General features: G+C 39.2%; 1 protein-coding gene across 2 annotated transcripts; it reads left to right on the top strand.

Moving 5' to 3' along the window:
- The first annotated feature begins 34,195 nt into the window (after window positions 1-34,195).
- LOC127647149 (ubiquitin carboxyl-terminal hydrolase 43-like) lies at window positions 34,196-121,774 on the top strand. Of its 2 annotated transcripts, none has more exons than XM_052131229.1 (16): window positions 34,196-35,102; window positions 50,830-50,982; window positions 69,604-69,713; window positions 80,504-80,596; window positions 81,716-81,851; window positions 85,238-85,379; window positions 87,115-87,286; window positions 93,388-93,499; window positions 98,140-98,243; window positions 100,673-100,750; window positions 100,925-101,054; window positions 103,655-104,000; window positions 105,796-105,954; window positions 107,392-107,550; window positions 107,807-107,893; window positions 121,287-121,774. In XM_052131229.1, the coding sequence occupies exons 1-16, from the start codon at window positions 34,518-34,520 to the stop codon at window positions 121,328-121,330; spliced, it is 2,610 nt and encodes an 869-aa protein (XP_051987189.1). In that variant the 5' UTR covers window positions 34,196-34,517; the 3' UTR covers window positions 121,331-121,774. The 2 variants fall into 2 exon arrangements, with proteins under 2 accessions (XP_051987189.1, XP_051987188.1); XM_052131228.1 differs by having other exon boundaries at window positions 107,807-108,684.
- Window positions 121,775-144,179: the final 22,405 nt, after the last annotated feature.

Here is a 144,179-nt window from a genome sequence, read left to right as displayed (position 1 = left end):
GAATCCATTAAATGTACCAATAAATTTGACCTTGATCACCAATAAGGAGATCAGAGATAAAGCCCCAAATTGGTTGACCACTATGCAAAATGTAACAAAGTCTTGTTCAGTATTTAGGGCTGAATGATTAGCCTAATATGAAGCTAGAGTAGCCCCTTACATTGTTATAAGCGGTTTAAAAACCAATCCAAACACTCCCGATGCTTTTCTGGTGTCTTGTCTCGTGAGCATCAGGGTTCAGCTTTTTCTTGTCACCAGTTTGGAAACAAATCGAATGCACATTCAGCATGTGCACTTCCCAGTTCTCGTTCTTTAACACCCTCCCCATCCTTCTCGCTCTTGTCTCCCACAGAGAATAGCCCAAAGCCCTTGAGAATTGCACCATGAGAAACAAATGCCCAGGCGCCTTAATGGAGTCCAAATCAGAGTGGGATTCAAAGAGGTGCTCAATATCAAGCGCTTCACCCAATCACACACACACACACACAAAATGGGAGCCCAAGTGTTTGACACCTATGCCCTTGGCATTTCTCTCTGTCCTTTTCTCTTATTCCTTTCACTCATTCTCTCCATTTCCCTCTCTCTTTCACTGCTAATTTCTAGCTTACGAGACAGGGCCACAAAGCCGCCTCTCATGTGCAGAAGAGTGGCTGGGATTCCTTTGCGCACACAGGAATGTGAGGTTGGGTTTTCTTTCTTATCTCATTAACATTTCCATGCAGGATTAAGCTACTTGGCCCCAAGGACCTGTATGTTATATATGTCAGCAATTCTCTGGGATAGCCACACTCTCACGGGCAGAAAGTAAACAACGCAAATGACAATTCGCCGATGCTCAAGCACTCTTAATTTTAATCACACAGTTTCAAGAAAGGGCTAAGGCAGGTGTGAGTTTGATGCTCTTGTTTTGGCAGTGGGATGACTAAATATACACTTTTTACCTTACAGAGAGCAGCACACAGTCTTAAGTGTTAGTGTCGAAGAGAGACAAGAAATGTAGGGAAAAAAGTATAACTTAAGGAGATATGAAATCCTACAAAAAGCTCTAATAATTAACATTAACAAAGCTAAATGGTCTGCACTTATATAGCGCCTTTTTAACTTTAATGGTATTCAAAGTGCTTTACACTGTGACACATTCACTCATCAATGGCGGCAGAGCTGTCATGCAAGGCGCTAGCCTGCCATTGGGAGCAACTTGGGATTCAGTGTCTTGCCCAAGGACATTTTGGCATGTGGAGTCATGTGGGCCGGGATTCGATCCACCAATTCTGCGATTAGTAGCCGACCCGCTCTATCAACTGAGGCTAACTACCTAATGTATTAACTAATGTTAACTAATGGAAACTTATTGTAAAGTATTACCAAGATCTTAAAGAAATAGTTTTCCCAAAAATGAAAATTCTGTCATTATTTAATCACCCTCATGTCCTTCCGATCCCTGTTTGTGGTTATTTTAACCGTTGAACACAAACTGATCATTTTTGAAGAATCTTCAAACTGCTCTCATTCATACGACAGTTGACAGCCATTTCAAGCATGAAAAATTACATAAAAGCACCATAAAAGTCCAGATATACTTTATTCAAAGCCATATGAAAAAAAGCCACTATTTTGTCCCTACACTTTGATAATATTTCTCTCCTTTGAAGCTCTGAAAAAAACCACATTTAACGGGTCAGTTTAAATGTATTGAATGGAGGGAAAGATTTTAAGTATATAATGTTCTTAACACAAAATTATAAAGTGGCTTCAAAAGGAATTATATTTTTATTAAATGTACATTTATATCTCTATAATGAATTTTATTTAACCCTGGGATTAAAGATAGTGGCATTTTGTTTATTTTTTAACCTTTTTTTAATATATATTTTTTTTAATTTGGGCGATGTCGTGCGATATAAGCCATGAACCATTTTTCCCCTTTAAAATGGAAATGCAAAAATCTATACGCATTTTTTTTTTGGAAAGTTGTTGAAACATAATGTGTGTGTCTTTTTTTTTTTTTTTTTGGAATTGCACTTATTTTTTGTGTACAGTTTAATTCTGCGTTCTAAACTCAGAAATGTAAAATTGATTAATTGATACCAAATGTTTCTAAAGTCCAGTGAAGATCCCACCAAAGAATATCATCAATTCAGAATTGATTTATCCAGAACTTAAGTAGATCAAATCAGAATATTTCAAGAGCGTTCCCTCTGAAAGAGAAAATCCGCTGTCAAATGCTCTTGGATTATGCTCTAGGATTCCCTAATGGGAATACAAAGAGAAAGAGAACTCCAAAGAAGTGTGGACAGAAATACAACAGTATGGTGAAAGCATGGAATTTTCCATCCTTCACAAGCAATCCCTATTGACCCCCATTTCATCAGAATACATTAATATTCCTGAGTACTGGCACAGACCAGCAGTCCTCACCATCCGAACAAAGTATGCACTGACTTTGACGTCTGGGATCTTCAAATAAACCCCAGCTGGGAGCCATGGGGACATGGAAGCGGAATTAACTGCTAAATTAGCTGACCTTCATCCTGTTGTTTCTCCAAACCTGCCTGCTGGGGGCCCCTCGCTCCACCGTAACCAGGGTCTCCTGCCCCAACAATGTGGGCATTTCCCTTCATACTGGTACACAAGACGGTAGGTTTACTGTGCAAACAAGACCCAGTACTGCCAAAGGATTTCATTCCGACATTCCAAACATCATTCTTTCTGTTTCTCTGTCACTCTCACGTTGCTTTCTTCACCTTTGCCAATGCTTCTGATCTGATAAAAAGAATGTGACTCTAAATGATGGTTGGATTGTTGTTGGTGAATTTACTTTAGAAGATCTTTGATGGAGAACTATGTTGCATCATGCTTCTTTTCACCTGGCAGAAGAAAAAAAGGTAGTGTTTAAGGTACAAAGCCTTGTTTTGGGTTCATATTTGTAAAGCAGACAAAGTAGACAAAAATACCCCCCTCTCCAGAGGAACAAATCATTTAAATGTACCCTCAAAGGCACAAAATTGGTCCTTGGGGTACAATTTTAACTAGAGGTGCAGTAAAGGTCCCCTTGAAGGTACCATCCCAGTGACGGCCCTTTAAATGGTACCTTTTTTCTGAGAGTGCATCATATCAAAACCCAAGGCTATCAGGGGCCTGGGTAGCTCAGCGAGTAAACACGCTGACTACCACCCCTGGAGTGGCAAGTTCGAATCCAGGGCCTGCTGAGTGACTCCAGCCAGGTCTCCTAATCAAACAAATTGGCCCGGTTGTTAGAGAGAGTAGAGTCACATGAGGTAACCTCCTCGTAGTCGCTATAATGTGGTTCTCACTCTCGGTGGGATGCGTGGTTGTGCGTGGATGCCGTGGAGAATGGTGTGAAGCCTCCACATGCACTACGTCTCCATGGTAACACACTCAACAAGCCACGTGATAAGATGCGCGGACTGACGGTCTCAGACGTGGAGGCAACTGAGATTCGTCCTCCACCACCCGGATTGAGGCGAGTCACTACACCACCATGAGGACTTAGAGTGCATTGGGAATTGGGTGTTCCAAATTGGGGAGAAAGGGGGATAAATAAAGAAAATAAAAACCCCAAGGCTATCTTTGGAACACTCCCTGGGTTCAGGCTGGTCGAGCTAATGCGCATGTACTGCACATTCTTGACTAGACTGACAGGAGGCGAGGTCTGTATATAAAAGGTGATTGGTTTCTTTTTCATGTAAGTCAGGACATCCTATTCTACATCCACTATATTGTGTGTTCTGATTTTTCCCATTCATTTTAATACAAGGGATCTGTCTTGGGCAAAACAGTCTCCAATATATTTTTTTTATGCTGTCATTTGGGCGTTTTCCAAACTGCTTACCCTTGAAGGGCACTGCGGGAAGGGGACACCACTGAAAGGGTCATTCCAAAGGAAAGTGAGAAAATATTTTTTTCACAAAGGGACCTTCCACAAGACTGTCAGCAGAGGGTACATTCATACAGTACAGTATGCTCCATTCAGAGTGCCCACTTTAAGAGCTCTGTCCTTCAGAGTGATTTGGGCATAGGGATGATCACTTTCGATTAATTTAGATTTGCCCATTGTCACAAAGTAAACCCCTTTAGGGTGACACAACATTTTTTATGTACATTATATATGTATTTATTTTCTAATTATTGTCATCAGATGACCTGAAACTGCTATAGCACACTGAAACAGTGAGAGGGGAAGGGGGGGGTAATAGCTCCCAGCTGGCTCTCTGTCAGTGTAACAATGGCCCGACTCTGATAAACACATACAGGAGGTGATCTCCTCTGCCAGGTGAGAGTGAGCTGAGCGTTCTCATGAAACACTGGACTGTGATGAAATGCCTTGTCATCTCCATACAGCCCCTGACAAGTATCTGCAGTCACACATGAACATCCCAATTTCACACATACATTACAAACACATACTGAACTGTCACATACATTTACACAAAAATAGCTTGAGCTATGAAAGACAGATAATGAAACAATAAACACAGCTTATTAATCATTAAATATTTCCTGAACAAATTATGAAATGCTGCTGAAAGATTGGAAGTCTGAAAAACACAAACAACAACAAAACTCAATGGCTTCCTATTGAAATAGAGTGCGTCATAGCACGTTCTGTAAGACATTTTGGATCAGATCATCTGCTAAATGCTTTAAATGTAAATGTAAAACTATATTATTAGCTACAACTCTTTGCTTTACCTAAAGATTTATTTCAAGATTCGGGCCCTGTTTTGCCAAAGTCTGCAGTTGTAAATTATTACAGGTCAGGCATTGATTTGTGCAAGCCAGAGGGCATAAGCCATATGATTGCTTTAAATTCTGTATAAAAGCTCCCAGAGTTTCAGTATTTGATGCCAAGATGCCATGATCTAAAAACAAAGTGTTAAGACAAGTTTGGTGTGGAAATGCTGACTGCAGTGAAGTGCATAAAAATCGAATGGACTCTACTCAAGTACATTTAAAAAAAGGGGCATACTTATTCTGTATTTTTGAAAAAAGGTACAGGAGCAATTACATCAGTATTTCAGACTATATCAGTATTATCATCAATTTACTTTTTTAAAGTGATGAATTAAATGAGTCCGATATGTGAAAGGCCCCTTAGTCTACTCGACTACTTCACACTCAAGATGCTCTGACAGCTGTTAGATAAGAAATGTTAAATCTGCTGGCCTGGACTGAAAAAATACACAGTTTAGTCAGAAACCATTATCAGGACTTTCTCTCAGAGAGACATGAAAGCTAAGGCAGAAAAAGTGTTTTCGCGATTCACAGTGATTCAGGTGGTAGAGCGGGTCGGCCAATAATCGCAGGGTTGGCGGTTCGATTCCTGGCCCACATGACTCCACATGCCTTGTCCTTGGGCAAGACACTGAACCCCAAGTTGCTCCCAATGGCAGGCTAGCACCTTACATGGCAGCTCTGCCGTCATTGGTGTGTGAATGGGTGAATGAGTCACAGTGTAAAGCACTTTGAAAACCACTATGGTTAAAAAAGCACTATATATAAGTGCAGACCATTAAAATGTTACCTGACAAAAAATTCTACATTCCAGGAGAATGCTTCCAATATTTAAGCATTAAAAATAAATAAATAAAAATACTGTATTTTAAGCACTTGTAGACCAATGCATAACAACTTAATAACAATTAAAATAACAATAATAATAATAATTACTATTATTAATCATTATGCATTAGAAATGCATCTCCTTGTCTAATTCAAACTCTTTCGACGTGTTGTGCGAGTTCCAGTCTCTGGTTTGTGTGACGCTGTTTTGTGTTTGTATTTTACAATCGCTGTGGCGGACCTATTTTTAGATAAACAAAACAAGTTTTCGCCTAACGGCCCTACTTCTTAAGCAGGGGCAGTGCGACTGTTGCTCTTGTGAACTGTCATGAACGCTCACAGGAGAGCAGCGGTTGGTCAAGAGTTTCACTAAACAATACATTCGATTTCAGTTTGTTTTTTACCAAACCTTATCGTATGCATTCAGAACAAGGCATGAGTTGCATGCAATCACTTATAAGACTTCTAATACTTTTATGAAGCTTAAAGAGGTAGTCCCCATATATCACCATTATATGATATCACTGACATTTGTTTCACAATGTTACCATTTGTGTTAAGAAAAAGAATGAAAGCCATATGGGGTTATAACAGCAAAGGAGTGCGTTAACAATAAATACATTTTTATTTTTGGGTGAACTGTCCCTTTAAGATACTGTGTTACACTGGACATCAGAGAGTACTCAAACGCAAAAGTAAAAAACAAAACAAAACAACAACAAAAACTTGAAAACAGGTGGCTCTGAACATTCATTAGCTGCACCAGAGCTTGCAAAAGCTATGTGACACTGGCAGATTTCAAACACCAGTGTATTATTACAAGTCTAAGATTGCATGTGTGAGAGATATGACCTGTTTTTACCCTCTCACTTCCTCTCACTATTAAAGGACAATGATGTGAACAGATCTAGACCCCTCTCCTCTGAGCATCTGGTTTTCAGAAGTCCCAGTGCACACATGGACACATTAGTTCCACTTCTGGCTGGACCTGGACCTAATCCTGCTGTTTGCTCCCTCTCCGGAATCCTCGGGGGCCACTGGGGGCAACCCAAGAGACCCATAACCACGCCAGCACCAGAACAAATAGCTTAGTTCTTACTTACAACTTCAGAACCCTTCATGCCACGAGAAAAAAAGAACTACTTCAAAGGTCTGTTCGTCTCCCTCTGTGTTATTGCTGGTCTTTCAACTAACCATGAGGGATAGCTCTCTGTTCGACCTGTTGCACACCACAAGGTGTGCCGGCTGAATTAACAGGTTACATTGTTCACAATTCCCGCATAAGCAGTGCAGTGCTGTGTAGCAGGAGCATAGCTGCAAAGAGATTTTCATTGCTAAGTCTATTTTACTCATGCGCAAACACATTGAAAATGCACTATAAACCTATTTAGCAACACAATCTTTTGCTATATGCTTTTGTGAAGCTTAAAGGGACAGTTCACTCCAAAATGAAAGTTATGCTATCTTTCATTCATTCATTCTCCAAGTCAACCTTCCAATCATGCTCACCATAAGAGCTGTCACGATTATTACATTTGGCTGACGATTAATTAGCAAACAAATGATTACTATTATAATGATTAATTAGCAAACAGATAATTATGATTATGACGATTAATTCTCTCTTTAAGGGCTTTCACGAATAATTGTCATATAAATTGTCATATTTCTTAAAGTGGGCTTTTGTCCTGCATGTGTGCTTCTTACAACTTAAGAAATAATTTGGACATATATATGTTTTTCTTTTTTTTCTTTTCTCCCCATTTCTCCCCAATTTGGAATGCCCAATTTCAAGTCCTTGTGGTGGCGTCGTGAGTCGCCTCAATCCGGGAGGCGGAGGACGAATCTAAGCTGATCTCTGCGTCTGAGACCATCAATCCGCGCATCTTATCACGTGGCTTGTTAAGCGCGTTACCATGGAGACATAACGCGTGTGGAGGCTTCGCGCTATTCTCCGCGGCATCCACGCACAACTCATCACGCACCCCACTGAGAGTGAGAACCACATTATAGCGACCATGAGGAGGTTACCCCATGTGACTCTAGTCTCCCTAGCAACCGGGCCAATTTGGTTGCTTAGGAGACCTGGCTGAATTTTTACATATTTAACTTTAAACATATGAATCAAATAATAAAATAGGGATATGTGATTTCTTTTAAGGCTTTAAAAACTTATGAATGACATAAAAAATAATGTTTTAAATATCAAATGATTTCTAAATATTTTAAATATGTCTCTCTTTTTGGTCAACTTTACATTTACACTGTTGAATTATATATTTTTTTATAAAATATATATACCTTTTTAGATTTTATTATCTTTATATAATATTTTATGATGTTATGCAAAAATTTAATATTTCTGTTATTAAATAAAATAATTTCTTCACGTTCACAAGTTATTTTAATGGTCTGGTTAAACCCACAAGCCATTATTTGTCATAAAGCAAAACCTTTGTGATTTTGTTTCATCGTTTCATCACACAGAAATAGCGTAAGTGTGCGTCTCCTCCTCTGTCACTGCTCGTATGACCCAGCAACATTTCCATTACATGATCGTTTAAAGTGAAGCCGGAGCACTTTGCATTCACAAGCAAAGTATATATTTGTTTGTTTATATTTTCAAGGGAGCATGCGCATCAGAACGCTTGAGAAGCGCATTTCACGCTCTTTTGGACAGGAGCTAGTTGACATCCACGGTGCGGCTCAGTGATGCTCTGACTCGGAGTTCAACTGAATGACACACAAACGTGTGGTTCATGGCGTTTATACAGTATATTTATTTAAAATTAAGTTAAAATACGATTTGAATTAGAATGTCGAATAATCGCGGTTATCACAATTAATATACGCGGATCACGATGTCAGAGCATTCACCTTCCCTGGTGTTCAGCCTATCAATGCACCACAATGATCACCAAAGGAGCGGCAAAAGTGTATACAAGTTGTAATGTAAGAAAAGCTGTAATATCTGCTTGTTCAGGGTGACAATATTTCCAATGACGTCGCTGGACATCTTTTCCATCTAATACGTGACAATTACTTGCTTCTGTCACACACAACAGCTTCCTATCATGTTTACACACTCTACTGATTGGTTAAGTTTAGATGAGGGGTTTGGGTAAGGACATAATATCAATAAGTATGTCCTTAACGCCTCGTGTGTGGAACTCGCACTTACATCTGCATTAGACATCCGGAATTTGCACTTCATGAATCGTTCAAGTTTATGCGAACAACATTGTGCGAGACCATACGAAATAGTCAACCCAAAAATTATGTATGACTTTTCATGAGATCATGTTGTGCATATGGTACGAAAATAACCAGCGTTGTTTATGATAAACACAATTTATACATCTGTTGTTGAATTATGAGTCAAGAATAGACTACACCATAGACTGGATTGATAATGAGATAAGCCTGTGTAGTCTTAAAGAGAAACAACATGTAATTCATAATGATCCAGAATGCAGCAGCACGTCTGGTCTTTAATGAACCAAAGAGAGCACATGTTACACCACTCTTTGTCTCTCTCCACTGGCTGTCGGTTGATGCATGCATTAAATTCAAGGCTCTGATGCTGGCAAACAAAACAGTCACTGGGTCTGCTCCAGCATACCTAAAATCATTTATTGTCACGAACTCCAGTTCCCGAATCCACCCTGCCCCTTCCAGCGCTCACACTCCTTCCCAATCACCCGAGTATTAGTTTCACCTGTACTGTTTGTATTCTCTATTTATACCCTGCCCTTTCACTTTAGCTTTGTTGGTTATTGCTTGTTACTCTCTTTGCTTTGCTAACGCTAGTGTTTCTCTTAGTCTACCTGTTTGTTTGTTCTCGTGCTTAGTTTTTGTATACTGATCTCCTGGCTTTGACTTTGCTCTCATCTCAACTACGATCCTCTGGATTTGCCCTCTGTACTATTACCAATCTGTGATTAAACCTGTTTTCTGCAACTGAATTCATCTCGTCCAGATACACTCCTGCCGGAAGCCTGCGGTCGGCTAAGGAACGTCGCCTTGTTGTACCAACACAAAAAGGCACCAAAACACTTTCCCGGACTCTCAGTTTCCATCATACCATGTTGTTGGAATGACCTTCCCAACTCCATCCGTGAAGCTGACTCACTCTCTGTCTTCAAAAAAAAAATATATATTGACTCATAATTCAACAACAGATGTATTGTATAAAATTATGTTTATGATAAAAAAAAAAAACAACTTGCGTGTGTATGTGCTGGTTATTTTCACCCCATTTGCATAGTGTAAATGTGCATTTAGGCCTAGGTGCTCGCAACCGTAAAACTTGAGTGTAAGTGATCAAGTTAGTTCACTCAGGGTCCATGTTCGGGCCACCTGCAGGCAGGCAAAATTATGAGATAACGCTAGCGGAATGTTAAGCTAACCGGTTAGCATGTGAGCTAGACAACATGAATCTTACAGCGATTGCATAGGATATTAATAGTTCTTTTAGCCCATTGAATGGCTTTATGATCCAAGGGGGCATAACATGGAGTGGACGTGTCATGTTTCTCGCTAAAAAACGCTATTTTTCAGGCTAGTTCAGCTAATGCACTTGCACACTCTCGTGCTGACTGATGATGTCTGTATCTAAAAGCTGATTTGCTCTTTTACCTGTAAGGCATGACTTTCTTTTCTTTCCTTTGGCCATTGGGCGTTTCAATTTCTCCCATTCATTTTAAAACCAGTGGCCCGTCTCTGATAAACTCTCTCTGAAAAAGAACCCCAGGGTTCCATATAGAACCCCAATTAACCTTTTTTGAGTGTAGGCTTTTAGAATTTAGATCAAATGGTTTTTAAGACCAAAAACAAATTCAGCCAATTGACTCCAAACTTTTGACCGATGATGTCTATCAATATCTAATATATCTTGAAGAAGCTTAGGCAGTCATATTTTGCACAAAATCTCGTAATTTAATCCATCTTGTCACCTTTACATTTTCCCACATGACTCAGAACTAGAGCTTTTAAAATCTTTGCCACTTCTACAAATTAAAGCTTCCCTTAGGCAACAACTTCTCATTCTGATCTCACACTACCCAAGCCCATATGTTTTATCCCTACAGCCAAATGTAAATTTATCTGACACATTGAACCTTGTTCAGAGTTTAAGATCATGCTCAAGAATATATGAGAACCTTTGTGCTAAATCCTCGGAATGATTCATTTATAGCATTTGAACTATAGTGAAATATAAAAGGTCAGATTTGTAAATCTGTCTCCCAAAAAGTAGTGACATTTCAATGGATTTTGCTCCAATATCTGAAATCTTTTGTGAAGACAAAAGTGTTGGGGATTGACTAAAGTAGCAACTCTACTAACTTAACTACAATATATTCAGTAGCATGACAGTAGCTGAGCTGGTTTCAAAATTGTAGCTTTTCCATAAACAAACAACTTTTTCAAAATGCTATCACTGTTTTTATTGGTGCATTATTTACATAAATTTAAATGCATGTTCAGTTTAAATCATATCAACTTAATTGAGATTGTTCATTCATTCACATTGTTCATTTATTGTTTTTGTGACAGGAAATGGCTCTGATATTTAAAGATATAATCAGATATAATGTATAATAAAAACTAAATTGCCCCTTTCAATTTAAAATGTTAAAATGTTTTGTTAGAAACTTGTTTTTCTTTAATTGGTTCAGAGTGTCCCAGCAGTGAAAGGTTGAACTATTTACATTTAAGGCAGTGAGGGTAAGCAATTTAAGCACTTTACACATCATTACAATTGATGAGTCTATGGTAAACTGTAAATTAATTTCTACTTCATACTACATAGGCTTGGTTCCCAAGAAGGTTTATGTATTATGTTTTTGTGTGTGTTGGTGATTTGGTATACGCCCCTTTCCCAGTCAGTGGTATGTTCCCCAGGTGCTGCCCTCCTCAGTCTGTAAGAAGCATTCAAAGGAGAGGTATGCATCTCAGTTAACAATTAACTCAAACACACTCTTAGAGTCCATTAAATGTAGATTATGGTGAGACCACTATAAAATATAACAGCAAAAATGTTTGTCGATCCTGTACATGTTAAATGACTTTATATGTGTGTTAAGTGATGCTGTAAAAAAACTATTTATCACTCGCAACGAGTCGTAATGAATTTTGAGAACAGTTTAACATCCAGAGGTGTAGTCAAGACCAGACCCTACAAGACCCAGATCCAAGAACCAAGCAGTACATTTTATTGAACAAGATGCTTAATTCATTGCAGCAATCATTCGTAATATTCAACATTTATGTTTTAGCTTCCACCCACCACTCCTGAGACCAAACTCAAGACAGCCATGACAGATTTATTTGGGGTCAACTGCTGATCAAATGAAGGCGGGCATATTTGAATTTTTCGTGATGGGCAGAGACATTAACAAGTGTTAATTTTATGACAAACCCCATGTGCAGCTTTAGGTGTAACAACGGTATGTGTATGTGTTGTCAAATGTGTTGTCTCTCCCATGTCTCTATTCTTAATATTTCCTATAATACTCCTTATAGCAATAAATAAAAGAGATTCATTGCAGTGATTTGGTCACAGTGATGGTCAGGAAGTTGAGAGAAGGATTTGATCCGGATAAAATTAACCTTTTTTTACTGGGTTTTACTGTAGTATTATTGTAGTAAACATGTGTTTTGGTGGAAACGATATAGTTCTGATGTACTAACCATGGTGTTACTACAGTAACATGTTGTTAATAGTAGTTAATAGTAACCATGTTTAATTTTGTGGTTTCTATGATTTTACTAGCAAATTACCATGGTGATAGATGGTAGGGTTAGGAGTAGGGGTTGGTGTAGGGTGTCTGTGGGACTCCAAATAAACACAAGAAAAATTCTGCAGTGATGCCACTATACTGTATGTTAGTATTTAAACAGGAGAGTAAGAGCATCTTTCGCTATTTGCACTTAGTGTAAATAGCATATATTTTACATTTACATTTATGTATTTGGCAGACGCTTTTATCCAAAGCGACTTACAGTGCCCTTATTACAGGGACAATCCCCCTGGAGCAACCTGGAGTTAAGTGCCTTGCTCAAGGACACAATGGTGGTGGCTGTGGGGCTCAAACCAGCATCCTTCTGATTACCAGATTACCAGTTATGTATTTAGACCACTACACCACCACCACTCCATATATCACTATTTTGCAATTAGTGCAAATAGTCTCTGCCAAACTTTATTAAATAAATGTGTTTCATACGCATTAATAATATAACAAAATAACAATGTTTATTTTTAAAAATCATAGTCTGTTGAGAGCATGAATGCAACGGCCTATCTGAGGCATTTATATTTCCACTGTCGCGGAACCCCCAGTGAGCCTACTTGCACAGGTGCTGTGCAAGGTCAGGGAGGATGAGGAACAAGTCACTCTGGTGACCCCCTACTGGCCCACACAGACTTGGTTCTCGGATATCACGCTCCTCTCGACAGCCCCTCCCTGGTGAATTCCCCTTAGGAAGGACCTTCAGGGACAGGGACCCTCTGGCATCCGCACCTCTGGAACCTCCACGTCTGGCCCCTGGACGAGATGCCACCTGCTGTCGTAGACACGATCAACCAAGACAGAGTTCCCTCTACCAGGCAACTTTACACCCTAAAGTGCCATTTGTTTGCAAATTGGTGTTCTTCCCGGTCTGTAGACCCGCAGAGATGAGTCAGTCAGTGCTCTCGTTTCTGCAAGAGAGGCTGGAGGGGAGGATGTCCCCCTCCACCTTGAAGGTTTATGTAGCCGCCATATCGGCTCACCTTGCAGCAGGTAGGATCTACCACCGTGCCATTTCCACATGTTGCCTGAAAACCCATGTGATGTATTTCACCACACTTTACCTCCCCCCAGCCTGGGCAGGTGGTGGTCTCTGCGGGGTCTTTTCCCCCTGAAAGAATAGGAGATGGAAAATAACGCCTTCCCCGATGCGTGTGATAGTAAGATGGCCCCAGCTGCTTTAAGTCTATGCAAAAAACATAGTGAGAGAAAAGGCGCGGCTGGCGCGTCCTGCTGCCATGCTTGGCACGTCGCTTTGTTCCCCACTTCGGGATGCTGGGAACCTGAAAAGTTTATGACGATTTTATGGGCCGTTGGGGAAGGGTACGTGCAGTCTGACGCAGCCTGTTGCTTTGGCACGCAACTGCCTGCCCGCACCAGCATCAGCAGCGCACGTACACGGTTCAGCGCATGGCGTGACAGAATAGGGACCCCTGGTGTCGCTTCACTCGACACAACGTCGAAGTGAGCGACAGACAGGGAACATCTAGGTAACTGTTGTAACCTCCATTCCCTGATGGAGGGAATGAGACGTTGTGTCCCCCCTGGCCACAATGCTGAACCGAGCCACTGCAATGGCCGAACCTTATTCTAGGCTCCTCAGTGCAAAACCTGAATGAACAGAGGCATGATTCCCTCCCTTTATACCCGTATGTCCGGGGGAGGGACATGCAAATTCTCATTGGCCTTTTCTCAAGTTCAGAGGTAACCAAAGCCTTCAAGAAAGTCCCCTAGTGTCACTTCACTCGACACAACGTCTCGTTCCCTCTATCAGGGAATGGAGGTTACAACAGTAACCTAGACGTTTGCCTGCATATTAGAGTGGCGGGACAATGAACTAACTAAACAATGTATTTACAGATTGTCAAAAAGATCCAAGATAGCTGTAACACTATCTCATCTTGCTTGCAGTATACACTCAAAAGGCACTTGTGGTGTTTGTCCTTATTGGGGGTTGATCCTGTGATATGAGTTGACATCCACTACAGTGCAGCTATCTACTTTTTCAAAAGACTAGCTTGAATGTAGTTTAAGTCCTTTAAATGATGCAGCACTTGTAGCTACAGTTTCAAAGTAGCTTCATCAACACTGTTCAGAAGATCAGCCACCACTCATGGTAGTTGAGTTTGAAGAATTCTTGGGAAATTTAAAACTCCCTTTACATTTACATTTACGCATTTGGCAGACGCTTTTATCCAAAGCGACTTACAGTGCACTTATTACAGGGACAATCCCCCCCGGAGCAACCTGGAGTTAAGTGCCTTGCTCAAGGACACAATGGTGGCGGCCATGGGGATCAAACCAGCGACCTTCTGAACCGTTCTGATTAACAGTTATGTGCTTTAGCCCACTACGCCACCACCACTCTTTCATCAATATCAACATAAAACAGCTGACTTAACACCTGTATATATAGAAAGGCAAGGAAGAAATGCTGGGAGTCATGGGGCACTGAAAAGCTGCAGTACAGATGTGCACTTCTTGCTATGAGAGAGGTTAAGTGTTTGTGACCCTGACCTTTCCTATAAATTTTAATATCAAGCCAGATTTTCCCCCGCTTTTAGATGCAGAAGCAATACTGTGATTTATACTCAACCCTTATTCAGAATAGAAAAGTCTTTATTTATTAAAACTATAATAAATCTAGACACAAGTGGCAATCATTGAGGTCCATGCAGATGGATAAAGTGGAGAAAATGACTGCAATTGCTCAATTTGAAAAAATTAAATGTTGTGGTCTATGGATACAGATGTTTTCCAATTGTAGTGGATTTCAACTTAAAGAAATAGTTCACAAATGAAATTCGGTCATCATTTACTCACCCTCTCGGTTTAAGAAATCCGTATGACTTTCTTTCTTCTATGGACACAAATAGAGATGTCAGGCAGAATGTTAGCCTCAGTCAACATTCACTTTCAATGTATGGAAAAAATATGCAATGAAAGTTAATGGCGATGAAGCTAACATTCCTCCAAACATTTCCTTTGACAGAAAGTTATAGGGGTTTGGAATGACAAGAGGGTGAGCAAATGATTGTAGAAATGTAGGTTACTCTTTATTTTACAGTGTCTGTGTTACACATATTACACGTTACTATTATTATTTACTAAAGTAATGACAATATCAATATGTAAGCTCCAAAAAATAATTATTCAAGTGATTAAAGTGATTAAGCTACATAAGTATTACTCAGTAATTACCTATATAAAGAAACACTGTGTGAGAGTAAAATAATTAAATTCTCTCATCATTTACTCACTCTCATGCCATCCCAGATGTGGATGACTTTCTTTCTTCTGCAGAACACAAATTAAGATTTTTAGAAGAATATTTCAGCCTTGAAGGTCTTCACAATGCAAGTGAATGGTGACCAGAACTCAGATGGTCCTAAAAGGACATGAAGGCAGCATAAAAGTGATTCATAAGACTCCAGTGGTTTAATCCATGTCTTCAGAAGAGATTAAATTATTTTTTATTTTTTTACTGTAAATCTAATCTTTCACTTCTATATTCTGGTGTGGAAGTGACTTTCACTTTCCCATTCAGCGACCTACTGGTCAAAGGTGGAGATTTGCTGTAAAAGAAAAAGGACTTAAATGTTGATCTGTCTCATATCCCTTCAGAAGATACGGATATAACCACTGGAGTCTAATGGATTACTTTTGTGCTGCCTTTATGTCCTTTTTGGACCTTCTGAGTTCTGATCACCATTCACTTGCATTTTAAGAACCAACAGAGCTGAGATATTCTTCTACAAATCTTCATTTTTGTTCTGTTGAAGAAAGAAATTCATTCACATCTGGCATGGCATTAAGCTGGGTAAATGATTAGAGCATTGCCATTTTGGATGAACTACCCCTTTAAGGCAGCTTCTTCATTTATTCTTTGCCATTTATATAACAAATAAAATGTATTCAATTTGTGTAGTGTCCTTAGATTCTCCTGGTTTCCACTTGTTGCACACCCAAGGCTTTCTTTTTCCAGGGTAAAAATTATTTACATTTACATATATACTGTACATATTATAGAGATAATAATAATAATAATAATAATAATAATAATAAAAGATAAATTCACTCATCATTGTGCTACCTTGTGGACAATTCTCACAAAATGTGGTGGTGGTGGCGTAGTGGACTAAAGCACATAACTAGTAATCAGAAGGTCGCTGGTTCGATCCCCACAGCCACCACCATTGTGTCCTTGAGCAAGGCACTTAACTCCAGGTTGCTCCGAGGGGATTGTCCCTGTAATAAGTGCACTGTAAGTCACTTTGGATAACAGCATCTAACAAATGCATAAATGTAAATGTAAAATGTTGTCACGGCCTCTCCAGGACACTGTTAGGGTTACCATGTCTTGTTCTCACTGTTACCCTTTGTTTATCATTTTTGTCACTTTTGTAACTCCTTAGTTTTCACTTTTGTCCCTTGTTTAACTCCATAGTCTCCTTGTCAGCTTTCGGGTTCACCGTTCATTGTTTGCTCCTGCCCTCGTTAATTTGCCATCGGTTTATGTTTATCCCCTTGTTATCTTGTTTGAGTTCTGTTTGTTCATTGGTTCCTGTCTTCCCATGTCCGTGTATTTAAACCCTGTCTGTTTGTTCAGTCGGTGTCGATCGTTGAATGTTGTTAGCCTGGTATGTGTTCCCTGCCCGTTTTCTCAGTCTTGTGTTTATTTCCCCATTGAGGGTTTTTCCATTGTTCCCGTATTTTCCGTGTACCTGCCTTGTTTGTTCCTCAATAAAGTTGAACTGCACTTGGATCCGCATCTCCTCGTCTGCCTTCGCTGCCTCATTCACAACAGACACGTAGGCCTTTGCTGTCTCACTAATTTTGTATTTGTACCCCTAATAAGAAGAAGAAACAGGAATTGGGGTTTGTGGATGTTTCCATGCAGGTAACATTATTCCATGTTATCTGAATGCTCACAGAAACTGTTCATCCTGTGCTTTCTAAATCCATATAAAGCCATGATCTGTTTTGTAAGACATAAACTGAAGTAAATGAATCCAAAAGAGTTCTTACAGAAATGAGAATGTACCCAAATTATAGCTGCATTACATGCAGTTCAGTCCATTTCCTTGAGTAGTCCGATTCATTTAAAAAGAATACACTTTACTGTAGGAACCAAACCTTTGACCAAATCCACCAGACATGCAAGAGAAGGGGACGGGGACATAAGGACAAGATGTTTTTTACAGCAGAGAGAACTCCAGTCTTTGAGAGAGATGATGACAGAAATATACATTTAACTGAATGATCAAGGGAGATGCAGAGAGAGAGAGAGAGAGAGAGAGAGAGAGAGAGAGAGAGAGAGAGAGAGAGAGAGAGAGAGAGAGAGAGAGAGACTTCATAACAGAAGAAAGCTAGTAGAGGTTATCCCACAGCTGAGGAAACACAAAGGTTGGCAGCGAGGGGCTGTTTGTGGTGGATCTGAATCCAGGGGCCAAAGAAAATGTTTGGGTACAATAGCGCTGCAATAAAGCCCTCAGTCAACACAGGAAACCTAGGTCTTACCGCAAGACACACCAGTTTACATGCAAGCACACAAATGCTGACCTTCTATCACACAGGGCCACCCACAAATACATCTGTGTATTTACAGGAAACCAGTTTTTAGAGATGTTTCTAGCATTACTGTCATTTAATAGTTCATTATATTCACAGGGCACATTTCCAGCCATATTTCCAATATTGTGTGTGACATACAGTATAATATAGTTACTGAGCCAAAAAGATGGCAGGAATAAGGAAATATGGTCTTGGTTGTTGACCACTGTTCCACTTTCCTGTGGTTTACTCTTTTTTGACTTTTAATATGAGTAGAATGCCTGTCAGAGCATTTTAAACCCTGATCACTCATTACCACTTTCATTACATTCACAAAGACACAAATACTGTACACTTCTATATACAACAAACGGGGACATACCCTGTAGAGCAGACCTAGGCAAATTACGGATCGCGGGCCAGATCCGGCCTTCCACATGTCTTTATGTGGCTCATTTATCATAAAAGCACTTTTTTTCATTGGATATTTCAGTTATATTGCATTGGGACATAATGCGCCTCCACAAGCATTTCACGTGCTCAGGGTTGCCAGATAAGAGACGCAACACCCCATATTTGAGATTTAAACTTGCGCAAATTGGAAATATTCTGCCTAATGTTGTACTCGTGCAATGTGGTAATCATGCACTTTCTAGCTCTCGCTTTCCCCTTTGAACAAACTTAGCAATCATTAGTGCATTCTTGAGGCTGCTTGTGATGTTTGGTGCTACTATGTTTGCAGGTAAACCTTCTCAGTGATGAAATTAAATATAAAAGTAGGCATCATTGACAAGTGGAGGGCTAATCATTGAAACATGAGCAAAAGCAAGTGAGAGATGGATGTATATATGTATTTTCTGGTGCTGTTTAGAAATGTTGAAGTCCCCTCGCACCTGTATGTTAATGTAACTCTTGCAGTAATCATTTATCATAGTCATGCAGCCAGTTTGATTCAGTTGTGTGCCGAATGCACACTCGCCCACTTTGCGACAAACATTAAAAGTGATATAATTTTCTATATATATTTTTATTAAAACAGAACCCTGATGTAGACTCCTGAAAACATTATTTGAGTTTTGTGTGAGACACTGAAAGGTGCGTGTAATAAAAAGGCTTAGGTTGTAGTGTTCACCCGGCTCCCGCCTCCACCTTCAATCGAGAACCAGTGATTTGTCACATTTACGTAATGACACTTGTACGTCACATGGTATTGTTTTTTGTTAACGGAGCATTTATTACAAGTATCAGTACATGAGCGTGGTATAAAACTGCCACATCATTTACAGTTATGACACATGTTACAAACAATGGCGAAACATGGTGCAACATCTCTAAAAGCACCATTTTTAAAAAACGCATGTGCATGTGAGATTTCAGCTCTGGTGGAAGGGGCCGTTATTAAAACATAATAAAATGTAATCTTTTTGACAGTGTTTTTGTTTTTTGCTTTGAGCTTGACAACTGTGGCCAATATGAACTGTTATTGTATGAAAAAGAAAAGTGTGTAGCCTACATTCTTCAAAATGTCTCCTTTGTGAGTTCCAAACACAAAAAAAGAAGCAGCATACAGGTTTGGAACGACATGGTAATCAGAAGGTTGCTTGTCTTCACCAGGAGTGAGCCAAAAACTATAAACAATCCTGAGGGACTGTCCCTGTCACAAGTGTGCTTTAAATCACTTTGGATGAAGTGTCTGCCAAACAACTACTTACTGAACTTACTGAAATGACTACTTACTCATTCTCGCAGTGTTAAGTGTCTTGCTGAGCACTAATGCATCAGATCATGGACAGATGGGTTATAAAAGTCCTGCAGGCACAGGTTGTACCAGAGTGTTCCTGCAAATGAGCGCCCACTGATTTATTCTTCTGTATAACCTGACAGGTGTAAAAATAACAGCGATGGATCACCCAGGTGGAATGCAGCGTTTCCATGCTCCCACTCTGCCTCAACACCCCAGAGGAGAAGTGAGGAGGTGACGGAGAATGAGTTATGAAGAAACAGAACGGAATATGCATGAGTGTGGTGTACAGAGACTTCATCACTGCTTGGGTTTGTACTGCCGCCAAGAGTTGACGTATTGAATCATTTTCACACATAGCCATTTCTTTCCCCTGTCACCCACTTCGCTGCCTTTTTTCAGCTAACTCTTTGTTCTTAGTTCTCATCCATTCTCAGAACAACTTACATGCAGTGTAGAGCACTTCATAAAATATTATCAAAGTACTTGAGAGGCCTTACACATCATGACGACAGTCGTCCATTTCAGTAAAACACTGTTATGTAAGTGTTTGTGTATTGTGAGCTTTTTTCATCTTGGGTTCATAAAAATCTAAAAAAGATTTAGAGGTTTTGAGAAGTTCGTAAAAAGGTATCTATTAGCAATGAATGTTGACACTTTAGAGGAATATCTCGGGTTCAATGCAAATTAAGCTTAATTGACAGCATTTGTGGCATAATGTTGATTACCACAAAAACTCCTTTCAACTTCTGCCTCCTTTTCTTTTAAAAAAGCACAAATTGTGGCTACATTGAGGCAATTACAATAGAAGTGAAAAGGGCCCATTTTTGGAGTGTTTAAGGCAGAAATGTGAAGTTTATAATTGAATAAAATCACTAAGATTACCTCTTCTGTTAAAATATGTGTATTATTTGAGCTGTAAAGTTCATCATTACACTGTCATGGCAACAAAGTTGTAAAATTGGATATAACTTTGCACAGACAAGGTTTGTAAGTGATTTTAACACACTAAAATCATGTTTACATGCATATTGTTTACGTCATGTGGTACTTTTGAAACAGTGAGTATTTTCACATTTACAGATTAGCCTCATTCACTTTCATTGTAAGTTCCTTTATGTTACCCTGATTTTTGCCTTTTTTGTTTTAAAAAAAACCGAAAGAAATAGAGAAGAAAATTATTTCATCATTTACTCACCCTCATGGTATCCCAGGTGTGTATGACTTTCTTTCTTCGCCAGAACACATTTGAAGAAAAATAGAAAAATATCTCAGCTCAGTATAAACTTCATCCATATGACTCCAGCTATTAAATTAATGTCTTCTAATGCGATAAGATCAATTTTGGTGCAAAAATTATACATTTTCAAGTACCTTTTTAACCATAATCCAACGTGAGGGTAGTTGCACGAGAGGATGGAGTCCAAGCGGTCTCATGTGTGACGTACAGTATTTGTGGTGCCACGATAATGACGTAATCTCACGTTCTCCTCTCAGTTGAGACATCCAGGATAAGGATGAACCATTGTGAGTAAAGAAATAGATAAATACAGATCTAAACCAAAACCAACCAAGCTTCTGTACAGCGTTCCTCCTTCTCACTTGTAAACAGTGCAGCTCTTCCGGCTGTGATTCATAAGACTCAGTTTTCACGTGGTTCAAATGCCGGTGCGATTACGTCACACTGCTGACCAGAAGCATGATTTAGAGTTTACTAAATCCTAAGTACTAGTAATACCAAAAGCAATAGATGACATGGATTAAACAGCTGGTGACATATGGATGATGTCTATGCTGACTGTCTGTGATTTTTGGAGCTTCTAAGAGAAATCTGCATTCACTTGCATTTTAAGGACCTACTGAGCTAAGATATCTAATTTTCTTCAAATGTGTTCTGGTGAAGAAAGAAAGTCATACACACCTGAGATATCATAAGATTGAAGAAATGATGAGAGAATTTTCATTTTTAGGTGAACTGTCCCTTTAAGAATGTTTCGTGATCTGGCCACAGGATTGTAAACTCCTGATAGCTTGTGATTTTAAGCTCTGAAGTTCACGTGGGTTTGATTCCCAGTGAACACACACACTGAGAAAATGTATCTCATGAATTAGCTGTCACTTTGGATGAAGCATCTGCCAGATGAATATATGTAATCGTAGAAACAAACACTTGTTCATTTCGCATTCGCATTAAGAAATTTACATTTTTGAATTATATTGGTTTATTGTTATTAACATTCCTTTATATTCTGCCTAAAACCTCTTTTTGTGTTCCACGGAAGAAAAAAATTCATATAGATTTGGGACGACATAATGACAAATAAATAATGCCAGAATTTAAAATTGATTTGAGTGAACAATCCCTTTAATCACAAGCTAGTCTTATTATGTGACCTATCCATCTATATGAAAAGTAAAATGTTTCTTCCAGTAATTCTCGCAGTATTTCTTTCAGCAGTCAGTTATTTAGTAATAGCTTCCCTGCTTATGTGTGGTTACTTGCTGTGAGCAGGCACAGACAGAAACGGCAGATACTTTCCACATTTTCTGCGCTGATTTTGGGGCAAAATCTATGGAATTCTGCAGAAAGGATTGTACATGATAAAGTATGTTAAACTGAGCACAGATTCCATCTGGCATGAGTAAGTCAATCCATTTGGGAAAGCCATGTGAAGTGTTGCCAGAATTCATTTCAAAATTACCAGGGTCTGAAGATAGATGGTCTTATATCCATCTACCATCAATTCATCCTCCTGAGGTCTCCATCCTTTTGGATTTAGAAGACAGGATTTTGATCTCACTTAATATTCTAAATATGCCCTTACCTCTGTTATTAACACACCAACCAGCTTGAAACAACATTTACCATTTGTACGGACTACGATTTACAAAGGTCCGCTCATCACTAGGATGAATAGTAACTACTCGAAGACCTATTTCAAAATCTGGAGTGAGTGTGAAAGAGAATGGTCAGGCCTATAACACATAACACTTCCATAATTGGACATCCAAGAGACAAAGATATATCATTATATTCCATGATTGTTCAGAATCCACATATGGTTTTGAGCCATCTCTGAGAACATAGGATCCCATTGACATAGTTAAACTGGCTTTTTTAATGTCAAGAACAAGTCTTGTTTCAACAGCAGTCTAGCAATGTGTTTTTTACACTGTTAGTGTTTCTACTCAGTGGCGTAACTTGGATCTTACGGGCCCCAGTGTAAAGAACCTGTTGGGCCCCTTTTTTTTATTCGGGGGGTCCCCCTCGGTTGTTTTCTCCTTTGTTTTTCACCGCCTGTCATTTTTATGGTTCACTTTTGGCCGGCCCCCCTCTCACCCTGGGCCCTAGGGCAGCTTCCCACCCTGCCCTCCCTATAGTTACGCCATAGTTACTGCTGTATAGCAAAGCTGTGGCTATGTACCGAAAATAAAAAAGAGATTTCTGAGGTTTCTTACAATTAACATAACTTAATAGAATATATAAATGGGGCCTGGGTATCTCAGCGAGTATTGACGCTGACTACCACCCCTGGAGTCGTGAGTTCGAATACAGGGTGTGCTGAGTGACTCCAGCCAGGTCTCCTAAGCGACAAAATTGGCCCAGTTGCTAGGCAGGGTAGAGTCACATGGGGTAACCTCCTCGTGATCACTAATAGTGGTTCTCGCTCACAATGGGACACGTGGTGAGTTGTGCGTGGATCGCGGAGAGTGGCATGAGCCTCCACATGCTGTGAGTCTCCGCAGTGTCATACACAACGAGCCACGTGATAAGATGCGCAGATTCACGGTCTCAGAAGCGGAAGCAACTGAAACTTGTCCTCCACCACCCGGATTGAAGTGAGTAACCGCGCCACCACGAGGACCTACTAAGTAGTGGGAATTGGGCATTCCAAATTGGGAGAAAAAGGGGATACATTTTTAAAAAAATAAATAGAATATATAAATAATGTATAAAAACATAATTCCATTTTTTATTTAACCCCCCAAAATTATAAACTGATTATAGGGAGGGAGCCATTGGAAACTATTTTCAAACTTGATCATCGTGAAATCTAGTTTAGGGGCGTCACATTTAATCACATCCTGCTAGTAATTAATCTACATGGAACAAAATCCAAACCCCAAAGTGAAGCTATAAATGCCTTAAATCATCTGGACTCCATCAGATTTACTGAATAGCAAGTGCTGTTTGTGTGCATTAGGCGAAACAGACATCTTTTTTCAAACAACAGGTATGTAGTTCATTCCATTATTTAATGTATAGGACCAACCTTGTTAAATAATACTAAAATAATAATCATGTTGCTTTATAAAAGCCTTTAACAGAAGATAATGTTGAAAGATAAGTCTATTATACATTTTCACGTTACATGTATATTATACATTTTGCGAGCTACATGCAGCAGGGGTGCCTTTAGGGGGTTGGGGTGTGGTTCTGGACAGACAGGGGGCCCAGCAGAACCCCCAAGTCTTTTCCTGCACGATTTTGTGATAAATGGCACTTCGCACTGGTTTGCTAAAATGAAGACATTCATGAAATAAACAAACTGAAGAACAATAAAAAAGTATTTCCTTTACATAACATGCCCCCTGTGTGAATCATTATTTTCACACAATTTTAATTCAATTCCTTTTATGGCCAGATTCCATCTTCAACGCTCACATCATCTGTAAAGGCTCCTGCACTTTACACCTCTAAGTGTTTTGAAGGGGTAAAGGGGTGAAGAAATGTGTTCAAAATTATCCTCACAGTGGTCTGGGTCATATCACTGTCATCTTATTTGATCCAAATTAACCTGACCTTACTGTGCTATTCTAATTATGCTCTCTGATGGATTTCCTACATTTTTCTGCTCTCTAAATTGTGTGAGTGTTTCTTTTTAAACCAGGTTCAATTGCAATGTTACACATATGCTGACCTACTCCATCCAATCCTAACTACGCAAATATTCATAAACTGTGGATTCTCATAATCTCTGAACATTTCTGAATTCATTCAGAATATTGTGTTTATAGATTTGGCTAAATTATAAAAAAGTCAAATGTAAGGCTCATTAATGCATTACAGATATTGTGCTTTATATGCTATATGGTTTAAAGATATACACAACATGGGTAAAAGTATGCCAACACCCTCTTCCAGATTCTAGCCAATCGTAATGTCATATGCTCTAGTATTTGAGCTACAGGAACAAATATTATATACTCACAGTGGTGGTGGATCTCTAAACCATATAATATTACATTTACTATAGTTAAAAATATCATTTTTTACAGCTACATTTCTCTAAGAAAGCACTGCGACACAACACATCAAATAGCAAACATGCATGCAATGTCTATCCATGGCATTTGAGATACTGTAGGACAACTCTGAACATCTGGGCAACATTTAAAAATGATATTACAATGACCTAATGGTAAAATTATCATGTGTTATTACATTAACATGTGTCATTGCAGAAGGGGTCATTTGCGCATATGCTACACTCATGTCTCTTTGAAGACTGGTGGACCAGTAATGCAATTAAAAACCAATCTGAAACATTACGTCTTCAGTGGTGAGAGCTCTTGTGGGCGTAAAGAAATTACCAATAATGATGGCCTGCCTTAAACAACAAAAGAAACATACTTATTATTGCAAATATGCATCTAACACCCATGCATCTTAAATACATCATTTTGACTTCATGGTGAACCTGTTCTCATGTTATATAAACAGAACGCTTATGAACCAATCAAGTGCATGGAGTCTGATTAGGCCCAGTTTGCTTTTATTTATTTATTTATTTATTTTAAAGAGTATGTTGTAGGAAAGAGGCCAATGGGGAAGTCTAATTGAAAAAAAAATTCAATTTTTCAATATTAAAGTCTTGATTATTTGAATGTGAAAAGTGACAGCAGTATGCACATACTGTAGACTTCACGCCAAGTTTCTTCTCCAGTCATGGGGTTTTAGGAACAGCAATCAACATGTACGTAGCTATACAATCGAAAGATGCATTATACTTTGAAGAACAGGAGGGCTGTTTGAAAATGGAGATTTGTAGTAAAAAAGGACATAAATATTGATCTGTTTCTCAACTACACCTATCATATCGCTTCTGAAGACATGGATTTAACCACTGGAGTAGTATAGATTATTTTGTGCTGCCTTTATGTGCTTTTTTGAGTCTCAAAGTTCTGGTCACCATTCACTTGCATTGTGAGGACCATCAGAGCTGGTGTATTCTTCTATAAGTCTTTCTTTGTGCTCTGCAGTAGAATGAAAGTCATACACATCTGGGATGGGGTGAGTAAATGATGAGAGAATTTTCATTTTTGAGTGAACTATCCCTTTAATAGAAACTGGTTCAGCCTGTTGATGCTAATGCCAGATAACGGATGTATAGTTTGTCAACATTATAACCAGTTTAGGACAGTAGACTATATAGTAAATGTGAACTCATTTAAGCAGTGACGTCAGGACCGTTGGTGGGGTAAATGAGCTTCTACAGACTGATACAAAAAAAAGCACGATTTCTAAATGTTTCTTATAAAAAATCCTTAATACAAGGACAAATTTGGTTGATTATAATACATTATGCATACAAAAAAGTTAGATTTTGAATTGAAGCCTACACTTAACAAACAGGGTTATCAAAACAACTGTTCAATCCACTATAATTAGACTGACAAAGGTGTCAGAAATTAATTATTTATGTGCAATGTCCACATTTCTTTCAGAATACTGCCCCCTTTTGGAGATAATGCAATATGCCTTCAGTTTTACAGCGATTAACTGCTGGTTTCTGTGGAATCAGTGCATTTTCATACACACCACATTTTTCACATTTTCATTTTATGTATGAATTAATTTTGATTTACACCTTAAAATGTCTCAACACTGTACCAAGAAGAGCAAATATTTCCACATAATTTATTGGGGTCAAAACATTCCGGTTATGACTAAGACAAACCTGAATTGAGATCTGTTTGATAGCATATAATTGTCTGACTTGCCCCGTCCACTCTCACCCAGAGGACAATCTTATAAAGTAAACTTCACTTTCACTGAAAAAGATTTTTGGTATGCAAGAGCACTACACCGTAGTTCTTAAGAAGTCAACTACAAAAGTCCTCTAAAAACTCTCTTTCAACAGGACAGTAAATTGCTTGCCTTGTTTGAGTCTGCTTTATGGCTGTTTTATGGTCATTTATTAACTTTATGATTACTGGGGTATTCTTTTTAAATATATGTTGCTTTGAATGTATATTGTATTTAGATATGGGATGTTGATGCCAGATTTGACCCCAATTTGACCTATAAATTTCCCAGTTCTGAGCAGTGGGATGCTCAGTGTGAATTTAAAACAGGACAGAGGTCTTGTGGGGCAATGGGTCACTACAGATTATGCATGACTGTCCATCGCATATATATATATATATATATATATATATATATATATATATATATATATATATATATATATATATATATATATATATATATATATATATATAGTACAGTATAGGCACCTAACATGCTCATGCATCTCAGACTGCATAGTATTTTTAACACGTGAAGCCATTTGAACAATCTGTAAATATGAGCTGCTCCATGATTTTGAGTCACTTTGATCGAGAAAGAGTTTTATGCTCTAAAATAAAAAGGAAATGCTCAGCTTTCTAATGTAAGAATTATTATGTTTCTATCCAGATCATCTGAATGTTGGCTGATACTTGTTTCATCTTGCTAGAAATGTGTTTCTACAGTAGGTCAAAGTAACTGAATATTGCACTGAAACAAAGAGACTGAGCAGGTCACAAATGTCAAACACAAGTAAAAGAGATGCTTTTTTCCTAAATCAGATCTGAAATGCTTTATTTCTTGTATTTATTGCTTTCTTCTACAAAGCACATAATTTACTTAAATCTTAAAAAAGAGATTTCTAAATTGTTTTGTGCATTTAAGTATTCATCAGACAATTAGTTCAGTCTACATTGTTGTTGTTTTTAGTTAAATTTGTCATTTCAGGGTTATGCAGTTTCTCTTTTTTACTGTAAGGTAACACAATCAAAACATTGAGTTGAATCAGGCCTGATGGGTTTAGACTGATGTCAATGTAGGGGGTCACATTTAAGGGTGCCAAGGAAAGGAAAAGGTAATTCTTCTAATATTAACAATGATTTGACAATCATTATACACACTAAAGAAGCATGCTTAACATACTTAACACTGTATATATCTTTCCTGCTTATCATTTTACATTGTTGTAAAATCTCACTAGGCAGTGCATGATGTCTGCATGGGTACACAGTGTTACAATATAAAAACAGATGTAGGCTAAATTCAGAATCTCATGAATGATAGACAGTAAGCCATTCCGAAGCCATGTCTAAGCTCATTGTCCAACACTGTGCATGATTATCAACATGTACTGTCTTGGGGTACCACTAGAGGGCGCTCAAAACTAAACCATAGTTCGTGGACCTCCCACATTGCTACATTTGGATCCATTCCACTGATTTGTTATGAAGAAGATATATAGATATATATATATTTATATTTATTAGTACTGTGCAAAAGATTTAGGCACTTGTGAAAAACTTTCAAAGAGAGGATTTCTTAAAAACATAATGACATAAATAGCTTTCATGAATTAATTAACGTCATAAAAAGTCCAGTAAATAGAAAAAGAGCTAAATCAATATTTGTTGTGAACACTTTTGCCTTCAAAACAGCACCAGTTCTCCTACTTACACCTAGACAGTTTTCCTTGGTTGTTGGCAGATTGGATGTTCCAAGCTTCTTGGAGAATTCACCAGAGTTCTTCTATCTATTTAGACTGTCTCAATTACTGTCTCTTCGTGTAGTCACAGACTGTCCTGATGTTCAGTGGGGTGCTCTGTGAGGGCCATGCCATCTGTTGCAGTGCTCCCTGTTCTTCTATTCTTTGCAAAAGTAATGTTTGGGAGTATAAAATGTGTATTTCCTATTGACACATTAAGTAGCAGATATAAATAACCATCTTAAGACAAATGTTTTTGAGAAACATCTTAAGACTTTTGCACAGTACTGTATATATTTATATATATACACACACACACACACACATAGCTCTGGAAAAAAATTAAGAGACCACTGCAAAATTATCAGTTTCTCTGGATTTACTATTTATATTTTGTTTATTATTATTCTTTAAACTACTGACAACATTTCTCCCAAATTAAAATATTGTCATTTAGAGCATTTATTTGCAGAAAAAAACAAATGGTCAAAATAGCAAAAGAGATGTAGCATTTTCAGACCTCTAATAATGCAAAGCAAACAAGTTCATATTCTTTTTTAAACAACAAAATGCTAATGTTTTAAGAAGAGTTCAGAAATCAACATTTGTTGGAATAACCCTGATTTTCCGTCACAACTTTCACGTGTCTTGGCATGCTCTCTACCCATCTTTTACATTGCTGTTGGGTGACTTTATGCCACTCCTGGTGCAAAAATCCAAGCAACTCGGCTTTGTTTGATGTCTTGTGGCCATCCATCTTCCTCTTGATCACATTCCAGAGGTTTTCTATAGGGTTCAGGTCTGGAGATTGGGCTGGCCATGACAGGGTCTTGATCTGGTGGTCCTCCATCCACAACTTGATTGACCTGGCTGTGCTGCATGGAACATTGTCCTGCTGGAAAAATACAATCCTCAGAGCTGGGGAACATTGTCAGAGCAGAAGGAAACAAGGTTTCTTCCAGGATAACCATGTACGTGGCTTAAAGACGAATCTGCCAGATTCCAGCCTTTGCTGAAGCACCACCAGATTATGTACGGGGGCAGAGTTCCAGGTTCTTTAGCTGTTTTTAACCGGAACTTCTGATGGCTCTTTGGACCAGGGGAACGGTGATGGTTGGAATCCTGTGATACCGGTCGAAGGGTGACAGAGTGAATTTTGTGCATATTCTGCCCAAGGTAGGTAATGACTCCAATCATTTTGGTTTTTAAGGCAGTAGGTTCTTAGATATCAACCAATTTCCTGAATATTTCCCTCCGTCTGGCTGGTAGTTTAAAGATGGAAACCAGAGAAGAGGCTGATGGAGACACCCAGAAGGTTGAAGGCATTTATTTTTCCGCCTTTAGGTATAGGCATTGCAGGACCAGTCTAACGTGAAGGATATGTTAATTGAGACTGGATGAGAAAATAAGAATGTTGTCAATGTAGACAATGATGAAGTGATGTAGATACTCATGAAGGATCTTGTTAATGTAGGATTGGAAAACTGAGAGGGAACTGACCAATCGATATAGCATGATGAGATATCAGGTCATCTATGAGTCATTTAGCACCAGGTTCTCCACAAACGTGCGGTGCGTGATGGGAGATGGCCAGCTCTTCCGGGCAAATCGGGGTCCCGCGGTGCTGCGGTATTGTTATGTTTAGGGGGATTCTGACCAGAGGCATTCAGTCATGATCCCACAGATGGTAGCTTTACACCAGTGGCTCATCAGCCAAGCACACGCACCAAACTTCTGAACCTGCAGTTCCTCTTGTACTGAGCAGGATTACTATTGCAACAGCACATCATCAGTAGGGTAAAATTAACCTGTCTCATGACGATCTGTAGGGTGAGGGGTTATGAGTGATATAGCCCAAACCAATGATTTTACCTACTACTGAGTGGATGGGTAGCAGCATGGGACATTGGATTGCCCGGAGGTGGAGTTGGGAGATGAGGATGCCAGAGATTAAATTCCCTGCCAAACCTGAATCCAGAAGAGCATCAAACAGAAAGGTCTAGTGAAAATCGAACTGTAATGGACAGAACTCACCCTCACTTGGGGTGGCCGAATGGGACAGGAAGGCAAGAGGTGATCAGCCGCCCCACAATAGAGACACAAGTTAAGCTCTTGTCTCCTTCTCTCTGCCGGTGTCAAAAATGGGTCGATCTGAGTTGCGTTGGCTTTGCACCGGGTGTACAAAAAGGTGGATGGGGCATTAGTGCAGATTAACTCTCTCCGCGAAGGATGGAGATGTACTGGAGATTTTTGGTCTGTGTGACACAACTGAAGAAGATGCTCAATCCTAATAGACATCTGAATCAACCGTCGAGTCCTAAGGAGTCATCAACACCAGCAAGTTGTAGTTTTAATTCCCTTCGAAGTCCCTGCCGGTAGTTGGTGATAAGCGCTTTTTCATTCCAGTTACTGGTGGCTGCAAGGGTACGAAAACATAGTGCATACTCAATGACTGGTAGTTTACTTTGCTTCAGAAGAACCAGCTGCTCGCTGGCGTGAGTCACTGACAAGACACTAAAAAACCTCCCGAAAATGTGAGATGAAGGCATTGACTGATTGGGTGACTTGTCCGTTTTGATTCCAGATTGAGGAGCCCCACTACAGCACTTTCCTGGTGAGAAGAGAGATAATATAGGCAAATTTGTCTCTTTCAGTAGGGTAACGATACAGTGCTAAAGAAGGAAGCCATTGCATTAATCTGCAGAGCTGGAATAACAAGTGGGCATTGGCAGGATACTCAATAGGGGTGAGGAAGGAGGAGGACTGGAAAGAGTTGCAGGAACAGATCTGGTAGTGATATCCGTTGGGGCTGACTGTCCGCTGGACACTTGAAAGATGATATAGGCAGTGCTCTTATTACGGTGTCCAGGTCGCGTTGAATCTGACACATCATGTCCTCATGGCACTGGAGAGTTTCTTCTCGAGTGTCAAGGATTTGTTGAAACCGAACAGGTCCGTAATGTGGTCGAGTCTTTGGTCACAATCACAGAGCAAAACTTGAAGATCAGGGTGAACCCAAGTACAGTATTTATTAACTTGAACAAAAGATAGTAATACAAGTAGGAAAACTTATATATATACAAGGAATACTATAACTGCTCAAACACAGAGGAGAGAACAGTGTGGTCTAGACATGGAAGACAGGTGACACTGATTAGAATGTGGGTGAACTAGTGGTTGATGGCTGGAGTGGTGGAGACTGATGAAGGCATGACAATATAACTGCACAGAAATGTTAAAGCAATTTTATCACAATAAAATCATGATAACACGCATATTGTGGAAACAGTGAGTATTTTTAACATTTACAGATGGGAGCAATTCCCTTCCATTGTAAGTGACTCACTGTAAACCCAAATTGTATTTTTTTTTTATAAAAGGATCTAGAGACAACTTGAAATTATTTTTGTGGTAATCAACATTATACCATAACTTTTAGCTCAAATTGTAAGAAATAGAGGGACAACTCTAAATAAAGTTTTGTCATAATCAACATTATGTTAATCAATATTATGTCATACAGGTTTAAAACAACATGAAAATGAATGAATTATGAATTATTTCTTTTTTTTAATCCCTTTAAAAGTGGCTTTTTTCGTAAATGCAAAGAATATATTAAATGTCAAGAAAATAATCATTGTTTGTATCAAGTAAAAGAGATGTTTCAAGAAGTAAAAGCTTTATTACCAAAATGTCATACCCAGACTATTTTGTCTATGCATCTTGTTGCAGTGCACCAAATTGCTTTGTTAACAGCAGGGTGTCATTGCTGTTTGGAGATAATGATTGTTTGTATTACAGACCTCATTATCATGTCTGTTATTTACCTTGACTTCATTCGTGGCCCATTCCTTTCTGATCCTGTTAAAACATGGATGATTTAGGCTTGGAGGCTAATATTAGCTCATGGTTAGGTTCAAAACGAAGATGTTTAATGAAAAACCTACAATGACAAAACAGAAAAGACCAAGTTACTTCATTGGGTTGTAAATTAAAACCAGACATATTATAACTTCTCTTCACATTTTCATAATCTTCTATATTTTGTTCAACACCAGTGTTCTGTATCCTGCCCATATGCAAGTAACAGTTCTGTCATGTTTTCAGCATTGTTCTTTGATGATAAAAATTTGTTAAAAATAGAAGCAACTTAAAGGGAAGAAAGTAATGTAGCGCTAAAATAACTTTGAATATCAACTTTTTCAAATGGGTGCTTCATTGAAATGGAGACTTCTGCCAACTGAGAGACAATTATGGGTTTTCGACATGCGAAAATGTGTTCAAGCTCTCCATTATACATTTTAAAAGTGTAATACTTTCACCCATTTGCATATAAAAGGTAGAAGCAGCATAAAAAAGCTCAAATCTAAAAATAACATTTTGGCCTTCACATACAGTACAGTAGTGATGCATCTCTTCTGCTTATTGCAATGCAAAAAAGCAAAGAGTTGAAAGCTATTTCAGTTCTTTGGCAGCTTGAATGTTGAAGAAATGGAAAAACAGTAGGTGGTCTGGTTTTGAGATAAGTTTTTTCTTCATAATAGCAGTGAATAGATAACCAGAGAACACATTGTTGATATGAATTCCATTTTGATTGAGCATCTGTTCTTTCTACAAGAGGTGATTATTAGCCAGTGAAGTTATAGGGAAAATCAGAGTAAAATAAAAGCCATTTGGCAAAAGGACACGTGAAAACATCATGGGTGTTATCGAGCAATATTAGACAATCAGAGGCAATAACATCACCCACCCCAAAGCTGTCCATGAGGATGCCTACAGTAGCTATACACTGTACTAATATAATATTATTTATTTGGTTAGTAGTGCTTCTGTTTTTGGAAAACATAAGATTTCTATTTTATATCATTTTTATGGGTCACATTCTCTGACAAAAGATAATTGCTTCTTTTAATGCCCATATTGCACAATAAGAGGGAACACAAAGTAAATGTTATATTATGCCCTTGATTCTGTTTATGACACTATGTTATTTTAATCACAGCAACTAGAATTTCTCTGTTACATTATAAACTACTAGATTTGTTTTATAATGATATGATTTTTAGCCTTTTTTTTTTTTTTTTTTTATTAAATTACTAAAACATCACTAAATCAGTTAATCTTAATTGCCTCTTTCAAGGGCAATTTATGTGGCAGCATCTGATGACAAACACTTGCATGTATAAAATAAAAAATAATAAACGTTTTAAAGTGATAAAGTAATAAAAGTGTTGGCAGGTAATAAATATACTGAAAAGGTTTACGTTCCAATTCATTTTATCAAGAGAACACGGGTCACTGCCAGGTCATAACAACAACGGGATAGAGCATGACCTACCTGACACCTTTGACCTTTCAACAGCAGAGGGCTCCTTAACATTGTGAATCTCCTCTGCAAACACATTGAGTAATTACAAATGCATTTTCTCTCATTAAAACACTTAATTGTGCCTGATGTGAAGCATTCAAACGTTTACAGCACATTCTTATAAATTCTGATATATATATATTTTCCAAAACATGGCTAAACAAGAACGAATACATGAAAAAGGGACGCGCGCACTCATAACGCCCAAACACTATGACGTCACAGAGTTTGCCGATCCAACCGCTAATTGAAAGACCTGCCACTCATTCGTCGCTGGAAGCTTCCCGCCACAATGAAGCATCCGCAGCGCTCTTGCTGACCGACCGCACTATGAAAGAGCTGTCAATCATTTCGTCGCTCACTGCTGCCCGTCACGTGAGTTGCTGTATTGACAATCCCGTCAATCATTCCGTCGCGCGCAGCTTCCCGCCACTACAAAGTACCGCTCTAGGAGAACGCCCACAGTCTCCCGCCACTGTGACGTCGTCACGTGTGTTGCCGTACTGACCGCTCTATGGTAGACCTGTCAATCATTCCCTCCCGCGAGCGAATGGAAATCCCGCGCGCCGAATTGCGCGTGAAACCACTACTATTATCCACCATGAATGTTGCATTATGACGCAGGATCAACGCTACTTGACAGGTGAGGATAATAACACTGGAAGCTTGAAGATACTGGGATCCTGAGGGAAAATTAACAAACAATGATGGATAAACGCGACAAGAAAGCAAAAGAAGAATCCAAGAAATCAACTAAAACCACAAGGAAGCTGTTTCGGAGGAAATCGTTTAAGTCCGTGGAAAGTTTAGTGAGTAGGGTTTTGAAAAGTTTCGGAAGCTGGTCTGGCGGTGGAAAAACAACTGAACGCTCGGGGGCTGAAGAAGACGATGGTGGGTTTGGAGAGAGCCCACCTTGCACTGGAAACTCTGGACACCTGAAAAAAGAGGACAGCGGCCAGGTGATGAAGAGTTTATCGTTTCCCACCGACCGCTCCTCGGCGAAAGAGCGACTCTCTTCGCTCTACGGGCATAAGACGCCTGGCGTGTTGGGTTTGAAGAACCACGGCAACACCTGCTTCATGAACGCCGTTGTGCAATGCTTGAGCAACACGGACCTGCTCGCTGAATATTTGGGCTTGGATCGATATAAACTGGATCTGTATCGTATGAACGGGATTGCGAGCAGTGGGGACGCGCGTGAGAAGGGAGAAGTGACGGAACAGCTCGCGAGTCTGGTTCGAGCGCTTTGGACTTTTCAATATACGCCTCAACTCTCAGCTGAGTTTAAGGTAGACTCGACTTATTGATAAGTTTATCAACCCTAAAACGCACACATACCCCCTTAAATGCATATATGGGTCAAAAAAGACCCAGGTGAAATATATGCTTATTCTATATAAAAATATACTGATATATATATATGTTTGGGGAGTAACGAAATACATGTAATGGGATTACATGTTTAAATTACAAAATATTAGTAACTGTATTCCACTACAGTTACAATTTAAATCATTGGTATTTAGAATACAGTTACATTCAAAAATCCCTGTAGTGGAATACATTTCAAAAGTAACTCTCCCAACCCGGTCTATATATTTCTCACTGAAAATTGAGTAGGAGTTTATGGTAGACACGACTAATTAATTAGTTTATTAACCCTAGCACACATGTTTTAAAGAATATGCTTATTCTTTATAAAACTATACTGTGTGTATATATATTCCGTTGCAGTCGAAATTATTCAACCCCCCCCCAAGACAGTAAGGATTCACAAAGGTAATTTTGATCACCCAGAATTTTTTAACTTCATCTATATCAGTGGAGTGACACATTCAGTGTCATAGTGTGAATATTTCAACTAATATTTGTAAATCGCTGGATTTAAAAAAATAAAATAAAGCCATGTCATAATTATTCAACCCCTATTGCATGCAGCTGTTTACAAGTAATTGTTTTAAAACAAAATTAAGTCATCAATCTGCAATGGCACTTATTTAAGTTTTAAAATGTAAGTTTAACGTTGTAAGCAAAAATGTATTTCTATACATAAAATAATTAAATTAATTAAAAATAAGATGTCTCAAAAGTTAATAGAGGAGATTATTACACAAGAAAGGTCATTTCCAAGGCACTTCAATTCCCAATAGACTAAGTTGGCAGCACCATTCATAAATGTTTTTAAATATGGTACAACAGCAACCTTCTTGGGGTGTGAAAGAAAGCAAAACGTGAAAAAATGTTGACTTGAATATACAAGTAATAGGAAAGAAGTAGGAAAGGCCTGTGTCCTGAGGTCCTGGAAGAAGGTTTTATAGACGTATGACACTAAACTGAAATTGAGTTTTAGACCCATGGGTCAGCAGTAAATCTGGAGTAAGATGACAAGGTGATGACAAGAACGACACCATCCCCACAGTCAAGCATGGAGGTAGGTCAGTTCTGTTATGGGGTGTTTTGCAGCTGCATGAAACAGCTGTCCTGACGATGTGAATGACACCATGGATTCTTTCATGTTACAGGCCATTTTGGCATGAAAAATGTGATGCCTTCAGTGTATAAATTGAAGCTCGGTGATCACTGGACTTTCCAGCAAGACAATAACCCCAAGGATACATCCAAGTTGTCCAAAATCTGGTTCAGGGATAGGTCGTGGAATGTCCTGAAATGGCCCTTTCAGTCTATCATTAAAATCTCATTGCAAACCTTTGTTGGGATTTCAATGAAGCAGTGGCAGCACAGAAACCAAAGCATGTCAATGAGCTGGAAGCTTTTGCTCATGAGAAATGTGTAAAAATTCGAATAGAGAGTTGTCCAAAGCCGGAGAACACTTACCTGAAACATTTATTTGACGTTAGTAAGGATAAAGGATGCTCCACAAATGATTGACTTTGGGGGTTGAATATTTTTGACATTGACCTTGGAGAGAATTAGTCATTTTTAACTCTTTTTTTTTAAACTTGCTTTGACTGTTTACTGAGGTTTTATTTGATGTGTTTTAATTCACATCACCAGAATGTATTGCTGGTCAGGGGGGTTGAATAATTTTGATTGCAACTGTATATATACATTACAGGCCAAAACCTTTGAAACACTTGACTGAAATGTTTCTCACGATCTTAAAAATCTTTTGATCTGAAGGCGTATGCTTAAATGTTTGAAATTAGTTTTGTGGACAAAAATATAATTGTGCCTACATATTCATTTATTTAATTATAAAACTAAAATGTAATAATTTTTTTTTTTTAATTGGACCAAATAATAATGAAAAGCAGCCAAAAAGTGCCCAACATAAATGGGAACTCCTTCAATACTGTTTAAAATGCATGTCAGGGTGAAACCTCAAGAAGTTGCTTGAGAAAATGTCAAGAGTACATGTCTGGAAATTCTAGGCAAAGGGGGACTACTTGATGATATAAATCAAGTAACCGGCTTGATGATATAAATAATATTTTAATATAACTTAAATAGACACAAACACACACATGACGGGCATGTCCGTAAACAATCTCTCTCTCCCGCACGATACTCTGCAGTTGACCTTTATCCCTCACGGAGGCTTGATTAGCATGATACAGGACCGGGTATGTAGGATCATGACCCAGCCCCGCCCTCCGTCCTGCCACAATGTTGCTGTCAATTTTTACAATATTATGGCTGTATTTTCCACCGTGCCTTACTGTAGAAACTTTACAGTATGTTACTGTCAAACTGAGCTGTATTCGTTAGGAAAAAATGAGCGGTAAAATAATTACAGTAATTTACTGGTAAGAACTGGCCCAATCTCAAACCTGTATATACACAATTTAGAGAGGAGATTTGTGGTGTTATTCAGTTATCAATTGTCAAAAAGACAATACCCTGTAGATGTCTTCTCTGCATTAGACTTACTCATACAATCGCATAAATAGAAGGACTGTATGGGAATGCGCCAGGCAACTACAGCATGAACGTTGAGCCTGAACTCGACTCCTCGTCACTTCAGCCTTGAGAGGAGCAGAAGCAAAGTGATCTCTTTTTGACTGAACCAGGTGAGCACCAAACATCTTTCAGCAGTTTATAATCATTTTTTCAAACATTCATCATTTGACAGAAGCTCTGCATGTAGTTTTCGACAAGCAGCTTTGTAAAGTTTCCATTCTCAAACAGATACGGTATAACGGCCACTCTGTTTAGTGTTGAAGTAGTCTAAGCGCTTACAAGTTTTGAAGTACTATAAGTAACCAAATTACCAAATTATCTGTGAACAAATGTTGAAGTCAAACATGCACATCTCATTGGACACCCTGTTTTTTATTTATAAAGTTAAATAAAGTTATACCTGCTACTTAATTTGACCCTTCTATTTAAAATAAAGTTATTGTACAAATATAACACGTGTAAATGTTTTGTTCTGAATTGTATTCAATATGTATGTAAGTTACTCTCTGAATGATGCACAACCTTGGTTGTTGAGTGGATTCTCTTCCTTGTAGTTTAAATGTCATGTTTATATAAAAACAAATCTAAATGTACTTTTCTGTTTTGTTCTCTAGGTCTGAATAGGCAATTGGAGAGTGCTCTTTCAGTCATTTGGACGTCTGGTGAAATTCATATTTAAGTTTTTGAATGTTTTTTTTATGTGTGCAGTCATAATTTATCTTTATGAGTAACATTTATGTGCTATTTGAGTTGTCATTGTGTAATAAATGTTCTGTTTGCTTCACTTGTTATTTTTTTTAACTTGTAATAGATAGAAGTAACTATGTAAGCTAAAACTGTGCTTACTGTTAGTTCTAGAGTGTGGGAACTGCAATTTAATATACATCATACAAACAATTGCCATAATTAATTTTACAGTACATCACGTACTGTAAATCATTATACAGTATGCTGTAAACTACTGTAGATAGCTTTACTGTAATTTTACTGTGGCATGAAATACAGTAGCTTGCTGGCTATTTGTTTCCAGTAAGTTACTGTTGATTGTACACAAAAAAAATTGACGGTGTAGTTATATTTTTTGATGGGACGGGTGAGGTGTATTAAAAACAAAAAACAAAAGTGCAGGTTCAACACACTAAGAAGTGGTACAGGAACCCTTGCTCACTGTAAACTTGTCATCAAACCTCAGTTTGACCCATGGGCACTGTCCCTGTAAATGGGTTGTAATGTCAAGTACTCTGGAAATAAGCATCGGCTGGGCTGAATGACAACTTTCTATACTCGCATACTATACATAAATGTAGCCTAAACTTGAACATATTTAGCATATTTAATTGCATAACTAATGGAAATCAATGCATTACAAAATTATTCCAGTGTTAAATGCATTTAATACTATAAGAAACACATATGGGTAAATAGGACCCACATCTGGGGTAGAGATTCTCTTAAAAAAAGAACAAAAGTCAATTCACATGATAGAATATACCTGAGTGGCACATCAAAAGATCACGTCATAAAAACTATGTCCTTAAAACTAGATGGTGGGACATTTTTGACCCACATTTATTTATTTACATATTTTTAAACATTTCACAATTACATTTGATGGAATTTGGTGAAATTAAATTTGTGAAGAGATTATGCATGAAATTGAAATGCATAAATCTTAATATAGGCTAAAAGATTTTTTTTGAAAATCATAAGATAAGATAAGAACATGTTATGCTATATTTCTCAGTGGCGGTTCTAGCTTGATTGGCACCCTTGGAGAACCCTTTAGAGTCCTGTAATCAACAGTTTTGAACAAAATCAACACACATGAAGAACATGTCATTTAACATTAAGTCATTGAACTACAACATTATAGACAACTGAAGAACCCTATACTGCTGAAAATGGTTATTGATAAGAAGTAGTTATTGATGAACCTAAGGGGCTGCAAAGAACCATCAAATAACCTTCATTTTTAAAGGAATAGTTCACCCATAAGCGTGAGAAATTATATACTCACGCTCATGCCATCCCAGATGTGTATGACATTATCTTCAGCAGAACACAAATTAAGATTTTTAGAAGAATTTCTCAGCTTTATAGGTTCATACAATGGAAGTGAATGGTGACCAAAACTTTGAAGATCCAAAAAGCACATAAAGGTAGCATAAAAATAATCCATATGACTCCAGTGGTAAAATCTATGTTTTTTTTAAGCAATCCAATTGATTGTGGATGAGAACAGACAAAAATATTTATTTCACTATAAATCCTGATATCAGCTGTCTCCTTGGCGATTATGATTTCAAGCTCGATTACACTTCCTAGCATCATCAAGGGCTCTGTGCACACTGCTAACGTCAAACACTAGGCAGTGTAAATGAGCTTGAAATCATGATTGTGCCTAGGGACCTAGGGCAAAATGTACAATGAAAAAGGAGTTATATTTTGGTCTGTTCTTACATAAATCCAACTGGATCTCTTCAGAAGATGGATAAAACCTCTGGAGTCTTATGGATTACCTTTATGTGCTTTTTGGAGCTTCAAAGTTCTGGTCACCATTCACTTGCATTGTATGAACCTACAGAGCTGAAATATTCTTCAAAAATCTTAATTTGTGTTCTGCTGAAGAAAGAAAGTCACACACATCTGGGATGGCGTGAGGGTGAGTAAATTATGAGAGATTTAAATTTTTGGGTGAACTATCCCTTTAAGAATGTATCTGACCTCACATTTCATCAATATTTTGATGAGCCGTTGTGGATACTAATAATCAAATATTAGCTCCCATCTAATATGATATGAAATTAACATTTGTGGTCAATCCTACTCAGTGATTATTCTGCAGTGTTTAAAGTTTATGACAATGTTTACAGAGCCAACTTCAAATTAACTGTAGCAAGTCTACTTAAATGCATAGTTCACAAAACAAAACAAAAATATCATAAGTTACTCACCCTCATGCTGTTCTAAACCCATATGAATTCTGTGGAACACAAAAGGAGATGTTAGGCAGAATGACCGCCTCAGTCACCATTCATTTTCAACTTGTGGAAAAAAGATGCAATAAAAGTGAATGGTGACTGAGATTAATATACTGCCTAAAAACTCCCTTGTGTTCTACTTAAGAAAGACAGTATGGGTTAGGAACAACATGTGAGAAAATGATGACAACATTTTAGTTTTGGACGAACTATCACTTTAACTCCATTGGTGTTTAGTCTCTGTGGAAATATTTTTCCTCAAGATAATTTCCCTCCAGAGAAAGTTACATCAGGATGAGAAACTTTCTACTGTCTGATAACATTAGCTCCCACGGAGTAAGCTTAAAAAGTGACCGTGAATGATCAGAAATGACTTCACACAGGATACTGACCTATGACCTATAGTGCATTCTGGAACACTCAAATCTTCTGTAACATTTTCTGTTTTCTCAGATACTTATTTTATAGTGAAATTATATATATATAAAAAAAGAGCATGCCACTGCAGATCTTTCATTCAGTCATGTCACACTGCAACTGTGTCTCAGTATTTATGAAAATACTCATCTATGGCACCTGTTATTAATATATTCATAGTAATTTTCTATACCTGAAAAGTGTGCTTTTCCTATCCTGAAACACTGCTGACACCCTTTGGTAGAAACTTAAGCAGCCTTGATATGGTCAGCTAAAACAAATGTTGTTTCAGAGAAGTTATTACATTTTGATTGAAGATTACAAAGACAAATTGTTGTCGTGCACTGATTGATCATGCACAATAAGACCAGGAACATGCATTAATAAAGTAAATAGATCAAAACTGAAATACAAATTAAAATAGTACATTGAATTACTATCCATGCTGCAATTTCTGTTATCTGCTTTTTAAGCTCTAGTTAAGCCAGTTGTCTTAGGGTAGGAGTAACTGAAGATGAACGCAGGTGGGAGAAATCCACAGTGGATTTCAGTTAAAAGTGTCATGTGAAGAGAAAAAAATGGTACAGTAACTGAGTAACCATAAGGCAAACTTTCTTTGATGGGAAGCAGAGGCCCAGTTCTATTCACACTCTCCTATTGAAATACTGACATTTTTGCCCTGATGGACCCATGTTTGAGCCACCTGTTGTGAAGGATAGTGAATTACTTTTGTACAGCTGTGTGATATAAGGCTGTTCCCACTTTAGTAAACTTATTTTGTCTCCATATATTTATTTGAACTGAAGAGAACACACAATTATAATGTACAATCATGCATGTCATACATTTAGGTGAGTCAAGTCTGTAGGAGACTTGATTTGCTTTTTCCTGTTTAAAGACCAGAGCATCTTGTCTGCAGACTGAGTTTGTGTCTGAAGACGACATAAATAAACTTTCACAGATTCTCAGACGTCTGCTAGAGTTAATGAGTGCCTAAACCACAGATAAGTGGAGCTCTCTATAAACAACAAGAGCTCTACCCTGTAATTTAAACCTCCAACTGAGCATACATGTTTCTCCTTAATATCAGCTTCAGTGAAGTGTATTCTATTTGTAATTAGGCAGGAAAGGATCTGAATGACATAGTACAAGCATTAAAATGATAACTAGGAGACAGGTAGTTTTCTTAAAGGAGTAGTTAAAAAAAAAAAATCATGAAAAATCAACAAAGCAGAAAAGATTATGAATTGCATGCAATTATAAATAAACAGAGACTGGAGCTTTCAGCCTCCAAAATGAAATAAAAAAATAAAACACCATAAAAGAATCGCAAAGGTGGTCCATGTGACTCATGTGCAATATTCCAGGTCTTCTGAAGCCTTACAACAACTTAAGGTGTTAAGCAGACCAAAATTTAAGTCTAGGGGCAATGTCCCCCCCATTCCTCCCTTAGACCTCCTGCCATGATAAACTACAATCAAGAGACAATTCAAATTTTTTGGTGAAATATTTCACATAATTTATGTTCCATAACACTGTTTATGTGTTTTGCATAACAAAAGGTACATGGCCTCATGTGTAACTAAATGTTCTCTGTCGCAACAGTGTTCCTCAGGACAGTTGTAACCAGTAGTGACTGAAGAGGTGGGCATCCTGTGACGACTAAAACTTGATATTAAAAATAAATTTAAAATTAATAGGTTTGATTAACTGTTCTTTTGATTAACTGTAAAATGGATAACACTTAATACTTCAATCAACTAATACATACATAGCCTTATAAAGCTCATAATAAACTGTTAAGCATTGTATATATAATGACTAATGAATGTAGTAATGTTCCCATTAACACGTTATCTTATATTACGATATACAGTGCATAAGAATGAATTATTAGGATATTTGTTTTATTTGTGTACAAAAATTCTCTTTTCTGTGTATAGTGAAATAGCTTTCCTATTAAGAAGATCTGATATCACGAGGAAAAAAGGGAACACTGACAGCAGTTAAATAAATGACATTTGATACAATTAAGGGACAACTTGTCATCTGCGAAGAGCATGAAAAAACAAGCACTGTGTAACGTTTCTAGCATGCAGGACACAGGAGCAGACAAAGACGATGATGAAGTGAACCCAAGTGCAGTTTATTTACATCAGTGATATATCCGAAACATAACAACATAAATGGAAGCACAGCGGAGTTCTAGCGGGAAGACTAGCAGCTGTACATCATCGCACCATTAGCTGGGTAACTCCTAGCCAATCGCATGTAAGCCATTGCTTTATAAGTCTGCTCACAATCTAACACATTGCTGTTTCAGTGTGCTAACACGGCAACCTCCACCACCCCACCACCACCAGTTGAGCCCTGTCCCGCACGGGGGTAGGCTCCTCGCCCCTGCCTCCTATCTCTGGCAGGACATGACGCCTACACCAAAAAGAGAGAGACATTACTTCCTGTTTTACATTTATCAAATAAATGGCATCTTAAAATTCACTCAAGCCTGTGTGTCTTCCCGATAGAAACTAATTGACAGACTTAGACTTAGCATGAATCATGAAACGACATTACATTGACAATACTCGACAAAGGACAATGGCAAACATGAGGGTATAAATACATGGACTTGGGAGAATACATGAACAAGATAACCAATCACAAGACTGAACTAATAAACAAGATAACAAGACAATTACCATGAAACAATGAAATAACTAGAACTGATAACAACATTAACCAATGAAAACGAGACACATGAATATGGAGGGAAAACAAGACATCACAGGACTAGACAAGGAAGTGAACAAATTCCAAAATAAAAGACACGAAAAACAGAAACCAACAGAATAAACATGACAAACAGGTGCAGTGACACTCAGTATTTTCCTAAAGTTTTTATGCATTCATATTTTAACTTTTGGCAGCAAAGTAAATATATAGCAAAAATTATGGTGACTCCAGCGCATCAGTTGGCGCTTCAGAATTTCACTGTAGATGCTAGATATGTCCCGCCCCTTATTAAAATTAACTATACGATCGGTTAAAAAATATCCAGTCACGTCTAACCTCTGTGCGTGGTTAGAATCACAGTACACACACACACACACACACGCACAAAAAATAAAATAATCTCAATTCACTCAACTGTGCTGCAGCATCACCTCAGTATAATTAAAAGGAACGGATCAAAAGTCTCCTCGCTGTACTGGCGGCCATACATATCATAACTCATTTTAGGTGGGTATACGCAAAATCCTTTGAAAGATAGGTGGGCATACGGTGTATGCCTGTGTACGGCCTAGACTACATTACTGGTTGTAACTAAACTTGTAAACTGAATCTGAAATGAATGGGTTGTTAAAGGGTAAAGAGCTCCATTTGGTATGTGGTTGATGAATGATAGGCTTGTATTACACAGATCACAAGGTCATGTTGTGTACGGTGACTGATGTCAAAGTAATCCAACTCACAGAGGAGAGTAGCAGAGTTCATGGTTGATTTGAGTCAACATTAACTCCTTAGTGTTTCAAAACATGCCAATGTTTGAAATCACAATGATTGGTTCCCAATGGGGTGATGTTCACTCCCTTGTCCTTCTTAAGCCATCAACCCTTTAAAGACCTAATGAAATCAAAAGAGATTTGTGCGTCCATGTGTCTAAGCTTTAAAGATGTAGTTCACCCCAAAATGAAAATTCTCTCGCCATTTACTCACCCTCATACGATCCCAGATGTATATGACTTTCTTTCTTTTTAGAAAATTATCTCAGCTCTGTAGGTCCATACAAAGCAAGTAAACGGTGAACAGATTTTTGTAGCTACAAAAATCACATAAAGGAAACATAAAAGTAATTAATAAGACTAAACAGGCATCACCCATGATTTTCAGATGTAAAAGTGAAAGTTTAAGGGCAGATTTAGAGTAAAAAAGACTTGAATGTGTTGTTTCTCACACACATATCATCATATCGCTTCTGGAGACATGGATTAAACCACTGGAGTCATATGGATTTATTCTATGTTTCCTTTATGTGATTTTTGGAGCTACAAAGGTCTGATCACCATTCACTAGCATTGCATGGACCTACAGAGCTGAGATATTCTGTAAAAATCTTCGTTTGTGTTTTGCAGCAGAAGGAAAGTCATACACATCAGGGATGGCATGAGGGTTAGTAAATGATCAGATCATTTAACTTTTTGGGTGAACTAACCATTTCAGGCCATCTATAGTCTAATGTACTAAAAGTTGACAAAATGAAAAACAAAATTTATAGGCTTCCTCTTCCAGGTAAATGCACCAAACATACTGATACAAAATGTCCCTCCCCCTAAATTATAAATACAACCTTCAACTGACTAGCAATAGCAACTAGCAACTAGCAGATTGTGCTGGTGTGTAATTGACTGGTTAAAAAATGGAACAAGCTCTCCTTACTTCATGGGTTCACTGAAAGGATGGTAATCAAGAAACCTTTGAAGCTCAAAGCTTTGATATTTTAACATTTTATAAAAAAAATGATGTTTAATTATTTAATGCATTATGAATATATGTGGCTTAATGGGTTCTATCCCTCTTGTCTTGAAATAATTTTCATTTGAAAATAAAAAACAACAACATTGGAACAATTCTGTTAAATTGGTTTGATCAACCTGGTCTCGTGGAATCCCGTTACTATACCTAAATTTTAGCAAAAAGATGTTTACGTGGATTGTTGTATGTATTGCTGCAGTATCCTGGCGAAATGAACACAAGGGACTTTTACTCACTTTCATACAAATTACAAGAAATATAATAAAAATATAATAAATAAAAATAAATGTATTTACCCATGATGGCAAACATATGCTGTACCACCTATTCCTTAAAAAAGCATTCTAAAGTTTGCTACTAAAGAAAATGTTCTTGTTATTAGAACAATTGAAAATGTTTTGGCTACCATATGGAAATCACAATATAGTGTTTTTTCCCCCATTTGCTGAGGTATTGAGTTCTTACAAGTTGCTTTGAGAGAGATGTGAAAAATGTACTCAAGTACTGTAACGAGAGTAGTTGTAATTCGTTACCTTTCACATCTGGTTGACTATAAAACTTTTTTTAAAGGTTTACCTCGTGTGAACAATTCACGCAATACTGTACTTACACACATTTTCAATTGCACAGATCATAAAACTTCTTTTTAGCACACACACATACTGTACACAGCTCAGAGTGTTGCTAACACTGTTGGCCTTCCTGGCCCAATGCAGAATGCACACTTCCGTCAGCTGTATGTATCTCTCTTTCTCGAATTGGCATCTCCGGCTCCTCTTTATCCCTCTCTCGGCTGATTGGGGTAATTCAGTGCCAGGTGTCCATCCTTACGTCCTGGCCACACCCTCCTCATCACAACCATATAGAATGATGACAGTAGTATGTAAAGTAAAATGGTCCTGTCCAACTAACTTATTATTTCCAACTGCATCTGAAGTAAACTACCAAATATAAACAAATATTTTACCGAATGAAATACTGAACGAAAGTAGGGCCTACTAGGATCTTTTCAGTGTTGGGCAAGCCACTCAGAAATGTAGCAAAGTTACTAAGTCCATCCATCCATCCATCGTCAACCGCTTATCCTGTGTACAGGGTCGCGGGGGGCTGGAGCCTATCCCAGCTAACATTGGGTGAAAGGCGGGGGACACCCTGGACAGGTCAAAGTTACTAAGTACTCTACAGAAATGAAATAGCTAAACAAAAACTGATAAGCTAGAAAGCTAAGTCCACAACAAGCTACTGTACATGACAAAAGTAGCTTACTTCATTTAAGCTACTTGATATTATTTATAAATATGAAATGCTAAATGATCGCCTGCAATTTGATCTATTGTTTATTTATTAGAAAACAAAAACATTGCAAAAAGAGCTTGGTACTGAATTGTTAGCATATTCATATATTATATTTTCATGGTACTATAAGGTACAAAGAATACCATAGTACTACCACGGCACATGTAATGTAATATCATGCTACATTTTTGTCTACTCTTTTGGGTGGAAATGTCTTTACCTGCAGTACAGAGTTATTCAAAAGCTGCATTTGAGTTTAATGAAGGCTTTCTTCTTCAATTGCAATGAAAAGCTGCATTTGTTTGTTGTTTTAATGTAAATATATCACTTCATCCAGCGCCATTTTTGTTTTCTAAAGGACCACATCATCCCTTCACCATCACTGAGAACTCACTCCAAAAGTATTAGCACTTGAGTCAGCTGCCCAAATGATTCAAACTGAATCATGAACAAACCAATTCAGGCCATTTCAAATTAGTGAATCAAGTCATTCAGACATCTGTAGTTCTGATTCTAAACAGATGACAGAGTACACTGGATAAACTACATGCTGAAGGGAGGGATACAGAGGGATAATTTGCCCACCCCAGCACCCCCTTAGATCCGGCCCTGGGTACGTGTCCTGAAGAGCTCATCAGCCGACATATGAGCCGAAAGTGTCATCCATCCATCCATCCATCGTCTAACCGCTTATCCTGTGTACAGGGTCGCGGGGGGCTGGAGCCTATCCCAGCTAACATTGGGCGAAAGGGCGGGGACACCCTGGACAGGTCGCCAGTCCATCGCAGGGCCCCGAAAGTGTCATATAAGCTAAATTAAGTGATGGCTTCAGCAATTGTGTTTTTCATCTCGCATTAATGTTATGACACTATCGTTTAGGTTTATGATTTAGGGTAGGGTGGCAGTTTTGTTGATTTAAACTTTATAGAGCATTAACCTTAAAACCTCATCTGTTTTTTGTCTCACATTCATTTTCTGTGACACTCGTTACGGTTTAGGTTTAAGGTATAAGTCTAGATAGAGTTTTAAGCTAATAAACATCTGTTTGGGAGAACATTAAACTCGCTTTAGTGCCACACAGTAGACATATCTTCCAGAAGTCCCGCAATATGTGTAGGGAACCACGTAGCATCACCACAGTCACATAATTTTCATGAGATCAGGCTGTCTAAGCGATACAAAACTTCTTGTTGTAAAGGGGTTTATGAGGAAAAATCTCAAGTGTTAAATGTTTTTACATTTCTGCTTTTTGCAATTTGTTTGTGTGGATGACTCTATGAATCCATGTCCATATTCACATTATCTTCTTCCATACTGACATTTCAAAGGTTCTGTGCTTCCAAACATATTTAAGCGAGTACAAGTTCATTATCCATTATGTTACAAAGCACCGTTCAAGGCCATGTCAAACCTCTTCATGCTGAGCACTCATTAATGAAAAGAAACCTTTCATAAAATACCAACAGGAATCCTCTCCCTTATTCCAGAGATACGTAAGTGAAGGCCTACATCTCTCAAAAGCTTTCTCATACGCCAAAGCTATTTTCGAGACCAGAATGTAAAGATTCTCAGCGTCTTCAGTGACTATGACTGTATGTTGTACATTATACATTATGAATGTGTTGAGCCTCTAATTATTTTATGTGAGGAGTATAGCAGTTCCACTGTCACGTGTTTTTAATTAGAGAGATCTTTGTCGAATGAATGTCGTATTCGTGTTGAAAGACGTTTTACTGAATAACTCCTTTGAGGTTGAAGCACCAAGGGGAGAACATTCAGAAGAGTAAAGCATTTTTAAAACTAGACTCCCATTCTTTTGAGTTTAAACTCTGTGATTATATGACCCACTTTCTCACTATGACTAAGGTTAAGATTATTAAGTTATCTTTGTATGGCTTTATATTATTATCTAACATTTTCTCTCAGCTGCTAGATTGAGTTCAGATGGTTAATACCATTGTAATTAATCTTTATGCCACTCAGCATTAAAATTGTGATTTCAAATACAGCTGACTTTCAAGACTATTTTAAACTTGAGTGAGGAAGTGACGTGAAGCTTGTTAAGGAGTTCAAACTTTGTGATTTGAGACTTATGTTGCCTTCAGGTCATGTTAAAATAACAGTAAAGCTTCCACAAAGTCATAATTACCAACGAAACAACTTTATTACACAGGAAGATGGTGTGTTGTTTCGGAGAGTTCCAGTAACCTAGGATTGGACACATTATACCGACTCACTGACAAGTGGCATATCCTATCAGACATTTTTGCATTGGCTCCAGTGTGTTTACCTTTCCCTGTGGCGTGACCGGAAGCTCGTTGCGTTAGCAGCATGGGAGACCCTGGTTCGGATGTTGTGTTGAAATCAGGATGTAATCGCATTTGCATAAGTGAGGAATGTGATTCAGAGTTGCATTTTTCCCTCTTATATTACACTATAGAGGGTTAGGTTTAGGTTTTGGATTTGGGTTGGGGGGTTAAGTTTAGAAAATGTGCATTCGTCTTCACCATATAACAGACTTTACAGCTGAAAACTCACTACATGACTTACTTTTGGCTCCCCTCTGTGGATATTTCACCTGGAAAATGGAGAACACATGTGCCCATACACCCAACAATACTTACTGCTTTGTCCACTGGGGGCAGTGTCTTAAATTTAGGTAAGCACGGAACGATTTTAGTTTCCAATTTCACTGTGAGAAACCTATTTTCATTTCTCAATTTTCTTTAAGCCAACTTTGCGAGTTTGGGGTGCTGATCATTTTTGCTTTAAGACCATACTCCGATAAAGGAAACCCATTTAAGGCTTTTAACTTGTCAGCTTATAAAGCATAATCGAAATTTGTGCCATGCACGCGCACTGTGCGCGAGATGTAAGAAAAGTATACTTTGGTCTTAAAATATGCCTTATCATTGTCTGAAGTGAAAAAGAGAGTAAGACACATGAAATTACCCAATGTGTCCATTTTATTCCGACCAAAATGAATGCACATTTCATTATAGAACATGCCAAGATGTCTTTGGAAGGCAACATTTAATACAGAAGGGTTTTGCTTTAACAAAGAATTATATGGGTTTAAAGTTCACGTCTCATTTGCTTTATGATGTGATATCAGTGATCAGCGACAACCATGTAGTGTAGACACTTGGGAAAAAGTAGGCCTCCAAACTCAAAACTAGCTGTAGTTAAGCTGCTGGTAGCTACCAAAGCATTTCATAAGAACTCTTGACACATCACTGATGTGTCAAGAGCAGTCTTCAGTTATTAATTTACTGTTCACAGCTGCTGTCATGAGCAGTGATAGAACATAATTCACTGTGTAGCAGAATGTAATTTACATCCTTCAGCTGGTCTTTATTGTATCCCAGTCCCTAACAAACTGTCTGTTTTACATTTACATTTATGCATTTGGCAGACACTTTTATCCAAAGCAACTTACAGTGCACTTATTACAGGGACAATCCCCCCGGAGCAACCTGGAGTTAAGTACCTTGCTCAAGGGCCCAACAGTGGCATCTTGGTGGTGCTGGGGCTTGAACCCCTGACCTTCTGGTCAGTAACCCTGAGCCTCAACCTCAACCACTGAGCCATCACTGCCCCATTAGTTTTGAATCAAACTGATTGTGGCAATTATTTAATAACTAAAGGAAGTGTTTTCCAAGAGATTTAATAGACATTCAAAGAATGCTTAAATGCATGGAAATACATTTGTCAGGACTTTATAATGTGTAAGTTAAACATTTTTTTAATGTATTCATTTAATAAAAGAGCAGTTTCATAGTATTGCAATCATACCAAGTCAGCTATTGAAGCAAACAAACCCTTTCGCAATTTCTCGGGTCACCTTTATCTCATGTCTTGTCTCCAGATGACTGTGTCTAAATATGGAGCACAGTTCCGGGGGAACTCCCAGCACGATGCACTGGAATTCCTTCTCTGGCTGCTGGACTGCCTGCATGAGGACATCAACTCATCCTCCACCTTCTCCAGTGGGAATAACAAAAGCAAGTCCAGTGGGAAGGTAAGAGTGTGTCTGAGAACCTGTACCATACCTGCCCAAGTCTTTTGAAAATATAACTGAACAAATGCCATAGAAAGGATAAAACATACAGTAGCCCCCAAAACATAGACACTTTAACCACATCAAAAATTTACATTTGTCTTTTTTGTATCTAATGCAATGACATTCGGACATTTTTAAGTGTGATTTTTGGCGCTACTGTAATTTAATGTAACACAAAATTCATTTAGAATTGTTCATGTTATGTTATTATGCCACTTTCCACAAATCATCACCTGAAATATCTGCAATATCAAGACTCTTAATAATTACTGCGCATAAGTATTTGCATTCTGTTGGTATAAACTATGAATGGCTTTCTAAGAACACATTTGCCCCAGTAGATGTTAAAATCACTTTTACATGACTTGTCAAAGTCAGAGAGTCTTGTTTACATGCCCCTGCCACCCGCACACAACACAGAGTCTCAAGTCACTAAACATTACATCTTTTATATATACAGTATAAATATGATTTTTTTAAATTTTCTACTCAAAAATTATTCATCTATGATATTTGAAAAATCTGGTATACAAAAATAATTCTACCTGTACTTGTAAAACTTCAGGATTTAATTCTACATAATGTGTGTGACCATTTTTTTGTTGAAATTTAGCCAATTTCATTATGTTTAACTCCACTGAAAGACTTTCTTGTGGCGTTTCACTGTCCAGCTCAGTAGGTGACGGTAATGCACCATAAACTGGATTACCATACAGCAATAAACATCACCAGAATAAAAGTTTCTTGCCTGTGACAGCGCTATGGATCATAAATAAACAGAAATGGTGTTGATGTCAGAGTTATTGTTGTGTTCAGTCCACAGCTGTTGTATTGCATTGTCAGTGCTGTCTTGTTCGGTACGCAATTATATTATATTAGCTGGATAGCTAATGGTTTGCGGCTACCAAGCCTGAATGGTTTCCATGACAGCAGGGCTTCCTGCTAGTGCTTCCTAACAGGTTGATTTCATGTCTGATTCAGTTAGCTAGTTGTGTGTAATACTTTGCCAAACTGCTTGCGTTTTTAGCGACATGTACCTGTTTTGATCAGCTACTCTAGATGTAGACATAGGATAAATATCGGAAATTACTCAAAAGTTTATCATTGATATTTTTTACAATATATATTGATATCGTTTTATCGCCCAGCCCTATAATTAGGTATAGTTTTGTCAAAAACTTGCCATATGTCTTAAGTCCACAAAAAACTGTATGCGTACTGATCGCAAAATGCTAAAATACAGGAGAAATCTCCCTCTCTTTCTCTCTCTCTCTCTCTCTCTCTCTCTCTCTCTCTCACACACACATACACACACAGGTGTATACTATGGCATATACTGTATACTACAAAAACATTGATAAAAGCACTAGGTTTAAATTGACACAACCTCTGATCAGCGATCCTAACGAGCTATGTAGCTACTCTGCCCAATGTTTACGACTAGGGTTGCAGCAGTATGCCGGTTTTCATGCCATGTACATTTGCTTATTATGAAAGATATTTACACTACATGGGACAGGGGCGCCCTCATGGCGGCTGCCATTTTAGAATCACATGACCAACTGAATACTACTCGCTTAATCTCAGTAACAGTCTTGTTATTGGAGACTTTCACTGTTGGATTACATTTATCATGGCTGATTGTGAATAGTGAATTTCTACAATGGCATCTGTAACTGAAAATTATTGATTTTGAATGATGCTGCATCCACACCACTAGGTGTCACTGTAAGTCCAAGATGACAAACAAAAAGCTGCTGACCTTTAATAAAGAGATAATAATTCAATTAGTCTGCTTTATTATTTTTTATGCAAATTAACAACATGCTGTCAACTGAGTTTAGCTTGCAATGAACCCATAACATTCGTTTAAGAAAATTTACGAAAATCAAGCTGATAAACAATATACTGTCGTATTTTTCTTCTCTTCATTCTGAAAACCCAGATTCTGAAATTTTATGTATCACTAGTTTCTGAATGTAATGGCCCACTAGCTTTTATTTGCATTTAGTTGCGTTTAGCACGGAAACATCATACTGTACAGTATATTTCTTCAACAGCTTACGATATTCTGCTGTTGGGTCCTGGCACCATGCTGATTCTATCTTTTTTAATTAAAAAGTGCTTGGTTTGGTTAGCTAATTAATTTGCCAAGTGACGAGATTTCAAACCACTGCTTAATTATGAACCAAGCTTTGTGCGAGACTTTGATTTTCTGTAGATTTCAAGTGATACAATTCTTTTAATGAACAGCAGTGTTGTAGCGCTGCGTCTTTAATTGATGATTATTATGCGTGTATGTGTCATGTGCTGTTATCTCGGGGCCAGTTCAGTTCCTCTGGCTATGCCTGCGGCTAAAGCACGGCTTATTATCTCTGAGCCGTAATTTCATCTTCTCTCTGTTGTCGCCCATTTTGACTGAACTTGATCCATTATTAAAACCCTGTGTTTTTTTTTTAATTTTAAGACAAGTTTCCATCTAAAGGCTTGTGGTATCTCTGGATAAGAACATGAGATACTAGTAGTCACAAAAGACATTGCATGGTTAGTTCAATTTGAATTTGTTTGAGTTGGTGTTTAAGATTTGATACATTCTATGTATCAGGCTGGTGGAAAACTCTTTTTGTGTGACTAGCTGGGGCAATTTTAGGGTAAGTGGATATTCAGCATTTTACCCAGACCTCTGTGGATACATATGGGTCCATAAGTTGAAGAAATATTACATTGTAATACACTTCATGATAAACGTTTAAATGTTACATCGGTGGGGTGTCATTTAGGGGAAGATGTGTTAAGAAGCCCCCCTTAAAGGAATAGTTCACCCAAAAATGAAAATTTGCTGATAGGGCTGGGCGATAAAACAATATCGATATATATCACGATAAAGAAAATCCACGATAAGCTTTTGAGGAATTTTCGATATTTACTGCGTGTCTCTAAAACACAAGCAGTTCGGCTTTCTCAGGCTGCGTTTCCACTGGGGCGGACGAAATCCGCTCAAAGGCGCTCAAAGCGACGGTCCAAAATGCATATTTAGGGTGTATCAAAATAATCCACACGACTCCTCAAATAAAGTTCTTCTGAACGCAAACGGTTGATTATTTTGAGAAACAAAACAATACTTATATACTTTTAACTACAAATGTTTGCTTCCGTACATCTTTGTGACGTGCGCTAATGAGAAGGATGAAGTAAGCTCATTGGTAAGGTCACGTGTCTCGTGGAGGAGGAGTCAGGAAGCACATCTTTACAGTAAATAATAGAAACAACCTTCTGCCTGAATTCTGAGGGGGCATCTTACCCCAAGGGTAACTTGTCACTTCAAAATAAATATATATATATATATATGTATATATATCAATCTAAATACATTACTGTTTCCACAAATCCCCCATTAACAAAAAGACATAAAAACTTGTAATATCCAACATAATATAATGCCACAGATCACTATTTTCCAATGACACACGATTAGATCAAGTAACCTCAAAACCGTTTGGATGGAACAAATCTCACAAATGTTGATATTCAGATAAAATATAAAGATTAAGAATAGCACAGCCATTCAATAAAGGTGTTGAGATGAGATTTTGTGCCATCTATGGTCAAGAGAATACGTTAAGGTGGGGTGGTCATCTTTCCCCGGAGGGCATCTTCCCCCATCTTCCACAATGTAATACATTTTGAAGTATTACTAAAACAAAAACTAAAATGTCCCACTTATTTTGTCTAAAAAGTATGTACTTTTAAACATGATTTAAATAAAAAGAAGAAGAAAAACACTATTTTTGTGCATTATTGACAGTTTTATACCTTGTTATTGATTCGTCGGGTGTTTTAGGCAAGTCTAGAAAACAGCAGGCTGTAGGTGTAGAATAATTGGTGTAGAGATGTAGAGTAATGGGTGTAAAATAGGTGATTTTGAGAAAACTGTTGTTAGATTTGCCAAAGTTTGCGAGGTTCATGGCATAGATCCCTAATAAAAGAGTTTTGCAAATGTCCTAGCTTTTGACTTGAAGTTTGCAAATTCCTTGAGCACATTTGTTAGTTATAAATCTAAACAGTTGGTACTTACTATATATCTTACTGATGAACCAGTTCAACACTTTTTCCAATATCTCATCAAGGCATGTATTTTGATGTTATTAGATGGTAAAAGCATAGGCCTAGTATTTTAATACCATGAGACTGTATGATTACCATTCTAATATCATGGGATGTCCTTGGTATCTAAAGTTACTTAAGAGAATGCATTGGTAGTGCCATCATGACAGCCGTGTTAATGATGGTTTAAAAATTATATATGTATATGTAATATGTAATACCATGGAAAATCATGTATTTGGAAGGGAACCATTGATGGTTTCTTTTCATTATATAAATAAACATATACACTGTATATACTAATAATAATGATGATAATATAGTAATAATAACCTGGCAAAAGAGACTAAAATCTGTGATCTGAGATTTTTGGCCTCATTCTGATCTCTAGTTTTCCCAGAGTTCTCAGTTTCCGCTGAATCTGGAGTAAGTCCCAGGTCACAGGGATGGTGGGTGCTTCAAAATGTCTCATTTATGAGTCAGTGCACATCCTAAAGAGTCCAGTGGAGTAGTTCAGACTTACTCTAGAAGAAATGCATTATATATGTTTCAAAAGAGACAAACAAATCTATCTATTTCTCTGTCTCCCAGTATATATATACATATATTTATATTATTTATTTCTTATTTGCCCTTTACGATTGTGTAACATGTTCGTAAGTTGAGCAAGGCCGAGCTGCATGCGGTCAGTTCTAATGGCCCGACAAGGTCCATGCCAATTCTTTCGTAGGGGACCTCGATCAGTGGTAGAGGGTGCAAATCATTTTTGGGGTGCCTGGTTGATTCGCCAACTGACATTCACGGCACGCCCCACACCACTTGTGAACATCCCTGTGATGGCCCGGCCAAAAAAATACAGTCCATTATTCGGTTAAGCTTGTTCTCGTAACCTAAATGGCCAGCCATTAGATTATAGCGAGCCGCCAGTAAGAGGGTTTCACAACGACTCTTCGGTACTAATAATTGGGTTGATTTTCTTTTGTTAGAGTGTCCAGCGTCACTCAATACAACCGAAATTTGTCACGCCAGGCTGAAGCTGTTGACCATCGATGACTCTCACTTGGTTAAACGCTTGTTTGAGGGACTCGTCACGGGACTGCTCTAGAGGAAAATACCCATCAAGGAACCCCCTGTGGATGGGAACTCCCTCTCTTGCGTCTTCTTGTCGCAGAGCAGACGTAGACAGCCCTGGCACCGCCTCTCCAGCCGTAGCATTGGACGTTACGCACCAAGACTAAATTTTACAGGACCCATCCACACATATTTCCCTTGATAAATTCTTAAAATCAGGCCAATTCGTTCCCAAAATCAGTGGATGGGTGAGGCAGGAATTAACAGTGGCCTCTACTCTATCCTTTTTTTCCCTGAATAGGATCTCAATCATAACCACCGGATACATTTGAATATCCCGTGAACACACCACACCCTCACCCAATTATCTGTGCCCAATACCCAGTTTTGCACCAAGCATTGGTGAATAGAGGTTTGAGAACAGCCTGAATCCACCAAAGCTTGGTATGTATCCCCTTTTAGACTCAGCAGTATACAATATGCCTCTGCCCGATCGGGGGCAGCCTGTGGAAGGAACCTTTCTTCTCAAAAAGGTTGAGGTAGGTCTTGGGATCATCCCTCTGCCCCATTTTAATGAGGGTCACCAGTGTTGAGGGCACCGGTGTTGCAGCGCTAGCCCACTCTCTGTTGATTAGGCTCCGGAATACCTGCCTGTCCTCTGCTTGAGCCTGGATCAGGAGTTGGAAGTGCTATTCGTGCTCCAGGCGTAACTCTATGAGGGCCTGATGTTGACTTTGCTGGATGCCGGCCAGGGACTTGATGACTTCACCCTGCGGTGAAGATTCCATGATGACGGTTCCTCCTATCGCTCCCAGATTTAGGCACCACTGCTACAAGTACATCAGTTGAGCAATGGAGGATTCAGGAGGCAGCAAACTGTCAAAGTGAGTATTTTATTACTCTTCAGCGTCACTCATAACATAAACACACAAACGCGTCATACTGCTACAGATACAGGTACAGTCTCTCCTGTTTCTTTCTCTCTGGCTACTTCCGCATCCATCGGCCTTGTAGGTGTCCCTCCGCCATCACTATAACGAGACACATGTGTTTGAGGTAATGACAGCCAAGGTGATGAGTCTTACCACTCTCCTGCAGACAGATACTCAACCATGCCCCCATCCCCACTCATTGTTACTTATCAGATTGTAAGGCACAAATCCTGTGAGATCTTGTGGGGAGAAAAAAAGGCAGATGCTATTTGAACTCTGTTGCAAATAGTGGTAGATGCTCTTTACATGCAGGTGCAAACAGTGGCAGATATTAATTGTTCCCCAACCCCAGTGCAAATAATGGTAAATATATTTGCAACCTGATTTAAATACTGACATATAGAATTGGGGCATCACTGCAGCATGTTTATTGTGCCTTTAAGGAGTCCCATGGTTCAATGGATTTTACTGCAGTAAAATCATGGTTTTACAGCAGTAAACATATTTTAACCATAAAATTTGTATTAAAAGCATAGTAACCACCAAATTTACCATGGTGTGGCAGGGCGGAGGGAGGGGCCGGGTCGTGATTCCATACACCCGGCCTGTAATCAGGCTAATTAGCCCTTGAGAGGGATAAGGGCCTATGGAAGACGGCAGTGAGACAGAGAGAGAGAGAGATTTACGGACAGCTGTCCGACACCTGTGTGTGTGTGTGTGTGTGTGTTTGTCTTTTTGGTTGAGTTTTATATATTAAAATAGTATTTATATTGTAAAGCTGGTTCTCGCCTCCTCCTTTCCATGAATCCATTTACACTGGTGCCAAAACCCGGGAAGGAGGAGGGATGCACCGTAGTCTAGTTCTTGCCACTACCATCCACCCGAAAGGAGCAGCCACGGCCATCCGCTGGAGGACGGAGGAGCCCGGTCATCTGGAAGCGGAGGAACGGCCGCCGACTACAAAGGGAGGAGGGGCTCCCAACCAACCACCTGGAGCAGGCTGTCGGTGAGGCATGTCAGAGTAACTGATCAAAGACTGACTATTTTGCCCTATGGTGAAAGAAATCTTCAGAAATTTGTCTCAGATGGCAAAATCAGTTGTGTTTATTGGGCTTTACCTTATTTCTCTCTCACAAAACCCACACACTGACCCTGGGGCCACCGGTTTTTGGCATTCTCTGTGCTGTGTTTACTGGGCATCACTCTGGAAACAGCGCTGGTGCGAAGCCATCTCTCAACAGAATGAAAGGAAGCTTTTGTGAACAAGCTGATGAAAGAGGAGCTTTTTCTGCACATATGGATATGGAAAGAGAACAACAAAGTACGTGTTTAAATTAATTTACAGTGATCTCATCGTGACTGCATCCAGTATTCGTACAACATTACAGATTACTGTAATTCATCTCATTATTATATTTGGCTTTTATCTGTCATACTGGTTGACTCTAGATATTATTTGGTATCCTACCATGTCAAAATGATCGGCATTGGACCATCCACTTAAAGTGCGTTTTCTGTGTACTGACCATGAAATTGTATATTTCAATATTAAAATAAAAAATGTTTTTACTTGTATTTGGCATTGGGCAAGTCTTAATTTTTGACCCTGACTATATGGGCATTTTTCCAGTTCAGGTACTTTTCATAGTTTCTGGAACTATTTCAGGTTCACTTTGTTTTTCAACCACATGGACTAGTTCCACTTGGAACTAAAATCTGTACCAAAACAGGAACCTTTTTTGTACCTGCTCCAAGGTGGTACTTTCAATGCAAAGTGGAACTGTTTGGGTCAGAACAGCAAACTCTTCTTATTGGTCAAGAAAAAAAGAGTCATTAGCCATCAGACAGCTGATATCAGCCATTTTTGTTTAGTTGTTGTTATTGTAGGTTTTTCAAATTGAAATGGATACAGTAGATGGACAGACACTAGCATGTTTTTTTCTGCTTTGGTATGTGTAACGGGAGCTGTTAGATAGCTGTGCAGTGTGTAAACTTCACTCTCCTGACCTAGAGGCTGTAGCCTTTAGCCTCCTTGTTAGAGCATCCACCTCCCACGCCGGAGACCTAGGTTCGAGTCCCGTACGGAGCAGGTAGAACAAGAGCGTCACATTGGTGCCGTGAAATATTTGTCACACAAAGATTTAGCAACTAATAGCGAGTTGTTTCAAATGAGCATTTATATAACCATTTCTACTTAATTTACTCGGCTCTATAGAAAATAATAACTAAGGTTAGACATTAAATGTAATACTCCAAAGAAGTGCGTTCAAAGGATTCAAGTTGACCATTAATGAAACTCTAATCACCCTTTTGGTGACTTTACATGAAACAACGTCAATAATACTAAGCATAGCTCAAATCTTTATGAATTCTTAATAACAACTAATTTATTGCATTTTATATATATATGTATATACTGTGTGTGTATACAGAATATATATATTTATACAGTATATATATATTGGAAAATGATGAAGTTAAGAAACTGAAAACCCATCATTGACCTGTGTACCCATTATAATTATTCATTTCACAAGCTGGCAGACATTGACAGGGCGAACCGAATTGAAACCCATTCTGAATTCTTGCAAAGAGCTTTTCTCCATAAGGCACTAGCTTTTCTTTTTCGCTCTCTCTCTCTCTTTAACTCTGTCTCTCTTTGCCCACTGGCATCTCCATAGAAACCAGTGCCAGGTATGACCCAGAGCCTCACAGCAGTGCTGTATGAATTGTTGCCCACTTTTAGGGAGAGGAAGAAACAGTATTTCGAAAAAGACAAAATTATTTTCATTACTGCACTCTTAGCTCTTGTTGTACTTCCTCTTCCTTACAGCTAGAAATATTTGGTTGAAGCTAATTTCACTTTTCTTATGCGCCATTCAGACCAAACATGTTTTTTTCTTTAACAAAAATATAGCAGCATACAGGTGCATCGAGGCAATGTTTTTATAGTTTAAGTTGTTTTAACGTGACAGCATCTAAAAAAAGTGCAGCTCCAGCACAAGACACTAAGAATGCATAAATCAATGTAAATGAAGCTAGGAAAAACAGCACAATGGTCAAAGAAGTCCATCTAGCGCATGTTTACATAGAAAAGTGTACAGCCCCTTTGCCATTTTCCAATAACTTTTGACCAACCAGTCCAAAATTGACAACCAGAAAGTGCCCATTCATGTGTAAAGCGTATCTTACGTGTCAAAATAATTTTTCATTTACATTAATGCATTTGGCAGACGCTTTTATCCAAAGCGACTTACAGTGCACTTATTACAGGGACAATCCCCCCGGAGCAACCTGGAGTTAAGTGCCTTGCTCAAGGACACAATGGTGGTGGCTGTGGGGCTCGAACCAGCAACCTTCTGATTAACAGTTATGTGCTTTAGCCCACTACGCCACCACTTTTTGGGGCCACTGTTGATTTACTCTGTTACTCATTTGTTATTCCTTGTAGAATCCAATGCCTACTGTTATTGCACGTATAGGACAAGCTCTCTATTGTAAGATCAGTGCAGAGCATTACACTTAATAGAGTCAGTGAGCGAGACCACCTGTAGGCCACAAGTAGAGGTGCATTCCTTCATCCCTATTTTTCTCTTCGTCTTTTAAAAGGGGATATATTTAGTTTGGATCCCTGCAGGTAGTCTTTCTCTATGGAGCGGCAGTTCCATTATTCATTAATGCTTCATATGTATGTGTGTGTGTGTACCTGTGTAAGCTGTGTATAAGATTCTTTCTTTCTACCTATCTGGGTCGTGCTGTGTTTTGGCCACTATGACAGCTGAAACTGTCCCTCCACAAGGTACTCGTTCATCTGTTTGATCAGAGTTGTAGATTATTCATGCCATTACTGTGACTGGATGCATTTCCTGAGTGTACTTTTCCAATTGTTTTGAATGTTACTGTATCTTTGTACGAAAGTGTAGATCATGGCATTATACCAGTTTAGATTGTAGAAGCATGAACAATTTAATTGCCACTTTATGTACACTAAAGTCACTTATATGACAAATTATATGCAGGTAAAACATTTCAGAACCTATATTTTCTGAGCCATTTTTGCTGTTACCATCTGGTGTCAAGGTAATAGTGGATGACGTATAAAGTCAGTTCCCCTTAAGTTCACACAGGTGTCCTAGCAGAGTAACCACAGTTCTATTGGGAAGACACGCAGGCTTGAGTGAAGTTTAAGATGCCATTTATTTGATAAATGTAAAACAGGAAGTAATGTCTCTCTCTTTGGCGTAGGCCCCGTCCGGCGGTCCGAGGGAGTTGTACCCGGAACAGTCATGTCTTGCCGGAGATAGGAGGCAGGGGCGAGGAGCCTACCCCCGTGCCGGACAGGGCTCAACTGGTGGTGGTGGGGTGGTGGAGGTTGCCGTGTTAGCACACTGAAACAGCAATGTGATAGATTGTGAGCAGACTTATAAAGCAATGGCTTACATGCGATTGGCTAGGAATTACCCAGCTAATTTAGTTTTGACCAATAAAGTTTTTTCATTTCAAACCCAACCAACTTCTGTTTGTGAAATATTTAGCTTTTTTTTTTGTGCTATACTTTTTCAAAAATAAATGCCATTGGTTTGATATTTACAGTAGCTTCATAATGCAAAGACATTATAAAATATAAGTGTGGCTTAAGTGTCCAAATATTTTTATGGGCCACTGTAAATACCACAGATAATGTCTCCTGCACTGAATGAAAATCTAAGTGCTTACTTTGGAAACTCAGCTAGAAATTATAATCTATTCACTTATTTATTGATAAAAATAATTCAACAAAAAACCCTTATATTCATATTTAATGACACTGTGCTTTAATTAACAAAAAATCAGTGCAAGCTTGCAGAAATGCATGTACCAAATATGCTAATGTCTGCAGAAGAATATTCTCCTCATACTGTCCTCTTAATTTGGATAAATGTTCTTGTTCTTGCCCTTGTGTGACCTCTAGTCAACTACATCTTAAATGCAATAAAACAGGGTCCCTTTAAAGCAGGGGTCCCCAAACTGGTCCAGGTCACTCTGTTATGTTTTCAAGGTAGCCAGAGTGAGCCTATATGGTATTTTTGTCCTAGAAATTATTCTTCTGCTTTTAATATATGGATTAATTTGACAAAATCCATTCACATAACATGATTTTAATATTGGTAACTTTATTGTGTTTATACAGCTCTTAGCAACTTCTTTGTCATTGCATACTGTGAACTGCTGAGCATGACTTTTATCAAGCTATAAAAACAATACTAGCCTAAAAAATAATTATGAGTTTCAATAAAGTCCATATGCCATTGTAATAAATTGTTTATCACTCCAGCCCATTTTCTTGTTGAACGAGATTGCCGAATTGAACAAATGACTTGCCTCCTCCTCTCGTTTAGTCGCTCAGTTCAGCAGATCTTCCTTAATGATGATTGATTCATGAATTTTGTTTGCGAACAAGTGTAGGCCTACAAGAACATTCAGTTACTTCATGAATGAAACGTCTCATCTCATTCAGACTCAAACGGTCGGCTCGAAGTCTCGAACTTCAGTGAAGGGGTGTATTTGTTCAGACAATATGCTCCTTAACAGCTAGAACTCGAATGCTATTGGCTCATGCTATAGTCAGCCTTACAGGCATGAAAAGCCACCAAAGCATTCTCGCGCTTTCAGTGCGTGCCGGTCAAAATGTCATCATTTTCTCACTCATCCATATATTCCATGGACAATAAAAGGAGTTGTTTTGCATGTTCTGCTTTTTAAGTGTCCTGCCGGCTCTTTCCCATACAATGAATGTGAATGTGGAATGGGTCTGTCAAACTCCAAAATTGAAAAAAAAAGTTCGAGAAAAGTTGTCTGTATGAATCCTTCACTATGTTCCAAGTCTTTTCAAGCTATACGATAACTTTGTGTGAGGAATGTCGTGGAATATTGCGATGAGTTTCTCTAAGTTGAAGAAAACTTTCAGAGTCTTGAGTTCCAGATGCCAAAGTTGTAGTTTATTGATCACCAACAAACATGAGACCAGTCAGCTGATTGTTCTGCCTCTATCCTCCTGAGTTCTCAGTTATATACCTTTTTGTTATCTTTTTGCCCATTATCTCTGACCAATAGAATAATTACTCTTGTCTCTTTCCTTCGCCACCAATATGTTCTATTTCCCTCACTAATTAAATATTGGTGGAAAATCCCCCATCTAATTATTTTTAAAAAACATACATCAACTGGTAACTCCACTTATTTTTGACATATGTCATAGTTCATGGTAAGAGTGCATCAATTTTAGAAACACCTGTGTATGAGACAAACAGCCATGTCCCCATCACATACCTTTTACCTTTGCCCTACATTTCAGTGTACCCTCATAATGAGGCGGCCTTGTTTGTTCATACACAGTATCTTTTGATTAATGAAAGAAAATACAAGCTCCAAAGATATTTAACTCATCAAGGTAAAACACCATGCCAGAAACATATCATATAAGAGATATCTAACTTATTAAAAGTATTTTTGTAAGAAGTGCATCCTGTATTTTAATGAGACACACCATATATTTTAGAGATACATGTCAGCATAAAGGAAATACACCAAGGATATATGTCAGAATACTACTAATTAACAGAAACAGCAAAACACCAGCTGCAAAAATACAAGACACCATTCATATAATAACTGATTAAAGAAGTACATCCTGTATTTCAAGGTTATATACCATTCTTTGTGTTCTCTGCAGCATCAACACTTTTAGTAACCTTATATGCTCTCTCCTGGGTCACACAAAGGCCTAGAAACTCATATAAGTATTTTGATATATAAAAACATTCTAGAATATTGAAAAATATACTATAGGAACAGACTAAAATGTAAAATGGTAAAAAAATATATATATATTTAAATTCACTGAAAATCTTTCCATCCACTGCAGTTCTCAAATGTCGTCAAATATGCCGGATTTGACAATAGCCATTTCTCACAGACACTAATGATATTGCATTTATGCTCATTTATGTCAAATTTGAATTTGTATGCAGAATATACCACACAAGGTGTATTGCTTACTTTTATGGTGCTTTTTGAGATTAACAGCCCCAGTCCACATTCACTTTCATTGTATTAAACGATTGTAGAAGTAGATCTGGCACTACTTTACCCACTCACAAGGTGCATGGATAGAAACAACAGGAACGGAGAAAAGGAATCCAGCAACAACTGCAGTGACTTTTTTGGACTTTAAAATAAATAATACACACCAACCCGTTTCAGCACGTAGGCTTTCATCAGTGTTGATTGTATAAAACGATAAATGATGACAAAAATGTATCTTTTGGTGAACTATCCTTCTAAACCATGGCCTTCTAAAGAGGCCATGGTTCTCAGCAGGAAACCGATGGAGTGCGTACTCCAGGTAGGGAAGGAGGTATTGCCCCAAGTGAAGGAGTTCAAGTACCTCGGGGTCTTGTTCACGAGTGAGGGGACAATGGAGCAGGAGGTTGGCCGGAGAATCGGGGCAGCGGGGGCGGTATTGCACTCGCTCTATCGCACCGTTGTCACGAAAAGAGAGCTGAGCCGAAAGGCAAAGCTCTCGATCTACCGGTCAATTTTTGTTCCTACCCTCACCTATGGTCATGAAGGTTGAAAGAACTAGGTCACGAGTACAAGCGGCCGAAATGGGCTTCCTCAGAAGGGTGGTGGGCTTCTCCCTTATAGATAGGGTGAGGAGCTCAGTCATCTGTGAGGAGCTCGGAGTAGAGCCGCTGCTCCTTTGCGTCGAAAGGAGTCAGTTGAGGTGGTTTGGGCATCTGGTAAGGATGCCCCCTGGCCGCCTCCCTAGGGAGGTGTTTCAGGCACGTCCAGCTGGGAGGAGGCCTCGGGAAGACCCAGGACTAGGTGGAGAGATTACATCTCCACACTGGCCTGGGAACGCCTCGGGGTCCCCCAGTCAGAGCTGGTTAATGTGGCTTGGGATAGGGAAGTTTGGGGCCCCCTGCTGGAGCAGCTGCCCCCGCGACCCGACTTCGGATAAGCGGTTGAAGATGGATGGATGGATGGATGGATCCTTCTAAATGGCCAAATTATTGTAGGTAACATTTGAGTTCCTTCTGAACTTTCAACCTGTTGTATATTAATGGGTGCACAACCAAATTATTTATCTAAAACCTCAAAATCAATCATGGTATTATCATAGGTCAAGAGAAGAGACTCTTCTTCCTGGTCAAGACACGGTTAAAAAGGAAGCTGACATTAAACTCACTCAATTAAAAACTCCAGATGCAGATGTATCACATCAAAGCATCACCCAACCTGCCATTTTAAAATGACACATTTGGCATGGTTTCATTTGGCAGTGTTTCAAGCAGTTGGGCTCTCCCATCCTGAGTGGACCAGCTCACTCACCCATAACCACTCGATTCAAAACAAGGATCTCACAAGCACTTTGATGTTAGACAACCTCTCATTCTTCCTCAAGCAGGAACAATATAGTGCTGGCAAGATCAAGATCAATCGGCCCTTTCATTTCTAGGTGAAGTGTGTCATTTCTGCCCAACTATGATCACTAAACAGCATTGCAAAAATAATGACTATAATAGTGAGTTGAACACGCCCCTCACCTTTCATTGGTCAACCTGTATTATATGACTTCCGTTCTTCCATTGAACATTAAAGGAGATGTTAGGTAGTAAGTAAGTCTCAATCACCACTGACTTTGTGCATATTTTTCTAAAAAATGAAAGTGAATGGCGGTAATTCTGCCTTTGTGTTCCATGAAAGAAAGGAAGTCATACAGGTTTGGGACGACATGAGGGTGAGAAAATTATGATAAACTTTTTATTTTTGTGTGAGCTTTTTCTGGCAAACATGCCTTCTTTTTCCAGTATTAGTTTCTAGTGCAGGGTAGGAAATTATCAAGAGACACATTTCTAATTTAGGGTCTGGGAGCCTTTAGCTTTGGAGGACTTAAAACTCATTAACCAGGATGGGGCTGCCAGAAGAATTTAGTGTAGTGATAAGCCAACTTGCCGACAGATAACAATGGATGGCATCCATAACAGTGCAGTGATGGTGGAGTGTAGAAATGCTGTTCTCTGCTTTCAGTAGACGTCACATAGATCTTACCAGAGCACAGAGCTCATTTCCTCAGGTTAAAAAACACTTTTTAAATTGCCTTTAATATGATGTAGCAAAAAAAAAAAAAAAAAAGAAAAGTCCAATGCAATATATATTCTTTTTTTGTTTGTTTGTTTGCAAAATCAGAATAATTAACACCTAATTGGGCCTCACAATTTGTGTAGTTGGTACTACACCACTAGTTGTAGGGCCGCAACAATACACAAAATTCACAGTTCAGTATCACATCAAATACTGGGGTCACGGTTCGGTATGGTTTGAAGACAGCAGTGAAAATGAAGAATCTTCTTTAAATGATTTAATATGAAAACAGTGGCTGATGGACAACAATTTGTATTGTGAAGGCTCATTTATACATGACTGCACTATGCATAGTTTTTCAATGAAATTAAATACAAAACTTAAGAGCCTCTTATATGCACATTGTATAAAAACATAAATAATAATGAAAGTAAAATAAGAAAAGTGCAGTTTTAATAATTGTAACAAAATTAAGACAGCAGTGCATATTTTTGCATATTTTTCCTTTCAGCTCACCGCTTGTACTTATTGCTCAAATATAAGGACTCCTAAGGTGTTTGTTGTCACTTTAGCGAAAAAGCTATGCAATAAAGAAACAAGGAGACAGCACGTGAAAGTGAAAGTCGTTGGGGCACATTGATGAATGAACTGTCTGCATAAACTTCACATGCATTTATCTGATCTGCAGTTTCTAGTGTGGCACTCTGTTCTGTTAAATTTTGGTTCTGTTTGGTCCCGTGTTGCTCCGCAATCTTTTTTCCTTTTAGTTCTATGCGGTTTGTGTTGTTTGTTATATGTTGTTTTTATATTGGTTTATGATATAAAACTAGATAGCTAGATATGTAATTGTGGCAGGGCGGAGGGCGTGGCGGGGCCAGGTTGTGATCCTACGCACCCGGTCCCGTATTAGGCTAATTAAGCCTCCGTGAGGGTTAAAGGCTGACTCCAGGGGTTCGTGCGAGAGAGAAAGATCGTTTACGGACATGTCCGTCGTTTGTGTGTTTGTGTCTTCTTTTAAGTTTACTATTAAACTATTATTTATATTATCAAGCCGTTTCTCGCCTCCTCCTTTCCACTGATCCCTTTACACTGGTGCCGAAGCCCGGGAAGGAGGAGGGATATGCCGTAGTAGAGTTCTCGCCACTCCCGTCCACCCCAACGGAGCAACGGCGGCCATCTGCCGGGGGACGAGGAGCCCAGCTGCCTGAACAAGGACGATGGCCGCCGACCGCGAGGGGAGAAGGGGCTCCTAGCTGACCACGGTCAGGGCTGCTGCCAGGGGCGCAGGAGTTGCCTACCGGCCGTTGAAACACTACAGGGTTTCAGACCACTGACTGCGAGCTGGGAGGGGCTCACTGGCAACCGCCTGGAGCGAGAGAACCGCTGCCAGGGGCGGGGGAGACCCCTTCTGTTCCCCGAGAACGCGGCGGGGTGTTCTCGTGAAGCCTTGCGATTTCACATACTCTTGTTATGACTTGACATGAGAGCAGGTTGAGCTGAATAAAAAAAAACACGTTCCAGAATACTCCAACCATCTATTGTCATTTGAACAAACAGATAGTCCCACCCCAAACTCACATCATTGGTTGAGTCAATCGATAAGTTTACATGGACTTGAAAAATTTGTTTTCGTCGGACTAAAGCAATAATTAGTCTTTTTAAGATGTCATGTCAAGTCCTAAAGGGATACTTCACCCAAAAATGAAAATTCTCTCATCATTAACTCACCCTCATGATATCCCAGATGTAAATGACCAGAACACATTTGAAGAACATTAGAAAAATATTGTATCTCTGTAGGACCTAAAAATGTAAGTGATCTGACTTTTGAAGCTCCAAAATGAAGAAATAGTCTGCATAAAAGTCATCCATATGATTCCAGCTGTTAAATTAATGTCTTCTAAAGCAACACGATTGCTTTTGGTGCAAACATGCGACACACATGGAAGATCTGCACTGTTTACAAGTGAGAAGGAGGAACGCTGTACAGAGGTTTTGTTGGTTTTGGTTTAGATCTGTATTTATCTGTTTCTTTACTCACAATGGTGCATTTGTGTGCTTATCCTGGATGTCTCAACCGAGCGGAGAATCTCTCATGACCTTTAAATATTCGATTACACAATGTTGTACAATTCAGTTCAAACAGTTGAATAAACTTTGAACTCTTGGGTGGTGTAAAGTCTCATGTAGACATTTGTAAAGATGGACATCCAAATCAGGGCTTTTTATGGCTTTAGTTTGCCTCTTGCAAAGCACAACTTTTCAACCATAATTTCTAAAGCTTTCAAATGTTTAGAAAGGAGGATGACTCCTGGGATTTGCATGGAGTGTCTCTTAGAAAAGGCTTTGCTTTTCCAGACAGCTAAATGTTTGGTAGTTGTGGCCAATTTTGGCTAAGAATGACCATCAAAGAAGAACACACGTTTAATGAGTTGTTTAAAAATCGCATCGGATTTATCAATAATTTAAGTTTTTGTTCTGATTGTAGTTACAAGACCTCAGTTCTTGGTTATAATGGCCTATCATAGTCAAAAATGAGGAATGTAGAATTTGTAATGGGTTTGGGTCTCAGTGGCCATCACTTTGCTTTCATCTTATGATGAAACTGAGTGAAACTTTTTCAGTGAGTCACACATACCTGCTATGATACTCACTCAGGTAGAGTATGAATTCGCTTTTGTGATCACCATCATTCTACTTACATCTTTGTGTCTATATATACAGTGTTTATATCTTTCCTTTCTCTCTTTCTCTCACTTTGTCTGAGTAGTTGTTTGGTTTGATATCCTCCACTTTTTAGCTCTTGTGAAGTTGTACTTGCGTTATGTGAACAGACCCTTTTCATATTTCTGGGTTTGGATCGTGGAAGTGAATTATAGTGGGGCAAACTTCTATAGTAGTGAATGGGAGGCCACAGCAAATGTTATTTTTGCATTGTGTTCCCATTTTCTCCAACAGCAAAAACTAAAAACCCACTATTAAATTTCCTTTTCCAAAAAAAAGGAATAAACAGAGAGATGGATTAGAGCAGTCAGAAGAAAGAAAGATGCCAAAATGACTGTCACTACATCAGTAGCTGTATTTTACTTTTTTCTTTATTTGTTTAAGCTAGGGAAATATAACACAAAATAGAATGATATACTGTAAATGTACACTTAAAAATGACAGAAGAAAATGTTTTTATTTCCATAGTTACCCTGATTAAGTGGGGGGTGCGTTTATTTAAAAAGAAATAAGAATACAATATCGCATTGTTGTGTAAAGCAGCACTTTCTGGAAACAAGCAGCAAAAAGGCCTCATCCATCCATATAAATGTCTGCTTGTATTGTTTGTCTTTTATTTCAGAGTCAAGAAGGAGGCGAAGAGAAGCTTATATCTGATGCTCTGACTCCACCAAATATACAGCCCGGTGTATGCCACAGCTTCGTACAAGAGCATTTTCAAGCGCAATACAAGTGAGTGTACACAAATACACCAATGAGCTTAAACACATGACACAATTGTGACATGATTCAAGTGCTGACTTAATTTACCATCACATATAAAGCCATGAAGTGTATTAGAGAGAGGCACTTTTACATAACTGCCTACAAAGTAATACTAGCAGTTTACAAATTCTTTATGGGTAAACTGAAACAGCAAAGATTGCTTTGAAGGAGAAAAAAACATTTCATAGGCCTTCACCAAATGGTTTTACAGTTAATGTTTCTACATTAAATTGCTGACAAAGCATTTTTTTGGAATTTGCACACTGATTACTAATCGACTTAATCAGTTCAAATGCAGAGATCTTAAAATACTAAGGCAGTGTACCCTTCTGACTGGACATCAGCATTGTTAGCACTAACCCTATTTTTCCCAGGGTTTCAAGTCAAGTCAAATGTATTTGTATAGCGCTTTTCAGCCTTTGGCCATTGAAGGCTTTTGCTAGTGGATAATTTATTTTCTATGTAGCTGAGTTGTCTGGCTGGAAGCTTATGGCAGGTAATTTTGGTGAACTCCATCCTAATCCCATGCTTCCCATGAAGAATCCCAAGTCTTTGAATTTGCATCAATTCATCCTCTGTGAAGTCCGTCATAGTAGACTGAAGTGAAGTCTGGCTGGCACATGCTGTGTTTGGATTCCATTTTTTATTACTTTAAGTTGTTTGTGATTATTGGATATGGCTTTGTAATACTTAAGGCTGATTTGCTAATTAATCATTTTGAACGATTTGTGCTTCAACCAATTCATTTAAAATAAATCAACTCAAAAGAATGATTTGCTCACAAATCATCACTACACATAACTATGGCTTGTAAGCAGGGATGTAGTGGAGGCTAAACGCACGTAAACGCCGTTTACGCACCTCCCAAAATTCGGAAATAGCGTTTACCCACCTCCAAGGTGGGTTTATCCACCTCTAAATTGCGTTTATCCACCTCTAAATAGATAGTTCCTAAGCCATTTTAAATTAAGCTTATGTCGTTTTAGTTCAGTTTAGTTTAGTTTAGTTTAGTTTAGTATATTGTTCATTATTAGTTTCATAGGTTGTTAAACCTAAGACGAAGTCTTTCATAATGCGCTGCTGCCAGTGTTTCCGTTTCGATATTGACTACTACCAGCTATATACAGCGTGCTGACCTCAAAAATCCAGCTGTATTCTAACAATAACTTAGCTCTCCTTATTAGCTAGGCTCCTTGCATGCTGGCTAATAAGTAATAACTGACAGTGCTGTGTTGGACAGATTTATGCAGCGGTGTTCCATGACGGAGAGAGCGCGCGAGAGGTACGGGTGAGAGAGAGAGAGAGAGAGGGATGAGCGAGAGGTAGCCTAGTGCTCCGCGAATGCGCTACGGCTCTCTGCAATCAAATACGATTTTAAATAGGCTTAGTAAAAAATAAAAAATAAATCGAAACTCAATGTGTGGCGGTCAGCGTTGATATTGTGGCCGGCCGCCACAAATAAATGAACGTATGGGGAACCCTGGCTGCATTACTGTCAGTGTTGACCAATCAGCAGGAAGCTTTTTTCTTAAAAAAATTTTTTTTTTAAATATGTGGCACCAGATTCATTCTTCTGTCGTTAATCTGCACTATTTTACTATCTAAACTATTTTGATAATCAATTAGTCGGGTTGAGTCATTTTTTAAGACAAAAGTAAAAAAATCTTTGATTCCAGCTTGTTAAATGTGAATATGTTCTAGTGTCTTCTCTCCTCTGTGACAGTAAATGAATATCTTTGAGTTGTGGACAAAACGAGACATTTGAGGACGTCATCCTCCTGGGCTTTTGGGAAACACTGATCCACATTGTTCTGACATATTATAGACCAAACAACTAATTGATTAATCGAGAAAATATTCAACAGATTAATCGACTATGAAAATAATCCCAAATCCCTAATCATTATGTACAAGTGTATTGCATTGGACGCCCTGGATATAAGCCTCCCTCTCTATCTCTCTTAAATATTTTTGTTCTCTCTGTTTTGTCATTTAGTAAACTTTATAGATTTCAACCATATTATTCCTTCTTGGGTCTCTTTAACAAGAACTTATATTAATGTATGAATTGAATAGTGATTGTGTGACCTATGATGAGGGAACAACCAGTGATACCCTTGGTAGTACCATCAAATGATAGCCTATAGCGATGTCATCAGGATACACATACACCGGTAGGCAGTGGCCCACCTTACCGGGTGACCACGTCATGGTCCACCAGAATTTATAGTTTACCCACCTCTTTTTTTACCACTACACCTCTGCTTGTAAGAATGTTTTACTCTACAGTACACAAGAGCAATATCTACTGTAGGGGATGAAATATTTAAGAATAGAGCAAAACTAGAAAATGTATATATTTAGTATAGACATTCCATGACTTTTAAAATTTTTAATTATATTTATATAGTAGGGCTATCAATCGGTTATTTAAATTATGTGCCGATTAATTAATCACAATTAATTGCATATGTCAATATTTACTTATTTTACAATATTGATAAATTAGTAGAGAATGTAGTAATTAAAATAATAATAAATATAATATATAATAAATATTATAATTCAGATCATTCAAATTACGTCATATACATATATTGTGGCAGAAGACAAGTTAAGCATTTTTACAACACAAGGTTTTAGGAGACTGAGGTGGTAAATCTGATGCGCTCCGGCTCATAATCGACTTCCCCAAATTTCTGTGTGACCTCAAAGGGTCCTTGCCACTTGGCAAGTAATTTAGAGCTCGATGTGGGGAGTAATACAAGGACTTTACCTGCCAGTGTAAATTCCCATAGCTGAGTACCCCTATTATACAACCGGCTTTGACGCTCTTGAGCCTGGAGCAAATTTTCCTGTGTTATTGCAAGGTCCATGGCAATTCTTCCGAAGGGCACTGTGGCGTGGGGACGTGGTCATGTGTTGGTCTGTGGGAGAGAGAGAGCGGTAAGGCTTTTCACCTGGTTTATAATTAACCCTAACACCTGTGTCTTGTTATAGTGATGCAGAGGGAGACATAAAAGGGACACCGAGTGCGGGAGAGGAGAGAGAGAGAGCAACCTGAAAGCTGATGTTCTTTATATGTTTGTTATTGTGAGTTATTGACGGTTACCGTCGATTGTGTGTAAAAAGAAGGTTCAAGAGAATAAAACTGGCCTCGAACCTGCTTCGCTTTGTCCTGACTCCTCCATTGCCCGAACAAAGTGTTTTACAGTGGTGCCGAGAACCCATGCTGACATTCACAGCATGCCGCACACCACCTGAGAACATCCCTGTGAATGCCCATCCAACAGAATCAGATGGTTTAATGTTTTTTTCTGTCCTAGGTTACCGGCTCTTCGATACTAACAATTGTGTTGTATCTTTAGTCTGAGTGTCCAGTGTCACTTGATACAACTGATCCTTAATAATCTTAAAATATGGGTAGGAGAGTGCAATGACTAGCTGGAGGCGTTGACCATCAATCACTTTCACATGGTCAAAGGCATGCCTAAGGGGTTCGTCTCACATCTGCTCCAGAGGGAAATCCTGCGGCTTCCCCATCCCTTGTGTCATCCTGACATGGAGCTGACTTAGACGGCCCTGGCACTGCCTCCCCAGCCAGCGGTCCAGCAGACCAGCCCAGACTTCATGCCCACATTACCAAAAGCAGATTCACCAGCCGGTGGGGAAGAACAGAGTGAGTTAGTGAAAGACAGCGGGATGAACGGCCCACGGGACCGGGGAACTGGTTTTGGGGAAGGTATTTTTTGTTTCCAGGGAGCGGAAGGAAAGGGAGAAAGAGAGAGAGAAAAGGGCTCGCCGTCTCCCGGATATGCCGCTATTTGTTCCTCAGCCAACTGGATCGCCTCCTCCAGCGACGCTAGACAGTGGCACTGGACCCAATCCGCCAACCCCTTCGGCAGCTATGAGACGAACTGCTCCAGCACCACGATGTTGATGACGTCATCGGCGTGGCCCTCCTCCTCAGCCTGCAATCACCACCGGCAGGCGTCACGATGCTGTTGTTTTGGCTACCGACCATGCTTGGCGTCAATTTGCGGAAACGCCGGCGGTGCTGTTCCGGGCTGCCGCCAACCTGTTGCAGGATGGCTTTCCTCAAATTGGAATAATCTAGGAGGTTGGCAACCGGGAGTTTCTGTGCAGGCTTCCCCAGACAGCAGTGGTAGCATATGGACTGCCCACTGCGAGCGCAGCCACTTCGGAGCTCTGGCCATGTGCTCGAGGAAGGCCTCCAGGTGGTCCTGTAGTATACAGGAGCATTTATGGGCTTTTTGGAGAGTCAACATTTTTACACCTATTCACTTGCATTGTATTGACCTACAGAGCAAGAAATACGATGTGATACAAGACCCCTCCTCATCAGGGTCCTGGTCAACATGATAATAAAGAATATTCTGCGATAACAACCGGCTGACTGTACATTATCCCTTACATATTCAGTATACAGGCCTATAAGGCCTGTTACACAATGCTTTCGAAAGCAGCACATTTGTATTGTGGATTCTGTGTTAACAGCATTTACACTGCCATTTCTCAAGTTAGAGAATACAAATGAACTGGTTACTGGGACCAGCTTTACAGATCTGACCCTTTTGCACTTCGGTATCTGCTATGAGATGTGATGAATCAGTTAATGCTAACTCCTGGGATACAGGCCCCGTCTGTTCCCAGAGCCCAGCTAATCATCTGTGGTAACCAATATTGTTAATTGAGCGTGTTGGGGCCAGCAAATTTGAGAGGCGGCATATGTCCGATTGCACCAAGCTGTTCTTAGACAGAAGGTCCAAGCTGACCATCATCATCAACCAACTCCAGTCAGGCCAGATGGTTTGGTGGTCCACAAGAGACCTGCATTGAAGTCAGCTTCAAAGAAGAAAATTCCTTGATTTACTGGTCCATTTAAATTTCTAAGGAAAATACCTTCAGGCAGTACAGTATCTCCAGAAACTTCACCCTCAGGCTGCATGTCTTGGGGTAATAACCTACTTAATTGGTTTTTGGATGTATTTAGTGAACCATGTAGCCCCATATACTGAAGCAAAACCTCAACTGTTGAAAAATGCTGCAACTACTGTACATGTGAATACATGCATTTAATACTGATTTAGCATTGCTTTCACAATATAAGCAGCTTAAATCAACATTTTGTACAGGCATCTTTGAAAACAAATGTCTACCATCCCAACAATATTTGTTGCAATAAATGTACATGTATAAAACAGTTCATACTGAACAAATAATCAAAATGACACCTTTAGGTGGAAAATTTCTTGTGTATGAATCATGTTCTGAAACTTACAGACCATACAGTCCATCCCAACATACATCTTTTTCTCGCTCCAGTGGCTGAAGCGTTTCAGAGCAGTTTTAACAGATGAAGTTTTTCACTCTGCCTTCATTGCTGTTCTCCATTGAAATTAGTCTTTACCAGTTTCTGTCACTCATTCTGTTGTGTTTTAAGCTGTTACCAATGTTCTCATTGAAGTTTGAGACATCATTACATTTCTTTATACCTCTCTTATGGCATTCATGCATATTTATTCATTTATTTATTCAATCTTCATCTGCTTGTAGCTGGCTAATTTGTCAATTTTATGTTCATTCTGTGATGTTCTATGACAAATGTTGGAAATTACTGTTTATCACCATCCAAATGCTGCTGACAAAACAGTTTTGCACAAGCACCTGGCCAGCGGGTGTGTCCAAAAAAACAAGCCCAAGCACACACACATAAATATCTACATGGACGGATCAACATTAATATAAACTCAACCATCAGAATGGGGAAAACATTTGATCTCAGTGATTTTGACAGTAGCATGATTGTTGATGCCAGATGGGCTGGTTTGAGTATTTCTGTAAATGCAGATCTCCTGGGATTTTCATGACAACAGTCTCTAGAATGGTGCCAAAAACAAAAAACATCCAGTAAGTGTCAGTTCTGCGGACAGAAACACCTTATTGATGAGAGAGGTCAGCGGAGAATGGCCAGACTGGTTCGAGCTGACAGAATGGCTACGGTAACTCAGATAACGACTCTGTAAAATTATAGTGAGCAGAATAGCATCTCAGAATGCACATGGCTACATGGGCTACAACAGCAGTCATTTCTGCATTCATCCTCCTGCAGTTCTGCATATTGAACCTCTATTTTCAACTCTGCATTTCTGGGAAACCAGTTCAGGTCAAACTAATCACTCGGTTTTCAATGCAAAGATGTCTTGCGATAGACAGATGTATCGGCCAGGCCGATTAGTCGGCCGTTATGGCTGTTTGCTTGGCTGATTAACAGAAGTATTAACTTTCCCTTGTGTCAGTTACAAAATCCACCAATAGATTTGTCAATGGATAGTTTTTACTTTTCAAGTTTAAGTGAATCTGAGTATATATTGGATAAAGTGTTTGTTTCACTATAGAAATTTTGTGCACATCCCATTTGCTGTTTTTTAAATTATATTATGTATAATGACATTTATATCATCAATTGGCCATTCTGCTCTCTAGATAGCTGTATTGTCAATAGACATTGAAAAACTCAATGTTGAAAATAAAAAATGCATTAAAAATGTACAGACTGGATCCACAGATTCATTGCTGTGCATTCAGCAACAGATACTGTTTGGAATTTAAATGACTTCTCCCACCCAAGAGGCCTTCACTAATGCAGATCCACATGGTGTGAATGTCTTCCAAATATTTAACTTGTTCTTTCTGTTGTCTGGATACGCATATTGGGCAAATGAAAAAAGAGGTCTTGCACACTTATTTTAGGGGAGAGGATTTTTCTGTTTGAACTAATAAAGTGATAAAATGGGCTTGTTTATACTTAAAAGTCCCATGTTATGCACCAGATCTTTCTGGTTATTTTGGGGGATTTTGGTTGAACAATAAACTGCATCTGGGATTTTATTCATTTAGGAATATTTGTCTGTGCCCTTCATAGTACGTAAAGAATAAGAATTTTTTTTGACATTCTATAAATACATTTGAAGAACTATCGTCCGATTAATCAGTTATCTGCATTTCCCACCACCTTAGTTATTGGTATCGTCAAAATGTTCTATTGGTTGACCTCTAGTGTTTACCATTTTCAGATACTATTTAGCCTGAGACAGAGAACTTGTATTAAAATTAATGTGATAAATTGAATCACCCAATATGGCAGTTGAAGAAAAGGAAGTCCCGCTTTACAAGTAAAAAAAGCCAGTGGTAGGTGGTAGATCCTGCCTGCAAGGGGAGGAGTTGCCAGCGAGCCGCAGAAAATATATCACAGGGATTTGCCTGAAGCGGGAACTATGCCTGTGGAGCCCAAGCCCAACACAGAGCACTCGACTCGTGGTGGGTCTGGCGGCGAATTCCTCCTTCAAATCTGCAGCCAGAGGGTTAGGCAGGAAGAGGTGCTGTCGCGAGGAGCATGAGATCCGAGAACCAGGTCCAGGTGTGCCAATAAGGAGCCACCAAGGTGACCTGTTCTTCATCCTCCCTGACCTTGCACAGTACCAGTGCAAGAAGGCTCACTGGGGGAAATGTGCCGAGAGAGGCCTCCGTTAGGGAGTACCAGTAAAAATCTGTCTGGCATTCGCTCGCCCTCTCACTTTATACCCGTATGTTCGGGGGCGGGGCATGCATATTCTGTCTGCCAACTTGACATTGGCCTTTTCTCAAGTTCAAGTTCAGAGGTATGCGAGGCTCTCAGATGAGATCCCTTGTGTCACTACAATCGACACAACGTTGAGTGAGTGACAGAAGGGGAACTATAGTTTTTTGCATGATTTGAGCTAAAAAATAACAATTTATAATACCATTGTTGTCATATTGTACACCTGATTTTAAATATGTTCTTTGATCGTAATCTTGACCAGCCGTATGGAGATTTCCCCATTTAAGTAGATAGGAGCTGTAATTTCATGATTTCAATGTGGACTGACTTGCCTTAAGAGGGACTTTGTCATTGCACTAATACATTCTAAGTAATGCATTGTAAAATTTTGATGGCAATATTGTTTGAAAAAATTATTCAACCAGAACTATTTGTACTTAGAAAAATACCAGTACTTCCCAAACCACACACAACTTGGTTTAGATTGTCATATTATGTGTAACTGGAGCACTGCTGCAGCATTGTTTATTTTGAAGCAATGGCAGCTGATGTGTGTTTTTAGAGGGATAAGACATACGTGGGCGAGCTTCTGCAGTAAAGCTCAGAGAAGTCTTCACATAAGACTCTGACAGCTGGCGGCAGATGAACAGGCCTTTCCTTAACGCTCCAAAACTCTCTCTCTCTATTTGTCTCTCACAGGTGCTGATAGGAAGAGGACACATCTCAAAAGAGCATTGTGATGATGTGGAGTATTGTTGTAACAAACATAACATTAATGACATTTTAAACTCATTGAAGATAAACAGAATGACAGAGAGCAATGTTCTTAACAAGCTCTGCATACTGATGATTAGACGGGTTTTGAAATCACGCATTGCGTAAATGGTGTTTTATTAACAAAGTTCGGGAGAAGCAAGTTCATTTAATCCAACCAATTAAACAGCCAGAGTAAAAGTATATAAACAGTTGCTTACATCTACGTAGCATTGAGTGTTTCCGTCATTTGGCCCGGCCCATTGCCCATGAACAGACCCATGCAAGTGACTTGCATCATCGGATTGCAACTCCGCTGCAAAGCATTCACCTTCATCAGAACAGCACAGCAGCTCATTTGTTTCACATAATCGGCCTCTACCACTATAAATGCTACTTTTACTCTGTCTTTCCTCCTAATCTCTATTCGCTGGAGAAGATTATTGCTTGAAGCTGCTTCCACAACCGGCTGCTTCAATGCCGTATACATGTTAAACAGCTCTCTTCAACTGTTCATGTGTTCTCATATGAACTTTCCATCCGGAGTGGTCCATTTTGCTTGAAGCTGCTTCCACAAACCAGCTGCTTTGGCGCTGTATACATGTGAAACAGCACTCCACGACTTTTCTCTTATCTAAATGGAATTCCCACCTGGAATGGCCGGCTGCATGAAGCTGCTCCTGCAAACTTGCTGCTTTGTCTCTGTATACATGTCAAACAGCTCTCTATAACCGCTGCGTAACCCATAGTATGCCACTCCGTAACCCATATTATGCCACTCATACCAAATTAACCTATCACCCACCTAGCAACAGACAACAATTGGGCTGTTTCAGGTCTTCCATTAACAGTTCACCATAAGCTTTCATCTCTGCATCAATCAATTTAAGTCTATCATAGACTACCTTACGCCCTCATGTCAAATGCCGTGCTCAACCCATTTGTACAGCAGAGTGAGTTCTTGCTTATTTGCAGCTTAACCTTTTCACACAAAAACATGGGTTCTTCCTGATAAACTCCACTTGAGTCCACTCTCGAGGATTCATCCCATTCATCCTGCCATCGAATTATGTGCAGGCCCACGCCTGCGGATCCAGCCGCTCGTAGCTTCGAGCGAGCTCAGTAAAATTCAGCATAACATTCTCACACGAATCGTATGCTCTTCCATTGAACGCTGTGCATTCCACTGCAAACAGTGCAAATTCGCTGTTCAAGCACCACAACCGTGGCATCTTTAGGGCCATAAGACAAACTCTAAATACACGGCAAACAGCGCAAACGCACTGTCCAAGTGCAGCAACTGTTCACGTGCCACAACCTCTGCATGTCTTTCAGACCATGAATCTCAGCCCCAATGGCTCCGTAACCCATACTATGCCAGTCATACTAAATCAACCTTCACCAGTGATTGACAATCGGGCCGCTTTAGGTCTTCCCTGAACAGTCTGCCATAAGCTGGTGTAGCATGTCTGGATCGGACACACTCACACACAAGGACCACACAACCACTTGATGAGATCTAGTGATTTTGTTTAATCTGTAACAAAGAAAGTTAATCAGTGGATCAACAGGGCATCGGCCTCTCTCTCTCTTTCATGTACACACAGAGATTTACGGAGAAAAGCAACAGTGCATATGCTCATCAGCCTCGCGCATTGGTAGACTGAGGCTATCGCATGTTTCAACAAAAAGATGAAAAAACATGTAAATAAAAATATAACTATAATATAGCAATATATAGATATATACCTGTATATATAAATATATACATTTCTTGTCTGTTTATGCTATCTCATTAATACATTTCAATAGTGAATAATCCATTACAATATTTTATATTCTAGATTACATTAACATAATTTTCAATCTGCCAACTCCCATCCAGCACTTCCAATTGCTTGCACACTATCTCCATTACAGAGGATCCCACTTAAATCCGGCACCTCAAAATACTCAAGCCATTCCTTCCGTATTGGCACAAAGCTCATCTGACACATTCAATAGCTACATATGTACAAACCATCTCCAAATCAAGAAAGCGCACCTTCCCCTAATAAAATAAAAATGGGGGAAGGGGCCGCTCGATTTACCTTGTCCATATTTTGGGGCCTTCCCGTTCGGATGCTGCGAAGGTCCACCACGGCATATAAATATATATTTATTTATAATCACACATATTAACAACTACACCTCTCTCTCCACTGCCTCTCCCTGGAAGCCCTCCAAAAACAGCAGATATCTGCCACATTTCCCCACAAACAAGTCCAATTTCCCCAGTCTTCAAGATGACCCTTCTTCAAAATCCGCCACCCTCCCTATCTCCGAGCACCATGTCCTCCACTCGTACTACACTGAGGTGTTTCGGTCTTTCTAACTATATGTTTTTTTCTTTTTGTTCCAGGTCATCTCTGACGTGCCCTCATTGTCTTAAGCAGAGCAACACGTTTGATCCTTTTCTATGTATATCTCTCCCTATCCCTTTAAGACAGACGAGGTGAGTAAAATTCTACCCAGCATGTCTGTTCAGGTCTGTTTTGTGTGTATGTGGTTGCTGAATTAACTTTTTGCCCCTCTGAACTCAGAAACAATAAAGCATTCAAACTGTAATTTTGTAGCACACATGCCCTCCCTATAGCAGATGGATTGCAAAGGGAAATCCTGAAGTACTGAAGAAAACAAAAACGTTTAGATGCTCAAAACACAAAACCGTCATTCCACAGTATAATGTCACTGATCAAACTGCCGCTATCAGACACACATACTGCAGGCAAACACATTTCAGTGCATCTATACAGTGACAAAACATTTAAGTTTATATTCTTCATTTCTGTTTTTTTAAGAAAGAACAAAATACACGTGTAGAGTAACTGTTTGAGTTTCCTCTGTTTGAGTACATGAGCACTTACCTCACCCCTTCCAGCAATTCTTCCAACCTCCATGCCTCCTCCACACCGACTCCACCCCTTTTCTCAAGAGTTTATGTCTGGGTCTTCAAACATAGGTCATATCTAAGCCATGTGACTCTAGATTTATGTCTATGTCTCTTTCTTAAGTGAGTGGGAGTATACATAATGGTGCACTTGATGTAGTCACTTTGGGGGATGATGAGAGGTTCATTTGGGAATCCCGTTTGGAAACTGAGTTGACCAAGCAGAATGCTTCGGCCACACCCACCTAAATTTTCTCCTCACATGATCACACGTAGTGCTTTGACGATTTCTCTTCATGCATTTTTTATGTCCCAAGAGTATAAAACATTTGAATATTTATTGTCAATTATTTCTATTTCTATATATATATATATATATATATATATATATATTTATAATTCATCATCGACTCATTTCAGCTTAAAAGAAATGCATAGTTCCCATTCTTTTTACATAAAGAACTGATGTTATTTGACATTATCGACTTTTGTTAGCATCTAAGTTAGTATTGGTCATCATTTCAAACACATATGAGAACGCCACAAGATCTCAAGCCTGCCATTAAACCATCATGTTATAATATTTTTCAGCCTTTGATAGAAGTTACAAGAGATTTTGAAATGCTATCAAAGATGGGAAAACTACCTTTAGAGCATAAAAGGATGTTTTCTATTTTTTGGCAGACCAGTCTGTGTGACTCTGGTATTTAGCAATAAAGGGCAGCGATATCTGCGAGTGGGGCTCGCTGTGCCTCTCTTCGGATCTTTGGCGTGTTTGCGCAGGATGGTGGCAGATGAGGGCAACATCTCTCCAGATCAGGTGACAGATGCGCACAGACAGTCCTCATTCATGCAAATAATATATCACCTTCCCAAACTACTACTTCGCCCTACATCCCTTATACAGGGTTTCCGCGGGTGTTAAAAAGGTCTTAAAAAGTCTTAATTCGCCCTTCTGCAAAATAAGGAAATAATAAATCGGAGCAACAAGTCTTACATTCATAAGGTCATGGCGTTAAATGTTGTATGAGGGATTGTTTTCTCATTGCGGGATTGTTTTCTCGTTGCATTTAAGTAGGGCGACCAGACATCCCGTTTTGAAGAAGTATGTCCCGATAATTCTCTAACATTGTAATTATGTCCTGGTTTCAGCTGGTAGGCTCACAGATTTTTTTCTACTTACATTTGATGTACTCATTTTCCTTCTCGCTATTGTCTTTGGTATCGTTTGCAGAGAAGAGAAGAAATTTCGAAGCGTTACGCGTTTATTTGACGATACTTTCATTCTAGACTTTCTCCAAATCTGCTGAAATGTATCTGTATACCATGGCAGTGACATCATACGCTTGGCGTGCACTCTTTGTCATGCTGTCACTCAGCACAAGTAGAAATGCACCAACAAGAAAATGTGTTTTCAACAACGAGCTGAAAGAAACCGATCGATTTCTTCATGCAGCACGTGAATATGTAAGCGAGTATTTTTCTGCAATGTTCATTTCCCCACAAGCACGGAGGTAAATCAGACAATGTCACATTTAGACAGCTACACTGCACATTTTACATAGTGCAACCACTTATGGGGATTGTATTTTGAATATGTGGTTACAATGTTGTGAATGTTTGTGAAGTCATTTCATAATTACACATGCAATATGGCATATGGATAGGATAGGCTACATGGAATTTGTACATTCAAAAAAGCTCAAATGTGGTTAAATCGTGAAAAAACTAAATCTAAAATTAAATATACGTTTTCAAAAACTATATAGCCTATACAGTTAAGTGCAGAAGTTTGCACACCCCTTTCAGAATGTATACAAATAGCCTGTAAGAGATGATATTTTTTATGTATTGCCCTTCAAAAGCTACATAACACAGAATGTACTCTTATTTACACAAATCATACTGTTCAAAAGTTTACACCCCTTGGTTCTTCTTATGTTGCATTCTTGAGCATCAATAATTGGTTATACCTTTTGTTATAGTTGTGCATTTGTCCCTCAATTGTCAAAATCTGAACCTCATATATAGCCACTGTTGGGATGAACTCAAATGTGCAGAAGATGCAGAGAAACCAAATAATTTTAATGTAGTTGGGGTTTTTTTGTCTGAAGAAAAGTGGACATCTTCTCTGCTCAGGACAAAGCAGGGATTCATGAACAATTATTACACAAACGGTCATTGATCATCAAGAAAGCAACACACCGTATTAGAAACCAAGGGTATGTAAACTTCTGGACAGGATCATGTGTGTAAATTCAGTTACTATTTTGACGTGTGTGTGTGTGTGTGTGTGTGTGTGTGTGTGTGTGTGTGTGTGTGTGTGTGTGTGTGTGTGTATATATATATATATATATATATATATATATATACAGTGAGGAAAATAAGTATTTGAAAAAAATCCAGAAATCACAATATAGTTAATAGTTAATTTTTTAACTATTTTTTTGTATGATACAGGTGCAAATAAGTATTTGAACACCTGTCTATCAGCTAGAATTCTGACCCTCAAAGACCTGTTAGTCTGCCTTTAAAATGTCCACCTCCACTCCATTTATTATCCTAAATTAGATGCACCTGTTTAAGGTCGATAGCTGCATAAAGACACCTGTCCACCCCATACAATCAGTAAGAATCCAACTACTAACATGGCCAGGACCAAAGAGCTGTCCAAAGACACTAGAGACAAAATTGTACACCTCCACAAGGCTGGAAAGGGCTACGGGGAAATTGCAAGATCTCACCTCGTGGGGTCTCAATGATCCTAAGAAAGGTGAGAAATCAGCCCAGAACTACACGGGAGGAGCTGGTCAATGACCTGAAAAGAGCTGGGACCACCGTTTCCAAGGTTACTGTTGGTAATACACTAAGACGTCATGGTTTGAAATCATGTATGGCACGGAAGGTTCCCCTGCTTAAACCAGCACATGTCAAGGCCCGTCTTAAGTTTGCCACTGACCATTTGGATGATCCAGAGGAGTCATGGGAGAAAGTCATGTGGTCAGATGAGACCAAAATAGAACTTTTTGGTCATAATTCCACTAACCGTGTTTGGAGGAAGAAGAATGATGAGTACCATCCCAAGAACACCATCCCTACTGTGAAGCATGGGGGTGGTAGCATCATGCTTTGGGGGTGTTTTTCTGCACATGGGACAGGGCGACTGCACTGTATTAAGGAGAGGATGACCGGGGCCATGTATTGCGAGATTTCGGGGAACAACCTCCTTCCCTCAGTTACAGCATTGAAGATGGGTCGAGGCTGGGTCTTCCAACATGACAATGACCCGAAGCAGACAGCCAGGATAACCAAGGAGTGGCTCTGTAAGAAGCATATCAAGGTTCTGGCGTGGCCTAGCCAGTCTCCAGACCTAAACCCAATAGAGAATCTTTGGAGGGAGCTCAAACTCCGTGTTTCTCAGTGACAGCCCAGAAACCTGACTGATCTAGAGAAGATCTGTGTGGAGGAGTGGGCCAAAATCCCTCCTGCAGTGTGTGCAAACCTGGTGAAAAACTACAGCAAACGTTTGACCTCTGTAATTGCAAACAAAGGCTACTGTACCAAATATTAACATTGATTTTCTCAGGTGTTCAAATACTTATTTGCAGCTGTATCATACAAATAAATAGTTAAAAAATCATACATTGTGATTTCTGGATTTTTTTTTTTTAGATTATGTCTCTCACAGTGGACATGCACCTACGATGACAGTTTCAGACCCCTCCATGATTTCTAAGTGGGAGAACTTGCAAAATAGCAGGGTGTTCAAATACTTATTTTCCTCACTGTATATATATATATATGTGTGTGTGTGTGTGAGAGGATGAGTTATGTCAAATAGCTTCTTCGGGGCAGTACTAAATAAAAACAAAATGCAATTTTGCACCCCCCATAAACAGGGTATTATTACTATGGTACCATGTCCAAAAACATCATTTTTATTTTACATACAACTATGACATACTGGACATACAGTTATGAAATAAGAGAGCATTATCACCCTGTAATGGATAATGGTCATTTTGTAATGTATTTCTTTACTTTTCTAACACTTAACACTTTCATGTCCACTGTAATAGACATATTCAAATATGAAAATGACATTTTGGAGGAAAAGGTTTTCCCTTTATCTACTGATAATATAATGACACACTGACATAATGTCATTTTAATCAGTCTGTAATTCTTAATCCTCTGTACTTCTAGGTAATACTGACTGAGATCAACACAACAGGCTTCCAGCGCTCTTTCTTTGATAACGATGACTTGACCAGCATAGCGGAGAGTGACATCTATGCCTTCCAAGCTCCACCCCTTTACATCAGGGGCGGATCTCCGCGAATCTCAGGTAACTGTGGGAAAATACTGTTGAAAATGTCTTTGTCTTAGCACTACATGTACGTATGAAATAAGTTTGTACATTTTGTATATAACCACAATGAAATAACAGTATTTATGCTTCTGACAGTATAAATCATACATTTATGATTTATCTGGATATTTAGCATCTTAAATGCATTAAATGAATGTATAAGTTGCTACTGTTTTTGGTTCAATATGACCTGATGGTAGACTCGTTCTCTCACTTAAAAAAAAAAAACCTAGCAACCACTTAGAACACCCTAGCAACCACATAGCAATAACATATGGTGACTTTGCATGGGCTTTTTCATCTGTAAATGTAAAAACTAGCTGGGTCTTCTCAAAGGTTTAGGAGATTTACTGTGGCAGTGTCCTGTGCAGTTGAGATCTGTGGAGAGAAGAGGTGTTTAATTAAGAATATCTCTGAGTTTCTCCTGAGTGATCGCACCTAACGCACACATGCTGATTACTCAGTAGGGCTCATCAATTAAGAAAAGAAAGCTTGCACGTGCATACCCACTTAGAGTTGGCACAGGTCTTTCTGATGCATTCCCCATTCTTCATTTGGAAACCAGATATAAGAAGACCTTGAGATTGAATGCTGGGAAACACAAGCGTAATTATGTTCACCCATAAAACCGTCCCTCCTTAATTAAAAACCCGTGCAGCCCTCTGTGTGTCTGTGACGAAACATGTGACATTTCGCTGTAATGTGTTCATATCATGTAACATCACTGGTCATTACTGATGAGGTCTCATAAATCATGATAAGTCATTGGCCAGTGTTTATGCTAATAATAGTGAATTATTAAAATATGTTTGATCAGTAGTTAGATTGAAAATGACTTTAATAAATGGATAGAGGTACATATTTTTCCTAATCATATACTAACGAATGGCCCAGTTGTCCAGATGCTCATTGGGATGACGTGTTTTATCTTTGAATTGTACTTGACAAATATGCTTGGCTCTGAAAACCATTACCAAGTTGAATGGTTGCATATATGGTGGTGAATAGTTTACTTAATTTGGCAATTATAAAATATACAAGGAATTTGAAGCACATACAAACACTTTAAAAACAAAAACACATAAAAAAAATGTTATGCTTCAAAGACATTAGTTATGAATTTACTTCTATAAAGATAATTCTGCAATCAATGTCCTTGATCAATTGAACTGTGTGTCTTGATATAATATTTGCATTACTTGAGTCACCATTGGTCAGACACACAAATAGTCCGACATGATATTGGTTGAGCCATTGTACCTATGTTGGGCTGGTCAGGAGGCCCAACCAATCAGGGACAGACACTGTTTACGCTTTTTGAGGAAATCTGTCAACAAATTTCTTATTTATAATTGTTTCTACATTTTAAATCCTTTGGTTACTTAACTTTCATATTTCTACATGCTTGCTGCACAAGCATGTTGTATTTGGAAGAAAACAACATCTGAAAGCTCGACTTCCATTTATAGTGTGTGTTTGTGTGTGATGGCTGGTGTCAGATAATACACCCCACTGTTTTCAGTCTACCGTCTGCTGTGCTCCATTTGCATGTCTCCATCTGTCTCTTTCACATATACTTGTGTCTCTCTCTCCTTGCTTTGTAGCTCAATCAAGTTTGACATTATTTTGCTACATAGAGACTATAAATCTGAGCACAGATCAGTGTTAGCAGGTGACCTCTACCTCTCCTTAACTCTCCCTCTGTCTCCAGAGTTCCACAACAGTCTTCCGTCCTTTCTATATGCTTCGTCCTCTGGGCCGGAGAGTCAGAGACTGCCTGCATCCGGAGCATTGTCCTCTGAGTTCCTCAACCAAGCTGATGGGATGCTGAAGATCTTGCTGCTGGTGTGTAATGCAGCTGGAGCAGGACAGCAGGCAGTGAGGTACAGCAGAGCAAAAACAATACATTTTGTGTTATTCTCAAAATATCCTAGTACCCCCACCATTCATGCCATTTATGAAACCTGTCAACGGAACTTTTCATGGTAAACAGGATTTTTCATTTCAATTTTGAAATAAAGAGTCCACCAGACCATTTATTAAAACTACGATACAAAAATGGGTAATTCAGAAATCGTCATGATTATGACGTCATTACCATGGCTACATCAAGGCCAGAAATATATTTTATGCACAAATGAAAAAGCAAATTTCAAACATTGGAAATTTTATTTTCAAAGGACAGATTGGTATCAAATATAACACTTGCAATCTTCGCTGTAGAAGATGATGTAACAGTACATCCACCGAGAGTCAAATTATATTATATTTATATCCAATAATTAGTACCTTGGTTTTGTAGGAATTTTGTTTGAGGACATTTCTGGCCATCCAATCTTTGATTTCATTGATACACTCTGCTAATTTCGAGAATTGTGATGTTTCGTCAGGTTTCTAAGAAATACAAAGTTGGTATTGTCGGCATTAAAGGAAAAACGTATTCCACAATTCCTTATAATATCTCCCAGGGGAAGCCTATATATGGAGAAAAGCAGAGGCCCTAAAACTGATCCCTGTGGCATTCCATACTTAACTTTTGTTTATTTTGACAGTTCCTTGTTTACACATACAAAGTGGTAGCAGTCTGATAAATAGGACCTAAACCATGCTAATGCAAGTCCACTAATGCCAACATAATTCTCCAGCCTATTCAAGAGAAGGTCATGATCAATCATGTCGAAGGTAGCACTAAGATCTAAAAGCACTAGAAGAGAAATGCATCCGCAATCAGATGATAAGAGCAAGTCATTTGTACTGTGATGGGGCCTAATGACTGAAATTGTTCATATATACTATTTCTCTGTAGAAATGAACATAGTTGAGAGGATACTACCTTTTCTATTATTTTTGACATAAACAGTAGATTTGAAATTGGTCTATAATTAGCCAATTCTTCAGGATAAAGCTCTGGCTTCTTAATAAGCGGTTTGATAACTGCCATTTTAAAGTTTCTTGGGACATATCCTAAGGATAGCGCAGAGTTTATAATATTAAGCGAAGGTTCTGAGATTACAGGGAATACCTCTTTTAAGTGCTTAGTTGGTATTGGATCTAACACACATGTTGTGGCTTTTGATGTTTCAATAATTTTTTAAGCTCTTCATGACCTATGACAGCGAAGGATTGAAGTTGCACCTGAGGAAAATTATGAGACACTGTTTTCTGATGTAATGTGACAGATGATTTCATAATTTCAATTTTATTTCTGAGGATTGAAATTTTATCAGTTAAGAAATCAGTACTATTGTGCTGCTGTGGAATATCTGGTTCAGACGAGGCTTTATTCCTAACCAATTTAGGCACAGTACTGAATAAACACCTAGGATTGTTGTGGTTATTGTCTATGAGTTTGCTCAAATATGCTGACCTGTCAGCTTTTAGTGCCTTTCTGTAGCTACAGACACTATCCTTCCATGCACCGCAAAATACCTCTAAGTTTGTATTATTCCACTTGTGCTCCATTTTCTGAGCTGCATTTTTCTCTCTTGAGAGCATCTTACCATGGTGCAGGACTTATGTCTTTAAGAGTGCTAGAGAAGACTGTATTCATATTTTCTGTTATTACGTCATGTGCTTCTAGACTTTTTGGCTTACTGAGTATATGAGATAATTCTGGAAGATTATTAGTGATTACCCAGAGTTTACATTGGAAATCGTAAATATTGTAAAAACGTATGTATTTAATGTATCCTGGGTCATGTTTCCTTTTTATGTTGCATAGTTTTGTTCATGGTTTTCAAGTACAAGGACATGCATCAAGTGACATGTTTTTTGTTGTTGACATCAACATCAAAACAACAGGAAGTTGTCTCCCCCTTTTAACATTTGAAGAGCATATTTACTTATATGAGCCCATTATTATCCTGTTTATTTCCAGACAGAACATACATATTACACAGAGGAAACGCGCCTCGTTATGATGGTTATGTCAGTGTGCTAGTCTTAAATAATAGTAATAATAAAAATATATATAGTTTTTATGAAAAAATATATACTTGCTGAAACATCTTGAAACTTTAAATAAAACTGCCACTGTTGATATAAAATGAGGGCTAATAGATTCTACCTTTAGATTATTTCATATGAAACTATAACATTTTGTCAAAATATAACAGTTACTTTTACTCATGTAATAGACCTGTGACCCATTTTTGGGTCGCGACCCACCAGTTGAGAAACAGTGGTGTAGACTGAGTAACATTAGCTGATCCCAGCATACAAGAGACGAGGTAATGATCCGAGATGTCATCGCTCTGCGGCAGACTTTCTATAGTATCAACATCAACTCCATATGTCAGAATTAAATCGAGCTTATGATTATGGCAATGAGTTGGTCCTGTCACATGTTGTCTGACTCCAGGAGAGTTTAGAATAACTATAAATGCTAATCCCAATGTGTGATTTTCATTATCTATGTGAATGTTGAAGTCACCAACAATTAAAGCTCTATTCACAGTAACTACTAGATCTGATAGAAAATGTGCTAATTCACCAAGGAAATCAGAAGAAGGCCCGGTTGACAAGCCAACAAACAACATGAAAGATGAACTCGCACCCATAATTGCAATGATGTGCACACAACGGGGGAAAACACAGAAGAAAATAATGAACCATTTATTTAATCTTGTGGATGTTTCATGTTGTCCACAGCTCATTCTGAATGTAAAAGGCCAGGTTATGTGATGTGACTCGTTCTGAATTTTAAAACAGCTGTTAAATAAAAAGCTGAAAGGAAAAAAATAGAGAGTAAAAAATACATTTTGAAGAAACTGAAAAAAGAAAGAAATTGAAGGACAAGATGCATCGTGATGCATCGAGAATCGTTTTATAATTGAATCGTTACCCTTTGAATCATAATCAAATCGTGAGGTCAGTGAAGATTCACACCTCTAATATTAAGACTATGAACCAAATTACTAATGAGGAGAGCGGCACCTTCCCTGGAGGGATAGAGTCCATCTCTCTTTAGCAGGTCAGGTCTACCCCAAAAACTCTTCCAATTGTCCATAAATCCTATGCTATTCTCTGATGTTTCTTGCACACTTTAATGGAACTGATAGAGAGACAGAGAGAGAGCGCGCTTAGAACATATGAGCATCTCTTATGGATGAGGTAGAGGAAGTAGGTGTCATTTTGAAGACAGTGATATTTTCTCTAACTCTCCAGGGACGGACTCCAGTGAAATTCCCATCACTGCAAAATAAAAGTCTGGGAAGAACTAGGTATTACTTGTACTGTTATAGTCCTGAGATCATTAATTGGGGGTTTGTAAATATAGAACATGACTCATCAATTACACAAAAGCTAGGCAGTTGACAGAGGGATATTTATGCTGTGTTTTTGTGGCTTGTTAAATATTATGATTATTTAGGCAGTTAAAGGAAATTTTGGGGGTTTTAAACAAGTTAAGTTTTATCGACAGCATTCTGTGACATGCTGTAGAGCTGCACGATTCTGGATGAATTGAGGATCACATTTTACTGCTTAGAATAAAGATCACGATTCTTGAACTATTTTGAAGAAAACTATTGTTTCAGTGATTTACAAAACCTAAGCATAAAGCTATTAAACAAAGGAACATGTAATTTAATAAAGGTTTTACTTCAGTCTATTTGTAGAATGCAATAAACAAAAAGTAGGAAATGCGAGTGGTAAATCCACAAGAGGGTGTAACTAATGCGTTATAAACCAAACAACACTATGTTATTATTGCAAAACAAACCAAAATTAAAAAGTGCATAAAGTGTAACTGAGTACAATGCAAAAAAATATATTTTCAAGACAATCTTCACCGTGTGCTGAGTGTGCCGACACAACTTCCTTATGGGGTGTGTGTGTGGGTGTTTGACGATTTGGTATGTATTAAGGTGGGTTTGGAAGACTTAGTTTTACTGAAATTCTTATGAGGTTTCATGAGAGAGAGAATCTATATTTATACAATATGTTTTTAATGATGCTGAATGAGTGTTGTAATAAAATGTACTTTTTGTATTGATACTCACGTCTCACTCACTCTTAATTCTTTGCCTTAATTGGTAAAACTTACCCGTGTGCCCTTATTGGGCGTACTTCCCTGGCTCTCCCCCAGGGTGGCGTAGTCGGATTTAAATGAAGTGATTCACGATTTCCACCACTTGAAAATGCCACATAATGTTTCCATTTTTGGGTTTCTAGATCACAGATATGTATTCATGTTATTTTACAATGTCTTCAAACGCAGCTTGTACAGTATAGGCTTGGGATCGATGCCTTTTTCACGCATCGATAATCAGAAAATGTTCCAGATGATTAACAATATATATTAGCATTTTTTCAGACATAAATAGAGCTACTTGTTGCACAATAGTCTTTGTCTCTTCAAATATATTTCTCAACACAACTTCGGTAAAGTGTGAGCGGCGGAATAACTTAAAAGGGTCGCACACCGGACGACTAAAATTCGAAACAATTATTTTCAGTGAAGGTCCGCACACCCCTCATTATTAAAGGACTTAGATTATTTACTCTAGCCATAACTGGATGATATATTGTGTATATGTATCTTTCATATAGCCTACACAATGTATTTTTAGTTACAAGTATACCTTTCTGTGGTTTAACAGACTGAATGAAACCTATTCAAGGCTACATACAGAGAAATTGCCTAATAAATGTGTCCATTTCTAATCGTTCAGTTTGCAAACCAGTTCACTAACCTGCAAACAAACTTTGTTCATTCTTAAAGAAGTACCAAATCCTTCATAGCTTTTGTGTCTAAGGTGACTAGATTCACAAATATGGACTGCCGCCTGCACCACATTGACACGTCCTGTGTGTAATACCTGTGCCTTGCGACTGGCTTCAATATTAAAGGGATATTTCACCCAAAAATTTAAATTCTCTCATCATTTACTCACCCTCATGTCATTCCAAATGTGTATGACTTTCATTCTTCTGCAGAACACGAATGAAGATTTTTAGAAGAATATCTCAGCCAAAGGTGGAGATTTATAGTAAAAAAAGTACCTAAATATGACACTTTTACCACTGGAGTCATATTGATTACTTTTATGCTGCCTTTATGTCCTTTTTGGACCTTCAGGCCACCATTCTTTTGCATTGTGGGGGCCAATAGAGCTGAGATATTCTTCTAAAAAATCTTTGTTTGCATTCAGCTGAAGAAATAAAGTCATACACACATCTGGGTTGATATGAGGGTAAGTCAATTATGAGAGAATTTCCATTTTTGGGTGAACTATCCCTGGAAGTATAATAAATGCTATATCACCCCCTTTTGGTCTCCCAAAGCTATTACGCCAGACTACATTAAATGGAAGGCCAACTGTGAAAGTACACAAATTAGGCTTCTAATTAAAAATATCAGCTAATGTTAATATGCCGATGCCTCAAATAACCGATCAATAATAGATGTATCAGCATTCCGAATGGATAAGTACCTCTCTTCGTAATAAGGTGAAATCTCACCCCATTGTTGCTTGGAGCAGACTATGACGTCATCAACATCAAAGCATGTTTGCTCAGATCTTTGCACGGAATATCAGCGAGATCTCTTAGCCTCCTGTTAGGGAAAACTCCATAGTTGTTTTTGGCTACGTTGATGCCCCAACACAATTACATGTTTATCACATTCTGAAAGGCCTGCTTTCCCCTCAGCTCTCTTTTGTTTGTTTTGTCTCCTGTATTCATTCCGCATGGGTCATGTGGCAGAATTTTGGCTGGAAATGTAATAACTACTCTCCTTCTGCAAAAACATTCAAAGACATATTTCAAAGACAGTGTTGAGGACATGGGAATATAGAGTGAGAATCTAATTTGTGTTATATTGTAATTCATCTAATTTATCTGACCTTGTAATTATAGACTGTTGGACTGCATTTAGACACTTGGACATATACATGCATTGATAAATATGCATATTTAATAAGTTCTTTGTAAGCTAACATCTTACAAGTAATTCGATCGATTTGTGTCCGTCTGCCTGTAGATTTGGCCCTCCATTTCTGATGAGAGAGGACAGATCAGTGTCCTGGGACCAGCTACAGCAGAGCATCCTCAGTAAACTCTACTATCTAATGATCAATGGATCCCAAGCACAGGTAACATCAACTTTATTACAGCCACAAGCCTCATATTGATGGATACAGATAACAGTTCAGTTTAAATAAATAGTTAACCCAAAAATCAATGTTTACTCACCCTCATGTCATTCCAAACCTGGATGACTTTCGCTCTGTGGAACATAAAAGGAGCTGTTAGGTGGAATATCAGCCTCAGTCACCATTCACTTTCATTGTTTTTAAGTTTTTGTTTTTTAATAGAATGGCAACATTTGATACAGATATTTGTGATCTGAACCCAAGCAGCTCATCTCTGTTCCTCCGATTTCTCTGCCTTTGACGGTTTTCCATAGGGACTTTGGAATATGATGCTCAAAAGTGATTTGCTGGCTGCTAATCTCATCAGCTCTGCGCTTGATACTATATTTAGTGTTGAGGTCCTTTGCCAAGCCCACAATAAACTTTCAGCAAGCTGCACGGAGTACATATCAAATAACTAAAGACTATCACAATCCAAGATTCTTAGGTTTCAGAGAAATAAAGTTTGATAGAGGCTAATAAAACAGTAAAGTCTCTCAGAAGATCCCATCACTTACTCTAAAACGTCACACTCCTTCCCGTCACTGCCTTGTGCCTTTCAGTAGTTAATGGCTGCCCCCTACTGGGGACTTTTAGAATTACCAAACAGCATGATGCACTATATCAGTCTAAATCGAGGGATTTTCAATGGGGGTCTATGACAGTACTGCAAAGGATCCTTAAACAGATATAGTGAACAGTGCAATACCATAATTTTTATCGCAAAAAGTTTAAGACAAACAAGAATGTAATTAAAATCAACATGTATTAATAATACTACCAAAAATTGCACAGGCTCTGCAAAATGCAACATTTTTGAAAAAGACATGATTAAGTACATTTTGTACTTGAGGCTGTGGCTTCATTTTGCACAGTGTTTTAAAGTTGTATTATTTAAATTTAATTGTTATATATTTATATATATATATATATATAATAGACACAGTTCTTCTGTCTATTCTCAATTGCTTCTGTCTCTTCATATAATCTCAGACTGACACAGTGTTCAGTGGGGGTCTCTGTGGGGGCCATGACATCTGTTGCAGGGCTCCCTGTTCTTCTATTCTAATCTTTTCTATTTGCAAAAGTAATGTTTGTGAGTCTAACGTTTATATTTCCTATTGACCCACTGAAGCTATAAATAACCATCTTAAGACAAATGATTTTGTGAAACATCTTATGTGCCGAAGACTTTTGCACAGTACTGTATATATATATATATATACTCACTCGACAGCATTTGTGGCATAATGTTGATTTCCACAAAAAATCTTTATCTTTAAAAAAAGGAAAAATCTGGGTTACAGTGAGGCATTTACAATGGAAGTCATTAGGGCCAATCCGTAAATGTTAAAATATTCACTATTTCAAAAGTATAGCCACATGACATAAACAATATGTGTGTGTGGTGATGTGGGTGTGGCCGAGCGACGTCTGTGGAGAGCGATGCCGAGAGGAAGAACGGTAAGGATTGACACCTGTGGGGAAATTATCTGTATCAGCTGTTCCTGTTTGCAAGAGTGCTGGGAGGGATAAAAGAGCAGTCCAGACCGCCGCAGGGGGAAGAGAGAGACACATGCAGCAGTATTCCAGTGTGTTTATTTATTATGCTGAAAAGTCGAGTCTGAAAAGCTTGTGAATGATTTACGTTGACTGTTTACCTGGCCCCCGCTTCCTCCTTCATTAGAAAGGCAGAGGTCTGCCACAGTGTGTTGACATTATTTTAGTGTGATAAAATTACTTGTATTAGTATATATATATATATATATATATACTAACTATTTCTGTGTAAAGTTATAGCCAATAACTTAACATACCTTTACAACTTTGTTGCCATGACGCTGTAAGGTCAACGAACCCTTAAAGGGATAGTTCACCCAAAAATGAAAATTCTCTCTTCATTTACTCATCCTCAGGCCATCCCAGATGTGAATGACTTTCTTTCTTCTGCAGAACACAAATGGTAAATGGTCTGCATTTATAAAGCACTTTATTAACATTTGTGGTTTCAAAGCGTTTTACACTGCATCTCATTCACCCTTTCACACACACACTCACACACCAATGATGGCAGAGCTGCTATGCAAGGCACTAGCTTGCCATTGGGATTTGGTGTTCAGTGTCTTGCCCAAGGAAACTTCTGCATGTGGAGTCGTGTGGGACGGGAATCGAACCGCCCACCCTGCGATTAGTGATATTTTTTAAATCATATTAATGATATACTTGCAACAATGCACATGCAGCATTGTGTATTTGCAACATTAGTGTTAGAACATAATTGATTATGTCACAAATTTTAACAGTCAAGCGGCATTAAAAAAATATATAAAAATCCTTCAACCCAACTTGAATTTGCTAATGAACAAATGTCCAGCAATGTATCATTTAAAAACACTTTTGATTGGAACAAACTTCAACATACCTGAGATGATTCCACTCAGTACAGTATGACAGATATCCACATACTCACGTTCACTCTCTTTAAAACCCATCTCTACATTCTTAATAAAATTAACTTTACAGTGTTTTACTGGAAGCGGTATATTCTATCTAATGTACCAGTGAGAGAGAAACAGGAAATGGTTTGCAATACTTCAGCTAAGCATGTAAATGAAAAGAATGACTGGTGTTGTATCAGTTTTTGAAAAGACAGAGACGCGTGGAGAATTAGGGAATTTTGAATATTTAAATTAAAAGAATGCCCATTTGACTGCATTTAATTTAAGGCAAAGGCCAAACAAAGAGAAGTATTTCTCTCGATATTATATGGTTGTTCTATGAATGTGTACATATAATCATAAATCATTTAAAAATATATGGAGTAAAAAATAAAAAAAAACACGAAACCAACCCTTTAACAAAAGTTAAAACAGGCACACAATAAAACTTGGTGCAAATCTGCTTCAAGCAACTCCTTCAGTTATGAATTGTTCTGTCCCTAAATGTGCCCTAAAAACATACGATAACTACCAACGATACAGTAGTAGTCCATTATCCCTGTTACAGTCTGTGAATACCACCTGCACCTAATAACATATTATGTCAGTCCAATATAACAACAGCTGTTACATGCTGGTACCGTACATTCAGCATACTATCACTGCTCTTAGTATTTATTGATTTTAGATATCTAAAATAAAGCTAGACCAATTTTCCCTCATCTCTCTCTCTCTCTCTCTCTCTCTCTCTCTCTCTCTCTCTGTGTTTTGTGTGTCCATGCCAAGCTGCTATGCAAACTGTTATACTTTTCAAATAGGGATCATTCTAAGGCAGGTAAAAAGTATCAACACTGTAAATGTAACTAAATTTAAAAGTGTTCATAAAGCAAGCCGTACCTCGGCTTGTTGTACAGGCATGTACAGTACCTGTACATTGACAAATTTACACAAGGAGGACAGGTAAGGTAAAAAATGTATGCTAACACAAACTTAGATTTTTTTAGAATAGCTCTGTTGGTCCATACAATGCAAGTGAATAGTGAACAGACCTTTGAATCTCCAAAAATCACATAAAGGAAACATAAATGTAATCCATATGACTCCAGTGTTTAAATCCATGTCTTCAGAAGCAATATGATAGGAATGAGTGAGAAACCTGAGTGAGAAAGTCCTTTTACTCTAAATCTCCACTTTAACTTTCACTTTCAGATGTGACCGTGAAACTGAACTGGCACCACATGGGTCTTTCAGGTGTGAACGTGAAAGTGGAGATTTCTAGTACAAAAGGACTTATATTTTTAAATGTTCTCACCCACACCTGTTCTGAGGACATGGATTTAACCACTGGAGTTGTGTGGATTACCTTTACGTTTCCTTTATGTGAGTTTTGGAGCTACAAAGGTCTGGTCACCATTCACTTACATTATATGGACCAACAGAGCTGAGATATTCTTATAAAACTCTTTGTGTTCTGCTGAAGAAAGAAAGTCATACACATCTGGGATATCATGAGGATGAGTAAATGATGAGAGAATTTTAAGTTTTGTGTGTACTATCCCTTTAAATCCTAAAACGCCTGTAAAAATGACAATTTAAACAACTTTACAGCTCAAATAATACGTGAGTTTTAAAAGAGGAATTAATGCAAGTGCTTTTATAAAATTGTAAGCTTCACATTTCTGCCTTTAAACCCTCCAAAAATGGGCCCCATTCACTTCCATTGTATATAAGTGCCTCACTGTAACCTCCATTTATGCGAGAGAGAGAGAGAGAGAGAGAGAGAGAGAAAGATGGTATATTTTTTGTGGTAATCAACATTATGCCACAAATGCTGTCGATTGAGCTTAACTTGTATTGAACCCAGAATATTGATTTAACATTCCAGATGATTCAACAGATCAAAACTGATTTTCTTTGTACGAGGCACCCAAGCCATATCTCCGCACCAGAATATCACTTTCTGAAAATGTTCAAGTCTAGTTTTTACTAGATTTACTTTTGTCCAAAAGAAACAACATCTCACATCATCTAAGGTTGCCTTTGCAAAGTTCACAATATTGAAGTATTAATATTGTTACAACTTTTTAGAATTAGAGGGAATTTTCTCAGTGGTTTATGCTTTTTTGACCTTTTCATCTAAAGCCTCCATATATTTTTCATCAGAATTTCAGGGTGTTGTTCAAGATTCGTGTTGTGGGGGGATCTCCTTCATATAGCTACTTAAATCCCCAAGATGGACGACCACTTTATCACCCTGCAGTAGACAGGTATTCTTGTGTGAAAACCCCGACCAAATGAAATAAAGATTCAGTTAAGCACATTTCATATTATCGTCAGCACCAGTACATAGAATATGTACACCTACAGGCATCATTACTGCATAACAGAGAACGTATTGCATTACATAACATTACCTAGAAGAATATTTATGTAATTTAATGTGCAGTTTAAAATGCTAATTTATGTCATAAGTTAAAAGTGCCTTGTGTGCAACTTCAAAGCTCATACCCATTTTTTTCGGCCTCATCAAATTTCTACACCCTTTAAGGAGAGATGTTCATTATTATTTTAAAGCACACATGAGTAAATTAAGTCATTGCCATATCATCAACACTGATGTATGAAACATGACTTTTGTCATGGCCTGGGGAACACAAGCGACTCATGAATAATTTATCAACGGTACACAGTCCTGGATAGCTGCATCATTAGAGATGACACTAGTCCCATAATCATTTTAAAACATCCTACTTCTTACTTGTTCGTATTCTGTATATGCAGCAATAACAGGTTTTTAGAAATGCACCACAGATTTTATAACAATACCTAAAGTTTTTCATGCATACTGAATAGTTTAGTTTAATAGTTTAGAGTAGTTAGTGGTGTTTACTAAGGCAAGTATCACTATTACTATTGCCCATTCTAAGGGTTAGGAATTTGAAGAAAAAAAACCCTAACCCCAAATATTTAACTCATCCTGCACGTTATGTGCTACGGGCATGAATGCAACCTTAAATCATACGGCTAGTTGAGGAGAAACTTTACTTTTCTAAGCGTTCAGACTTACAGTTTTCACCTGTAAAATCTATATCTAGGGAGCACAGTTTCTTTGAGATGGGCTTGTATTACTTGGGCCAGTAAACAAGCACCTAACAACCACCCAGAACACCTTAAATGGATAGTTCACCCAAAAATGGAAATTCTCTCATCATTTATTCCCAGATGTGTATGACTTTCTTTCTTCTGCTGAACACAAATGAAGATTTTTAGAAGAATATCTCAGCTGTGTAGGTCCATACAATGCAAGTGAATGGGTGACAATATTTTGAAGCTCCAAAATCCACTTAAGGGCAACATATAGGTACTCCAGACGACTCAAGTGGTTAAATCCATATATTCTGAAGTGATCTGATAGGTGTGGGTGAGAAACAGATCAATATTTAGGTCCCTTTTTTTAACTATAAATTCTCCTCCTTGCTCAGTCAATTTCCACCTTTAACTTTCACATTCTTTTTCTGTTTTTGGTTATTCACAGTTTTTGTGCATATCGCCCCCTACTGTGCAGGGAGGATATGGCAAAAGGGAATTTATGACACAAAAATGACTTTAATATAGATCTGTTTCTCATCCACACCTATCATATTATGTCTGAATACATGGATTAAATCACTGGAGTCTTATGGATTACTTTGATGATGCTTTTATGTGCTTTTTGGAGCGTCAATATTTTGGCACTCATTCACTTGCATTGTATAGGACCTACAGAGCTGAAATATTCTCCTAAAAACCTTCATTTCTGTTCCTCAGAAGAAATATGTCACATACATCTGGGATGCCAGGAGGGTGAGTAAATCATGTGGGAATTTTCATTTTGGGGTGAACTATACCTTTAACAACCACCTAGCAATGCCATAGCAACCACCGAAACCCCAGCAAACTCATACAGTGGCAACATGTTAAAAAGCACTCTGAATGACCCCATTGCAGCAACACCCTGGCAACCATCCACAGTTATCTTGCATCGTGCTGGCAAGTTTTTGCATAGGCAAGCGCCACTCACATTTCTTAATTGCAGAATGTAAATATTCAGTTTTATTATCTTTTTCTTTTCTTTTTTTAACTATTGAAGCAGATAACTGTTAGGGTTGCATATTAATCAGATGTATATGTCATGTTTGCATGTTAATCTCTAATGCTCCTTGGTTAGGAACTAGTGTAACCTCAAATAAATAATACTGTATATATAATATTTGTAAATAATATATTAATTAATTAATACTATTAATTATGTTTATATAAATAATATCCTTTGTAATGTAATAACAACTTAATTTAATCTAATTTTATATATATATATATATATATATAATTTATTTAATTAAATAAATAGTTTATAATTGAATTATATTATTAATGTAAAAATTAATTTAATAAATAAATGTATTTAATTAAAATAATTTATATATCATTCATTTTATTATATTATTAATATAATGATAAATAAAATATAAATTATAATCTAAATATTACTTTATTCATTCTCTTATATCTGGTCCTAAACAGTCTTGTAATATTAGTTTGGCACTGAGCACCCTTCTTTCACTTTGGAACACTAGACATACTGTAAATGTCTGTATTTGTATCTGTGAGAAAATCTGTTAACACAATCTATTTGGTTTGTTCTTAATCTCCCCAGAGCTTTAAAGCTGTGCAGCTCAGGTGGACCTCCACATGTGAAGCTCATTGTTGAATGGGAGCACAGAATCAAAGACTGGTAATGTAATCTTTCGCTTCCCTTTACAATCGGGAGAAAAGACAGAACATTCTATCCACACCTCATTTAAAGCATTTAAAGTAAACAAAGCAGGCGTGATGCTCCAATGGCCATGGATTACTGTGTGTGTGTGTGTGTGTGTGTGTGTGTGTGTGTGTGTGTGTGTGTGTGTAGTCTGTTTGGTAATATCCAGGAGGAGGTTGTGAAGGACTCGGAGAGCGTTCGTGCTCAACAGCAACACCACGTTCAACAGCACAGCTGCACACTGGACGAGTGCTTTGATCTTTACACCAAAGAAGAACAAGTAATGAATACATAAAAACACACAACAAAAACTTGCATGATTACTAAGTCTTTCGCAATTCATGGAAATCGTCATAAACCCGTTTGTGCAAGAAAAATAAATCTAGAGGGCTGTTTACATCTATACCGGCAAAGTTGAGTATGTTCACATGTATTCATTCACTGTGTCCAGAAAATAACACAAAACAGAAAAATACGGATTGCCAGGTGGTAGACGGTTTGCGTAACGTCCTTTCTAATACACTGAAAAAATTATAAAAATCTGTATTTTTGTCTTGTTTTCCAGTAACAATATCTAAACACCTTCAAAACAAGGCAAATGTACTTGAGAAGAAAATATTGTTGGACAAAAGTACTTGTTTTCTTGTTGCCTTTGGCAATATTTCTTTTTCTTGTTTTCAGCATAAACCTCCCTTAATTTTGCCAGTGGGGTAGGAAAAGTAAACTTGATTCAAGAATCAATATTCTCTGAAAACAAGACTTGATATATGATAAATTATTCATAAATGTCAATGTTTTTCTTTTTCCAACGTATGATTCCTTTTCTACATAGAAGTAACTATTGTAATCATTGAATATTTGCTTTTATTGTAGATCATTAGATGTTTTCAGACACAGCCATTGTGTATTTCTGGACCATTTTTCTGCATTTAGATTTGCTGGAGTTATGTGATGTCATATTCTCTAAATAAGGAAATAGAAGCAGTTTAACCGTTTAATAAGCATTAGCATAACAAAGGAAAGCCCTTGAAGTAACTTTTGAAATTTAAGATAAACAGGCAAAATAGTTGAGTTGGAAATGGTCTGAAATGCAGTTTTGTGATTATTTTGATCCTAGATGTTCACTCTAATGCTGGTGTTTCGGTATGAAAGAGGACAAACGCAGGAAATGTTTACCAATGGTGAAACATATTGTGATGTATATAGTACAAAGGAATGGAATCTGCATGCTAGAAATACGTGTTTTGCAAATTGTGCTAGAGGGCGGTATGAATTTCAGAAGTGCTACTAAACATGTTAGTATGTGGTGTGGATCTTATCTTGTTTCTAAATATGATAAATGATCTCTTTTTCTCAAAAAACAAAACATAATCTAAATTCTATAGCTTAAAGTCATCTTAGTTAGTTAAGACCTTTCCTTAAACTTTGTGAAAGCTCTTTCCTGATCATTTATTTTCAGTTAAAGGTGCAGTAAGATTCAGAAACCCTTATTATTAATAACACCTGTGACTGCTAGTGAACTGCAGCCATCTATGTGTTGCTCGTGCTCGCGTGCACACTCCATAGGGACACGAGCATCGGCCAAAACAATTACATAACGTACAAAGAGACAACGTGATTCACCGGCATCATGCTGACAGATGAGGTAGCATAATTAAAATTACACAGTTATGATTGTTTTACTACAAACTTTGAGATTGTATATTATATTTGACTCTCCAGTGCTGGAACAGGGCTAAAACAAAGTGTGGATGTTGGTCTGACTATGCAAGTCTCTAGTTTGAATTATCACTTTTCTTTGCATGATACATTGACTGCATTTATATGATAGCCTATGTCGGCGTTAGCTAGTTAGCCAGCTTTATCAATGGCTGTTAGCTAAATTTGGTGGATGATGACAGTAGCTGTTTATAACAATAGAATGTATATTATAAATATGTTGACACAATTCAGTGTTTATAATAATATAATGTATGTATATATATATTCTATTTAACCAAGGAAGTTATTAGTGTCTAAGGCAAGGCTCTCAGTTGCGCGCATAAACTTCACATCCTTTGGATTTTCCTGGCAAAAGCGACCCGCTGCCTTCACATGTAAATCAGTCCTCAGGCTTTAATAGGCAACCTAGGAAGTCTGTGAAGGGCTCAAATTACAAAATGTGAGCTCTGTAGGTCCATACAATGCAACAGACCAAAACGGCAGCATAAAAGTAATCCATAAGACTAAAGTGGTTAAATCCATGTCTTCATAAGCAATATGATAGGTTTGCGTGAGAAACGATATTTAATCCTTTTCACAATAAATTCTCCTCTCTGCCCAGTAGGTGGCGATATGCACAAAGAATGCAAATCACCAAAAGCAAAAGAAGAATGTGAAAGTAAAAGAGGAGATTAACAGTAAAAAAAAGACAAATATTGATCTGTTTCTCACCCACACTTATTATATCACTTCATGGATTAAACCACTGGAGTCGTTTGGATTACTTTTATGTGCTTTTGGAGCTTCAACATTTATGCACCCGGTAACTTCAGTTGTATGGACCTACAGAGCTGAGATACGCTTCAAAAAACGCTTCATTTGTGTTCTGTAGAAGAAAGAAAGTCATACACAAATATATATAATTGTAAATAATTACGTAATTAAATCTGTCATTAATATTAATTACAATAATATTTTATTCATTTGTGTTACTGTAGCTTAACTGGTAGAGCATGTCACCCACAATGCCATAGTCATGGGTTCAATTCTCTGGAAACTCACAAACTGATAAAAATAATGATAACAATTAAAAGTATACCCTGAATGTAATACAAGTTTCTTTGGATAGGGTCTGCCACATGCAGACGTGTAAGATAACATTTTTTCCGGTTTATTTAGCTGGCCCCTGATGATGCATGGAAGTGCCCTCACTGTAAGCAGCTACAGCAGGGAACAGTGCAGATGAGTCTGTGGACGCTCCCCGACATCCTCATCCTTCACCTGAAGCGCTTCCGACAGGTCGGAGAACGCCGCAACAAGCTCTCCACACTTGTCCAATTCCCCCTCATGGGTCTCGATATGGGCCGCCATGTGGTCAAGAGGAGCAACTGCGCCCCACTGCCGCCTAGCTGGAAACATCAGGCTTACAACAGGCCTGAAAGCAGTAGACATGCCCCAGACTTCCTGTACGACCTGTATGCTGTGTGTAACCATCACGGAGGCATGCATGGAGGCCACTACACAGGTGTGTGAGTTAGGGAGTGCAACCTGGTTTCATACAATCACGTTACTAGATCAAACTGTTTTGAGCGTTTTTACATTGCTTGTACTTATTGCAGCACTTTCCTGGTGAAATGAACACTAGAGGTGCTAGAACAACAACGAGTTTTATTCCCTCTCACACAAATCATGAGTAAAGCAGCAGATTGTCAGTTCATAAATATATACTTTTTGCCCTGTTTCTCATCTTATGACATCTAAACACTTTTAATATAGTGCATGATTTAAAGGTGATACATTTTAATGTTTGTATTACATAACCAACTACATTTACAAGCTTGTTCGTGAGCAATCAAATTGTGAGGTAACGGATAGAGCTGTCTTGCGATGCAAAGGATCTTCCTGTTCCGGTTGCTGCCGGCACACTGTACAATTTTTCTCCACGTTCACCCGTTCTTTGCCCGCAATGAATTTCTTCCTAGCCTCTCCCGTTCCCGCATTTGTTTTCCGCATAGTGCAAAAGCCATACAAATAGACAACAAGTGTACACAGAGAACATTTTATTTCATTTTTCTGTTGTTATTCTCAAATGACCCTTGAAATGACGTCCATCTGCCTGATGTTGATTTCTTAACAGTAAATGAGCCAGATTCCAGTCCCAGTTTCACATTCCTTTATAACACCGTGTCGTCAGCACATCCATACTTTGCTCTGCAAAACTTAAAGTTAACTACCTGCATAGCCTGCTCTAAATAAAGCAATAAAGCTGATTCTGATTCGAAATGTTGGATAATTTGATGCACGTGCTGTGTGCACATTTTTACGTCATATTTTCATTTTTTTCGTTAGCAAAAATAAATAAATTATAAACTAAAATAATATTTGTATTATTATTTATTTATTAAATTACATTTAACATAAAAAAAAAGATATCCACATTGGATTTTTCAGGCTCTTCTCTGACCGCCCGCACCCAAACACCACTGGAAGTACTGTCCGCTCCCACCTAACCCTAACTCGGAAATGTAATCCCTTGCTGCGAAAAATCGAATCGGGTCCCGCAGGTCTTGCGAGAGTTTCGCGGCAATGCAGATCTCTACTGAGAGTCTTCTGTCAACAAATGATGATGGACCTTTCCTCAGAACTTACCTTTCTGGGTCCTTTTTTGCAATTATTAAATGTCTAAATGCGGGAGACTTTTATGGCATAATAGACTTCCATGGTTCAGTGTGATGTCTCAGGATCTTGGCCAAATTCATGGAATCATGAAAAGAAGGTAGAGTACTTGAAATCTCTTCAGGATCATACCATCCCACCTACAGTAGATCCAGACTGCTGGAAGGAGGATTCACATTTTAGCAAGATAATGACCCCAAACTTTTGCCATAGTTGTGCACCATCCAATTAGAGCAGAATAGTGCAGCAAGAGACAGCGCCTAATGTTCACCCGGGAGGAACGGAACCATATTCCAGCCTCATTTCTGCACAAACTACTGGATAAAATGGCCAGAATTGGCCAAATATAGTAGCTGTCAAAGTAGGAATTTTTGAAGAAACTGACGGCAGTATCTTCAAAAGACTGACGGTCAAAAGATGGCGTAGTTGCATAATCTTTAACTTCAAACAAAGATAAATAATCTCTTACTTGAAAGTACTGGTCAAAATATCATTATCAGGTGCTAAATTAACAAATACTTGTTTTATGCGTAGATAAATGGTCAAAAATGAAAATAATAATTAATGTTCCAAGTGTAAGTAGAGACACTAACAAGAAGTACTTTGTAGACTACTTTCTGAAAATCATTATTTGTTTTGAGCAGCATACTGCAGGAATTCAGTGGATGGACAGTGGTACACCTATGATGACAGTAGTGTTGAGCCAGTGCCCGAGGGGGAAGTGTGCACACGAGGCGCTTATATCCTGTTTTACCAGAGACGTGACGCAATTCCATCCTGGTCCGCTAGCTGTTCCCTACAAGGTGAGCACTTGACTTTCTATCTCTGCCTTAACATATACATTCTTAAAAGCAAAAAGTATATCCTCTAAGGGGCTGTTCAGACCATATACATTCTTGTACCAAAAAAAAAGCTAGATGCAGCGCAACTAAAATAACAAAACGCAGTTTTCTCAAGATGCGCTTATAAAGGTCATGTTTTTTAACATGAAACACCATTTAATAGGATCTTAAAAGTTTTATTATACACGGTAAGCTTTATTTGACATATTTTACTTAAGTATTATTTATATTAGACAACAAAAACTTACAGTGCTCCGCAACACAGAAATTGAGACCAGAGTAATTAATGTAATATATCTAGCACTTTATTATCAATTTATCAAGTGAACAGCTTTTGACACATTTGACTTTCTTTTTTCCGTGGCACATTAAAGATGTTTGGCAAAATGTTAGTCACCATTCACTTTCATTGCTTCTCTAACCCATACAATAAATGTGAATGATGACTGAATTTGTCATTCTGCTAAACACACAAGAAGGTCATATGAAAGTCATAGGTTTTGGAATGACTTGGGTGAGTGAATAATGACAGTATTTTCATTTTTGGGTGAACAGCCTTTTAAGAAAACATAGCAGGTCTTTGCCTCCAGCTAAAGCTCTCTTTCCCCAAAACCATTTTAGCCAGCCGTTTTATCCCTCCATCTCGAGATCAAATCGTTTCACAAAAAACATTTTGCAGCAACAATGTTTAGCATTACAATCACAAGTGGACCAAGACACATCATTACCCCTGGCATGCTCCAGGGGCTCTCTTACAAAGATACAGATGCTTATCAACTCCAGGATATCCACATCTTCCAAATCCCTAAATACAAACACTAAATAATATGTATTCAACATTAGTCCAAGTCAGTTCAAAACACGCAGGATGGATACTATTTTCTATGGAAACAGACAGGCTAACTGTGGATAAATTTACAATTCAATCAGTTTACAGGTGAAATATAAAATATGATGAATTTGATATACTCTTTAAATATAATACACTTTATCATTATAACATCAAAGGTGTTGTCATTAACCATGAAAAGTCATGCAGAGGCCTTAGGGACCTCCTCAAGTATGTTTGCAGGAGAAATGAACATGGACCTGTTATCAGTAGCTACCATTCACAGGCATTAGAAATGAGTTTTAAAAGTCTGAGTCGAGATGAACCTTGCAGTTGTTGCGAACAGATTCAAGCAATAGTTTGAAATGGGTTTCTGAAGTCAGTGGAAATCACATTTGTAAAGGATTGGCAATCACCTTCAGTTTTCGGCGTTATGATTTGTTCAGAGTTATGTACAGTAATTTAATACCACAGTAGTTTGCCCCAGAGCACCTATGCATAAAAAACACCTTCAAATGGGTCTATTTCTGGTGCTATTTTGCTAACAGTAGTTTTTTATGTAACCACAGGCTCCACCAGCTACTCTGCATCAGATCATTGGCTCATCCGTTTGACTGCGGACAACCACATTTCCAGTCCTTCTAGCAAGCTGTCCAACTCATCTTCAGCTCCTGAACCCCAAATCCCACACATTCCTGTCATCCATGAGCCCCCCAAAGAAGACAATGGTCAATACACTCTACTACTAATCTACTTCTTACACTACGCTTGACAATACACAATAATGTGTTTACTTTAGTTTCACAATTAGGATGCTTACAAACTAGAGAAAAATCTGATTGGGTTTATCCAACTTTTTGGTCGCATGAAGGAGCATCACTTTATCAAATACACATATATTTTTTTCCTGTGCATCCTTGTAAGTGTATAAGCATATTTAAGTCCACATACACCTTACTAATTCGCCATTTTCTACTTTTTTAGATGGAATTGAGCCCATGCGATTTGTAAGGGGCAGTCAGGGCTGCAGTATGAGTATGCGTTACAACTCCAAATCCAAGGCAGGCCAAGGTAAAGTTCTTCCACTACGCTGGTCATTTGGTTCCAAGGGCCGTCGAAAACCAGTGACTGTAGCTCCACAAGCCGGAACTGATGAGCTGGTGGAGTACCTTGAGTCTGGCCGGCGGCCGCGTTGTACCAAGGAACCCATAGTTAGCATTGTGGCAAGTCCTTCACAGGTTAAATCCCAGCTTCGTGAGGACGATTCTCCGAGTACCCCGAGTGGTAGTAGTAGTCTTAACGGTGGTAGCTATCAAGATCCAGATTCACCCCGGTTACCCGAAGGCCAGAGCAGACCAGCACTTGATCTTAACCGAATTAATTCTAATGGCAATACAAGAACTGATGGCACATTGGCCAAGAACAGTTCTAAAACAACCAGGCAGGAGCAAGTAGAGCGGACTCAGGACAGCAAGTCTCTTCGAGGTTCCCCTACTGGGCTGCACAATGGGACCACCTTAGCAATTAATGGTGCATTTCATTCCAAAGACTCTACATTAAAAAGACTCAGAAGCCAACCAGATGCAACTAACAGGGATCATAGTCAAACGCAGGTGGTCACTAGGTCCAAAGGTGAGGAACACGGGACTAAAGATTGCATCCTTTCCATCAGCTCTGGCCTTACACGTACAATTGACCAATTCCAGCATGGGAGGTCTAAGGAGGTGGGGCATGGGAAAACTCTTTCCAATAAGAGCTTGGCCAAACTATCTCTATCCAATGGCTCTCTAAATGGGAAGGGCGTTGAGGCTAGGAAAACCAGTAACACCTACAGGAGCACCAATAAACCAAGATAAAACCAGGTTTGTTCAAACTGCGCTGATATAAAACGCGCCCAGAGCTCATCCAATATTCAAAGCAGGTTAGATATGACTTTGCAGAGGACATTGTCTCTCCAAAGATACGGTCCAATGGTTCCAGCCCATAAAGGACTTGTGGTAGATAAAACCTCCTATGCAACACTACAAAGAATAAGATACAGCAGCACTTCACTTGGCAGACAGAGACCTGTTCCTGAGTCCTGCTTCTGACATGTTTCAGATTCACTGTGGAAAAGATTGTTTTTATATATGTCGTGTGTATTTATGCATGTGGCATAACATAGTCTCCCCTAACAACTCTAGGTTAATTTAGTAAGAATGAATTGCACCTTCTGACACTATAGCTATATACTAATAGCTATTTCCATGCTCTGTTTGTATTGGTTTAGCATCAGATTCCCTAAAGAAATTAGTCAAAAGAGATAACCGTGTAAACACGGCCACAAAATTAGCGCTGATCGCATTTTGCACATGGCAATTGCACCCAATTAGGTGAATTATGTGACATTAGTACTGAAAGCAAACTGCATGGGGAATTAAATGGAAAAAATTCAAATTCACCTGACTATAATTACTGCTAATATGATTGCTAGAAAACATCCCTTTAAATAAACCTCAGTTTAGCAGCGTCTTTTTGTTGGCGGTGATAGCATAATGCGAGAGACTTGTGTGTCTCTACAGAACAGCCAATCAGTGGCCATTTTCAAGCGAGTTGGGTATTTTTCAACGCTTTACATGATTTGCCAACTAAATTGAGATTCCTTACTTTCATTGATGGTTGAAAAACGCCCATCCTGATTTGAAAACACCCTCAGATTGAGAAACACCCATTACTGTTCAACAGAGACCTATACTTCTAATGCAAGCTGCGTCAAGCAAAGGGCTGTCGCTTGTACTTCTAGCACATACTATAATGAGCCTCATTTGCATAGGAGGTGTGTTTGCTGTGTTCATTTGAGCCAATAAAGGAGTTAAGTGATAAAATACATTCTATAAATCTTAATGATTTATACATTGGAGACATTTTGGAGTTTTTGCCCAGTTAAAGCTGCCTCTATAACCTAAACTGAAGTGCAAAAATGATTCCACAATTCTTATAAGAAATTATTATAATGGGAATGACGGAGTTCACATGTTGAAGCTGTGACCACAGAGACTTCAACATTGTTTGTTTGAAATATAAAACAAATATTAAAATGATCAGATCGCGTGTCCTACTGTTGCATCCACCATGAGCAGGAAGTGGGAAAGGAGTATTCAGCTGATTTATAGCTGACATGACATTGGACACAAGGACATAGCTTTGATAGGCATTTTTTGATGTAAAATATAATTTAAAGTTTACTTTATGTATTGATTAATATCTTACAGTTTTCTACCTTTCATTTGATTTTTATGAATTTCATTTTTAAACACTTTGTTTAGCAGTTTAATATTGCGACCTCTTGCTGAGGACAGGTACATGTACTCCCAAGTACAGAGCATGCATTTAATACACTTATAATGAAATTAAGTAATATGCCACCAGTATACACATTTCCTTTATATTTAACTTTTCCAGTATTTTTATTATTAAGAATTTCTTGATTTTTAACATAAAGATGACTTTTTATGAAAGACATGTTTTGTCACTTATCTCAAGAATCAGTGACCAACATTTATGCTAAATTATTTTTTACATTGCTCGTTGTACGTATAGCTGCAGTTTCCTGCAGAAACGAACACTAGTGGCGCTAAAACAACAATGACTTTTATTCACTTTCACATAAATCACGAGTAACATGTAGATTATCAGTTCATAAACAAATACATTTTCCCTGTTCCTCACACAATGCTATCTTATGACATCAAATCACTTTTACCACAGTGCATGACGTGTAAGGCAATTTAAACATTTGCATTACATAACCAACTACATTTACAAGCTTGTACTAATGCGATCAGATTGTGTAGTCTTTCAACTTCACTAGCTTTAATGACACTGTCGGTTAGGTTTCAAATTTGAGTTTGGGAGGTCAGTTTTGTTGATTTAAAACTCAATAGTGCATTAACCTGTAAAACCCCATCTGTTTTTTATCTCACATTTGCTAGGTTTAGGTTTAGGTTTAAGGTTTAGGATAGGTAGGGAGGTCCTTTTTTAAATTCAACAGAGCATTAACCTTAAAAACCTCAGCTAACTAGCTTTTAGTGCCAATATGTGTTATGAATCACATTATATATTTTATTGCCACAGTCACGTAATTTTCATGAGATCAGGCTAGTTTAGTGATTTTGCCTCTGTCTTTCTGTTGTAATAGAGGGCCTTGCTCTATTGGTGGATTGAACTAAATATAACTTGCATTTCTATCAGGAAGACTCGCAGACTTGTGTGAAATTTAAGATGACGTTTATTTGATAAATGTAAAACATGAAGTAATGTCTCTCTATTTTGCGTAAGCCCCGTCTGGCGGTCCGAAGAAGTTGTACACGGAACCGTCATGTCCTGCTGGAGATAGGAGGCAGCGGCAAGGAGCCTACCCCCGTGTAGGACGGGACTCAACTGGTGGTGGTGGGGTGGTGGAGGTTGCCGTGTTAGCACACTGAAACAGCAATGCGTTAGATTGTGAGCAGACTTATAAAGCAATGGCTTACATGTGATTGGCTAGGAATTGCCCAGCTAATGATGCGATGATGTACAGCTGCTAGTCTTCCCGCTAGAACTTTGCTGCGCTTACATTTCTCAAAGATATGCAAGTTTGATTGGTTAAAATTTCCTGCATGACCAAAAAAGTAAAAACTACTTCAACCAGCCTAAGATCAAAACCCCTCTCAATCAAAACAGACCAGCCTTAACACCTTAGACTAATTTAATTTATTATTTTCTTTCATCAGGGTCACTATATGTGCAGGTGTGCAGTATTATGCTTAGAGAAAGAGCTGGTGGGTGGGATAATTACCTAGTTAACAATAATTATATCATAGGATCCACAATAGTCTCACCAGACGAGTCTAACTCTGTCTAATGATGCAAAATAGTCTGCTTTATGCATTTAGTAGAATTGTTATGTATATTTATGCATATGCCTTTTGCAATGATCTCAAGAGCATAACAATGTAACATTGGAACAGAGTGGCTGTTTTCACACATGAATATACATGGGCACATCTCCCCACAGATAAAATAAATCCATCCAGCATAGACGCAGATCAATAACACCTACACAAACTCACAGGGACATAATAATTCGTATCAGTCTTCACAATATCCCAAATAGCACGTATAAATGCACTGAATGTGTTACATCACTGTGCACTTGATGTACTTTTTTGTTTTTACGAAAAGAATGGACTGTGCATGCACAATCAGACATTGTGCATGTACTTTATACGTATATTGTGCCCTTCTGATTTTATTATTATTATCATTGTGTTTAAACTTTAGCTGGTAATTGAGCACTACTACCTGGGAACCTCTAAATTGCTGAAATTAACATTGTGATTCTGCAAAGTAGCAATAGCCGCAATATTTTTTAAAGAAATATTTGTATTGTAACAGGTATCATTAGTGCATTTTGCTTAAAACGTTAAATGTGTACATTTTTGTGAATTATAAAAAAAAAATGGAAATGCAATGAGTCATAAATAAGGACGTAATATTAAAGGTGTTGTAAGCTATTTTAGCATTCTGATCTTTCACGTGAATGAGCAATTGAATTAGCCACGCCCTCTCATTCCCAAACCCTGCCCTCCAAAGATAGTTTTGAGACCAAAACCGAGCAAAAGAGCAGCATTGTGGCTGTCAAATTCAACAGTGGAACAATAGCGCCCTCAACTGACAAACATGAATCATAGCCTCAATGATCCGCTTCATATGCAACACTATGAGAACGAGCAAAATGATTGACAGGTGAAAAGCAACACATTTTTGTTTGCTGTTTATAAAGTCACAGAGATCAGTGAGATATCTCAGGACACTTATTTCATTAAAATCTTTAAGGGAGTAGGATAATTTTTTGCATACTTTTCCATTAAAAAAAATCGATTACAGCACTTTTAAAGTGATACAGTTTGTATTTTTTTCAATAATATTATTTTTTCTCATATTCCAGCTGAATATACAGAGTTTAATTGGGTTTATCTCTTTATTTGGAATGTTTGATTGTGAGTACTACTCACTGTAATAAAAGTCACTGCCATGTGCCAGAAGAACTAATTGCAAAACAAGCCTCATTTAATCTTACTCAACCCAATTATGCCATTTACACATAAGACATTCATTAAATGATAATCCAAATGCACTTTCCCAACCTTATCATGTGCAGTCCCTGAGTGATGGGACCTCTCATATCGTTACTCGATCTGAATATGCAATGCTGTTTTTCAGCTGACATGAAATCTGCTTGTTATTGCTAATGTGCAATAAACATGGAGAGCAGTGGTTATGTAATATTATAAATCAACGTATTATGACTTAAGGTTGTTGGATGTAATCAATCATTACTGGGTTCATTTATTCAGAAAAACGCAGAGAAACTTTTCTTCCTCTGCTCTGAATAGATAGAAGCTTTATATGCAGAAGTGTTTGTACAGCACAGTCTAATTAATGTAAATTGGCTTTATTTTGTGAAATTAAGCATACTTGACTGATATCACGAAATGCTAGTGAGGAAGTAAGTTAATACGAACTTCAAAACTTTGTGCTTTAAAGTATATAACAATGTAATTGGTGTTATTTTAAGTATAGGAAATTAAAGTTTGCCACTACTTAATGATTTGTGTGGGCTGTTTGTTTCCGCTCTTTAAAAAAAGAGTGCCTCAATCATTAAAACAGTTCATTGACTCTTAGATTGACATTTAAATTATTCACGCCTTGAAATGAAGCAATGCGTTCTGGATATCAATAGCAAAATATGCTGTTACATGGCATTGCCTGAAACATGCTTGCTCTTATAGAGATAAAAGATTTATAAATATACAAACACATTGTGGCCCTATATTGTTTCTGTTCCCCTTCTGTCACTCACTCAACGTTTTGTCGAATGAAGTGACACAAACGTACCTCTGAACCTGAGATAAGGCCAATGTTAAGTTCACCACTGTTTCACTCATCTCTGCTGGAAGAAGCAAGAAGCACTGCTGTTGGATCTATGGCGCATTTCCAGCTTGCATTCTCTGCACACTGTGCAGTCCATGCCCCTGGGCGCTTCGACAGCCCTTTCATTGCCTGAAAGAGTGTTTCTCCTCCTAAAAATAGTTTATTTCTTCTAAAAGAGTTTGAGTTCCCACTCATAAAAGAGCAATACACAGCAGGCGTTGAACGCGTCTTTTTAAAGATGTATTTCCGCCCCTGGATGCGGTTGATTTCTCTCCACTTCGGACGGTCATAAAAGCTGCCTTGCGTGCCTGGGCTGCGATCACACGCAAGCAGCATTTTATGAATGGTTCATGTCCTCAGTGCGAGAACATAGCCATGGCTTTCTTTCCTCATGGGAGAAAGCCACTTCAGCCGCCCCCTGTGTCGACCCGGCTGGCGATGAAGGCGATTTGGGGATGATGGGTAAATCCCCATGAACCACCCGCCCCCCGGCACACTTGCTTGCATCCGTCCAAGCTCGGGATTAGTGCGGCTCGCCCCTTGAGCCCTGGAATTGGATGACAACATCGCCGCTGCATCGGAGAGCGTCACAGCGGCGTCTGATGCTGATGACTCGTCTAGGCTGACACCTTCGGGTCTGCTCGCCCAGTCTGAGGCTGACGCGCAGATGTCCGCTATGCTTTCCCGGGCCTCACGGCTACTCGATCGGTTCCTCATAGCACCACCGGACAGGCCGCCTCTGCCCTGCATGCCATGGCTCTCCGGCAAGTTCACCAAGCCAAGGCACTCAAAGATCTGCACCTGGTTTGTTCCGACCCTGACGTGCTGTAGGAACTGTGTCTCTGCCACCGACCTCACTCTCAGAGCCATGAAGGTCACCGTGCAGGCACTCAGGTGGGCGATGGCCACCCTCGTGGTCCAGGAGCGTCACCTCTGGCTGAACATGGTCGAGATGCGTGACGTTGACAAGGCACGCTTTCTCAACGCCCCCATCTCCCAGCTTGGCCTCTTCGGCAACAATGTCGACGACTTCCCTCAGCAGTTTTCGGCGGTGAAGAAGCAAATGGCACATCTTGCCGCGGCGCCTCAGTCTGCCGGGTGCGCGGAGCAAGGTAAGTGCTTTTTAGTGTTTTCTCAGCATCCAAGCCTCGGGATGTTCTTCTGCCTCCCGACATGCTATTACCTGCTCCCCCTCCGCTGCGAAGCCTGCCCGGTATGTCAAAAGCGATCAGGTTAGCCACTACAACCTGGATGTTCTCCTCCCTAGCCTTCCGCGTTTCCCTTGGGCAGCCCTACTACCCCTGTTGCTGTGCTGTAGAGTCCCCCTTCATTAGGCTGGACCTACCACCCATGTATGGCTTCACAACCCTCGTGGTGTATTTGCCACATTACCTCCCCCTAGACTGGGCAGGATGTAGCCTCAGCAGGGCCTTTTCCCCCTGAAAGAATAGTACCAGGAAAGACTGCCTTCCCCGATGCGTTTCATTACGTTAAGATAGCCCCAGCCGCTTCACGTCCTTTGTGAGAGACATAGTGAGAGCAAAGGCTGCGGCTGCCGGGCTTGCTCCCATGCTAGTGACCTGTTCCCCCCCTCAGGGGTGCGGGGAACCTAAGGTATGTATGTGACATCTCTTTTGGGCCGTTGGGGAGGGCTACGTGCAGCCAACACAGTTGCCTCTAGCACGCAGTAGCCTGACATTAAAAAAGACCAATCTAAAAGTAAAGCCCATATACAGACATTTTATAAGTTGACATCTTAAAATTATAAAGTTACCTGGATTTTTTGATTTTCTGAAGAAAATATGAATCGTGTTTGCCCATATTAAACTTAAAACCATTATGCTAGTCTATTAAGGGCGATTGTCAGGGCATTGCTATGTGGTTGCTAGGATGTTCTGGGTAGTTGCTTGAAGTTTTGAATTGTCCAAAATCTAAAAGTGTAATTTGATGTAATTGTACACATAATACACATTACTGCTTCAAAGAATGTTGCAATCATTAGAACATCTGCTTTCTTTGTGCCTCATAATACTGACAACAAGTCTCTGAAGAGCAGAAATACTTATGTCACACTTATGTGAAGTAAACAGGTAAAACAAGAGCTGTATGTCACAGAATTTAAGGAGCAGAAAAAAACAGCACTGAGGTGCACGATTCAGTTTCATGAATTGTCTCATATTTATCTCCCCCATGTCTGAAAATGAATACTTGAGACTTTTTATTTAATTACCCTATTTGTCTTGAAAGCCTTTGAAAGCAATGGTGCTTGAACTCATTTGAACCCTTTGAGGTAAAATGAAAGACGTGCTCTCAGAACTGCATTTATTTACAGCAATTATATTCATTGGCTTGTAGAACATAACTTGAGTGGATTCCTCCATGCTTTCTTTCCTCTTCTGCATGAATCCTTTAGCCCTGCTTTAGGATTAACATCAAGCCCTCACATTTACCATTTGATGGTTGATTATGAGCTTGGTAGAGATGTTTCGAACCTTGGGTTTGATCTCCATTTGTACAACACACCCTCAATGCAATGTAGGGTTTTAACTGTAGAATGTGATGTAAGGTTCAACCCTAAATAAACAGCCTTAATTAATTAATTAATTTACAGCCGTTTATCTAGCTCTGAATAAACATACATTAATTCTAGTCGCCCATCACTGGTCAAAAGTTTACATACACCTATTCTGTAATCTTAATATTTTCCAGATTTTAGAATAATAGTTAATAGTCCTGTAAGTGATTTTTTTATATATAAAATGACATGCAGAAAATATTATAGTCCCTAATATATAATAGTCCCTATTACCTGTGGGATGGACTGGCCATTGGGAGCAGAGGGACTTTCCCCAGTGAGCCGGTCGAGTAATGGGCTTATGCGACTAAATGATCGCTTTTTGCAATCATGCAACTACAAAATTGCCCCACTCTTATTTTTTAAGTGCTGCCATATACTGCTGCACATGGGAAATACGAAATAGTCCAAAAGTGTGGCCGAGCGGTGTTACACAACAATGTGGCACATCACTAGCGAAACTGCAATGCCTTGTTTTAGCGCCACGCAGTCCAGTAGTAAATTAACATCTGCATCCCAACACAATGCTTTACTGTAAAAATGTGCATTACCAAAAATAGTTCAGCTATTTGTGGAGTTTCGTATAGGGACCCCCCAGTGTCACTACATCGACACAACATTGAGTGAATGACAGAAGGGGAACATCTTGGTTACTGTTGTAACCTCCGTTCCCTGATGGAGGGAACGAGACCTTGCGTCCCTATTGCCACAACGCTGTACTACCCGCTGAAATGTCCTGGACCCTCTCTCGGCTCCTCAGCACAAAACCTGAATGAGTGGTTACGAGCCAGCTCCTTTTATACCCGTATGTCAGGGGGAGTGGCATGCAAATTCCACACGCCAATTCCCATTGGCCATTCCTCATAGATCAGTGGTGTTTGGGGCTCACAAGAACGACCCCTAGTGTCACTACATCAACACAACATCTTGTTCCCTCCATCAGGGAACAGAGGCTACAACAGTAACTAAGATTTTACTAACCAGGTTGCCTTGCATTCCAATAAGGAACATATTATTTGCCTGGAGCGGGAGAACCGCTGCCAGGGGCGGGGAGACCCCTTCTGTTCCCCAAGAACGTGGCGGGACGTTCCGTCCGCCAGGGGCTGGAGGTCTGCCTCCGATCCGCCCGGAGAGGTTTTAATGATAAACTTAACAGACAAACACACACATGACGGACATGTCCGTAAACTATCTCTCTCTCCCGCACAATCCGCCGCAGTTGGCCTTTATCTCTCTCGGAGGCTTGATTAGCCTGATAAGGGACCGGGTGCGTATGATCACAACCCAGCCCCGCCCTCTGCCCTGCCACACTTGTATTGTATTATTGTATTAATATATCTTATATTGTTGCTTCGTTCTTAAATGTAGCCACCTTTTTCCTAGATTATAGCTCTGTGCTCTTCAGTGTAAAAACAATTGTTAGTTTTCTTTCATTTCAGTATTTCTCTGAAGTTTTCATAATTTTAAATACATTTTCATCATCAGTAAGTAAATTGTAAGTGGTTGAAAATGTGCAATGAATTTATAGTTGCAAATTAACATTTTAATGTAAAAATTATAATATATATTTTTTTTAATTTTATGATTTGTACCTAGATCCAAAATCAGTCAAATGTGTCAAATTTTGATAATGATAATGTAAATGAGTTATGTTTACAGGGGAATCATTTTAACCTCAAAAGGTGAAAGGTTGAAAAGAGCCGCCACTAATATAATAAAAATACAGAAGCAGTCCATAAAACTTCCTTTTGACAAGTTTTTACTACTCAGGGCACAGCTGTTGTCCTCATTCTCAAACCATTAATTTCATACTTTTGTTTATCACTCAGTGGAAATGAATTTTGATGTATTAATACTGCATTACATTTATCATGAATGGTTTTTAAACAGCCTTGAAAACAATCCCCCTATGAGAGGGAGCGTTCACTCAGGGCAGTCGAAATCATCTTCGACTTTTCCCAGCAGTTCAATGGTTTTTCCAGTCTCTCTCCCCTGGAAGCCGCTAAAGAATGCTGTTCAAAGACGTCCTGCATAATGAAGAACTTCTGTCTTGCTGTGATCCCAGCCCTTAACTCGAATTACTTATGGCCTATGACCCAACAGACTCTTCTGTTTTGAACACAGCTTCCTGTTTAATTGTTGTTTTTACTCGAGTATGTATTGCTCTGGCCAGAACTGTTTTAAAATGATAGTTTGGGGGTTTTGACAAAGGAGAGAGGCAACAGAGAGTGGACAGGAAATGATCAGAGGGGTGTGCGGTGGGATCAGGACACCTCGCAGGCTGAATACAAACCCGAGTCTCCCAAATGAGCACCATAGCACAACGTGTGAAGCACATGCACTAATAGTGAAAACACTAACCTGGACATGTAGATCTTGTAGTACTACATGCTACATCCAATGGTCTCAGAGGCCATGTTAATGAGTGATGCTTGCTATAATTATTGCTCACATTTCTGACCAAACTTTTCCATCCATTCATAAAAATAAAAAATATAGATAAAAATGTCAAACATTTCCATATGAAGGATTATTATAATCCTCCTGTGTGGTTGTAGATCCCCTGAGAACAGGCTATTTTAATTTCATCATGCTTTAAATTCAATTTCACATAGCAATTTCTTTGCAGAAGGACAAACACTTTTATCAGACCACCAAAGCAAAAGAGAAACAAAGGAGAGTGAGGACAGAGGGCATTCAGATCGAGTTAAAACAAATACAATACTGTGCAAAAGTCTTGGGGACATAAGATGTTTCTCAAAAACATTTGTCTTAAGATGGTTATTTATAGTTTCAGCTTTAGTGTGTCATAAGGAAATGTAGATTTTAGACTCCCAATCATTCCTTGTGTGAATAGAATAGAAGAACAGGGAGCCCTGCAACAGATGGCATGGCCCCCACAGAGCTGTACCCGTCACAATTACATAAAAAAAAACATCGTAATCAGATTACAGTTACATTTTCCAAAAAATGGGATTACTGTCAGGATTCCAAGTTTTAATTTATGACAAAAGAAATAGTGAATTTTCCTGATATAAAGTGATACAGCTGTCTGTTTCGAGTGAGAGATGGTTTAGATGCGCGTTCTCTTCGGGATCTCTCTCATGACTCACTTGCGTCGCATGCGCAGATAACACCTGTCTCACATCAGCAGCACTCTGCTCTCAAGGCAAACAGCTGCTTCATCGCGATGGCCACGGAAGAACGTGCATTATTCGCTCTTTAAAAGAGAAAAGTGAAACATCATTAAAGTTCAGTGGAATTTATGCCTTCCAGCTGTGAAGGTGCTCTCATTATACAAGGAACTGAGAATTTGATGGTAATAAGAGCCATTCAGAAATCACATTAGCTAGGTTAGCTAAAATTAGTTAATATTAAAAGTTCGCCTTAGTGCTCAAAGAAATCAGTGGCCCTCATCATTATGTGGGAGAAGGAATAGCTGCCAATACTGACACGATTTGCGCATCATTGCTAAAAATCTCCTGGTTTGCACGGTTGCAAATGTGAACTGTACTATATTAGCCAGGACGTCCTGTATGCTGTTCCGTTCCATATAGAAGCTGAATAAAGGACCCCTCCACCAGGTGAACATTACTTAAACCTTCATCTTTTAAGAAACATTTTTTGAATATAACAACAATGCAAAAATCAACTGAAAAAATACCCCAGGAAAACCTCCGTTTCACCTCCCTGATCCTCGTTAACAAATCCAAATTGTTCACATAAAGACCAAATTAATTTGGTATTACCAAGTTCTTAGGAAAGAAAGTTTAATGAAGAATTGATCTGATTTTGATCAATTATTGTTGAGAACAGTTCAACTGTCTGGGTGAGCGGGACATCCTGGCGAATATAACACGTGATAGTAATTAGGAATAAGTCATTGAAAAGACACTAAAAGTTGAAATCTGTTTTGATGTAGATTTGTTTTTTGTTTTTTTGCTTTTTGAATCCAAACTTTTTCTCCTTTAAAATCATCCTTAAATAGAAACATAAACATAGAAATCAGACATAAACTGTTAGCTGGTGATGTTTGACTTTGGATCATGAGAAAGCAGAGGACAGACTCTCTCCAGCATTTCATTATGCCAATAATAACGTGTGATCTACCTATAGAATACAGTCTGAAGTTAATGAATAGTTAATATTACAGTTGCCTATACACACTAACTGTAGGGTGCAGTATGCATGTTTCTTTTCCTTAGATATAATAACATCCACAACAGTGCTCATAATACTTCTCAAACTTGTTCTGTTTGCATTCAAGGCATAATTTAAGAGATTTTAGAGATCATATTGATTTTATCTTGACGTTCTTTACATATGTGCCCTTGTGGTAATCTAAAAGTAATGAAAAGTAATCTAATTACATTACTTTCATATTTATGTAATTGGATTATGCTACTGATTACATATATTGTTAAGTAATCAGTCATTTGTAATGAATTATGTTAAAAAGTAGCCCTCCCAACCTTGCGTAACAACTGGTGAACACAGTCTCCGACAAAATATGTGATGAATCTTGTTAATTTGCAAATGAACTCACTCCCTCTAGGTGTTCTTCTTGTTTAATGAGCCAATTTTTCAACCGAAAGATTTTTTTTAATGGAAAAAACAACTTAGCGTGCAGTAATTTCTGGAAAGCCCGCAGGAGGTAAGTGCCTCGCTCAAGGGCAAAATAACGATAGATCTGGATTATGATCTCAGCAACTGTTTACCTTACCTCGAGACCGAGTGGGTGTCTGATCACATGACCACACAAACATTTAAATCCAAAGACAGTATATGAGGAGGAGACAGACAGACCACTCGTATAAAAAACTCAATATGGCAGCTCTAGTAAAGGAATTCCTGCTTTTCAATTGGATTAGGAATCTAGTAGTGTTATATATGTGTGTATTTTGTCTTATATTGTATTTCTATATATACTTACAGGACCGGTCAACTCAATTGGCGACACAGGTGAGCGCCTAGTGTAACCGGGCCTGCTTGATCCGCTCCGAGCGAGATTTGAACCGGGGTCTCCGGCAGGGAGGCAGGTGTGCTAACAAGGAGACTAAAGGCTACAGCTTCTAGCGTCAGTCGCTAGTGCACCTCTTGAGGCCAGGGGAGTGAGGTTTACATACCGCATAGCTACTTACCAGCTGGATACCATTAGACTCGGGCGGCATCGCTTCGGGGGCGCCGACCTACAAAGCCCATTTTATCATGTGTCTAATCTGTGTTGAACAAAATGCACCCTGTGTGTTCCAATAACGCCTTGTCTAGGGTGCCAAATGGGGTAGGACCGGCACTGTTTACTTATATTTTCTATTCACTTTTTATTTTTATTCTATTTTGTATTATTATCTCTGTCTTGTTGTATTGTTTGTGCGCTGGAAGCTTCTGTCTCCAAGACAAATTCCTTGTATGTGTAAGGATACTTGGCAATAAAGCTCATTCTGATTCTGAAATGACTGAATGAATGAGTCCGTTCTTTGTAATGAATCAGTCAAAAAGACAAAATCTGTGTCTCAAATGACACACCACTTCAGTAACAGACAAACAAGGAGTATGAATGTCCGGGTGCCTACACAGACCAGAACCGAACTAGACAGGAAGTCAGAACCCAGACACCATACTCCAGACAGGAAACACAACAGACAGAAGGGTGCGCAGCAGGTAATATAACAGAAGCTGCACGCTCACTCAAAGACAGACGTGGGCAGATAATACCACATGACAAAACCTAACCCTAACAAATCAGATAGCGCTTTACTCATAAATATCAATGACTCTTCCCCTAACATCCTACGTTTCTGAAATCTGCTGCCCACTCAGCTCCGCTTGCCTTGTGCCAATGGACACGAACCGTGCACATGTACCACTGCAATAAAACCATCACAGTTAAAACACACAATCCACATTCGAAATATGTTTGTAAAATCTCTGCTAGGTGGCGCAAAGGATGACGCCTTTGTTAATTCTGAGCAAAATGTATTTCTATAAGCCATTTTTGGTAATGTCCATTCAATGATTTACTACAGTAATCTCCTTGAATTATCTTTGTTTGGGGCTGATATCTCAGCAAATAACATATATGGTTATTTGCAATTAATTCAATTACATTTTTAAATCAATTGACAGCCCTAATTATTAGAAATGTGTATTTAGTTCAATGTGGGAGTAAATCACTTAAGATACATAACATCATGTGACTCACATATTGTGAATCATTCTTGCAAAAGTATCCTCTGCATCCTTTTGTGTAGACTGTGTTTTGTCTTCGTTATATGCTATGCATAATTTAATTTAATTTAAACCAACTGATCTCAGTTCAGGACACTAGTGAAACTTTTCACTCGCTGATTCATGTGACAAAACAACATGGCACTGATCTCAGCGGAGTTTGTCTTTGGGAGAAACACCAACAAAACTTAATCCGGTAAGTTTTTACATTGAAACCTGATTGAGTTAAAAATACTAGAGTCTCTAGTTTCATCTGATATGCCATTTTGAATATTTAAACGATTTATCACAGCATGGCACGCTATTAAACGCAATGACCACTGACCTGGACTATAGGACTATTTTCCCCCTACAAATCCTATATTTTATATCCAAAAGCTGAAAACTTTTGGACATAAGTTTATATGAAGTTAAGATGAAAATAAGTTGTATTTCAAGCTACTCTGAAATCAGTGCAGACAGACAACACACTGGAGGTTAAGTCATTTACTAAATAGGGAGCAAGGGAGCATCCTATATTGTTCCAATGCAGTCAAGTGCATTCACTTCTAACATCAGACCAAAAGTTCAGTTTCAGGTTGCAGATAATTTTTGGACCACTCAACATGGGACAATGTCAATCAGTACTTAGATTCAGAATTTATAATGCTTTGTTTCATTTTAACATGGTTGGCAGTAATTGGACGATGTTGTGAAGTCCCGCTTTCCCCATACGAGGACATCCATTTTTAGGGAAATGGAAGTGCAGCGTAGTTCTAGCGGGAAGACTAGCAGCTGTACATCATCGCACCATTAGCTGGGTAACTCCCAGCCAATCACATGTAAGCCATTGCTTTGTAAGTCTGCTAACAATCTATCACATTGCTGTTTCAGTGTGCTAACCGGCAACCTCCACCACCCCACCACCACCAGTTGAGCCCCATCCTGCACAGGGGTATCTCCGGCAGGATATGATGGTTCCGAGTACAACTCCCTCGGACTGCCGGACGGGGCCTACGCCAAAGGGAGACATTACTTTCTGCTTTACATTTATCAAATAAATGGCATCTTAAACCTCACTCAAGCCTGCGTGTCTTCCCAATAGAAACTATTTTCTATTTTATTATTTTATATTTTTTGCATACTTATTAGGGGCTAACAATTACAAATCAAAAAGGGAAATGAAAAATGCACACAGTAGTCATGCTCGGGTCTCAGGAGACTAAAGATAAACCTACCACTCCTAGTTTTAAAAACGTCTTTCTGTCTTAGTCCAGATTTTCTGAGGTTTGTATGACATTTGTATATAAAATGAAGACGAGGTGTTATTTTATTCGACTGTATCCAAGAGCAAGACCTTTAGGAGTCCAGCTGGTGTTGGATGACGCAAGGCACCTTTGATTTTGACCCTTCACATTACAATGCCTAATGATTGAGTGTGACTCAACATGAAAGCACAATTATTGATTCCTTCAAGAAAGTGAACTCACAACCTGAACACAGCTTGATGGGACATCACAGTCTCCAGCGGTGTTCTGATCACTGGCCACTTGAAGTATGCAGAAGACCTATTGAATCATGTGCCAACCGATCCTATTTATGAAACTATAAGTGCTTTGTGCCAGATAACAGTGTCAGCCCAGGGGACAATTTCATTGGTCAGAGGTTATTCCTTCGTAGCTCAGGGAGTTTAAAAGAGTTGTCATAAACGGTTTACTTGAAGAGATCGTTCACCCCATAATGAAAATTCTGTCATCATTTACTCACCTTTTACTGATTTTTTGGTGGCGATGAACTGTCCCTTGACGTTTCAACACTGTCGCAGATGTTTCTTCTAAAATTCCTCACTAAAGAGACAATTGTTGACATACAGTAAGAGAATAGAGCTATAACATGAATGTAAATTAAAAGCTTGAGTTCGTATTGAAATCTCAGATTTTTAACTGAAGTCTTTTGTATCTTGACAAACATTATCTTCTCTATTGAAACACTAGAGGAGAGTCTTTTTCCCAGGAGAAACTGCCCGGAGAAGCAGGAGACTTCAGCAAAAGTGTTTAGTTTCTCTTCATTTAATATTCATTGCTGTCTCTGAGAAACATTTGTGATATCAGAGATCTCATTTGTTATTTTTCTTTCTTATGGGAGTGCTCAAGCCACTGTTACTGTGAGCAAAATATTCCACAAGAGCCGCATTTACAGACCTCATTGCTCTTCATAAATCATTACTTTTATCATATGTTTCTGCAGGTGCAGCAATCATTTTAACTGGAGGAATATGCCACCATTTTTAGACATTTCAATTTTATTCTTCCTTGAGATTATCAATACTTTTCAAAGATCTGTGCCTTAATGGGTCCCCATGCATTTCAAATTGTCCCTACGCTCCTGCTTTATTGTACATATTGTACAATAATAAGATTATTTTCAGCACCCTGTGGAAAAGAAGTATAATCAAAGAAATGAATTATGCAAACCAAAGTCGGTGAGTGCAAAACTTCTGGAACATTTTGAAGATTGGAGTGTTGTTTCTGTGCACATGCTATGCATAGAAGATAGAACATTTCTATCCTGACTGTCCAAATGTGTCACAATATTTACGTAATTTATATAGGGGAGACTAGGGCTAGCTGTCACAATAAACCACACAAGCATATTTTATGGCACAGGTCAATTAACAGCAGGTTCCCTTTGTGACAACTTTCCAGTTAAAGTGTTAAAACATGCCCTGCAATAAAATGTGTTAAATGTGTTTCTCCAAGGTAATAACAGTGGAAATGTTCAAAATCCTTTTTGCACTTTAAAGGTAAGTGCCTATACATTTGACACTCATAAATAACCCCACCGTGAGAAAAATTCCCTAGAGTAAAAAGTGTGACACAGACTCCTGGTCTTTTCTTTATTTTGAAGGTGCCATAGTGCAGTACTATTTTGTGAAATTCTTTCTATGATATTTAACATTGATTTCACCAGATTCCCTTCTGTGCTACAGTCATAGTTGGACAAAATAATGGAAACAGCCAATTATATGTAGGCCTATACTGAGTAACCAAGTACTCATTTAGCTCTCCAATTTGTCCAAAGCAACTCATAGTGCATTTATAATATGGAGTGGTGATGTAGTGGTCTAAAGCACATAACTGTTAATCTGATAATCAGAAGGTTGTGGATTTGATCCGCACAGCCACCACCATTGTGTCCTTGAGCAAGGCACTTAACTCCAGGTTGCTCCGGGGGGATTTCCCTGTAATAAGTGCACTGTAAGTCGCTTTGGATAAAAGCATCTGCCAAATGCATAAATGTAAAATTTATAACAGGGACAATCCTCCTGTAGTGACCTGAGGTTAAGTGTCTTGCCTGAGGGAACAATGGTCATAGTGCTTGGCTTTCTTCTTGCAGAATTGATCTAGCAATTATCAGGCTTATATGTTAACAACGTCACAACATACATTGATCTTCTGCTAATGAAGAGTATGGCCATCGGAAGAAAAGTGCACCGTGATGGGGTAGAGATGTAGCAATACATTTTACTAAATGTAATGAGGTCCTCATTGCAGGTTATTCTGTTGAAGAACCACCCACTTACTGTAGACAGAATGATTTGTCTGAATGACATGTAAAGCGATCAATCATAGTTCATTTTGTTTTTAAGTGCTGTTTATGGGTGGACCCATCTGAAATAGATTATGCCACAATAATAGACTGGCATGGACAAAATAAATTAATTTAGTCTCTGCAAACAAATGCACTGAAAACACATGAGAAAATGGCAGAAGATTAGTAGCGGCTCGTAGTACAGTATTTCACAAACATATCTAAGAAAACAAAGCAGAACTTAAAGTTTATTTGCTTCTCAAAACTCTGAATATCTTTTAAAGGTTTGATGTCACTAACCTGGCAAACTTTGGCAAATGCTGTCCTTATTTAATCCTTAAAAGTGCACGAATCACATGTATCAAACCTGCCTTGTAATGGTCTTTTTGTTCATGTTGTTGCAAAGAGAAAAAAGTTGCCTTAGTCATAATCTTTCACCACAGAAGACATTGCTTTAAAAAACACTTTTCTTTTCTAGTATAATAAAAAAGGACACAAAAAAAGGTAATGTGTGTAATGTCTTTACACTTCTAGTCATCACTGTATTTCTAGGTAATTCTAGGCATAGCTCCTGGTATACATTATCTGTCGGTTTCTGATGGTAAAAATATAGAGTGTTTACTAAGATGTTCATAGAGAATATCAGTTTCCCATTAGTCAGTGCTTCATTATTCCCAAAAAATATTATTTATTTCCAAAAGCTTTCCTCACTTGCCTGTTCTTGCTGTCATATCTGAATGATTAAAATATCACTCACTTCCTAAATCTCCCCTCCATCTCCATTACCTCATTTTCCAATGGAGCACTATTCATATACACTTGTTCTATATTCTGAATCAAGGTGGTGAGACTGTTGCCACAACATCTGTTATCTTCATGCCTGAAATGGTGGCTCTGCCCCACATACAGACCCAGGCTACTTCTAAAACTAATACCATACATTTCTAGTTGTCAGTACAGCATTAGCATGTCATTACTTTGTCTGTTGTTTTGGTGGAAATGTGCTTCTTTTTTAAAACAATTGAGAGAAAATTGCCTGCAGTTGGGCAATCGTTGATCCAATTTGAAACTCTGTGCCTTCTCCTGGGGATTGTGTACAGTGCTTATGAACAGAAGAAAACCAGGTGCACTAGCAACAAAGCTCTCCAAAAACCAATTTATAAAACTTTCCCAAGAAGATGATGCTAGCACTCTTTGGTGCCAGGTGTTGGTAGGCCTCTGTGCCAAAAAGGTGCTCAATGTTTATCCTTAAAAATACAGTGTTATGGAAGCTACTTTCAAACTTTACAAGCTAAAAAGGCAACTCGTAAATTAAAGCTGTTAAACTGTCAGGCAACTATTTTGAGTAAGTAGGTAGTAACATTATAAGCTAGCAAACAGTAGCTAATTACATCTGTAATGCATTTACAAGATGGTCAAGGAGGGAGCTGGTATCCGGTTTGACAATTCGTAGACATTTATTTACATGCACATAAGATAAATAGCTTTTCATCCCAAAACAGAAACACACACAGGTCCATGTGTCTCTTTCTCGTCTGCTGCTGTCTCCTCTCCTTAAATACTCCCATTGCCCCTCACTGAAACCGGTGTGGCGCACAGGTGGAACTCATTCACCACTTATCTTTCAGGCCTCGCTCTGCCAAGACACCACTCCGCCCCGCACTGCTCGCCACATACCCCCCCAATTTCTAGGGAGAAAGCATTGGCAGGTCATGATGGTCTCCAGATCCGACCCGCATGTGCCTGGGAGTGGGAACAGGACGAGGGGGGGTAGAAAGAGAGAAGAGAGAGAGAGAGAGAGAGACATCGAACACACTGTCGTCAGGTTCTCAGCGGCACTACCTCCTGGTGGACAGCAGCAGTTACATAAACACACACAGATCAATGTGTCTCTCTCTCTCTGTCTGCTGCTGTCTTCTCTCATTAAATACTCCCACTATCCCTCACTGGAACGCGAGACCATTGTGGCGAACAGGTGGAACTCATTTCAAACTTATCTTCCCGGCTCGCTCTACCCAGATTCTGCTCGCCACAACATTGAAGCTACTTAATGGGGCAGTGTCTCTTTAAATTTATAACTATGCAATTATGTAATTAATTATTTAATCAAAGTCGTCATTTTAATTTTTGAACAATCTGAATTAGAGTGTCTGCATCAAACATCAACGGATAATAGTGTCCGAATATCCACACTTCACTACTATAGAGTATAGTATGCTAAAAACAAATTAAGCTTTAATAAGTGAATGATTAATTCACTTATTGGAGTGATATTATTCTCATGGCTTATTGAAAATAATATCACATGTATTTAGGTACAGCTTTGAAGCGAAATCTTTCAGAAACAGGGATGAGATTATTTATCAAAATATACCACAGTCAAGTTGTCTTTGAACACAGACAAACTTTATTACTATTTTAAACATAAATCTAATCTAACATATATATATATACATGAGACAGGTTGGTGAAAAGTGACAGAATGTGAAATAACTGATCAGTACAGTGAAGATGAACTGTGTATATACAGAGTCTGTTGACAATACCTTAAGAACCATTTATCCTTCTTTGAGTCTACATCGATTTGTGATCGGATTACTGTTAATTATTTAATTAATACACCAGCACTTTGAGCACAATATTGGAGATGTACTTGCTTGTCTTTGTGGTGTTTCCTTGCATTCATTGAAAGGTTCGGAAAGGTTCTTGGCGCTTGGTCGAAAGTTCGTTCAGTCGATGTTTTGATCTCTTTGTGACCAAATTTATTGTCTGTATGAATGGTGAGGTTAGCTGTGAAGCGAGGCCTTCTCACTCCTTCTCGGGACGTTGAGTCCCGAGTTCCCTTGGATCTCACATGGGAGGACCTGGTCGTCAGCGGAGCGACCAGACGAAGCACATGCAGGCCGAAGAGGAGCAAGCGAGGAGATCAAGAGCAGCTGAAGAGAGTAAGAGCAAGAGCAAGAGTTCTTCCTGTTTGGAACTATTTGAACTGAGATTGGCCGCATCCCCCAAAGGTGTCCTGCGCCAATCAGAAGTGACTTTTCAGAGTTACATGGTCAAATGGGCTGTCTTTTCCGACAGTTAAGGTCCTTTGTTTCAGACATATTTTTTAATATATTAATCATATGTTTAATCATGAGCTTTTATATCTTGAGAATGGTACAAGAGGTATGATATTAATTGTCATCAGATTTTTCTTAATCATACACAAGCAAATGTTTACATACTAAACATGACATGTTTTAATGGAGGTTATACGTGTATGTAATAAAACATGAAAATCTCTGGTTACAAAATCATATTGATTTTACACATCATTGCATTTTATCAAGTTAAAACTTATAGTTACCAGTTATAGTTACAGTTATGAGATAAATCATACAGAATTAATGATTATATTTATCAATTATAGGTGATTTCACATTGCTACACACATTTTAAAGAGTGCCATCAGTCTATAATCATTAATTTGGCAGGTACAAACGTTACAACAGTTCAAAGTGATTTTCAGCATTATCTATCAAGGCTATATTAAGATTAAATGTCTTAGAGTTGTACAAATCTGATGGTCCCTGTAGCCTCACAAAAGAGAAGTCTGCTTTAACCCTGTGTGGATGATCAGGTTGCAGAGGGGCCTTTCTGACCAACCAGTTTGATTTATGATGGTGAAGAATTCCAGGACTGCAAAGCTAGACTGCAAAACTCTAGATTCAAGTCATATCGTTTCAATTCTTCTGCGTGTATAATCCAACAAACCTCTCACTGGTAGACCCTCTCCCTCTGCCTGGGCAGCGATTCTGTCAATGAAGCTCACACCTGAAAATCACTGGAAAAAATCAGCTAGTGTGGCTCTGGCTTTACAAGTGAGATAGTGTTTCATTTACAAACCATTTGACTAGAGTGAATTGGACTTACCAACGCTACATATGAGAGAGGGAACGTTCATGTCATGATGCACTGATTGACTATAATGAATCAGATTTGAATCCAAGTTACAAATGAGAGCGAGTGAACCGTTTAGAAGAGCGTGTTTGATTATTGCCTCAGCTTGTTTGACAGTAAAAATCTGCATGTGAAAACAACGTGATATTACCAGTTAGCCTGTAGCATTTTGGCCCACTACGTCAGAACTGGTTGATCATTCCTTGAATGATTGTTAATGGTGGTGTAAGTGATGCTAGACCTGAAGTTTAATTTGTCACGCCCCCTCTTTCCAAAACACCTCATTCCCGTAAAGACCATTGTGTTGGAGCTACACTTTTTTAACTTGTGTATTACTGTCAAGTGAAACACAGTATGATTTGAGCAACATGATCACACTGGAAGTTGGCATGTTGTGTCCGAGAGTTCTGGTAGTCTATGGTCGGTTTCTTTTGCCGGCTCACCAACAAGCCTTAAACCTACCCTTAAACATTTCAGCATCGGCTCCAGTGTGTTTACCTTCCCCAGTGGTGCATCCGGAATCATGTTGCGCCAGGAGCGTGGGAGATCTTGTGTTGAAACCAGGAAGAAATCGTGTTTGCATAATCAGTGACGAGCACGATTCGGAGGTTGCATTTTTCCCTAAATGGAAAACATTACATTATTACATGTGCCGCGTGTCGCTGCTGTCCTGGAAGTGACTGTGGATTCTCTGGGCGTGTGCGTGCTTTGCCTCTCTGATGGCCCGGGACATTTGGCCCTCACTGTTCTTAGGGGCGCCTTGTCGCCTGCTCTGAAGGCGAATTCTCGGTCCTCAGCAGCGCACGCACCTCCGCAGAAGGAAATGGGAAAATACAAAACCAAGTACATTCACATAACATGAGACAAAACACAAGTGTCTGGACTCAGCTACTGAGTAAATTAACCAAATCAACCGAAGTGGCTGAATCCAGACACAAGACATAAAAAAGATATGGAACGCGTACATTTCAAGGCTCTGACACAAAGGCGAAAAAACCCAAACTAAGAGCAGAACCCTGACAGTAGTAAACAGCTTTTGCTAATACATTTAAAATTATTATACATGCAGCTTTATTGACTTCATATTAATTTTGAGATTACATGCAATAATTTTCAAGTGAATTTGTCACACCACAGGACCAGTTAAAATGAAAAGCAATAAAGTGCAACCCAAAAAATGTGACCAGTTACAGTACTTACGACATACATTTTCTTACACATTCATATACATTTGAGTCAAAATCTTGATGTTAATAAAAATTTGTTTTTTCAACTAACTACATATTGTAGGTTTAAAACCAACAAAATACTTGTTTGGTATTTTCCGGTGATAAAATCTAAAGTTTTTCTATAACTGTCCAATAAGTGAAAGGATAGTATTTCTTTTCATCATACAAATTATTTTGTTCCATCAGTTAAAAAATATATATATTTATTTTTTCGATACATTATGTGACCAGAAAAAAGCTAATTTTATTTGTATTTCTTTTCACATTTATGCATTTGGCAGACACTTTTATCCAAAGTGACTTACAGTCAACCTGGAGTTAAGTGCCTTGCTCAAGGACACAATGGTGGTGGCTGTGGGGCTCGAACCAGCATCCTTCTGATTAACAGTTATGTGCTTTAGCCCACTACGCCACCACCACTCTTCCTTGAAAACAATTCAACTTGTTACCTAAAATGAAAAGTGTTGATTATGTGACACCCATTAGAAATGCAGGACAAGATAATGTTAGTCTATTTCATTTCAAATCACTGTGAGCATGTCCATCCTTTGCCAGGTTAAACAAAGAAATAGTGCTGAGCAAAGAGCACAATCAATAACAATTTGCTATTATAACCAAAAAGCTGCTATTACAGTAAATGTTGGTGGTTGTTATTTACATCAACTAAGAAATTATTCATGAGCATTATATATGACCTAAGGCCAAATCCAATGAGTGTTCCATGAATCACATAGGATGCAGTTTTCTCAGAAAACAAGACATATTTACTTATTGTTGAAAATGCAGACCATAGCAATCTTTGCAATTGTTGTCAAGAAGACATTGTCAGAGATTTAACTAGATTCTGTGACATATAGCCTACCATATCTCATAGCATGGAAACAGGGTAAAACAAACTGCACCACTGGTCTTAAATAAAGGGTACACAGCTGTAGTCACCCTCATTACCAAGAACACAGTTCTAGTTGTGTAAAATTAAATTCATCTGTTTATCATTTTTAATGTTCAGATGGTTTCCATTATCAACTTTTAAAATTGTATAGTATATCTCTTGGTGAAACGTTAATTTATGGTTTATGTCGCTGCCTATAGGGAATTATTTCATTTATAAAAAACAAATATTTCCTAGTATTAATTCATTTGGATACTGAAAACTGCTGAATGGAACTATATCTTGATTTTCATCTACAGAAATAGAAAATCTCAACTAAAGCATAAACCAAAATCTTAATTTGCAATGTGATTCAGTAATGTTTGAATAGCATAAGTAATTGTGCTTCCATTTTATTTATTTATCTTTTGCTAAGGCGGTAGATAAAACTTAAAAGGACAAAGATCTCTTTCTTTTGCCATTCTGTTTGAAACCTAGTTTAAGGTCCATCCACACTTATCCATTTAAGTTTGAAATCTCAATTTTCATTTTCCCACATTATCCCATTTTAAAGTATGCAGTAATGAAAAGTGTTCTCGCAAGTCTCTTTTCGGTGGAGGAAAACACCGTTGCAGTGTGTTTGAGAGGCGTAAACGTAGCACAATCAATGTGTTTTAATACAAAAATGGATTAGTGTGGATGTGGACTTAACTGGTTTTGCTTCAGAATCCAGATTTTACATTGGACATTAAGTGGTGACCAACACTGTTTCAAAATTATTTAGCATAAAAAAGTCAACTAAAATATCCTTGGTCAAATTGTTACATTTATGCATATAGCAGTTTTTGCAGATGGGGGCATGTCCCGCAACATCTGTCCATTATGGCTTGTCTATAACAAGTGACAGATACTGTAAATTTACACCAAAATACAGTAGTGTTTGATTGAACTTATACAGCCTTATAACAACAAAAAAATATGGGATGTGTGTTCTCCTCCCTTTTTTTTTTAGATAAGCCTATTTATTTTTCTATCCTGATTATGCACAATTGTTTGGTTAGTTCCTTTTAATAATTTCCAGTAAGCATTGGTTTTTCCCAGCTGTCCACAAACCTATATCAGAACAGACCTTTATCTACCAGACCAAGTTTGGAGATATCAGCACAATCTTCATAAATAGCATGTGGCTCATTTCTAAAACACGTAATTGATACCCAGTCCCCTTAATGCATTAATGTAGACCAAACATTCGCTACAGTCTCCGAACTCTGCAGGAGATCACATGGTTTCCTAGAAACAACACTAAACTATTACTTACATAATCATTTCCTGTGGCAACAGTACACAGCTTACACATTCATTATCACCTGTGACTTCCATTGTTCACAAATGAGCAGGTACTTATTTCCTTACAATGGAGGAGCATTTACACCAACAGGAGTTTTTTTTTTTTTTTACAGGTGTTGCCTGCATAATGAGACCTCACTGTAAAAAAAATTAAAGCATACAAAAAAGTCTTATTCAGTGTGACAAAATTTCAAAACATACTTAAGACAAGATACATTTGAGGCAAAATGACTGAAGATGTTTATTTTTTCCAAGCTATGCAACCATATGTAAAAAGTGCTATGCAAATAAACCTGAATTTAATAAGACTTGTTTTCAGAGAATATATCTTCAATTATTTACACTTGTTTAAAGCATAAATCTAACAAAGTTTGGTGAAGTGTCAGAAAGTAAGAGACCCAAGAGCAGAGGAATAGATCACATGATTTATTGACAATATGTCAGAACACAGCAGGGCTGGCGAAGTGTGGGGAAACTGGCACCAACTGCAGCAGGAAGGCGGTGAGTGTGTTCGTGGGCATAAGTGTTGTGGCAGTGTAGAGGGCTGATCCATGAGGAATCCTCCGTGAAGAGTGTGTTCTTATGTGTATGTGTTGTGGCAGTGTAGAGGGCTGATCCATGAGGAATCCTCCGTGAAGAGTGTGTTCTTATGCGTATGTGTTGTGGCAGTGTAGAGGGCTGATCCATGAGGAATCCTCCGTGAAGAGTGTGTTCTTATGCGTATGTGTTGTGGCAGTGTAGAGGGCTGATCCATGAGGAATCCTCCGGGAAGAGTGCGTTCATTGGCGATATGCGTCGTGGCAGTGTAGAGGGCTGATCCATGAGGAATCCTCCGTGAAGAGTGTGTTCTTATGCGTATGTGTTGTGGCAGTGTAGAGGACTGATCCATGAGCAATCATCCATGAAGAGTGCGTTCTTATGCGTATGTGTTGTGGCAGTGTAGAGGACTGATCCATGAGGAATCATCCGTGAAGAGTGTGTTCTTATGCGTATGTGTTGTGGCAGTGTAGAGGGCTGATCCATGAGGAATCCTCCGTGAAGAGTGCGTTCTTATGCGTATGTGTTGTGGCAGTGTAGAGGGCTGATCCATGACGAATCCTCCGTGAAGAGTGCGTTCTTATGCGTATGTTTTGTGGCAGTGTACAGGGCTGATCCATGAGGAATCCTCCGTGAAGAGTGCGTTCTTATGCGTATGTGTTGTGGCAGTGTAGAGGACTGATCCATGAGGAATCCTCCGTGAAGAGTGCGTTCTTATGCGTATGTGTTGTGGCAGTGTAGAGGGCTGATCCATGAGATATCCTCCGTGAAGAGTGCGTTCATTGGCGATATGCGTCGTGGCAGTGTAGAGGGCTGATCCATGAGATATCCTCTGTGAAGAGTGCGTTCTTATGCGTATGTGTTGTGGCAGTGTAGAGGGCTGATCTATGAGGAATCCTCCGTGAAGAGTGTGTTCTTATGCGTATGTGTTGTGGCAGTGTAGAGGGCTGATCCATGAGATATCCTCCGTGAAGAGTGCGTTCATTGGCGATATGCGTCGTGGCAGTGTAGAGGACTGATCCATGAGATATCCTCCGTGAAGAGTGTGTTCTTATGCGTATGTGTTGTGGCAGTGTAGAGGGCTGATCCATGAGGAATCCTCCGTGAAGAGTGCGTTCTTATGCGTATGTGTTGTGGCAGTGTAGAGGACTGATCCATGAGGAATCCTCCATGAAGAGTGCGTTCTTATGCGTATGTGTTGTGGCAGTGTAGATTGCTGATCCATGAGGAATCCTCCGTGAAGAGTGCGTTCATTGGCGATATGCGTCGTGGCAGTGTAGAGGGCTGATCCATGAGATATCCTCTGTGAAGAGTGCGTTCTTATGCGTATGTGTTGTGGCAGTGTAGAGGACTGATCTATGAGGAATCCTCCGTGAAGAGTGTGTTCTTATGCGTATGTGTTGTGGCAGTGTAGAGGGCTGATCCATGAGGAATCCTCCGTGAAGAGTGTGTTCTTATGCGTATGTGTTGTGGCAGTGTAGAGGGCTGATCCATGAGGAATCCTCCGTGAAGAGTGTGTTCTTATGCGTATGTGTTGTGGCAGTGTAGAGGGCTGATCCATGAGGAATCCTCCGGGAAGAGTGCGTTCATTGGCGATATGCGTCGTGGCAGTGTAGAGGGCTGATCCATGAGGAATCCTCCGTGAAGAGTGTGTTCTTATGCGTATGTGTTGTGGCAGTGTAGAGGACTGATCCATGAGATATCCTCTGTGAAGAGTGTGTTCTTATGCGTATGTGTTGGGGCAGTGTAGAGGGCTGATCCATGAGGAATCCTCCGTGAAGAGTGTGTTCTTATGCGTATGTGTTGTGGCAGTGTAGAGGACTGATCCATGAGGAATCATCCGTGAAGAGTGTGTTCTTATGCGTATGTGTTGTGGCAGTGTAGAGGGCTGATCCATGAGCAATCATCCGTGAAGAGTGTGTTCTTATGCGTATGTGTTGTGGCAGTGTAGAGGGCTGATCCATGAGGAATCCTCCGTGAAGAGTGTGTTCTTATGCGTATGTGTTGTGGCAGTGTAGAGGGCTGATCCATGAGGAATCCTCCGTGAAGAGTGTGTTCTTATGCGTATGTGTTGTGGCAGTGTAGAGGGCTGATCCATGAGGAATCCTCCGTGAAGAGTGTGTTCTTATGCGTATGTGTTGTGGCAGTGTAGAGGACTGATCCATGAGGAATCATCCGTGAAGAGTGTGTTCTTATGCGTATGTGTTGTGGCAGTGTAGAGGGCTGATCCATGAGCAATCATCCGTGAAGAGTGTGTTCTTATGCGTATGTGTTGTGGCAGTGTAGAGGACTGATCCATGAGGAATCATCCGTGAAGAGTGCGTTCTTATGCGTATGTGTTGTGGCAGTGTAGAGGACTGATCCATGAGCAATCATCCGTGAAGAGTGCGTTCTTATGCGTATGTGTTGTGGCAGTGTAGAGGACTGATCCATGAGGAATCCTCCGTGAAGAGTGCGTTCTTATGCGTATGTGTTGTGGCAGTGTAGAGGACTGATCCATGAGGAATCATCCGTGAAGAGTGCGTTCTTATGCGTATGTGTTGGGGCAGTATAGAGGGCTGATCCATGAGGAATCCTCCGTGAAGAGTGCGTTCTTATGCGTATGTGTTGTGGCAGTGTAGAGGACTGATCCATGAGGAATCCTCCGTGAAGAGTGTGTTCTTATGCGTATGTGTTGTGGCAGTGTAGAGGGCTGATCCATGAGGAATCCTCCGTGAAGAGTGCGTTCTTATGCGTATGTTTTGTGGCAGTGTAGAGGGCTGATCCATGAGGAATCCTCCGTGAAGAGTGCGTTCTTATGCGTATGTTTTGTGGCAGTGTAGAGGACTGATCTATGAGGAATCCTCCGTGAAGAGTGTGTTCTTATGCGTATGTGTTGTGGCAGTGTAGAGGGCTGATCCATGAGGAATCATCCATGAAGAGTGTGTTCTTATGCGTATGTGTTGTGGCAGTGTAGAGGGCTGATCCATGAGGAATCATCCATGAAGAGTGCGTTCTTATGCGTATGTGTTGTGGCAGTGTAGAGGACTGATCCATGAGCAATCATCCATGAAGAGTGCGTTCTTATGCGTATGTGTTGTGGCAGTGTAGAGGGCTGATCCATGAGGAATCCTCCGTGAAGAGTGCGTTCATTGGCGATATGTGTTGTGGCAGTGTAGAGGGCTGATCCATGAGATATCCTCTGTGATGAGTGCGTTCTTATGCGTATGTGTTGTGGCAGTGTAGAGGGCTGATCCATGAGGAATCCTCTGTGAAGAGTGTGTTCTTATGCGTATGTGTTGTGGCAGTGTAGAGGACTGATCCATGAGGAATCCTCTGTGAAGAGTGTGTTCTTATGCGTATGTGTTGTGGCAGTGTAGAGGGCTGATCCATGAGGAGTCCTCCGTGAAGAGTGTGTTCTTATGCGTATGTGTTGTGGCAGTGTAGAGGACTGATCCATGAGGAATCCTCTGTGAAGAGTGCGTTCTTATGCGTATGTGTTGTGGCAGTGTAGAGGACTGATCCATGAGGAATCCTCCGTGAAGAGTGTGTTCTTATGCGTATGTGTTGTGGCAGTGTAGAGGACTGATCCATGAGGAATCCTCCATGAAGAGTGCGTTCTTATGCGTATGTGTTGTGGCAGTGTAGATTGCTGATCCATGAGGAATCCTCCGTGAAGAGTGCGTTCACTGGCGATATGCGTCGTGGCAGTGTAGAGGGCTGATCCATGAGATATCCTCTGTGAAGAGTGTGTTCTTATGCGTATGTGTTGTGGCAGTGTAGAGGGCTGATCCATGAGGAATCCTCTGTGAAGAGTGTGTTCTTATGCGTATGTGTTGTGGCAGTGTAGAGGGCTGATCTATGAGGAATCCTTCGTGAAGAGTGTGTTCTTATGCGTATGTGTTGTGGCAGTGTAGAGGGCTGATCTATGAGGAATCCTTCGTGAAGAGTGTGTTCTTATGCGTATGTGTTGTGGCAGTGTAGAGGGCTGATCCATGAGATATCCTCCGTGAAGAGTGCGTTCATTGGCGATATGCGTCGTGGCAGTGTAGAGGACTGATCCATGAGATATCCTCCGTGAAGAGTGTGTTCTTATGCGTATGTGTTGTGGCAGTGTAGAGGACTGATCCATGAGATATCCTCTGTGAAGAGTGTGTTCTTATGCGTATGTGTTGGGGCAGTGTAGAGGGCTGATCCATGAGGAATCCTCCGTGAAGAGTGTGTTCTTATGCGTATGTGTTGTGGCAGTGTAGAGGACTGATCCATGAGGAATCATCCGTGAAGAGTGTGTTCTTATGCGTATGTGTTGTGGCAGTGTAGAGGGCTGATCCATGAGCAATCATCCGTGAAGAGTGTGTTCTTATGCGTATGTGTTGTGGCAGTGTAGAGGACTGATCCATGAGGAATCCTCCGTGAAGAGTGTGTTCTTATGCGTATGTGTTGTGGCAGTGTAGAGGGCTGATCCATGAGGAATCCTCCGTGAAGAGTGTGTTCTTATGCGTATGTGTTGTGGCAGTGTAGAGGGCTGATCCATGAGGAATCCTCCGTGAAGAGTGTGTTCTTATGCGTATGTGTTGTGGCAGTGTAGAGGACTGATCCATGAGGAATCATCCGTGAAGAGTGTGTTCTTATGCGTATGTGTTGTGGCAGTGTAGAGGGCTGATCCATGAGCAATCATCCGTGAAGAGTGTGTTCTTATGCGTATGTGTTGTGGCAGTGTAGAGGACTGATCCATGAGGAATCATCCGTGAAGAGTGCGTTCTTATGCGTATGTGTTGTGGCAGTGTAGAGGACTGATCCATGAGCAATCATCCGTGAAGAGTGCGTTCTTATGCGTATGTGTTGTGGCAGTGTAGAGGACTGATCCATGAGGAATCCTCCGTGAAGAGTGCGTTCTTATGCGTATGTGTTGTGGCAGTGTAGAGGACTGATCCATGAGGAATCATCCGTGAAGAGTGCGTTCTTATGCGTATGTGTTGGGGCAGTATAGAGGGCTGATCCATGAGGAATCCTCCGTGAAGAGTGCGTTCTTATGCGTATGTGTTGTGGCAGTGTAGAGGACTGATCCATGAGGAATCCTCCGTGAAGAGTGCGTTCTTATGCGTATGTGTTGTGGCAGTGTAGAGGGCTGATCCATGAGGAATCCTCCGTGAAGAGTGCGTTCTTATGCGTATGTTTTGTGGCAGTGTAGAGGGCTGATCCATGAGGAATCCTCCGTGAAGAGTGCGTTCTTATGCGTATGTTTTGTGGCAGTGTAGAGGGCTGATCCATGAGGAATCCTCCGTGAAGAGTGTGTTCTTATGCGTATGTGTTGTGGCAGTGTAGAGGACTGATCTATGAGGAATCCTCCGTGAAGAGTGTGTTCTTATGCGTATGTGTTGTGGCAGTGTAGAGGGCTGATCCATGAGGAATCATCCATGAAGAGTGTGTTCTTATGCGTATGTGTTGTGGCAGTGTAGAGGGCTGATCCATGAGGAATCATCCATGAAGAGTGCGTTCTTATGCGTATGTGTTGTGGCAGTGTAGAGGACTGATCCATGAGCAATCATCCATGAAGAGTGCGTTCTTATGCGTATGTGTTGTGGCAGTGTAGAGGGCTGATCCATGAGGAATCCTCCGTGAAGAGTGCGTTCACTGGCGATATGTGTTGTGGCAGTGTAGAGGGCTGATCCATGAGATATCCTCTGTGAAGAGTGCGTTCTTATGCGTATGTGTTGTGGCAGTGTAGAGGGCTGATCCATGAGATATCCTCTGTGAAGAGTGCGTTCTTATGCGTATGTGTTGTGGCAGTGTAGAGGGCTGATCCATGAGGAATCCTCTGTGAAGAGTGTGTTCTTATGCGTATGTGTTGTGGCAGTGTAGAGGACTGATCCATGAGGAATCCTCTGTGAAGAGTGTGTTCTTATGCGTATGTGTTGTGGCAGTGTAGAGGGCTGATCCATGAGGAGTCCTCCGTGAAGAGTGTGTTCTTATGCGTATGTGTTGTGGCAGTGTAGAGGACTGATCCATGAGGAATCCTCTGTGAAGAGTGCGTTCTTATGCGTATGTGTTGTGGCAGTGTAGAGGACTGATCCATGAGGAATCCTCCGTGAAGAGTGTGTTCTTATGCGTATGTGTTGTGGCAGTGTAGAGGACTGATCCATGAGGAATCCTCCATGAAGAGTGCGTTCTTATGCGTATGTGTTGTGGCAGTGTAGATTGCTGATCCATGAGGAATCCTCCGTGAAGAGTGCGTTCACTGGCGATATGCGTCGTGGCAGTGTAGAGGGCTGATCCATGAGATATCCTCTGTGAAGAGTGTGTTCTTATGCGTATGTGTTGTGGCAGTGTAGAGGGCTGATCCATGAGGAATCCTCTGTGAAGAGTGTGTTCTTATGCGTATGTGTTGTGGCAGTGTAGAGGGCTGATCTATGAGGAATCCTTCGTGAAGAGTGTGTTCTTATGCGTATGTGTTGTGGCAGTGTAGAGGGCTGATCCATGAGATATCCTCCGTGAAGAGTGCGTTCATTGGCGATATGCGTCGTGGCAGTGTAGAGGACTGATCCATGAGATATCCTCCGTGAAGAGTGTGTTCTTATGCGTATGTGTTGTGGCAGTGTAGAGGACTGATCCATGAGGAATCCTCCATGAAGAGTGCGTTCATTGGCGATATGCGTCGTGGCAGTGTAGAGGGCTGATCCATGAGATATCCTCTGTGAAAGGTGCGTTCTTATGCGTATGTGTTGTGGCAGTGTAGAGGGCTGATCCATGAGGAATCCTCCGTGAAGAGTGCGTTCTTATGCGTATGTTTTGTGGCAGTGTAGAGGGCTGATCCATGAGGAATCCTCCGTGAAGAGTGCGTTCTTATGCGTATGTTTTGTGGCAGTGTAGAGGACTGATCTATGAGGAATCCTCCGTGAAGAGTGTGTTCTTATGCGTATGTGTTGTGGCAGTGTAGAGGACTGATCCATGAGCAATCATCCCTGAAGAGTGCGTTCTTATGCGTATGTGTTGGGGCAGTATAGAGGGCTGATCCATGAGGAATCCTCCGTGAAGAGTGTGTTCTTATGCGTATGTGTTGTGGCAGTGTAGAGGGCTGATCCATGAGGAATCCTCCGTGAAGAGTGTGTTCTTATGCGTATGTTTTGTGGCAGTGTAGAGGGCTGATCCATGAGGAATCCTCCGTGAAGAGTGTGTTCTTATGCGTATGTGTTGTGGCAGTGTAGAGGACTGATCCATGAGGAATCCTCCGGGAAGAGTGCGTTCATTGGCGATATGCGTCGTGGCAGTGTAGAGGGCTGATCTATGAGGAATCCTCCGTGAAGAGTGTGTTCTTATGCGTATGTGTTGTGGCAGTGTAGATTGCTGATCCATGAGGAATCCTCCGTGAAGAGTGCGTTCATTGGCGATATGCGTCGTGGCAGTGTAGAGGGCTGATCTATGAGGAATCCTCCGTGAAGAGTGTGTTCTTATGCGTATGTGTTGTGGCAGTGTAGAGGACTGATCCATGAGGAATCCTCTGTGAAGAGTGCGTTCTTATGCGTATGTGTTGTGGCAGTGTAGAGGACTGATCCATGAGGAATCCTCCGTGAAGAGTGTGTTCTTATGCGTATGTGTTGTGGCAGTGTAGAGGACTGATCCATGAGAAATCCTCTGTGAAGAGTGCGTTCTTATGCGTATGTGTTGTGGCAGTGTAGAGGACTGATCCATGAGGAATCCTCTGTGAAGAGTGCGTTCTTATGCGTATGTGTTGTGGCAGTGTAGAGGGCTGATCCATGAGATATCCTCCGTGAAGAGTGCGTTCATTGGCGATATGCGTCGTGGCAGTGTAGAGGACTGATCCATGAGATATCCTCCGTGAAGAGTGTGTTCTTATGCGTATGTGTTGTGGCAGTGTAGAGGGCTGATCCATGAGGAATCCTCCGTGAAGAGTGCGTTCTTATGCGTATGTGTTGTGGCAGTGTAGAGGACTGATCCATGAGGAATCCTCCATGAAGAGTGTGTTCTTATGCGTATGTGTTGTGGCAGTGTAGATTGCTGATCCATGAGGAATCCTCCGTGAAGAGTGCGTTCATTGGCGATATGCGTCGTGGCAGTGTAGAGGGCTGATCCATGAGATATCCTCTGTGAAAAGTGCGTTCTTATGCGTATGTGTTGTGGCAGTGTAGAGGGCTGATCCATGAGGAATCCTCCGTGAAGAGTGCGTTCATTGGCGATATGCGTCGTGGCAGTGTAGAGGACTGATCCATGAGGAATCCTCCGTGAAGAGTGCGTTCTTATGCGTATGTGTTGTGGCAGTGTAGAGGACTGATCCATGAGGAATCCTCCGTGAAGAGTGCGTTCTTATGCGTATGTGTTGTGGCAGTGTAGAGGACTGATCCATGAGGAATCCTCCGTGAAGAGTGCGTTCTTATGCGTATGTGTTGTGGCAGTGTAGAGGACTGATCCATGAGGAATCCTCCGTGAAGAGTGCGTTCTTATGCGTATGTGTTGTGGCAGTGTAGAGGACTGATCCATGAGGAATCCTCTGTGAAGAGTGCGTTCTTATGCGTATGTGTTGTGGCAGTGTAGAGGGCTGATCCATGAGATATCCTCCGTGAAGAGTGCGTTCATTGGCGATATGCGTCGTGGCAGTGTAGAGGACTGATCCATGAGATATCCTCCGTGAAGAGTGTGTTCTTATGCGTATGTGTTGTGGCAGTGTAGAGGGCTGATCCATGAGGAATCCTCCGTGAAGAGTGCGTTCTTATGCGTATGTGTTGTGGCAGTGTAGAGGACTGATCCATGAGGAATCCTCCATGAAGAGTGCGTTCTTATGCGTATGTGTTGTGGCAGTGTAGATTGCTGATCCATGAGGAATCCTCCGTGAAGAGTGCGTTCATTGGCGATATGCGTCGTGGCAGTGTAGAGGGCTGATCCATGAGATATCCTCTGTGAAAAGTGCGTTCTTATGCGTATGTGTTGTGGCAGTGTAGAGGGCTGATCCATGAGGAATCATCCGTGAAGAGTGCGTTCTTATGCGTATGTGTTGTGGCAGTGTAGAGGGCTGATCCATGAGGAATCCTCCGTGAAGAGTGTGTTCTTATGCGTATGTGTTGTGGCAGTGTAGAGGACTGATCCATGAGGAATCATCCGTGAAGAGTGTGTTCTTATGCTGATGTGTTGGGGCAGTATAGAGGGCTGATCCATGAGGAATCCTCCGTGAAGAGTGCGTTATTATGCGTATGTGTTGGGGCAGTGTAGAGGGCTGATCCATGAGGAATATTGAAGAATGTGTGGGCAGTAGAACAAGCGCAGCAGCAACCTGGAAGATAACCGCACTCTAGACACATGGGCAGAGATGGGCAACCAATACAGATATATGAGACAAGACCACCTGAGGCAGAGTGAGCGATTTATTTGAATACACAACAACAATCTAGCAAAGATCATGACACAACGAAGGGTTTAATTAGGCAGAGAATCAATGGAGAACAGGTGCTGTCAGCATGCTAAATAGTGGTATGATCATCGTTCCTATGGAAACAATCAGTGTTCCCATGGAAACGCAGATCACTCATGCCGGCAGCATCTGAGGGAGAGAAAAACAAAACAAACAGAACCAAGCCTGCAAATTAACCGGGACCGTGACAGGGAGGTATGCTTAAAACAATAATAAGAAAAAAATGATGGGGTAAGAAAATGTCAATTAAATTAAGATATATTCTGTATGTTTAGATCTTTTTTACTGGAAAATAAGACAAAATGTCTGGTCAAGAATTATTTATTTTTTTGCAGTCTTCATTCAACTAAAATTAATTTACAAGCATATACAGTGAGGAAAATAAGTATTTGAACACCCTGCTATTTTGCAAGTTCTCCCACTTGGAAATCATGGAGGGGTCTGAAATTGTCATCGTAGGTGCATGTCCACTGTGAGAGACATAATCTAAAAAAAAAAAATCCAGAAATCACAATATATGATTTTTTAACTATTTATTTGTATGATACAGCTGCAAATAAGTATTTGAACACCTGTCTATCAGCTAGAATTCTGACCCTCAAAGACCTGTTAGTCTGCCTTTAAAATGTCCACCTCCACTCCATTTATTATCCTAAATTAGATGCACCTATTTGAGGTCATTAGGTGCATAAAGACACCTGTCC

Source organism: Xyrauchen texanus, chromosome 8, assembly GCF_025860055.1.
Source record: "Xyrauchen texanus isolate HMW12.3.18 chromosome 8, RBS_HiC_50CHRs, whole genome shotgun sequence".
Taxonomy (NCBI): Eukaryota; Metazoa; Chordata; class Actinopteri; order Cypriniformes; family Catostomidae; genus Xyrauchen; species Xyrauchen texanus.
Note: the sequence above shows the minus strand (reverse complement) of the source record. Positions and strands in the feature narration are given on the sequence as shown.

What these genes read in the sequence shown, in the direction of transcription:
- LOC127647149 (XM_052131228.1), top strand. Translation starts at nt 34,518, where the DNA reads ATGATGGATAAACGCGACAAGAAAGCAAAAGAAGAATCCAAGAAATCA. An exon ending in TATCACCCTGCAGTAGACAG is followed by an intron (nt 98,244 to 100,672) that starts GTATTCTTGTGT and finishes TAATCTCCCCAG; the next exon opens with AGCTTTAAAGCTGTGCAGCT. An exon ending in CGCTAGCTGTTCCCTACAAG is followed by an intron (nt 105,955 to 107,391) that starts GTGAGCACTTGA and finishes ATGTAACCACAG; the next exon opens with GCTCCACCAGCTACTCTGCA.